Here is a 144,179-nt window from a genome sequence, read left to right as displayed (position 1 = left end):
GAGTGGCAGGAATATCAGCACGAACGGCAGTTTGCACTGTGCTCCGCCACTTGCGGAACTCCCCTGAGTTTTTTGTCACTTCGCGGAGTTCCGCGAAACAAAACTCCGCCCAGGCCTGAAGATTCCATTTTGGACCTATAGAGTCCTTAAACCTCTTTACCAGTGTAATTTTCCAAGACTCGCACTTGCTCATGACTGGACAGGTATCCGTATGTTGTGTTGACTTATAGAGCGCAGCTAATCACCTGTGAGGGTATTCAGGGCTTAAGGCACTGAGTAGGGCACTTTATAAGTGTTCTATTCCAGTTATCTGCGGAACGTGCACCACCAGGAGCAGCAGTGACTCCCATGCGCAGTTGCTCAATATCCATGTATTTTGCTATATGTGTCAGTGTAGCATTCATCCTTCGATCAGGGATCTTGGAGCTATTGCGGCAGAGGGCGGTCTAGAAAGGAGTTATCAGCAGCAGACGGTCTGTACATTACTTCTATGAATGATAACCTGGGTGTCATGTTGGCGGCACTCATATCTTGGTGAACTACTGGCCTGGAAGTGCAATGCTCTGAACTGCTTGAGAATGTGCCATTTTAAAGAAGCACGAAAGTCGTGGTATGCGCGGCACCTTGGAGAGAAGTTTTGTGTCTTCACTGAAATGTTATGCAGCATGGCAGAGCTCAGTAAGGGAAACTGCAAGTTGTGTGAAGCTGCAGTACCCTTCTAAGGTTTGTAAGAGAGGCCGCCATCTTTAAGTGACAGACGCCTTGGTCCAGAGCATTCCTGCTAGGCAATTGAGACAAATAGGCGCTGCCAAAAAGACAAGAAATCTTGCAAACTGTTATTCTTTTGCATTCAAAGAAAGACGTAACATGATGGAGAGGTGTAGGAAACTTCTTCTGTTTAAGGATTTCTAAAGAATTTTTCAGGACTCATCCTTTAACGTTCTGTAATTGTAAATATCTATCTCCACTTTTATGAGAATATATCCGATTCGGTTTATTCCCAGGACTTTTAATAAACTGGGACGAATCGGTGATTGTACCACTGACGACAATCACTACGGCCCCACCACTGGAATTCCTGCGGATCTGGTCTACAGACCCTGTGCAGTATCTGGGACTATGGGTGCATCGCGACCCGGATATTGTAATAAAGGAAAATCATGGTGCAGCATATACGAATTTAGAGTCGCAAGTTGATAGATGGTCCTCCCTGCCCCTCTCCTTGGCGGACCGCATCGCCATTATAACAAGCATTGGAAATGCAATAGGTCTCGCATTAGGAAAGTTTGAGCTATTGGTATTGAAAATGACACTTTTTTTATTTATGTGTTGGTTTTGAAAGTAGCAAAATTAATAGCTTTGTCAGTTAAAATGTCAATAGTTTTAACTTTTGCAAATGTGACACCTATAGCATTTGTAATGCAATGTGTGTTGTATTTACGTGACTTAGATGTATTGATATTACAAATATCAATGGCTTTTAATTTTGTAAATAATTAATACTTAAATAAAAGTTATTGTAATTTATAATGGCAATAGCTTAAACGTTTGTAAATAACTTTTGTGAATATTATGTTCAGTGTATTTTATTGTGACGAAAATCCAAGAACATTGCATTTGCACCTACACACACACAGAGCCACACACATATAGATGTGGTGGTGGTGGATCTGGGGGGTATGGTGGTGGATGTGGTGGTGATGGTGGATGTGGTGGTGATGGTGGATGTGGTGGTGATGGTGGTGGATGTGGGGGTGGATGTGGTGGAGGTGGTGGATGTGGTGGTGATGTGGTGGATATGGTGGTGGTGGATGTGGTGAAAGTGGTGGTGGATGTGGTGGTGTATGTGGTGGTGGATGTGGTGGGTGTGGTGGATGTGGTGGTGGTGGATGCGGTGGTGGATGTGATGGTGGTGGATGCGGTGGTGGTGGTGGATGTGGTGGTGGTGGTGGATGTGGTGGTGGTGGTGGATGCTGTGGATGTGGTGGTGGTGGTGGATGCGGTGGTGGTGGAAGTGGTGGTGGATGTGGTGGTGGTGGATGTGGCGGTGGTGGTGGTGAATGTGGTGGTGGTGGATGTGGTGGTGGATGTGGTGGATGTCATGGTGGATGTGGAGGTGATGGTGGATGTGGTGGTGGATGCGGTGGTGGTGGATGTGGTGGTGGATGTGATGGTGGATGTGGTGGTGATGGTGGATGTGGTGGTGGTGGTGGATGTGGTGGTGGATGTGGTGGTGATGGTAGATGTGGTGGTGGATGCGGTGGTGGTGGATGTGGTGATGGTGGATGCGGTGGTGGTGGTGGATGCGGTAGTGGGGGTGGTGGATGGGGTGGTGGTTGTGGTGGATGTGGTGGTGGATGTAGTGGTGTGGTGGTGGTGGATGCGGTGGTGGATGCGGTGGTGGATGCGGTGGTGGTGGATGTGATGGATGTGGTGGTGGTGGATGTGGTGGTGGATGTGGCGGTGGATGTCATGGTGGATGTGGAGGTGATGGTGGATGTGATGGTGGATGTGGTGGTGGATGTGATGGTGGGTGTGGTGGTGATGGTGGATGTGGTGGTAGATGCGGTGGTGGTGGATGTGGTGATGGTGGATGCGGTGGTGGATGCAGTGGTGGTACACACACAGAGCCACACACATATAGATGTGGTGGTGGTGGATCTGGGGGGTATGGTGGTGGTGGTGGTGGTGATGGTGGTGGATGTGGTGGTGATGGTGGTGGATGTGGGGTTGGATGTGGTGGTGGATGTGGTGGTGGATGTGATGGTGGTGGAGGTGGTGGATGTGGTGGATGTGGTGATGGTGGATGCGGTGGTGGATGCGGTGGTGGTGGTGGATGGGGTGGTGGTGGATGGGGTGTTGGTTGTGGTGGATGTGGTGGTGGATGTAGTGGTGGTGGGTGTGGTGGTGGTGGGTGTGGTGGATGTGGTGGATGTGGTGGTGGATGTGGCAGTGTATGTGGCGGTGGATGTGCAGGAGTGGTGTGCGGAGTCTGCAAATTGGGATGAGAACACATTGATGTCCAGTATCATTAGACGAAAAGCTGAACTCGAGGAGGAGGAGGAGGAGGCTTCTGTCACAGACGGCGCGCGGCCACTCGGCTAAACCTTAAGCTCGCACGAGTAAAGCAAGGGGCCGTCTATTACTGTTTACAGTAACAAAAATAAGGTGCACTGCTTCCTTAATTATCTGTTTTACATCTGTGCAGGGAGCAGGAGGGCGGGGAAGAGTGGGAACAGCAAATGCATCTTTGCCGAAGTTAAATGCGCAATATTTTTCCTTTATGTCAATTTTGTTCCCATCCTGTTTCCCTTTGAGTAGCCGTGCGGTTTTTTCTGCTTCCCTATCTGACAAGAATAATACATGTAAATAGGTGGTATAATACTCCCTCTGAGTATCTGTGTGCTTTTACAAAAAACATTAAAACACTCATTCAAATGTATCAACATTGGCATGATGAAATACTGAAATTCAACAAGGAGCTGCAGAGGGAAACTCAATGCCAGGCCACCCTCCAATCAACATGTAATTCAACAACAAGGACCTAGCATTGAAGGGCACTTTCAACAAATTGTATATATGAATACGTAGGATTAATCCTACGTATTCATATATACAATTTGTTGAAAGTGCCCATCAATGATGAAATCCTGAGTCAGTTTATGTGAGATTGAAACCGACAGATTGGTTCCAGGCTGTTGTGTACCAATGCGTGCGTTTAAGAATAAGGTAATACCGCTCTTTTCTACTCTGTTGCTGTCAACTAACCAATCATTTGATCAACACTTGGACATGACACAACGCCATCTGTTTCGTAAGATTCAGCAACAAAATGTCTTTAGCAGGATTCAAGTACCGCGCGTCAGTGGCTCGGCCTCAACTGTTCCTCGAGTGAGGCAGAACTTTACTGGATTTAACGAGCTGATAAGGAAGCAGTTTAACTAATTGCCCCCGGGAGTAAGATTTCAACTACTTTGGCTGTCCTCGGCGATTTGCAAGAACAAGGATGTGTGGGAACCTACATAACTAGACAATAAAGTTAACAGTGCGGTATTAGCAACAGACCCTGAAATTTGCCGAGGATCACAGTCTTGCTCATTCGAGCTGACCTGTGGCAACAAAATGCGCAGCAACAATTACATTGAAACACGCGTCCTCGCCTCGGTAAGTTTGAAGTAGTTGATGTTGGGAAACCCCACATGCCAGCCCCATGCCTTCTGACTATATATATTTGCTAAACTTCGTGGAAACAGCTATGTGTAAAATGTGATTCCTTGCGAATACACCTCAATGTATGTTAAGCGCTTTGACGTCAATGACGCCACAGTCTGAGCTATATTAAAGTTAATGATAAATTAACATAGCTAGAGAGTTCAGCCTGTTTTGGCAGCCCGAGATACTTAAAGTGAGGTAGAGAACTCATGCAGCGCCAAAGATATAGCTCTAACGTGGGAGGAGAAATACGAGATGGTCTGGCTGCCGTGAGACGTGTGAAGCAGGGGGCGGGGGGGAGCGGATACCTTTGAAGTGAAGCAAAGCTTCACTTCAAAGGCTTGTTGGCACAGCGCATGCTGGGGGATGACTGTGGCAGTACACATTCATGAAACTGCACAGGGAACCAGACAGTGACAGAAATGTATAAAGGAAAGTTTGATTCCAGAACCGGGCTTGCAATGGTTATACTGAATCTTTGTGTGTTTAACTTGTCCATAACAACGCTTCAGTAAAAGCAGCAGTGCACGTCACCCCATTTGCTTTTTTTTTTACTGCTGAGCTTCTTACCCGACCTTTAATTTGGTCTAGGCGCACTTTAACAAGTATTCACTAAAGGCGAAGGTTGCCTTGTGCGAAAGTGTATGTATCGCATTAAGCATAAAACTGTACACACCAGCACTGACGGTGTAATTGTTTAAGTTCATGGTTTCTCATACCTCCGTGGTGGGCGGCGAAATTGGGGACCCAAATATTATGGAACTGTGTTGGTAATTTTGGGCATGGAAATGTGAAGCGCAGCTTAAATACGACAGGTGCCGTGTGTGTCAAGAAGTGGTGAATTTTTGACATCCAATAGGCCCTGGTAGCAGTGAACAGAAAGTCCCCTAGCAAGTAGACTCGGTGAATACATTCCGGTGAGTAATGGGGTGAACACGAGCTGTGAAATTTTTGATCAAAAAAGTACAATACAACCAGTAGAGTGGATCAAAGGATTGAGTGAAGTTCCCTCAAAAGTAAAAATAAAAACGCCACAACGTTCCCGAGAGTCGAAGATTTAACAAGTGATATGGTGGACATGCATCAATAAAGTTTAATTGAAAGTGCAGTCGAGTCAGATGAAAAAAGAGGAGAGTTATGAAGTTACATCTGTGCAATTCACGACGATAGTTGGAAAATACAAGCGAGGAACCCTAAAAGGTGAAACCCAGAGCGAGAGCAGTCAAATGAGCTGAAATCATGCTGGCTTGAACGGCCATTCCCAGTGTGAGCGTGGGTGAAAGATGGAAGTCGCGTAAGCTTTACAAGGGTGAAAAGCCCGGAAGGAAAAATGTGAAGAAGTGAATGCTGGTAGCAGCGAACTGCAGTGGTGGAAAAAAATAAAGATCGGGCACCAAAAAATAATACTTGGTGAGTTTTGCCTGACAAGTGCCAATGAAATGTAAAAGAAAACAGGAGAAAATGTACCCAGAGCGAGAGCGGTAAAGTCAAATGCCTGTGAAACATGCAAACTTACAAACGCTGTATAAAAATGTCTCAGCCCGTGTGTCAAAACGCTGCTAAATCCAAGTTGTCCATGTTAAAGCAACAGGGGCTTACTTACAAATGCTGTGCTTTCACAGGTATTATTCTGATCGATGGTATATCAAACACTTTGAGAACAGCTGGACAGAAATAACAAGTCAAATAAGGAGACACGGCCGGCCAAGCGGATGTAAACTGAAAGCACGGCCGGCCGGCCGGCCGTGAAAGCCTTTGATCCGGCAGGGGGTGGAGCGGCACCAAGCTGGGCAACAGATGGCTGGCGATTTGATGCTGTGCACGCGCATTTTAGGTCTATGCGCTTGCGCATTGACCTAAAAGCGCACGGGCACAGCACCAAATCGCCACAGTTAGGTAAGCTTTGTTTAAAGCCCTATAGTCTCGCTTCTCTCAATGCGCATGCGCATTGAGAGGTCACGAGACCTAAAAATGATCGTGCTACCATGCTTTCTCTACCTCTTTAATAACATACCGATTACACTGCCTAAACAATATCCGCACTCAACTACTTAGACTGATCTGGAATGGCAAGCAGGCTAGGGTGAACTGGAGCACACTTACTCTGGATTATGTACATGGAAGTTTCTGCGCACCTGACCTATATATATACTACTTATGCGCACAGGCACAATATGCCTACGATTGGTACAACCCACACGACTTCGCGCCTCACGTGGTGGTGGAAGACGGAGAGGCTCACCCAGTCCCGCTGGCGGGAATAATCACACATACACGTAGAGGTATGCCACGTACGGAAATTAACATGATAGACGCTACTATCACAGCCTGGCAGACTATTGGTAAATTAACAGCAAACCTCCCACTATATGCCCCAGCACTGCCACTCGCACACCATGCTTCCCTATCTGTTACTCAAGAAAAAAGAGCGATCTGATCACTTCTGATGGTGGGTATACAAAGGATCTATATGAAGTGGGCCAATTTATCACAACAGAAGACCTACAATACATTACCAATCAATCGCTGTTGTTTCAGTTCACCATCCACCGATTTAAACAAGCGCTTATAGATCACTACGGTTCATTCCCAATAGAGCCGCCTATATCACAAACAATACAGCTATTATTGGTAGCACCGTCTAAGCGTAAGCTGGTTACAAAATTACATAGGATGGTGCGGTCTGAGATGGTGGGGGGTCGAAGAAGGCAATCTGGCTAGATGGAATAATCAACTAGATCCTCCACTGACCCTAGCTGATTGGGAACACATATGTGCACTGACTGGTAAACTGATCTCAAATGGCAATCTAAGAATTATCCATTTCAAGTATGTTCATCAAGATTATACCTCTAAAACTGCACAGAATTGGACTCTGCAACACCAGTGACTGTAAAAGATGTCGCTAGCCGGAGGACTACTTCTGGCATCTAGCATGGCATTGCGCGACTGTCGCTAAATTTTGGAGTGAAGTTGTACACTGTCTACAGAATATGACTAATTTACAATTGCAATGTACACCTGCTATGTGTTTGCTGAGTTATGTCCCTCATATTAAGGGAGCGGTGGGGAAATTCTTACGAATTGCATTACTTATAGGAAAGCGCTGAATAGCGTTGATGTAGGAAAGTACCCTTACCCCACACCTTGCTCACTGGTTAAGAGACATGGTATACTGCAAAGAATCCCTGGAGTTGTATTGGGAAGAATTACCTTCAACATCTAAACCAGAAGACATATGGGAGCAGCTGCGACAATATTTATTGAAGACGAATCAACAAGACTCTGCAACTCCTTCCTAAGTGTCACCTGCCTAAACTATGCAATCCCTATGATAAGTCATGAATACCATGAATACTAGCCCCTTTGGTAATTGCACATGTAAAGCAACATGGATCACATCTTGCTGTTTGTGTTGAAGGTTGTGTTTGTTGATGTACCGCCAACATGGCAGGTTGTTTGTTTTCTCTGCGTAAGCTCAATAAACAGAATAATAAAAAACAAAAAAAAGGTTCTGAACTTGTATTTCGCACACCTTCTTATTTCTTGTGAAGGAACGGGAAAGATACTCGACTTTCACAGACTTTGATAAATATACCTTCTTGACACTTGTTTGGTTCCAAGGTACTAATAGATGTTGAGGCAGTGATTGCTTGTTGTCAGGTGAACTATTATGCTAATGGGCATTTTTTATGTTTATGCTGTCGGTTCAGGGGGGTGTTGGGGTGTTACACTTCCCCTAATAGATGTATTATTTGGGTAAAGGAGCTTTCATTCAGGTATGGTAAGGTGTCAAATTCAAATTCAAATTCAAAACAAGCTTTATTCGATTTTTGATTTAAAATCATAAAAGCATAAGATCACATTTTTACAAGTTTTAAAAATAGACAAAATACAATCCATACTATACAGAATAGGCTTGATTGAATCTAAAAATCTTCTTCAGTCATCTAGTAAAAATCTTTAAAAACAAAGAAATTGCATTAATAATGCATTATCAAGCAAAGCCAGAATGGGATCTAATTACAGGGAACTTCTGACTTTTATGACAGCTTTTAAAAAACATGAGACAACGTAAATAACATGTTCATCTCCTAATTGTAGTAGTTTCACGAATGCTGATCTAAGTAGGTAAGGTGTCTGTCAGATTTCACCTGGGATTTTTAAATACTCACTCAGACAAAAACATGCACACGCTTCTGTTTTGAAGTTTTTAAACATGGGCATTTTACAAAATACTGTGTTTTAAGGGCCCCTCACAATCCACACTCCTGTCCCTTTCCATTGACCCTTAAACCTCCCCCCCAAGAGCGCTTCTTATTTAATAGTTAACGTGATATGCCAGCGTGATTGTAGGAAAATCTAAAGCTCACCCCCCCCCCCCCCCCAGTCTTACTGACCAAGCTACACCCCTGTTATGAGCAAGTCCATTGGAACATAATTGGAATCATCTAACATCAAACTTGGCTGTCTGTAGAGAGAGAAAAGCACAATATGGCCTATATTTCATAGATGATATGGTGTTTCAGGTCTAGGAAGCCACAGACTTCACCAGGCTTTAGAAAGTTGGGAGACACAGAGATGTCCTAAGGATGTATCGTGTTAAATCTTTGGAATTTGAGGCTGTGGCCGGATTGAAAAAAACATTAAAGTCTTCTATACCTTAGATATCAACTGAAGGCAGTGCCCAGCTGTCTGGCCAATCAGGGTAGGGATAGTCATTGTCTCTGTTTTTGCTCTTAACTAATACATCCTTCACCTGGCCTATATCTAATCAACATATTATTCACTGTAAAGTTGGCAGGTTAGAGAGATGTGAAATCCCGTCTACAAGATTAGTGAGTTAGTAAGTAATCTTTATTTGCATTGGTTAATAAAAACTCCTGAAATAGGTATGTACAAACATTCAGGTAAAAAGGTTAGTTTAAAAGATAACGCTAATGGTAAAAAAAGATGTAGAGATTTCTCTATCTATAACCGACTGAAAAGATTCATCCTGTGATGAACGCAGGTGCACCATCTTTATAAATGGCTCTTCTAAAGACAAGTGGAGCCAGGATAGCCTGCGGGTGTGGTGTGGGTCCTCTTCCAGGCTAGCAGCCTGGTCCCAGCTGGCTAAGTGGATTAATAACGTCATGGGCGCAGGTACACCAGCTTTATAAACGCTATCTTATAAAGTCATATCATGTGGAGCCAGGATAGCCTGAGGGAATTGCATGGATCCTCTCCCAAGCTAAGAGCCTGGCCCCAGAGTTTTTGTTCTCTAAATAGCAGATTAATAGCAACGTAAGTGCAAGCATGCCGGGTTCATAAAACGGTCTTGTAGCGATATATGAAGAGAAATTATCATGAGGGTCTCTCTTCCTAAAAGCCTGGCCCCCGGAACAGCCACGGAGTTATTCTTCTCTAATAGTCACTGGGAACATTGTATAGCTTACTTATTTTTTTGGGAATCTGAATAGGTATATCTCAAATTTACAGTTCAGTATGGGGTTGGCTGGTTGTAGACAGGCCTGCATGCATGTGTGGATCCCGTTATTAGGTCGAGCCTAGCTGCAGCGCGCATGCGCTGCTCGCTCCGAGAGGCATGCTGTATTTGGGTATGCACTGGAAGCCCCGCCAACTCTTCGCCCATATTTGTCATTGTCTTGTGTCATTGACCTTCAAAAATTTTGGCTTCTGATTCGTACATAGGCTTTTTAGTCCCGCCTTGGTACCCCCTTGTCTGCATTTGTTATGGCAAATAAACGACTGTACCTTTTGCTTGGCTGGTTACACAGTCTTCCTTATTTAGTGGGTGAGCACTATTTTCTTTAATGGTCTTTCCTTATTCCAGCACGGTTCGCTTTCACTTTAGCGGCTGTGCTGCTTTATTTAATTAAGTTGCAGTGCGGTCCGCTTCAGTTCAGTGTAGCACATGCAAACAAGCATTTGCAATGCAACAGGTCTCGAATTTACGCAGGTTTGAGCTATTGGCATTGTAAATGACGATGTCTTTTATTTATGTTTTGGTTTTTGAAACATAAATAAAACTCATTGTCATTTACAATGCCAATAGCTTAAACTCACGTAAATGCAAGACCTATTGCATTGTAAATGCTTGTTTTCTACCATGTGTTTGAGTGGATGAATCCTGTCAGTGTCCATTTCAGGAGAGATACATACCAGATGAGGAAGATCTTCCATGCTTGAGGCACACAGATGACAGTCTCTGTAGCCAGTGTACTGCTATGCTGTTTTTTCTGCTAGGGTCAGGATAGAACCCAAGCGACACTTTAGCAGCTTTAGCTTTAGATCTAGTGGGTATTTGCAGGCCAGGTATTGTGCCCCGCTTCAACAAAGAATAGCTGTTAAACACCATCCAGGCGTGGGGTCTTTTTGCCCGCTCATCTTTATCCTTCAGTATGGAGATCTTGGCCATCGCAGTATTAACTTATTTATTATAGGCCTCATATGTAACTGACAGCTCCCACTGATTACCAAGTTGTAAATTTGTTAAAGACTGGTCTAAATATTCTTTAAAACTGCTGAAGATAGAACTGGCCATGTTAAAGGTTAACCACAGGAGCTGGTTTAACATATTGACATCAGAATGTTTTAGCTTAAAGCAGCACTTAACAGTTGCACCCTGTTTGCTAATCGATTGCCTCAAGAGACCAAACTCTAAGCAAACTTGAGAGGGGGAGGAGCTCTGGGATAGGCCGAAGACTCGTTGGTATGCCCGTATTTGAAGGGCAATGCTGCTGTGCGATAGAGTTGGCAGAACCGTTTACATTTTCTATATAGGGTAGTGATACTCAAAGTACAGCCCGGCCGCCTCTTGCAGCCCTCTTGACCTTTACATGCGGCCCCCTTGGTGAATAGCAGCATGAGCTGCTGTTTACTTGCTGAGCACTAATATTAAGAAAACAATGTTACACGAACAGCAAGCATTTATTTGCAGGTTAACTGAAGTTATGAAACAACTAAGGTAGTGCTCTTCACCATTTACCTTTAGGAACACCTTTTTTTAAAGACATCTTGCAACAAATGTGTAAAAATCGGATTATGTTTCTTCAAAATTCAAAAATGTGTATTTCATTAACTTGCAGAAGCATTTTGTCACACCACTGCATAAAGAGGTATGTTTTTTCAAGTGACACTTTTCAAACATGAATTTAGAAACATTCATTCTTCCTCACCCCACCCTGACAACAATGCCAGTAGTGAACTAAGATGCAAGTCAGTTGTTATGTGCACCCTCTGGGTCACTTAGGTTCCTAATGTACATGGACAAAATTATAATCAAACACAGGAGAAGGTTTTGTACAGCGTACATTCTGAACTCATGTCTTTCGAGGTCCTCTTATATACCATAATAAAGAAAATGGAGGCAAAGCGAAAACAGATTCCCTAGGATCACACAGTTTGGTCAAGGGGAAAGCTGGGATTGATCCTAGGTTTTCTGGTTTCACATTGTTCAATTCAGCCACTAGATGTACATGCTTCACTTCCCCCACAATCACCTTGCACAATCCCTAAACCCCTGCTGCCACCTTGATGGCATCGATGCAGCCCTTCGGTCACACCACTGGCCCCTGGGAAATTTTTTGCGAATGCCCATGATATAGGGCATGGAAGGTCATGATTAAGGTGCAACTCTTGTTGGTAATAGCTCACAGCTGTTGCTTGACAGTTGTTGTTTTTTACCCAGAAAAACTCCTAGGTACTTATATTATTTTATTGTCTCAAGGGGGTGCATACTTAAGTGCCAGGATGCGTTTTTCTTGACTGCCTAGTTGACCGTCATTACCTGTGTTTTGTTTTTGTTGATGCCTAAGTCATTTTGGATAGCGTGCAGTTGCAGTGTGTTTTTCACCCTTTGCAGGTCTACTTTGCGTTGACTGCACAAAACTACGTCATCTGTGTAAAGTAAATGGTTCAGTGCAATTGTTCCGAGGCAGGGAGCGTGACCGTTCTTTGCATCAAGTGTTGGGGAGAGGTCAGCCATAAAGAGGTTAAAGCGAAATGGCACCAACACACATGTCTGCTTTTAGCCCTAATGTGTAAATCTGGGTGTGGCTATAAAGTGACTCTATTGTTCTAAGCAGATGGGGTGGATTATTCCAAGCCTTGAGCTTCCTCCAGAGTTTTGCATAGTTTACACAGTCAAAGGCCACCTTATAGTCGACAAAACAAAGATAAGCCGTGCAGTGCTGTATTTCCATCGGGTCAAATAGAACTGACGAGGCCAGAATGTTTGTAAGCATTCCGGAGCCTCTTCTGAAGCCAATTTGAGTAATTGGGATAATCCGTTTTGACTATGCGATGCAGCACGGGCAATGTAATTCATTTTATTTATTCATTTAGTTACTTAACTCTGTTCGGCCGTATGCCGTAGTTTACTACCCCCCACTCTGCCCCTCCCCCCGCCCTGCCCACCGCCCGGCAGCACTCCCTCCAGGAGCCGCTACTGAATACTAGAGTCGCAAAGTGTTTCGCTTCGTTGTCTAATAGGGTGATACGGCGGTAGTTCTCCGTTAGGGTCTTGTTACATCCTTTGTAAATTGTTTAGATGGCAGCGCCTTGCCACAAATCAGGTATATTTCCAGTGTATATTGGATTGGCGTAAAGAGAGGCCAGCTGTACTGGCGATTTAGTCAAGTCAGAATTTATATAGCGCACTACATACCCAGAGGGTCTCAAGGCGCTTGAGGAGGGGGGGGGGGTTTACTTATCAAATATCCAGGTTTTAAGCTGTTTTCTGAAGGCTAGGTGGTTTTGGGTAAGGCGGAGGTGGATGGGAAGGGAATTCCAGGTTTTGGCCGCTAAGTAGGAGAAGGATCTTCCCCCCATGGTGGCTTTGTGGATGCGCGGAACAGCGGCGAGGGCTTGGTTGGATGAACGCAGTTGGCGGGTGGGAGTGTAGAAGGAAATGCGCGTGTTGAGGCAGTCAGGTCCAAGTTCGTAGAGGGCTTTGTGTGCGTGGGTGAGGAGACGGAACGTTATCCTTTTGTTGACGGGGAGCCAGTGAAGGTCTTTCAGGTGACCGGAGATGTGGTCTGTGCGGGGGATGTCTAGTATGAGTCTGGCTGAGGCGTTTTGGATGCGTTGGAGTTTTTTCAGCAGTATTGCGGTGGTGCCGGCGTAAAGGGTGTTTCCGTAGTCCAGACGGCTTGTAACCAGTGCGTGGGTGACCGTTTTTCTTGTTTCGGTGGGGATCCAGCGAAATGTTTTTTTGAGCATGCGTAGGATGTTGAAGCATGATGATGAGACGGGGTTGACTTGTCTGGTCATCGAGAGAGAGGAATCCAGGATGATGCCCAGGTTCCGTGCGTGGTCCGTCGGTATGGGAGCTTTTCCTAGGGCCGTTGGCCACCAGGAGTCGTCCCAGGCGGAAGGGGATGCACCTAAGATGAGGACTTCCGTTTTGTCCGAGTTCAGTTTCAGACGGCTGTGCTTCATCCACTCGGCTACTTCTTTCATCCCTTCATGAAGGTTGGTTTTGGCGGTGGTTGGGTCTTTGGTGAGTGAGAGGATCAGCTGAGTGTCATCAGCGTAGGAGATGATGTTGAGGTTGTGCTGGCGTGCGATGGTTGCGAGGGGGCTCATGTAGACATTGAAGAGGGTAGGGCTGAGAGAAGATCCTTGTGGTACGCCGCAAATGACTTCGGTGGCCTCTGACTTAAAAGGGAGGAGGCGGACTTTCTGAGTTCTTCCAGCGAGGCACGAGATGATCCAGTCTAATGCTTTTCCTTGAATTCCGATGTTGCTGAGGCGTTGTATTAGGGTACTATGACAGACTGTGTCGAAGGCTGCGGAGAGGTCGAGGAGGATGAGGGCGACTGTGTCTCCTTTGTCCAGTAGTGATCGAATATCGTCTGTTGCTGCGATGAGGGCGGTCTCGGTGCTGTGTTTGGCTCGGAAGCCAGATTGTGAGGAGTCGAGAGATTTGTTGGTTTCGAGGAAGGCGGCGAGCTGATTGTTGACGGCTTTCTCAATGACTTTGGCAGGGAATGGGAGGAGCGAGATGGGGCGGTAATTTTTGAGTTCGGTGGGGTCAGCTGTGGGTTTCTTCAGAAGGGCGCTAAGTTCGGCGTGTTTCCATTTTTCTGGGAATGTGCCGGATTTGAGGGAGCAGTTGATGACGTCTCGGAGATGGGGTGCGATAATGGAGTCTGCTTTGTTGAAGATGTGATGGGGCAAGGGTCTGTGGGGGATCCGGAGTGGATGGAGTTCATTAGGCGAATGGTGTCTTCTGTGGTGATTGGGTTCCAGTTGAGAAGGTTATTCGGGGGGGGTGCAGGTTCGGAGGTGAGAGGGGTTGACTGGTTTACGGGTTGGTTGGCAAAGCTGTTATGAATGTCGGCGATTTTGTCATGGAAGAAAGAGGCGAGGGAGTCGCAGAGGACTTGAGAGGGGGTGATGTCGTTGGAGCTGGCGGTGGGGTTGGTGAATTCTTTGATGATGTTGAAAAGTTCCTTGCTGTTGTGGGCGTTGTTGTCTAGTCGGTCTTTGAGTGCTGATTTCTTGGCTGTCCGGATTAGTTGGTGGTGTTTGCGGGTGGCGTTTTTGAAGGCAGCTTGGGTGATAGTGTTTGGGTCTTTTTTCCAAGTTTTTTCAAGGGAGCGGCAGAGTTTCTTGGACTTCTTAAGGTCATCATTAAACCATGGGGCATTCTTGCTTCCTTGCTTGATTTGATGTTTTTTAAGGGGTGCTAGTTTGTCGACGGTTTGGGTTAACCATTGTGTGAGGTTGGTGGCGGCTTGGTTAGGGTTCGTCGAATAGGCAGGGGGTTTTTTAAGAAGTGATGTGGAAATTTGGTTGATTGTGATTTTGTTCCAGTTTCTTCGCAGAGTTGGTTGAGGGTGGTTGTGGATCGTGGTCTTATTGTAAGTGAAGTGGATGCAACTGTGATCCGTCCAGTGGAGTGTTGTGGAGTGAGTGAAGGAGATATGCTTGCTGGAGGTGAAGATAGGGTCGAGTGTGTGTCCTGCATAGTGGGTGGGGGTGTTAACAAGTTGTTTGAGTCCGGGATTGTCGAGATTGTCCAGGAGGGTGGTAGTGTTCCTGTCGTTGCTCTTTTCCAGATGGAAATTGAGGTCTCCCAGAAGAATGTATTCTTCTGAGGGGAGGGCGTGTGGGGTGATGAAGTCAGTGATGTCTTCGCTGAATTGAGTACGGGGTCCTGGGGGTCTGTAGAGGAGGGTGCCTCTGAGTGTCGTCTTGGGGTCGGTGTGGATCTGGAAGTGGAGGTGTTCGGCGAAAGCGATGTTGTCTTCTGAGCTGGTTGAGACGCGGATGGTGTTCTTATGGACGATGGCGATGCCTCCTCCTGTTTGCTTGGTGCGGTCCTTACGGATGATCTTGTAGCCGTCCGGGATGGCTATGTCGGTGTCTGGAGCAGATGAGGCATTCATCCAGGTTTCTGTTAGGAAGGCGACGTCCGGGGAGATGGTGTCGAGTAGGTTCCAAAGGTCGATGGCGTGTTTGTGAACCGAGCGGGTGTTGAGTAGGATGCATTTAAGGTGGTTGGTGTCGGATCTCTGTTTGGTGTTTGTGGATTTGGTGTGGGTTTCGATGGAGTCGTACTTGCAGGAGTGGCAGGTGAAGGGTCCATGGGTGTGTCCCGGTGCGGCCTGGGTACAGTTAGGGAGTCAGCCGGGGTTAAGTGTTAGGAGGGTGGATGGGTCGTATGTAATGCGGGAGGGGTGGGTGATGCGGGGACCAGGGGGTCTGGCTCTGGGCGCGGTCCAGGCGCGGACGGGCGTAGACGGGCTTACCTTTGGCGCACCTTCGGCGCGGCCGCAGCGCGTGGACGCTGCGCGTTGGGACATCTGTCTTAAATGAAAAGTGGAGGGGCGGAGCGTGGGAGGGTCAGCTGGGAGGCGGGAGCGAGGTGGAGGAAGGGCCAGGGGTAACAAACAAAATGGCAGCAACAACAACAACGCTGATAGGGGCCCAGGCAGTGGGAGCAATGGGGCGCTAAGAGGGGGCAAAGTATCGTCAGGAAAGCAGCAGTGGAAGCGGAGGCGCTATGAAAATATACAAAACTCTTAAACATATACAGCCAAGAAGTGCGCGCTAGCGATACAAAATAGCAATCTGAAGTCAAGCGCTACAATATGAATAAGGACTGTGCAGTCAAGCGCTACGTTATGAGTAAATAATGTGCAGTCAAGCGCTACGATATTATTTCCAAAAGCAGAGTCAGGCGCTACAATACCAGGTCTTAGCAGAGGAGGAGGCAAGGGGAGCGACCGCTCGTGTCCAGGACAGGACGGTCATTTACTGCGTGTACCCCTGAGCACAGAAAAAGGAGGTGAACTGTCGACATGTTTCTCAGGCGGGGGTGCTGGAACAAGCAAAGCAGGATAACGGGGTGGTACGTAAGGCGTGATTTTTATGCCCCATGCCTGAAGCTCCTCCTTTTCTTTCAGCGCTGCGGTTGCTGTGGCTAGAGAAGACCAGGTAACCATCATTGGTTCTTTTAAGGAATGTATGTCCTCCAAGAGCATACATGACAACATTTTAGAACAGGGATGTGGGAGATTTAAAATAAAAAATCGGGAGAATTAAAATTTCCTATTGACTTCTATTGTAGAAAATGCAATTTCAGGCAGGAGGCAGCTAAAATAAAGCCATTTTTGGCTTGAAAAATCAGTAGTCTCCCGCCTGAATCAGGTTTATTGGCATGTATGCACGAGGAACTCACCAGACTTGATATCCTCGGAAGTGACGTGAGCCAGGATAGGCAAGGTCCTAAAGAGTTTTAGAAGATTTTCCCAATTTAGGGAGTCTTGGGGAGCCCTGGACTCTGCTGTTGAGGAAAGATGCGTGGCCTCATAGGTGGAAGCTTTTGCATTAGATATAGTTCTTTGGAGAATATCAGAAGTGTCAACTTGGTTTGTTTTCCTGGTCGGGGTGCAGAAAATGTGGAAATTTCCTGTCATTGGTATCGGGCTTAAATTGATCCCCGTATTGGTTCCCACTGTGTTTGGAGCAGAAGTTACACAAGTGTGGATTTTCTTTGCCCTAGTTGAGTCTCGCAGGAGGCTTTCCCAGGGGGCCTTGCGGTCACAGTCTGTGATGAACTATGTCCGCAGGACCACCCTGTGAGTTCACTCCCGAAGCAGCAGGCAGCACCTGCACCTACGTGTGAGTGACTCTGGGGACCAGCAGGTGAAGTGACATTTTACCCCTAGTGCTTCTGTGAGATGTTGGCGCCTCCTGGTATTTTCAGCGCTAGATGATTCCAGAGGGGGGTCTTCCTTGCCTCTTTTGATCCAAAGATTTTGATGGAATTCTCTAGGCAGTAGTGTGTCTTTAGTATCAAGTGGCAGCCCAGCAGACCTGTTCCTGGCTTTCCTGAGTCTTTTTCTCTGGTGCTTAGTGACTATATTGACTCAGCTAGCCCTAGATTGCCTGGTACTTGGGGGTGTAAGACATTCCCAGGCCTCTGTAAACTGGAGCATATCCCTGTAGCGTTTGGCGCTCGCCCATTAGAGGATCGTTAGCTGTTAATGTTGGTGATGCGGAAGTTATCTCAGGTTGACCTGGGGGGATGGCGGGTCGTATGCTTAATCGTGGATTTTAAACTAGGGTTAAAGCTTGCTCTATGTGTTATTCCTGGTCCTAATCCTGGTTTTTCAAGAACTTCGTCCTGGTTTGAGCTGCCGCCACATTTGGCCTGTATTAAAGGAGTCCAAGGGTCTGGGAGTCCTGGGAGGTCAATGGAAGTCTATGGGATTTTCTGGCTGTTCTCATTTTTGCCAGAAAAGAAATTAGACATTTCTGCCAGATGTTGGATTTGTTCATGGATCCAGTTGTGGACACCAAGACCACCAAAGACTGCTGGTCTAAAGCTCTAGGCCTAGTGTCCTGGCCCAAGCATTATTAACAGTAAATGCTCCGGTAGGAGTAGCCTGAGCCACCTTCGCTTGTCCCTAATGGCTCGGCCCTTGAGCAACGACCACTCACTGACCACGAGAAGAGTGTTATAGTTCAGCACATGCGCCTGAGGGCTGGGAGTTGGCTGCTGAAATGTTATCACTCCTGCCATGCGCATACGCACTGCTTGGTTGAGGCGGGCTGCGTGGCAGTGCTTAATTTGAGACTGTGGTTTCCGGTGCTTGGCACCAGCAACTAATTGCCAGCACCGGGCTTATGACAGTCTGCCACATGGTGGTGCTGCCTGGCTAATTTAGGTATGAGCACAAAAATAGCCATTTATTAGTTGAATTTACATTTACAATGACTAGTACATGCCTCCCATGCCATTCTTATAGCTTTGGGGGCCTGGAATAGTATCAATTGTCACACTTGTAGGACTGTGATGGTTAGCAGCTGTGTTTGTACTGTCAGTGGCAGCTGGCAGGGGCAATGTGTGGTGCAAGCTGCAGTGGGCTCCGAAACGAGAGCCTCGGCACTTATTCTTTTAAAAATTATGCACTGCTATCTGGAATTAGCTAGCGGAGATCAAAGTAGAGCAATCAGCAGAAGAACAAGCGCAAGATACTAGGTTACTAAGGTTTCCAAAATGCCATTTTCCGCCACACTTAACTGTGCTTCACTGCGCTACACTGCTGAAGGACAGCTGGAAGATAGCACTTCCAACCACTTTCAAGTGCTTTCCAGGTGCCAGGAGCTCACCCAACCCACAAGCGCCCCGGATGCCCTGGTGTGGTGCTCCTCCAAACAGCCGCTGGGGTCACGGTCCTATGCACCTACCTGATGCTGCACGCTGTGCTGAGGCCAGGCTCCTGCCCTTGCTTCTGCTATGGAAGCTATAACCTCACAGCACCGCGTCAAACAACTGCAGACAGCCGCAGCCAGGGCCCGTGCCATTGTCAGGCCTGGTTGCCAGGTCCTCGGTGTAATCCGGTGTAACGCTCAAGTGGGGATGTGGGCTGGGCGAGTAGGGTCATGGTGATGATTTGCGGCAGCTGAGTGAAGCCTCAGCGTCACCATTTCATTTTGTCTAGTACATAGCGCCACTGGAAGAGGGTGAGGCTAATGGTAATGAGGAGAGGATCAAGGATTGTGCTTTTTGGGACTGAGCGGCATATTATCAATAACGGCATTGCAAAATATCGCTGGTTTAGCAGCAGAAAACTGCTGCTAAAGCGGCGATCATGGGCTTGATAATATGCTCTTGTGAACTCCTATAGAAGCCCATGTTCTGGTGTGAACCTGGGCTTCTATTGGAATTCTCAAGGGCATATCATCAAGCCCATTATCACCGCTTTAGCAGCAGTTTTCTGCCGCTAAACCGGCGATAATTGTAAGGCCGTTCTTAATAATCTGCCCCTGAGTTTTTCCCTAACAGAAAAAGAGAGAATGCCACACCTGGCGTCTTCATGACTAATGGCCGTATGAAGAGTTTGTCGATGGGTTGTTCTGTCACAAACCTGATGGATATCCTGCCTGTCTTATTACAAGTGCATTCTGTTCAGCTGCCAAAGTTTAAATCAGATCCTAATGTCCTCTTTGAGAGTTGCCCAAAGCAGTAACACAGGGGGATAGGGCTCAGGAAAGCTATAAGTGGCCCGGTGTTTCTGGACCCAACATTACTGTAACACCACACCTGATTGCTGGAAAGAGCAGGGGTTACAACCACAGGCACAGCCTGACTTGACACCTCCAACAAGGGGAGCAGACAAAGATACCTCCAGAAAGGCGAAAGCCTCCCCAGTCTGCTCACCCTCCCACCCCACACCCTACAATCCACAAGACCCCCCCACCATGCAGACATTTACCATCCATTCAGAGCAAGTTAAACCTCCCAGAATTTGAGAAAGCCTGTGTTAAAGAACTCTGTAATTCTGAGTCCATTGGGTTATTCCCCATTCGGGGGAGTTTGACTCATGATCACTGTCAACACATGGGCAGGCAGCATCCAGAATAATAATGTTGGCCTTGTTACCTCCTCATAGGAGTTTTGTCCCCCCTTTTTTTTAGATTCCTAGAAGAAGAGCTGATGATGGGCCTAGGCTCTGCATAGTGAATACTTGTTGAATTCAGGTGAGGATGAACTGTCCTAACTATCAGCAGTAATACACATACACCCATCAATGCATCATAAAATCCACAGGGAAGCAAAAGCAGGCCAACCAACTACAGGCTTTGTAAAGCACCATGGCATGCGCATAGGACAGAGCGGAGGATTCCCCATAGAATATTGAGAGTAGCACACGGGCAATGCAGTGACCCCTGGCGCTCTGTCTCCAGTAGCTTTGGTAAATGGTATTCAAATTATCCATAGGAAAAATGTAGAGAAAAACTACTTTACAAAAAATCTGCAAATGCAATTTGCCCAAAACCATAATCCTGCAAGAGCTGTGAATATGAGAAATCCATATAAGCATCCCTTGGCGAAATAGGACTACATGTGAAAATCTATGATTTATAAAAATGTCAGGTTGTACTCCTTGGGCTTATGTGAGTCCCAAAAAAAGAAATAAATGTAGGCGTGTGGTAAGTGGAAGTTTACCATGCGTAGATTTACTAATTTCTTCAAGAACTGGACCTGGATGTATTACCTATGTCTGTGTGGGCAAGTGACACATGCATGCCTTTGCGTCAATTCACCAACAGGCCAGGGGTAGCAGAAGTGATGTCACACGCTCTTTGACCTTCACTTTCACACACACAAGCGTACACATATACTCACATTCAGGCATCTGCACACTCTCACATAAACCCACTCTCATCAGGAAATACGCAGATAACAGATAATTAAAATCATGTTTCACTTACCTCAGCTGCCAGGGAAGATCATATTCCAGCTAATTGTATTCAATTTTTTTTACACTACTAGTAACTAATATATTGTTCACTGACAGTGTAATAAAAAATTGACAGACAACAAGGAGCCCGTAGCCCCCAAACTGAGCACAGATTTTTCCACCTTTCATGTCAGGGTTCACAAAGGCAGTACCAGGGGTCGCGTGGGGAAAGCCAGAGGTCACAGCAGCGACCCCTGGCGACCCCTTGATTATATCCATGTATACGCCCCTTCCACATGTACAGTACCAGTCCCAAAAAAGCTACCAACGCCCAGTGACAAAGCCAGTGTATCTTGGGACCTAGAGCAAGGAAGGAAATGTGCCCCCAGGCTGCAGTTTGAACTCTGAAATACAACAATAATCAGGGTTCAGGAGGCTCCTCAGGTCTCTGGGGCCGGTGCCACTGCACCTGCTGCACCAATGGAGCTGCACCTCCGTGAATGCACCATAGAAGCTGGGTACTGTAAGCAACCCCACCTCCCATCTCTTTAATTGGTTCTTTAGGCCGTGTGAAATAAGTGCCTTCCATTTTCCTTTTCTGTCGTATGGTTATTTAACTAGCAATACAAAAAGTGCAATCCATATCTGGTCACAAAGCTAGAACGTTCTGTGTGCTCTTCAGCCAACAGAGACTCAATTATTAAATGACATTAAGCAGAAAACAGAACATATCCACTTCTGCGAAAAACTATTATGTTGGGTGTTCACAAAACATCATTGTAGGCACCGAGGACATAATTAATGTCCATTTTAAGCACGCCAAAATGTTTTGCATTTATGCTGGAGAGAAATAGACTATTCCAAATCCTTCTAGGTCACGGGCCTATCAAAAATAATTATCTGTTACTTAATACAGCACGTGGTTTTTGAAAGGTTGAACATATGTATTTGATACGCACAGGTTCTGTCAATCAATAATAATTAGGGCTCCCATTTTTATGGTATTTATACGTTTTACATTCCTGTTTGTATTGATCCATGTTGATTTTTTGCTAATTTTATCTATATTTAGCCATATTTATTTGGGGTTTTGTGAAAAGATGAAGCTGAAATTAGTATATTTCCACATTTATTTTGTCAATACATTTGAACTCATGTTTGAATGCCTAGCAGGTTTCAATGCTATGAACACCCGCAGAAGATATGCTAATTTCACTATCAACCTTGTGCTTAGTTTACTGCTGTTTAAGCCTCTTTACTAAAATGTGTTGTTTTTTAACCCATTTACCTCCCAATCCACACAGCTATTGGCTTGGCAGTCAGGACAGAAGGTATTTAGAATCACTCAAAAAGCAAGCAAATTTCCGTTTTTATCCAATTTTAAAGATAATAACAGACAAGAAAATAAATGTTTGTCTGTCTGTATTTATCTGTAAAATCAGTAACAATGGAAAACAGGGAGCCTTATATATAATACACAATTTAAAATGCAAGTGTCTTTTAAGTTATAAAGGCTAGATGTTGTCATAGTTAATTCTCAATATTTTATTGGTATTTTAGTATTCAAAAAGGCAAAAAACGAAATTGTAAAACTTAATTCCACCCCAAACCTCACCTGCCACTCGAATAATGTTACCTATTCCCTTTACCTAACCATAAAAGTCTCCCCCTCACCCCCTCTACCCCAAGGATTTTTCTTGACCAATGCACATGTAGCAGACAAATAAGTGTCATCACGTAATTTAGTTTAAGGAGCCCGTCTCTCATTTCAGAATTCAAAACCATCTTTCTAGGGCGGTGCTCCATCCAAAATGCTTAGAAATATTCAAATCCCTAAGGCAAGACAGCTCTTTAAAGATCGTACTAAGGTAACGCGGAAAGGACCCCCATATCTCTTCAACCTCTTTTCATCCCCTCCAAGTTATGCTCTGCCTCCATCCTCAGGCAATGCTGAATTATCTGGCATCATTGCCAGATTCCCTGGGATTGGCCTGTTCCCCGCCTGCTTAAAATCTCCTGCTTTGCCCCCTTATGTGGATGAGCGACTACTTTCCCCTCCCATGTGTGGCCGATCTGAAGGGTTGGGGTCTCCCATCTCAAGATAACTGCTTCTGTTTCTGATGGGACCTGCACACCTCTTAATTGTTTGATGGCTTTCAGCATCCATTCACAAAAGTTGTGCATGAGTGGACAACCCCGAAGGATATGAGAAAATTGACCTTTTCCAACATACGCTCCTGCAAGTGTTATCTGGAGGGGCAGCAAAATCTTTGAGGTGTGGAAGTCTGCAATGAATGGCCATGGGTGTAGTTGGACAGGACACAATAGTTCTTTAGCTCCAGGGCTCTCATCATCATTGTAGAGTTTGTAGGAGAGGGAACTGTGTAAGAGTTCAGGTTGTTACAAGGCACATGACCTGGCTGTTCAATTGAACAACCCTAAAGCAGTAGCGCCTGGATATTCTCATGGGTGCTTAGCTGCACTTTATAAATCCCGCGTGATTGATTGATTGATGACCTGCCTCGCTTTAGGACTGAGGGTTGGTGCTAACATGCCAGCATTGGGGCCACTGTGCATCGATATTATTGGAGGGTCCTGACACAGAAACCTTTTGTATGCTGTTTAGCCAGTGCTTGATTAGGTTATTGTCCTGAGAAACTGAAAGCAGCATGTTAAGTAACCCCAAAACAAAGGACTACTCTGTGCTGAAGAAGGCCAAACAGCATGAAACGTGTGCGCAGAGATGTCCAGGACTGACTGCGCACATATTGAATGGTGATTACTTTTGATAGTTAGTGCAAACATTACAGAGAGGAGAAATTGCTAATATCCAACCATTTGCACCCAACTCACTGAAAATGCATATCTGTAAAGTAAATGATGAACCGGGACTCAGTGGAAAGTGCCTTAAGGTAACCCACCAATGTAGGCTTTCTTCTAGTTTTAGGTCCCTTGTGTAACTAAGACCCCAAAGGCACTCGCCTGCTGCAAGAAAAACATTAACTGGTCGCCAACTGAACATAGCAAGCTAGTCCTTAGCACACTCCAACTTGAATCTTTGCCCAGGACTATAGTCCAGGAATTGGGAAACCATTTTCCTGACTTTGCCATAGGGCTTTTTGGGACTATCAATGCTGGGAACATTACTTACTTGATCAAGCCTGCTTTCAGAAGATGTGTGTGGGAAAGCTGAGAATGTTTTGGACCCAAAACTAAGTTCTGATCCCAGAAGAACACTGAACCACATAGCCTGACTGAAGAGAATTCGATCTGGAAGACCAATCAATGATTGTGGACTGAAAGGGTCTTGTGAATCTAGAGTTCCCCCTGTGTTGGATGAAGTCTTAGATGGTTTATGAGGTGGTGTGAATAACAGACAAGAGCGACGTGGTTGAGTGGTGCGGCTCAAACCATTTGCCAACAAGACGGAGCCATAGAACACAAGTTGACGTTTGTTTGAGAATTCCAAACATTTTGCAAAAATCTTTTAAACTATCCCATGACAACACAATCAGAGGAGCCAAGTGTATCAGAAGAAGATAACTGACTTTGGGCAGTCCATCTGGCTTTCCAGTGGCTGTCTGATTTGATTTTTATTAACAGTGTCTACTTACTGATGCCCTCTGGTGAATACAATTAAAAAATGCTTCCCTTTATTGTATATCCATTTATATTTGCCCCCATATTTTGATCAATTTTGTTTTTTGCTCACCTAACCTTTGATCCTTTATTCTAACTCTTATTACTAGTCAAGTAGTTTGCAATGGGGAACTTTTAAGTTCTTCATTTTGTAAACATCTCATACATTTTCTCTGTAAGTTGCTTTACTGCCCTGGCCTAGCTATCAACCCTAAGGGAAACCTTCTGTACCTCTATTGACTGAACTGTGGATGATGCCTTAAAGGACACCTTATCACACATTCCATTAGACAACACATGAAGTAGGAGAGCACACTTGACACCAATCATATCCCCATTGAGGACATATGTAATGACATAGATGCATGCATATAGAGAGGTCATATTAAACCATGTGAATGCAGTTTTTACTATACAGAGTTTCACAGTGGTATCTGGATGGTATATGCATATGATGGAAGATTTTAATACAAAAAGTACCGACACAGAAGCTTGGTTTGTCAACTAGGAACTGTGCAAATGCGTAATATTATCATGTTTTTTCACTCATGAGTTAGCTTCACTCCTGCATTGATCCAAAATCTTTTCATCCTTATATTGCGATTAGCCTTTTGACAAATCGCCTTCGTAGTGCACTTGGAAGCTACCTATCTATTGTCTTTGCAACTGGCATTCATTGGAATTCACTGGACGCCATTGTGTTTTTAAAGAAAATCCCTTACAAAAAAACACTGATCAATTTTTAAATGCGGACTACATCTTCAAAAGTTTGGGATTGCTCCATCATCAAACTGTACTACAGGTAAGCACAGAACTAATTTGAAGATCTTGGAGAAATGGACCTGTTTTGATGTAAACATCTGCCAAACCCCAATTATTTACCGGTAATCTTCATTACTCCAAGGCCTGGTCATCCTTGTACGTCCTGAATACCAAATTTTTCTGTATTGTCTTTTCAACCACAGGCCTTTCAGAGTCCTTGGTATTTCAGGTATTATACAGGAAAAGGCCCTCTTCAAGGCAATGCATGCCACCAGTCTTGTATGTACTCCACGACCTACCTATAGCGAAATGAACAATTTTCGAGGAACTTTTCATCATCCATAGAACCTGCCAAGAAAAAATAAATTCAAGGAATACAAACAAATTAGGACAAATCTCTCCAGGCTTGCAAAATGGTTGGTCATACTGCCTTATTCTAAGAAATCCATAGGGGTACCACTTTCTCAGGAGAAGCCGCCAAGCTCTGAAAGGCACTGAAACAGCCAAGATTTACAGTATCCAGACGCACTATCACTTACAGTCAGACAAAAGATAAAAACATGGCTCTTTCCAAGATAACTACATCATCCCACAACCTTGAGCTAGAACCCAGAACAAAATTGATCCTCCATATATAATCCACAGACCACAGATATGTAAGAGCCTGATTGGTACACTCTCCTTATGTTGCCAAGCACTCTAACAACTTTCTTTGTCCAGGTAAGTTAAGAAGGGTTGACCTGTGTCTAGCTTGGGTATTAGTTAGTAATGTAAATTCATACATACCCCTACTTGCACTCACTATTATTGTTAACACTAATACTAATTACTAATATTGTTATACTCAGTAGTTGTGGAGCTGATTGTAATTTAAACATGCTGCATAGTAATGTTTATATTTACAGAGTTTTATATAGCGCAAACTTGACCCGAATCGGGTATCAGAGCGCTTTACATAGCACCAGTTGCATTACATGAGGACATATTCATTTTTTTGTTAAGCACAGGGAGATAAGGTGATTTGCCCAGAATCACAGGATGTTCAGCGTCATTGCCGAGACTTGAACCCAGTTCCCCAGATTCGAGGTTGACCTCCCTAGCCGTTAGGCCAACTGCTCGGCCCTCTTACACTCACATAAGGCAGAACCACTGAAGGTCATGTCTATCACACAGTATTTGTACCAGTCCACAGCAACAATCCACCCATCTTCATTGCAATGCAGGTCCCAACTAGCGACATACCAAGACTGCTTCTTGAAATCCCACAATGACATTCATATGAAGGATGATGTAATGAAATCCATCCCAGCAGATCTCCTGACCATCTTTACCTCTAACTCATGCTTGCTCAAGCCCTTAAATATAAACATAAATCTCAGAATGGATAACCCTGTATGACAACCAGTTTAGTCAATCATAAGAAATTTCATAAAGGGACTGCAGAGCGGTTAAAAGCTGCCAGCTTACCAATCACATTGCTAAGTGCTACATCCCATGATGTGATACCCGCACCCGGGAGGTCATCAATCATGAGCTAGAAACACTTCTGACTTAGGATCAAAACTAGCCCTTCCAACCAAGCGCCTACAGGTGCTAGTGTATTACCAATTGGACAAGCGAACAGTGCCCCACATAGGTAGTACTTGCTATATAAATGTTAGAACACTATACAATATTAGTACATCCGCAACTTTTCCGCAGATGTTCTGCATCACTCAAACTCTATATCAGACTCAAAGGGCCATATGTGCAAAGCATTTTCTGCTGTCAAAAATTGCTCGATTGTGCTGTTTCCAACTGCAAAAATGCTGTTACATATGTTCATTGCACAAACTGCGATTGGGTAACGTATTACCAAATTGCATTTCGTGTTTGCGATTCGGTATTTGGATGGGCGTATTTTGGATGTTCCTCCCAAATGCTGAATCTGAATGGGATGTACTAATGTTTTGCGACTGAATTCTAGTCACAAAACATTAATACTTTTCCAACTACTTGAAAGAGGTGGTACCCATTTGCAAATAGGAAGGGGTCTCAATGGTACCCCTACCCCTTTGAGAATGGAAAAACATATTTAAGAGCAGTCAGTGGTCCCACGGACCCACTGCTCACTCTTAAAAAATGAAACTTCATAGTTTACATTTTTGTTTTTAAATACATCTCATTTTCCTTTAACGAAAACGGGCTGCATTTTAAAAAAAAACATTGTTTTATTAAACAGCAATCACAGACATGGTGGTCTTCTGTCCTCAGCAGGCCATCATCCTTGCGATGGCTGTGATTCCTAATCTGTTACAATTGGCAACTTACCTCATTAATTTTCATGAGGTAGTTCGATTTGCGACCCATTAGGAATTACTATCTAAACTTTTTTTACATTAGGAAATGCGATTTCCTAATTGCAATTCGGTAAGAATTGCAAACAGTATTGTATGTACCTATTAAAGAATAAAATCTGACAAGCTATTATACCAAGAATATTGCTAGTTCAGTGTGTTTTGCAAAATGAAGTGCGACCAGGAAAGTTCTGGAGACTCAGTAAATTATCACACCATGAGTACCTCACTTGAAATAGGTTAAAAAGGAGCAAAACAAAATGTTCCTGTCAGCTCTATGCAAATAGGATGGCTCTCACTGTAGATGGGAAATAAACACAGATCTGCTATTTAGAACGGAGCCATTAGCGTGTGAAAAGGTACATTTTATCTGAAGGTTTGCTTGAAAAGTTGCATTAGATCATCAATAATAATAAGCGGTAACAATAAACTATTGTATGGCCTGCGTATTCTCGTCGAACAAAGTGGTGTCAGGCGGTTTAGGTTGTCAGTTTGTTGTTCAACTTATTTTTATATTACTGGTTGGTTAGAGTAGAGCTTGCCTCCTCCCTGTGCCTGCTGTCTCTGTCGAGCCTTACAAAGAACTTTCTCTAACAACAGTACATCGATGTGGTACCCCCAGCCCCCTGCAGCTTGATATTATCTATCTATCTATCTATCTATCTATCTATCTATCTATCTATCTATCTATCTATCTATCTATCTATCTATCTATCTATCTATCTATCTATCTATCTATCTATCTATCTATCTATCTATCTATCTATCGATCTATCTATCGATCTATCTATCTATCTATTCACTGAAAAAAACAAAGGTTACAGGGATGTTATAGTTAGGCTCACATTTCACTCATACAAAACCAAAGATATTCAGCAGTTATAGTTACCTGAGTTAATGATAACTTTCGTCCTTGCAATGTATTGTTTAGGTCCTCACATATTACATCACTCATGACATGGTCAGTGACATCACTGACGACATCATCCAGTGAGTGCAAGTATTTTCTAAATGTTTATGAGTATTAAACATATATACTAAGGTACTACAAAAGTTAAATTAAATTAGTATATTTGGTGTACTACTAATGAGTGATAGTATTTCTAACATATATTATGAATGTGGCTGTGTGAATGTGTGTATCCAAGTGTTAGTGGGTGTCTGAGCTACTGTTTGAATGTGCGACTGGTTTTATGGGTGAATAAGTAGGGGTGTAAGTAGTTGTATGGGTGAATAAATGGGTGTGTGAGTAGTTGCATGGGTGAGTGTTTGGCAGTATGAGTAGGTGTATTGGTGAGTGGGTGGGTGGGTGGCTGTATTTGTGAATGAGTGTCCCTGTGAGTGGCTGTGTGGGTGGATGAATGGGTGTGTGAGTAACTGTATGGGTGAGTGAGTGGATATCTGAATGTATGTATGTATGTATGTATCGCATACTTCTATAGCGCAAAAATTGTCACCCAAAGGGTATCCTGCACTTTGACTCTACCTGACTGTAGAAACTAAATTGGGGGGCACTACCAACCAGAATATAAGATCCTTAAGTATTGCCCGGCGGTGTCGCCTCTTGAACCCACAAAGAAGTTAAACTATTGAAGAGGCAGGCGCTGGAGACTGGAAGGCAGGAAACAAGGTTTTTATTCTCTCCGGAGGAGAACACAACGAAACGGACAGAAGGTATCGTTCTGAGGTGCTCTAACTGCATCCCTGAGGCCTGGCCTCTTATACACAAGTTTATGACTTTATTGTACATTACACATTCATGTTAAAGCTTTGATGTATGAAAAAGACATTCCCGGAACTCCCTTTGAGCCCGTTCCCACACACATTTACAGTCGAAGTCCCCACCCTAGTCACAACAGGTGATGAGTATCACGCAGCTGGATATTCCGCCGATTCACGGAATGTGGGGGTTTGATCGGATCTCATGGAGTGGGGGCTTTGATCAACCCGGGGATCCTTTGATGGGGGAAGCTTTCTATTGTACGGGGAGGGGCAAGGGATGGTATCGGCAGAGCTGGGTGTCGGCCTGGGAACGGGGAAGACAAAACGGGCACACGGGGAAAAAAGGGGGTTTGCATCTAAGGGCCGGAGATCATGAAAGGGAAGCAGGGAGGTGTCGCGCTGGGAACAGGATGAGGGCCTGGGGCAGAGCAGCGCCGAAGAGGGGTTTATGACTCAAGGCAGGTGCAAGCAGGGGGTGGTCAGCGTGCAGGCTTAGTGAAGGCGAAGGGCTATGTCAGGGGCCAGCAGCATGCAAAAGGGTTCGCTCTGATCGGGGCATCTTAAAAAAATGGCGGGCGCGCACGACAAAAGTGTGGCATCAGGGGAAGAGGCAAGATGGCGCAGATAATGTTCACCAAAACGTACTAATTTTCAACAGTCCTCCCTTTAACATATTCAAGACATCTTGCTGGTTCATTTTCTACTCGGTTCTATTGTGGTGGGCATGAGAAAGAAAATGGTAGGAACCCTAGATGAAAAGAGTCGTAAACAATACATTTTAACATTTCTAGTTTTTAGGAGGTGAGCCTATTTGATAAACTTTGATCAATTTGTCTAGCAGGAAAGTCATAGAAATGCAATACAAAAACGATTCTGTAGCGTGAGCAGCAAGTATCTTTCATACTGGCAGGTGATTACATATATATCAGGTTCGGATTGGAGCATGATCAATACAAGGGCGGCTGGGAGAGAGATGAGGTCTAGCAGAAACGGCGATTGGGGATGTCAAATGTTCTTTGCTGCCTTTCGTTGGCGCTGTTGAGCACCGGCGGTGGAGCTACGAGTCCAGCTCAGTTCTAAGTTCTGCGTTGCAGGGCACGACCCTTTCCTCGCGTTCCTGGTCGGAAAGGTCCCTTTCGCCCTGTGTCCTTTGAGGTGATTGTCAGAAAGTTCAGATGGAAGAAGAGCGTTCAAAACAGTCCATAGGGTAGGTCAGAGGAAAAGGGGGATGGAGCAAGGCCAAATTAGGAACAAACTAGGGGAACGAGAGACTTCCAATAGGCGAGCGTGTGACCGAATTCAGAGAGCGGGGACTTGTCGACAGACACTGGACATCGAGCAGGGGCATCAGGTCGACCCTTTCTTCTCATGTTGTCGAAAACAGTGCCTCGTCCTGCAGCTCTTTTCTGTCGTGGTCTCGCCTTGGCTAATGTCGCAGGTGTTCCTCAGTCTGCAGTCAGGCCTCGTGCTCCCACATCCGGTCCTTCTCTCCTCCAACAGCAGTACCCTTAAACAAGTTTGAAAAGACAGTCTTTAGAGAATTTGCAGATGAAGATAATCAAAAAAGTCTATTTCTCTCCCAGCTCCAGGCAAAGAATGAAAAATGCCCGTTATATTAGTGTTCACAACTGGCATATGAATGACCGGTGACGGGCCTGTTGGATTTACTATGACTTTCCTTTACAATTATTTATTACAGTCACGACAGTTCATCTGATAGTGACCCACCTTCGTGAGACGAACCTGGCAAAGACATGCCGTTCTCTAGAGTCTTACATTTACAAAGGGTACTGTGAGTCGTCAACATAGTACTACACAGGTATTTTGCTGAGAGACGAACATGGCTAAACATTTCCTTTCTATCGATGCATCCTGCTTTTCAACTACTACGGGGTTCATTTTGATGATTTCTTTACCTTGGACTAGTCTGTTAACCTTGTAAAACATCATTCTGGATCCTACGTAACCTTTTACAGCCCGATTACTTAATTAGGAAGGACAGGGGTTTTATGGGAAACAACCAGGGACATAGGAAACTTGTGGTAAGGGCATAAATCGACCCATCTCTCACAACCGGAAATGAGGGGTAGTTTCATAATTCCAGTTTTTGGGCGGCTGATACAGGGGGGGTAACAGGGGTGATCATTTTTCCGGTTTTGGGTATTGCGACATTTCGGGGAGGGGAGGGTCGCGTATTCTGAGGTCCTTGTTTTATACCATAGGAGCCGTTGACCTGTAGTTCCCTTATTTCGGGCCAGATTAGGGAACCTCTGTCGCCTTACCTGTCCTTTCCCTTACGGCCCAACCTCGGTTCATTGGCTTCTAGCGGAAAAGGAGAGGTAATGACGCAGTCTCAGGGTGATTGTATTAAAGACAAGTTTTTGTGCAAATACTGACGGTATTTGAAGCCAATTAGGTGGTGTGCTAGGGGTGGCAGTCTGCCAATTTCGGGGCTAATCACTCGGAAGAGTGGGAGTAAAAAAATAGAGGGAGAGAGAGAGAGAGAGAGAGAGAGAGAGAGAGAGAGAGAGAGAGAGAGAGAGAGCGTAACGGCAGGCTAAATAGTACACGTGCAACAGAGAGGGTGGCAGTGTATTCAAGAAAGGCTATTTAGTGCATTACGCAGTAAAGGGCATTCACGGGTCTGCGTTAGGATCTTGTAATCATGCAGTTTGAGCATTAGACAGGGTAGAGGGGACGTGCTTTGAGAAAAAGAAAAGAAGAAAGGAGGTACCATGTTGTCGCACTTCTCGCATTCTCGGTCCTTCGACCAGTTGGGTCGACGCCTCAGTCACACACACACATTCCCTCATAGTTTCGCATCATACGTGACATGGGTTCATTCGTCCAGTCTGGTTTAAGGGTGATCACTTTTTATCAGGTTGTGCTAATTTTTCGGGTTTGTTCGATACGTGAGTAGTTTGCAGGCGTGCTTAGACACCACCTTGCGGCGCTAGTCCGCTTCGTGTATTAGACATGGCAAGGCTTCGGATCTTCGCCACACCTCGGCTGTAATTTCTGATGTAACCTGCAGAGGGAGGAAAAAAGGGGGTGGGGGAGACAGCGTTCGCGCACATTCAAATACATGGATTCATAAGTCCTTTACTTACCTCTTACTCGTCTTTCCTCCTCGGGGCAGGGTCCCCGGGGATATGGTTTCTGGAGTCGGGGGGGGTAGTGTGTCCATATAGGTCGTGGGCGGGGAAACGTAAAAAAGGAAACCAGAGGTGCCTAGTGCGAGGTATCTAGTCAAAGGATGTATCTCACTATCGGGATCCTTAAACCTCTTTCAACGCTGTGGCGTTCTAAGGTTCTTCGGTTCTTGGGTCAGCTCCGTTCCCTGGTACTTTGGAACGTTGTACTTTATAACATTTACATTATTTCATTTCACCCTCCCTTTACATTCCTTCATTTACACCGTTCGTTTTACCCATCCTTGGAAGTCAAGGTCTTCCCCTACGCGAGAGTTCATGGGTCAGTCGCGTACTTTGAAGGCGGAGTGTCGTGTTGTCGATCCGATCCGTCCTCCAGGGCTGGGCAACCATCTTCTTTTAACCTTAAAGAGAGAGCAGAGTAGGGTGCACAGAAAAGAACTTTCCCACCGACCCCATATTTTTTTAAAATAAAGCATGCAATACCCGTCCATAGTTTCAAAAACGTTATTTTGCAAAATCATTTCAGCATGAGGATTATGAGGGTGCGGTCGTATTTGGCCGGTCGTGGCAATGGCTAAAGTGCGTACAGTGGGGGGTGTCGTTTGCAGCAATAAAAACATCGGAAAGTTTTACTCATTCATTTGTAAGAGACTAAAACGTCTATTAATTGGCTGGGGGTTCGGGGGCATTTATTTTCATAATTTAGAAGCATAAGCATAATAGTGGTAATCAGATTTCCTATATGCATACCGTACGTGAGCGTCGTAAATGAGGTTTACATCAGTTATAAAAATATAATACATTGTACATTTGTAATCAACATTTGTAACGGGGATCCTTTCGTACTGTTCGTCGAGTGAGTTCTCCTTGTCTTTTCTAGCCAAGTGTACAAAGGCTCATATAAAATCTTAGAACATCAAGTTTATATTAGTGCGAAGGAACACCACGAGGTGTTCGTAAGTTCCGATTGATACCAGCGCCATTTTGGGCGGGGCCGGCTCAGTCCGGAAGCAGCATCAGGGGGGAAATGTTTCCCATTACTGGCAGTTTGGACCAGAGTCCTTTTCGGCAGTTCTAGAATTCATGCTAACAGAAGGAGTGGCAATGTCATGTTTGTTTCGTTGGCGATCAAGGCAGCCGTCCCTTACCGGAAGCCTGCAAAGGCCGAAGGTTCCGCCGGGGACCTTTGTAGGATCTTTAAGGCTGCGGAGATGCTGTCGGAGATGGGGGCTCGTGCTCCAAGGGGCAAATGTTCGAGTTATATTGCTGGTCAAAGTTACTCTAGTGGCCGGGGCCCGCCTTCCAGCGGACCCAGACGCCATTTTGAGGCCCTACAGGGGCCACTCTCGTCGAGTTTGCAAGAGTGGGAGAGATCCTTCGGAGTGGAAGGAAGAGGTCTCTGTTTTGTGAAAGCGGGACGTTCGGCTGGGGTGCAGCTGTGATGCCCCCACCTGGGGGGCGAGGGAGACTGGTTCGCATCGTCTCCTTCTCCCGGTGCACTCCAGGCCGCTCCTTTTCATCGCCCCGCATGAAGGTTTCTCCACATCCGGTGTTCCCCAAGACCTGTGCTCGGTGCTGTGGGAGTATGGCCACCATTGCACGTTCGGTGCTGCGCAAGTACTGGGGTGCCACCATGGTGTGTTCGGTGCTGTGGAAGTATTGGCACCATCGCCTGACTGGGGGTGTTCGGCGTCGGGCCGGGGGCTGGGAAACCTCCTATCGGTGGAGGTGGGAGAGGCTCGTCCGCGTCGCCTCTCCCTCCCAGCCCAACTTGGACAAATTGTTGTGGAGGTACGTGCAGGACATCCCGCCGTCCAGGGCTGCTGCGGCTGTGACGGAAGAGAAAAGGAAGAGGTGCCTCGTTCTTCTCTGGACATGTGGCGGGACTGCTTAAGTCTATCCAGGCCCGTTGCGGCTGGCCGAGGAGACATGTGGCGGAACTACCTACAACTGCCCAGGCTGCTGGCTCCTGCCTCTCCTCCGGCTCCCCCATACGTTAAGATTTCCTGACCAAGAGTTGGCGGCCGGGCCCGCCTTATATGGGTTGCCGTTGGTTGGGCGTAGCCGTAACCCTGCCCTACTTTGGAAGGTTCCAGAATGGGGGGGGCGAATGTTCTGTTTGACTTTTATTTTCTACAGTTTACCGTTATTATTCCTTGTTTGTTGTGTTAAATTAAAAGTTCAAGTTCATTAATGGTCTACGGATTTTGTTTTACCATTTCTTTCTTTTCAGGTTGCTTTTATGCTAAGTTTCTGCTAACAGAGGTTGAGTAACACGGAAACACGTGTAGAGGGATGACGCAGATTTGTACATTACATACACACAAACTCAGACGGGGGACAGTACAAGTACGACATACAAAGACCCAAGACGAATATAAAACAGTTATTGGTCATAATTATCTCTTTCCGTCTGTGAATTTGAAACGAGGCTGGGTTCCCGTCTTGACGTTGCCCGACCTAGGAGGACTTGAGCATGCCGCTGAAATTGTCCTGGCGAAATCTGTGCCATCGGGCATAATCAAACGTGGTGGTTCTGTCTGGTCTGTCTATGTAAGTCGGGTTCTTCTTTGTCTCGCGCTTCTTCTTGTACTGCCGGTCTGTCGTTCCTGTCGGCCCTTTGCCTTTACTCACGCTCAGTAGAGTCGGGCATTGGGCTTTCCAGTGTCCGACATACCTACAAAAAGCGCATTGGGCTGGCCCTAAGTCCGGTCGTCTTTTGCATAGTGTCGGGGGATAAGTTGTGGGTAGCGATGTCCTGGGGTTGTCCTGTCGGTATATTTCTCTATTTGGTTTGTCCTCGTTTTTTTCTCTGTCGTTGCATAGCCTCTCTGCGCCACATACCGAGACTGTCGAGCATAATTGGCGTTGTCTTATTATTTCGAAGGGCTATTTCTAACGTTTCTATTTTATCAAGGTCAAAGGATCCTGCCAGTGGCCACTGTTTGTCTTGACTATCTTCGGTATACCTGTGCCACAATTTATTATAGGCTATGGTGACTAATCCATAGTTTATGAACATGTCCTTATTAGGGGTGCCTTCTAGTGGAGCTATATGGTCCACCTCTAATACACGGTCCGGGCTAAACAGGCTATTAATCAGTGGGGAGAAGACAGGCATGACGGCTCGTAACGAGGGACTAAAAAGTCAGCACTGCCTATCTTATCACTAGGTGCAAAGACTGGACAGAATATTTCTATTCTACGTTGTTTGCAGGCAGTGAATACCTCATGGATCAAAATAACAAAAGACCAATAAATAACAATGGGGAGAATGAGTAGGTCCGCAAAGATCTGCGTTACCTACCCTTTTCACTATCTGCAAAAAGGGTGGTCTCTTCCCTGTTTGCAGACAGGGAATCTCCAGGAAACAATAGTTTGCGAACAACAGTTCAGTTTCAAGTGATTATTGAGTGGGGGAGAAAAAATAAGCACGGCTGCTGCCCTACCTATCCTCCACTGCTTGCAAAGAGAGAGCCCGTTGTTTCTCCGTTTGTAGACAGTGAATCTCCAAATAAATAAAAAGAGCAATACTAGTATTTTTAAACAATCAAGCAATCAAGCAATTATTTCGCAACTTGTCGTGATTACACGACCTTACCCGGACCATGTGGACAGTTTCTTGTCTTCCGAATCCAGCGCCCGATCGTCCTCTTTTTCTCGTATTTCTCACGGCACTCCTGATGGTCCCCAGTCAGGACCGTAGATCACTCGAGAGAGGTCTGTTCGGAACTAGTGAAGTTCGGATGATCGGCTGCCAGACGAGGGTCTATTGGGCAAGAGCTCTCCCGATCGTTGCAGTCGTTCACTCTGTCGTCGGGACCTCTCCCACTGGATCCACGAGTCGCTGATGGGCCCCACGCTTGGGACGCCAATTGTAGAAACTAAATTGGGGGGCACTACCAACCAGAATATAAGATCCTTAAGTATTGCCCGGCGGTGTCGCCTCTTGAACCCACAAAGAAGTTAAACTATTGAAGAGGCAGGCGCTGGAGACTGGAAGGCAGGAAACAAGGTTTTTATTCTCTCCGGAGGAGAACACAACGAAACGGACAGAAGGTATCGTTCTGAGGTGCTCTAACTGCATCCCTGAGGCCTGGCCTCTTATACACAAGTTTATGACTTTATTGTACATTACACATTCATGTTAAAGCTTTGATGTATGAAAAAGACATTCCCGGAACTCCCTTTGAGCCCGTTCCCACACACATTTACAGTCGAAGTCCCCACCCTAGTCACAACAGGTGATGAGTATCACGCAGCTGGATATTCCGCCGATTCACGGAATGTGGGGGTTTGATCGGATCTCATGGAGTGGGGGCTTTGATCAACCCGGGGATCCTTTGATGGGGGAAGCTTTCTATTGTACGGGGAGGGGCAAGGGATGGTATCGGCAGAGCTGGGTGTCGGCCTGGGAACGGGGAAGACAAAACGGGCACACGGGGAAAAAAGGGGGTTTGCATCTAAGGGCCGGAGATCATGAAAGGGAAGCAGGGAGGTGTCGCGCTGGGAACAGGATGAGGGCCTGGGGCAGAGCAGCGCCGAAGAGGGGTTTATGACTCAAGGCAGGTGCAAGCAGGGGGTGGTCAGCGTGCAGGCTTAGTGAAGGCGAAGGGCTATGTCAGGGGCCAGCAGCATGCAAAAGGGTTCGCTCTGATCGGGGCATCTTAAAAAAATGGCGGGCGCGCACGACAAAAGTGTGGCATCAGGGGAAGAGGCAAGATGGCGCAGATAATGTTCACCAAAACGTACTAATTTTCAACATGACCAATTATGCAATCACAAGATTACACTGCCCTGGGGAAAAGATAAGTCTTCAAATCTTTTTTAAAGGGTGAGAGTTCTCCCAGGCTCCTTAAAGACAGAGGGAGTGAGTTCCAGAGTTTAGCGGCCGTGTAGCCAAAAGAGCGGCCACCCATCCATAGCCTCTGGATTCTAGGAACTACCACCAAACATGTCGAGGAAGAACGTAGAGGTTTGGCAGTGTAGTACCATGAAAAAAGCTCTTGCAGAAAAAACCGGCCCCTGACCATGAAGGGCCTTGAAAACTAAGCAAGATGATTTAAAACAAATACGCTACTGAACAGGCAGCCAATGAAGATCTTTGGGCGCCAAAGAAGAGGAAGCAGAGCGCAACCGAGAAAGGGCAAGCTTAGCTGCCATATTCTGTATGCGCTGCAGCTTACTGATCAAGGTGCAAGGTGTGCCCAGAAGCAGTGCATTGCAGTAGTCTAACCTACTGAGAATGGTGCCACGCACTACCTCCGGTCTAGCCTGCGCCGGAAGCATGGGAAGGATCTTACGCAGAGTACGGAGCAACAGCATGCAGGTGGCGATTGTCTTATTGACAAAAGCATCCAGTTGTAAATTAGGGCCAAACATGACCCCCAGGTTGCGGGCGGAGTCCGCCGCCACCACCGTGCCTAAGGAAGATATTGGCCAGAAATCCGCCGGCAAAGGACGCGGGGTACGATCTATAGAGCAATACAGCACCTCCGTCTTGGATCCATTGAACTGGAGGGAATTATGTCGCAACCAGTCCGCAGTAGCTGTCATACAACGATGGAAAGTCTCTTTAGACACAGCATCTTTGCCTTCAAGGGAAAAGATGAGCTGCGTATCATCGGCATAATTGATTACCGAGATACCAAAAGATTTGATCAATCTAATCAGAGGCCGGAGATACAGATTGAATAATATAGGGCAGATTGCCGACCCCTGGGGCACTCCTTGCCCTACTCTTTTAATGCCAGATCTAAAAGGCGGCAGAGCCACCACCTGATGTCTGTTATGAAGGTAGGAAACTAGCCAATCCCGCGCCAACCCAGCTACCCCGATCTCTTCCAGTCTGCTGATAAGTATAGCGTGGCTGACCGTGTCGAACGCGGCCGACATGTCGAGCAGCACTAAAAAAGCTGCCCGACCAATGTCGATCCGTGAACGAAGATCGTCCAGAACGACTACCAACGCAGATTCCGTGCCATGGGCTGGCCGGAAGCCGAACTGCGCCAAGTCTAGACAGATGTTGGTTTCCAAAAAGCTGGACAGAGACTGAGTGACAAGTTCCTCCATGATCTTAACAGGAAAAGGGAGCAGCGAGATTGGCCGATAGTTCGCCGGGCAGGTAGGGTCCAATGTGGGCTTCTTTTGGCAGTGGCAGTGACTAAGTGGCTGTGTGAGTAACTGTTTGGTTGAGTGACTGGTTGTATAAAAGGTTGTATGGGTCAGTGAGTTCCTGTTTGAGTAGATGTTTGGTTAAGTGAGTTGGTGTGTGAGTGGCTGTATTGGAGAGCCAGTGTCTGTGTGAATGACTGCATAGGTGAGTGAGAGGATGGTGACTGGTTGTATGGATGCATGAATGGGCATGTAAGTGGTTGTGTGGGTGTGTGAATGAGTGTGTGAGTTATTGTATGAGTGAGTGAGTGACTGCTGAAAGGCTGTATGGGTGAGTCAGTGGGTGTGTGAGTGGCTTATAGGTGAATAAGTGGGTGTGTGAGTAGCTGTATGGGTGAGTGTATTGCTGAGTAAGTGGCTGTATGCGTGATTTGTTTTATGAGTAGCCGTATGGGTGAGTGTGGGGTTGCGTGAGTGCCTGTATAAGTGAGTGGGTATGTTAGTGGCTCTATGGATGAGTGAGTGTTTGTGTAAGTACTTGAATGGGTATGTAAATGGGTATCTGTGTGGGTGTGTGATTGGGTGTATGAGAGGTTGTATGGGGTGTGAGTGGTTCTGTGGATGATGTCATCAATTATTTCATTTAAGATGTCATCAGTGATGTCACTGACCATGTCGTGAGAGAAGTGATATGTGAGGTTATAAGCAGTGTATTGCAGGAGTGTAATTTATAGTTAGATTATTTCTCTGGTTTTGTATGAGTGAAATGTGAGCCTAACTATAACTTCCCTGTAGCCTTTGTTTTTTCAGTGAATGTCTATGGTTTTTTATATTTATATTTCCTAACTATAACGTCCCTGTAACCTTTGATTTTTTCAGTGAATTTCTAAGGGTTTTGAAATTCTATTTCCTAACTGTAACCTTTGAAAGTGAGTGTGTGAGTGAGTTCAAGGGTGTCTCAGTGGGAGTGTGACTGAGTGTGTGAGTGTCTCAATGGGTGTGTGAGTGTCTGAGTCGATCTGGGTGTACCTGCATAAGTGTCTCACTGGGTGTGTGAGTAGGTGCGTGAGTCTCGGAGTGGGTCTGTGAGTGGATGCATGAGTGTCTAACTAGGTCTGCGACTGAGTGCATGAGTGTCTGAGTGGGTCTGTGAGTGGGTGCATAAGTCTCTGAGTGGGTCTGTGAGTGGATGCGTGAGTGTCTAAGTGGGTCTGCTAGTGAGTGCGTGAGTGTCTGAGTGGGTCTGTGAGTGGGTGTGTGAGTCTCTGAGTGTGTCTATGAGTGGGTTTCGTGCGTCTCTGAGTGGTCTGTGAGTGGGTGTATGAGTCTCTGATTGGATGCATGTGTGTCTCAGTGGGTCTGTGAGTGAGTGGGTCTGTGAGTGGATAAGTGGGTCTGTGAGTGGGTGTTTAAGTGGCCAGGCCACATTTGAAGGGGGTTGGGAGCTGTGTGGCTCCCATGCCCCATCCCCCGAGACCCGCCATCATTCAGTGAAGAAGGAGGGGTCGGGGACCCCATCCCCCAAGGCCCAGCCATAAATAAATGGTGGATCGTGTGGCCTCCCTCCCAGGCCAATTTTTGCCCCAGGGACCCTATTTCTGGGGCCTGGCTTTAAAATATATATTTTTTTAATGGGGTAACTGGGCCGCATGTCTCCCCTTCCTGGGCTGATTTCGGCCCCGGCGACACCATACACCCAGCCATAAGCAAATGGGAGAGAGCACAATGTGCCCTTACAACCCAGGGCTGTTGTCAGCCCTGGGTGCCCTATCCTCAGGGCCTGGCCTTTAAATTTATTTATTACGACCCAGGGGAGTCCATCTCTTGGGCCAGGCCTTCATTAAATGGGGGAGGGAGGCCATTCGGCCCCATCCCTGGGCCAATTTTGGCCCCAGAAACCCCATCCCCTGGGGACCGGTCATTTAATTTATTTATTTGTAATAGGAGAGGCGGGCTGTACGGCCCAAATCCCTGGGCCAATTTTGGCCCCAAAGAATCCATCCCCGAGGTTCCAGCCATGTCTCATGTGGGGCCCCAGGGCACCCAGTGTACTATGGGACCGTGGGGGGGCCTTAGAGCCACCACGGTCTCTGTGGGCTCCCCACCCCTGCGGGAGTAGGCATGGCTCTCACAGCTAAACATGTAGCTCCCTGCCTGTGAGAGCAATCGTTTTGTCTGTTTCCCTGCCAACTTCACAGCGGAGTTAAGAATAGTAAATGTTATACTTACCTATTTGCACTTACCTTTTCAATATTCTTGTCCTTGACTTTTCTCACAAGGTATTCTGTCCACATGATATTCCTGTTTCAGATATTCTGTCACTGATCCCTGGATGGGATCCCTGGGGCCGGTACATCCTCAGCCACACGGACCCATCCCCGGGCCTTAAAAGGCCCCGGATATCCATACCCCAGGGCCAGCTCTGATATATGTCACGGGGAGCCCACTCCCAGTTGCTCTCTCCAGGCGGGAGCAATCCCAGCTCCCTCACTATGCAGGGAATCAGCTGGGGCAGCAGGAGACTGGGACTCCCACCGCAGCTTGAGGGTCATGGGTGCTTCAGGTGAGCACTAGGGCACCCACCTGTGGCCCCAGGGGATAGGGACCCCAGGGTACAAGAAGGGTCTGGAAGGGGGGGGTTTGCACATCCCCCCCCTTAATTATGGAATTTGATCCTGGGGGATGGGGTCCCCGGGGCTTAATAAGGCTGTAGTAGAAGGGCTGCTCTGCCGCCTCCCTATTTTAATGCCATGTGGCCCCAGGGGAATGGTGTCACATGGGACACATTTGACTCTGATAGGTTGACTGCTCTGCGGGGGTGGTTGACCTGAGAGCCTTTAACTACTCCCTGCTGCTCATTGGCTAAGGCTGTGCGCAGCATGGTGTCGACTGCCTGCGAGAGGTGGAACGCAGGGCCTGGTCACAGGCCGGGCTGTGTGGCCTACCCTCTGCTGCGTACTTGCAAAGGCTGTGCTTAGTGTGTGTTGGTTGCCTGTGGGGGTTTGGATGCGGCCAGGCACTGTGGCCAACCCCCTGCTGCGCATGGCCAAAGACCTGAGTCTAAACTCTGCTGCACAAGGTCGAAGGCCCTGCGCAGTGTGTACATGGCTGCCTGCAGGGGTTTGGCCAGGAGGGCCTGGCCATAGGCAATTGCTATGTGCAGCGGGTTGGCTTTACAAACGGTAGCAATATACTACTTTATCTTAAAAAAAACTAGAAGTTCACTGAAAAAACAATGGTTAGAGTAATGTTATAGTTAAATGAAAATGTCAGAAACAACATAACATTTTAAATGTACAAAATCACTGAAATTCATCAGTTATATTTAGCTCTGGTAACTATAACTTGTGCCCTTATCATGCACTGCTAATTACCCTACATATTACATCACTCATGCCATGTTTTATGACATCATTGATAATATCACTGCAGCATTTGCACACACACCAAACACACCAAACACGCTAAAGACCACCTCCACAGCATCACTCTCTGAAGTGCCATCAACATGGATCTTCTCACTCTCTATTCCTGGCCAACCACTTGTACATTTCACCATGCAACGATCCTGCACTTGCTTAAAAAAATACTGCATTAGTCCTCAAAAGCTTCTTTGGGTCATAAAGCATCTCTGTAAGGTCCACCTGAAGGACCTTAGCAACACCCGCGCCTGAGAGCAATCCTCTGTGCCCCACATCTCCCTGACCAAGCTGCCCTGAATCCATTTTACACTGGCAAAGACCACGTCCACAAAACCAACCGATTAAACCCAGACCTTACTTTCCCAATGAAAATTCCTTCAATGAATAGCCCAATTTAAAGCTGGTGATTCCTGAGTATTTCCTGCCATCTCTCCGTTGTAGCACAAAGAAGCTTTCTCTAGAGGATGAATGTCAATATTCTAAAAGTACCCAGACAGAGATAGATGGATAGATGGATGGATGGATGGATTGAACATCGTGTGCCTTTAATTCCCCAAAACAATTAGTCATCTGTCTTAAAACCATGTATACGAATATCTTTTCAATGGGGTTCTACAGGTTCCACCACTAAAGCAAAGCTATTTGATCTAGTGTAAGAATTTTAACAACAGGAACGTTCTTTGTTGCTTATGTCAGCAGTAGATGGCAAAAGTGATGTACTTACCTAAGGTTTGCCTCGGCCTAAAAAAACAATTCCTGGTAGTAGGTATTTTTAAAGAATATAAGTGATGCCAAGAATCTATATTCCAGCAGCCTATCACAGACAAGCAGAACACATTGAGGAATATGACATAGATGAGGACTGTCAATGACTCTTGTGACAAATAGACAATATTTGGGTGCTATGTTTGGGTCATCTACCAATGTGATGAGAGGGTTGACCTTTGGCCCAGGCCAGCCTACTCACAGAAACCTTCGGGACACCCATTGTGTGTCTAGGAGGGCAGTGTTGCCTTCCAGTGAGCAGTTTTGTTGTATTTGGTGAAGGACTCCCAGGTGTCTGTCAGGCTGGGGTAGGACCATTGGCCAGAGACTAAGCAGAATTTGCTGCCAGATGGCTCCCAAGTAGTTGTTGATTGCCTTGTCTTGGACTGGTCATATCAAGCAATACTCATTGACAATAATGGAGACAAAGCTTTTTCTTCAACTATTGTGTATTGTAACAGACGGGAGGGAGGGGGCCTGGCCTGTATTGCTTGCGGTTAAAGGAGAAGCAGACAATTATAGGTACCCAGTAGCATCAGCTGGTACCCTGGTTTACCCTTTGATGCCCATGGCACTGTTCTTCATACCACTAACCTCAGGTAGCAGCCAGAACAGACAGAAAACATAACTCACACCCTGTTCTGTTCACATGCTGCAGTCTTGACTCCTTTGCCCTATCCTGCCTTCTGAGCAGTAAATAGGAGGGGGCTTTTGAGACTAGAAGGGTGGACAAGGGGTAAGTCCAGTAGGGTCATCAGGGCTCAAACTCTGTGTATTGGGATTCACACTATCCCTGGAATTTGTGGTCAACTGGTATCAATGCAAGGAGGACCTGAAGCCAGGTGCTCGGTTCCTAAAGGATGTGGGTAACGGCCAGAGCTGCCGACTTTGAAGCTGAGGAACCAGGTTCGAGCATGACTGTCCACCCAGCATCCTGTGATTCTGGGTAAATCACTTAATCTCCTCATGCCTACCAAAAAAAGAATGTGTCCAATGCACAGGCACAGTCCCCCCCAACTTGAATGAAGCATCAAAGGAAATACCCCCAGTGGTGGAGAAACTGCCTCTGATAACAGTTGCCCCTCTGGTATCGGTGTCGCCACTCGCAGGAGTGGCAGGTGCCATTAGCAGGTAAAGAAGGGATTTGGCAACGTGAATTTGTGGATATATGTACACTACTGATGCATAGGAAGGATGGGTTGGACACAAGAAGGATGGGTGAGAAGGAGGAGGACAAGAAGGGGAGATACCAAGCATTGCCAGACAAAACCATCAAAAACTGGCTGGAGGCTTTCTCCATCTTTTCAGCAGTAGTTGTGGAAAAATACCTGGAAGAGGGCCCAAGGCTCTTCCAGTATTCCTGCACCATCCATAATGAGGCTATAAAGTCAGGAGGCATTGGGTGGTATAAATACGACAAGGAATTCAAAAAGAAGATAGCCATGTGCCCTGAACTCGGTTGGGATCAGAAAGAGGTCCAGCTATAGATGGAGCACATGGGCAAAATCACCCCGCCACAGAAGGACTCATTCACCAAAAATATTTTAACTGGCAGGCATCATTTAAGGTGCAGAGCCCACTAGGGAGGTGCAACTTCAAACAGCCCTTTTGAGGCGCCCGCTGAGCAACCGGTCAGAGGTGAGGGTTCAAGAGGTACTTCCCGGGCGCTTGCATACTATTCAACAGCGGGTCCTGCTTCTGGGGAAACCCTGCCAATGCACCCACTGCTGTAACAAATGATGGGCCCTACACCAAGCAGCATCGTGCAATGGCACCCCCACACAAAAGATAGGACAGTTAAGCGCCAACCAATAGACAAGCCGCCCCCCCCCCCCGTAACCACCCTTTGCAAGCCAGTCAAGAACACAGCTGCCTCCAGCACGGGTAAGGGCACATCTTTCATCCCAGACATCTCCCTAGCCATTGACAGCTCACAAAAGGGTCACTCACCGTTAATCTTGCACCACCTCCTCTCATTGCTCAGAAAATACCCCAACACCAAGGCTTCCATATGTAGCCCCTTTAGAAATCAGGGATGCAGACAACTTGAGGTCTGCTAAAGAGCCCCCTTCAGTAGTACAGAAGAAGGTTGCGAAGGAACTAGAATTAGGGTGGGTGGCAGGGTCATTCCCCTCTTCCCTGCTGGACAACTTTGTGGTTTTTCCCCTGGGAGTGGTCTCCAAGAAAGAACCAGGACATTTCAGACTGATATATCAATTGTCATACCCAGTGGGCAATTCAGTGAACCACTGGTTGGAGGGTGAGCTTTGTTCTGTCACTTATTACACGTTCGATGTGGCAGTGGACATGGTAAGGAGGGCGGGCAAGGGGGCTTGGTTAGCAAAGCCAGACATCGAATCAGCGTTCCGCCTGCTGTCAGTTCACTCAGGCAGCCACCACCTGCTGGGTTTTAAGTTGGAAAGACAGTTTTATTACGATAGGTGCATGCCTATGGGTCGCGCAGTGTCCTGTGCCTACTTTGAGGCCTTCAGCTGCTTCCTACTATGGGCACTCCAATGGTCTTAGAGTGTCAAGGGGGTGACGCACTATTTGGACGATTTCTTGTTCATTGGGGAGGGGGGACACAGGACTGAATGGAGGCGCTGCAAACATTTCCAGGGACTGACTGAAGGCCTCGGGGTCCCCTTGGCACCTGGAAAGCCCGAAAGCCCGGGGCAGGTCTTGACATTTCTAGGATTTTTAGCTAGACACGGTGGAGGGCGTGTCCAGACTCCCGGTGGGCAAGGTGCAGGCCCTGCTCCAGGACATCCAGGCAACGTTGGTGAAGGATAAAGCATCATTGGGCGCCATTAAGAGCCTCCTGGGTAAACTAAATTTTGCAGCAAGGGTGCTCCCAGCAGGTAGGTAGGGTAGGAAGGCTGGCCAGGGCCGCAGCTAACAGTAAAAAGAAACACCACCTAGTCAGACTTAGTAAAGGGTTGAAACAGGACCTGAGAATGTGAGTGGAAGTCTTGGCTGACTTCAATGACACACTGATATGGAGAGCACCCTGGGCGGTTAGCCCCCAATTGTGCCTTTTTACGTATGCATTAGGCAGGGAATTGTTGGTGCAATAACGGGGAGTGAGTGGTGTGCACAGAAATGGCCTAACTCATGGTGCAAAAGGAAGATTACTGCATTACGCACAAATCCTTTCACCGCACTGGCCCAGCAATCCTTCACACCATAGCTACACCTTATGCTCCGTTCAGAGCCTTACGCTCTAGCTCTCTGCAACTGGTAACTACCACCAAAATTAACAAAGCCCGTTGGGGGGGCCGCTCATTCTCCCATACTGCGGCCGGGCTCTGGAATTCCCTCCCCCTCTCCCTTCGAGAAATCAACAATCATCTTTCCTTTAGAAAAGCTTTAAAAACTCACCTGTTTGTAAAGATGTGTTGATCCCCCTGAGCTTGGCACCAGTAATCAGCTTAAAGCGCTGCGAGGCCTCCGGGTAGCTACGCGCTATATAAGTGCAATTCAATTCAATTCAATATCACAATCTTGAAACTATTTCCCATAGTGGCAGCCCTCCATTTATGGCCTGAGGTCTTGGCGGCAAAGGGTTTTGTTTTGGTCATATAACATGGTGGTGGTGCAGGCCATAAATGCACAATCCGCAAAATGTCCACTGGTACTCTGCCCACTGAGGGAACTAGTGAGGGCTTGCCTGCATAACAATGGGCCCAGCATATTCAAGGGATGAAGGACGTGGCAGCTGACACTCTGTCTTGCTTTCAGTGGTTCAGTTTCCAGGAGACGTGGCCGCGAGCGAGAGAAGAGATGACTCCTTTCCTTGTACACCTTTGGCACCTACTGCAGTGGACCAGCGTTTAATGGAACTGGGCAAACTGTCTCTCGCACCGGGGGCCAGAAGGCGGTACACGTCATCACCACACCAAACTCAGAGGGCAACAGGACCCTGCCAGGGTGTTCCCCATAAGGGAGGCACTTAAAGGTTGGGCTAGAGGGGAGACACAGGGACCAGACACCAGGTTGCTCATTAAATTTCACATACAACATGGAATAATACTGAAGTTTGTATAGCGCAACAGCTACCTCTCTCTGAGGTGTCCCGGCGCTTGGTGAACAGATTGGCAGTGTCACACGTGGTAAGAAGGAGGTAGAAATATGAAAGAAGTTAATGATTAAAAAGCCACGTCTTTAACTGTTTCGGTCAGAAAGATGAAGTGCACTGGGCTACATATTCTACCTATGAGGCCAGCCTTTTCACTGCTGCATCCAGCCTTGCATTTTTTGGTGCCTTCAGAGTCAGCAAGTTGGTAGCCAGATTAAAGAGGGATGGGTCAGGTGATGCTATATGCAGACAGGACATTCAGTTGCTAAGAGATACCTTAAGAATTTCTGTGAGAAAATCTAAAATGGACCATGAGAGGCAGGGGAAAGACATAGTGGTACAGCCCCTAGTCGACAGGAGGTACTGCACTGTGGGGCGGGTCTCAGACTACATGGCCCTCTGTCCCAACACAGGGAGATAAATGTTACTGCATGTGGATCTCATGCCCCTCACCCAATTCCAATTTGAATTTGAGCAGGTTATGAGGTCATTGCTAGAGTTGTAGGGAAACTCTGGGCCGGGAAAAAAGAATTCCAGGCATTTCCATCGGATTGGAGCGCCCCCCTCAGCCTTTAAAGTGAGCCTTCCCCCTGACCACATCAAGAAGGTGGGGCAATGGGACTCCCAGTGCTATAAGTGCTATATTCGCCCATGAGGGGTCACAAAGGAAAAAGAGGGCAAACAATGTAAATTAGTGTGGTTAAAAAAGGGTGTTATTAGCTTGCTGTGTGTAGTTGCTTATTGTTTACCTAAAGTGTAGTTTTGTACATGTAAATTGTATATGCTCAGGGTTCACAATAGTGTATTGTATATCTAAACTAAATGGTGTATACAAATTTGCATTTCTTTATTTCATCAGGGTCCAAGGTGTTGGTGATCGGCCACTAATGCATCACTAGGGTGGCGCAATGGGCAGAGACCAGGACCTGGAGACACAGGTTCTCCCACACACAGATAGCTTTGTTGGGGTTCCCGGGCATGCGATGGCACAGCTTGCTCAACAAGCTGCAGTGGAGACAAGTGTTATATTCCAGAGTTAGGCCCATGTAGCAAGACAGCTTATTCCTTACATTGTCCTAGAAAATAAAGTTTCAGCTGTGACCTTTTGCACACATTTGCATGCACGGCAATGTTAGATTAGTTTCACTGAAACTACTTTATTTATACTTCTAGCTTCGCAGAACATTGTCACAATGCCCTGATCTCATGCACTAGGCCTCTCTACGCACTAGGTACAAAAGTTGTCCTATCTTCATCCACGGGGCGACAGCTCTATCCACATAGTCATAACATCATTAATCTAGCATGCACATCGCAAAGGCTGCTTTTTATTATAAATAGTAAGCATCCCAATAGATTGGTAGAGGAGGCACTTCTGCTGACACCAAAGGTCCCTGCCTGCTGAGAATTCACCATGCACCGGTTTGACATTCCTAGAAGGGTATCGAACTCGAGACCAAGACGGGGTCCTTCACTCTCTCCCATCAGGTAATGGGGTTGGATCGTAGCTAGGGGGGATTCTTGGTTCTACACCTACACACACTCTAGGTACACTTACAGTAGGGTTTGCAGTGTAGGAGTACATTAGATCACCATTTTGCATATATTCCTGCATATATTAATTGCTCCAGCACCGGAGTAGAAATTTATGTATTGTTTACTCTCTTAGTGCTTGTAATCTCCTTTGTTTGCTTCTGTCTCCTACTCATTGTAACACACATATTTTATGCAAGAATAACATTGGTTCAATAAATATTATTGAAAACGTCCCACTGTGTATTCTCTGTATATTTCTCTGAGAACAAGTGAGCACGAGTAACTGAGCAAAAGGTTGTTACGTTGTAGTTACCACACTTGCACGATGTCCGTTTTTAAGTAGTTATTAGGTAACAGCATAAAGACTACCAGTCCGGCAGCAGCTCAGTATCCACCTGTCCCCACACTCCCCAGCATTCCACCAGCACAGCTAATTGTTCTCTCACTGATGACCACTGGAATGTACAGGTTGCCCAGCGACTAGGTCAAAGGTTAGATATGAAGGATCCAGACACTGGGCAAAGAGGCCCTGCATTGAGACCACAACACATGTTCTGAACTGTTTCCACGATTCCTGAGGAATCAGGGTTGTTATGTTTAATGGTTGCCAGGAACGGTTTGCTCCTTGGTAGGTTAGGGTGGTTTGCAGTTGCACTGTGAGCTAGCTGGTCTATAGGCCAACATATCCTGCGGGGTGTCCGAAATTAGTCTTGACGCCAAGCCCTTAGTTTATGTTGTCCTAACAATGTGCTGATCCTACAGATTAATAGGAACTTCACAACACTAGCTGGGGGGGACCCCCTTCTAACATTTTAGTCATTCACCTCGGTGGCAATGACCTTACGTCTTTGGGGCGGGTTCCACAGATACGGTTCACTGACAGAATATCAACACTCAAAATATCCCCATACCACAATATCGAGTTTTAAATATCGATGTCAATAAAATCGACATTTTATATTTATAATGGTAAGTACAAAAATATTGGAGAAAAAAATCTATGTAAAAAATCTAGTTGTACAAATTATCGATTTTATATATATATATATATATATATATATATATATATATATATATATATATATATATATATAAATAAATATTATATATGGTAAATATTAAAATTAATATAAACAAATAAAGTAGATTTAATATACATTTTGACAAATAAAACAAACTTAATTTAAAAAAGTTAAACACACATAGATAATAATTAATATATATATATTTACTTTAAAACAATTAATAAACTATTCATTTAAATGTATTTTATCATTTTAAAATTATATAAAAAGTTACAAATATATATATATGTATATATGCCAATAACATAAAATCTAATTTAAAACATTTTTTTTATTATAAATTAAATCATTAAATTATTTAAAAATCTTTAAACTTAAACTTCCCACTCCAGTCAGTGCAACAGTAGGGAGAGTGTTGGATAGCAAAGGGATAAAAATTACTATTCCCACTCCAATTAGTGCAATAGTAGGGAAAGTGTTGGATAGCGGATGGCTAAAAATTACTATTCCAACTCCAGTCAGTGCAACAGTAGGGAAAGTGTTGGATAGCGGAGGAGTAAAAATTAATATTCCCACTCCATTGTGTGCAACAGTAGGGAAAATGTTGGATTGTGGAGGGGTAACAGTTAACATTCTCACTACAGTCAGTTCAAAATTAAAAACAAACAAAATAGTAACAACAAAAATATTTAAAAAACAAACCACGTAAAGAAATATATAAATATGTAAAAAATTAGAATCCAAATATATTTAATATTTAAAAAATATATAAACATATTATAATGTTAAATACATATGACACATACCTACAAATATTATATTAAATACAATAAACATTTATTTTCAAACAAATAAATATTTTTAATTACAAATTATTTAGAAACAAAAACATTATTACATACATTTTTTTTATTTCCTACCCTATGACACCATACAATTCACAAACCACTTCTAAATGTGAAAAAAAAATACTTCCATAATGAACATAATTACCAATTAAAGAATTATTATTATTCAAAATACAAATTAAAACTCATTAAAATAAATTAACTTGCCACACTTTACCCCTATAATCCCCACAAATCACAGCTAAAATTGAACTGTAAAAAAATGAATTACAAAATTAAAACTTATTTTCAATTAAAACTCTAATAGTATTTAACAACTAATTATAAAGTTAGTAAAATTATTTTGCTCCCCTCCCTTTACCACTATAAAAGTAAAACCCACACACAAAAGTATAAACAAATACCGTAATTAAATATCAACTAATTAATTTATAATAATGATCTACTAATTGATTGATTGATTGATTAATTGATTAAACATAAATTACTTCCCACCCTCTACCCCTATAAACTCCACAACCCACATCTAAAATTAATGATGCTATTTCCATATTTAATATTCAATTAATTAACTAATATTAATTAACAACTAATTAATAGTTAATTAAAAATACATTACTTCCCACTCTTTACCCCCATAAGCCCCACATACCACATCTAAAATTAATTAACAATTTCCATAATTAATTTACTATCAATTAATTAATATAAATGTTCAACTAATTATTAATTATACATAAATTACTTCCCACCTTTTACCCCTATAAACTCCACAACCCGCACCTAAAATTCATTACACAATTTCCATAATTAATTTTCATTAAATTAATTAATCTAAGTTAACACCTAATTATTAATTATTATTCAAAAAGTATTTGCCACCCTTTACCCCTATAATCCCCACAACCTGCACCTACAAAAACGTACACAATTACCATAATTAATTACCAATTAATTAATTAATATTAATTAACAACCAATTAATATTTAATTACAAACGAATTACTTCCCACAATTAACACTATAAAATCTCAATTAAATTAATATAAATAAATAAAAAAATAATCATTAATTTATTGTAATTAAATTACTTCACACCCTATTCCCTATAAACCCACAACCTGCTACGGAACTAAAAAAGGCAACATTTAATTAAAATAAAATTGATAACTACAAAAAATGTAAAACATTTATTAAAAACATAAACAATACTTATAAGAAAAAACATACATCACATACATTTAAAATATAAACTAAAATGCATAACACTAATTAAAAAAAATCCATATTTTAAACAACTATTTTTGCAAACGATCAATATTTTTCTTACCTTAAATTCAATATTCTTGACCACGATATTCTTGCTGTTGATATTTCTGTGTAACAATATTTCCAACTCGATATTTGTGTAGGTCGATAGTTCCAGCTCGGTATTCTGTCTGTGTACCCACTAATACAGGCAATAAAAACCACAGTGGGCGAGATTAGTAAATGAATGGGGCAATGCGAGTTATGGTGGTCAGAGATCACCCCGCGGAGGGTCTGGCACAAGGCCAGGTTGGGGGAAGCCATCGAACATTCCCACGGAAGGGTAAACAGAGCCATGCGCAAGTTCGCTGAGCAGAGGAGTTTTGGCTTCATAAGACATGGACTGATAAATGCCAACACCAAGGGGTATTTTGAGGAAGACGGTGTACACCTGTCCAAGGTTGGCATGGACTTGTTCTAGTTGGATCTGGGCAAAGCCCTGGTAACAGCGGGTTGTAAGTGAAGAAAGCAGTCTGCCTTGGTGGGGAGCACTGGATGTGATGGCTGCCACATCCAGAGCAATGGCAGAGTTACAGGGCAATCCTCAGGCTGATTGGAACATAGGGGTACCCTCTTCAGAAGCACAACAGGGGTTCCCTATGCCAAACCCCAGGAGCTTTTACGCAAGGACCCTGGAGGAAAACATCGGTGCCCCTCTAGTCCTTCGAGCGGTTGTAAGCCTGAGTAACCCAGGGGCTTGCCATGCAAAGCTACGCCCCTGAAAAGGCATGATTAATGTCATGGACTGGGGATCCATGGTAATTAACACAGCAAAATCCCCCTGGTAAAGGGTAGCACTGATTGAGTTGACCAAGGTGCAGTTTGACTCAACAGGCGGGCAGGGCAGCTCAGGTTAGTCACTGCTGCATGCCCTTGGATCGCCCGTAAGTTAACCCACCAAGTTAGCATACTTCTTGTATGAAATACAAGGGGGAGGAGTTGTCCTAACGGCTTGGGTGGTCAATCTCGAATCGGGTGAACTGCGTTTGAGTGTCTGCAATGCTGCTGAACATCCTGTGATTCTGGGCAAATCACTTAATCTCCCTGTGCCTAAACAAAAATTAATGTGTGTCCTCATGTAACGTAACTGGTGCTATGTAAAACGCTCGGATACACGATTCGGTTCAAGTTCGCGCTATATAAAACTCTACAAAAATAAATAAATAAACAAACCTTCAGCAAACTGTTTTCCAACAAACCTGTTTTTGTGTAATTATTTATTGCAGTGCATGGTATGTTCATTATGCGAAGGAAGGGTCACCTATAGCAGCAGTATGAGGCTGCCCACAGTGCATGCAGTGTGGCCATATAAAAGGGAGGCCACCTTAGTGCTGCATTAAGGCACATCTCCACGCTCTAGTCGTAGGGACCCCCGGGGAGTCCCCCAAAACATGGCGACGAGGCTGCGTCACTTCCGGCGCACAAAGGGTTGGGCGAGGTACTTATACCTGCCCCCGCCCACTGGCCTTCCTCTTTGTTCCTCCTGGTCATGCCGTCTCCCTACCTACTGCATACCCAGCATGTTGGCTGGAGGGTGCAGCCAGGTAGGGAACATGTTAACATTTTAATTTGTGTTGTAGGTGGAGTTACAGGGTGTTAGACGGGGACCTGGAGGGTCGGCCGAGCACAGTGATCGCACAGACAGGTAACTTCCCCCCCACAGATGGACACCACACAAAAGATCAGGGTAACACCTTTTATAGGCACTTCGGGTAGTAATGGTATGATACAAGGCGATCAGGACACGATGATCCTCTCAATTCTAGTCTCTAGTAAGGGAAGGGGGGAGCGGGACAGTCTTGGTACCCACGGGTACGGAGGTGTAACGGTGATAGCTCACAATCCTCGAGCTCGGTGTTCGGATGGGTCAGACCGCGGCAGCGCCGGCAGGTCCCGAAGAGGTCGTAGGTGGTAACGGGCCGCGGCAGCGCCAGCAGGTCCCAACGAGGATGAAGGTTACAACGGGCTGCGGCAGCGCCAGCAGGTCCCCCGAGAATGCAGGTTGCAACGGGCCGCGGCAGCGCCAGCAGGTCCCACGAGGATGAAGGTTACAACGGGCCGCGGCAGCGCCAGCAGGTCCCCCGAGAATGCAGGTTGCAACGGGCCGCGGCAGCGCCAGCAGGTCCCACGAGGATGAAGGTTGCAGAGGGCCGCGGCAGCGCCAGCAGGTCCCACGAGGATGAAGGTTGCAGAGGGCCGCGGCAGCGCCAGCAGGCAGGACAATAGTTCACAAGGCAGGGCTGTGGCAGCGCCAGCAGTCCGTCAAGGATGAGTTCGTCGCGGTGTCTCTCGACTCCAGGATACAACTGCCTTCCTGTCCTGGGGCGGCCTCAGTTATAGGTCTGGCGCCCTTTGATGTCCGGACCCTCGCTCTTGGAGGTCGGGAGGTCTGGGATGAGGAAGTCCAGACACCCAGCAGGGGGGTGGAGCCAGCGCCCGAGGGGGCTGGGGGTGCTCGGCACCTGGCGGGGGAGAGCCATCGACACTTCTTACTCCCATTGACCTGCCAAGTGGTCCGTTCACCTCCTGGGTGGAGGGTGGTGCCGGGATGTCGGGGCCTGGCCAGGCCCAGGGTTGGGGTCGGGCTGAGGACGCGCGGCCGCGTGGTGCCGTGTCCAAGATGGCGGCTGGGCCGGGCAAGGGTGCTGACGGTGGCCCGGGCCCTGTCCTGCGGGGAGGGAGCGAGCCCTTCAGGTGGCCTGTCCAACATGCGTCCCCCCCAGCTGAAGGCGGGGAGAGTCACCCATCTTCTTGGGGACTTTCCTCGTCGAGGCGGAAAAAGCGGGACAGGCCATCCGCGTTGGCGTGGTCTTGGCCAGGGCGATGCTCCACAGTGAAGTCCATCCCCTGCAGGGAGATGGACCATCGCAATAGTTTGGGGTTCTCCCCCCGCATCTGCATGAGCCATTGCAGGGGCCGATGATCCGTCTGCACCCGGAAATGGGTTCCGAAGAGGTACGGCCGGAGCTTTTTGAGGGCCCATACCACTGCGAAGGCCTCTCGCTCAATGGTGCTCCAGCGCTGTTCTCGGGGCAGAAGGCGTCTGCTGATGAAGGCCACTGGTTGGTCCACTCCTTCGGCGTTCAGTTGGGAGAGGACGGCCCCAATACCCTGGTCGGAGGCATCGGTCTGCACGATGAACTCGCGGCTGTAGTCGGGGGCCTGGAGCACCGGAGCGGTGCACATGGCGGTCTTCGGCGCCTCGAAGGCTGCTTGACAGTCGGGAGTCCAGTTGACTCGTTTTGGGTTGTTCTTGGACGTGAGTTCCGTGAGGGGCCCCACAATGCTGCCATAGTCCCTCACAAACCGCCGGTAGTATCCGGTGAGCCCCAGGAAGGCTCGGACCTCTGTCTGTGTTTCGGGGGGTTGCCAGGACTGGATGGCAGCTACCTTGAGTTGAAGGGGGGCCACCAGACCGCTCCCCACTTGGTGTCCGAGGTAGGTCACGGACCCCTGGCCGATTTGGCACTTGCTGGCCTTTATGGTGAGGCCGGCCTGTTGGAGGGCCTGCAGGACCGCTCGGAGGTGGTGGAGGTGGTCTGCCCAGTGGCGGCTGTATACTGCGATGTCGTCCAGGTAGGCGGCGCTGAATTCTTCGAGGCCCGCCAATACCTGGTTCACAAGTCTTTGAAAGGTGGCTGGAGCGTTCTTCATGCCGAAGGGCATCACTCTGAAGTGGTAGTGTCCGTCCGGGGTGGAGAAAGCGGAACGTTCTTGGGCTCTGGGGGTGAGGCCGATCTGCCAGTAGCCCGCTGTTAGGTCAAAGATGCTTAGGTAGCGGGCTGCCCCCATGCGGTCGACTAGTTCATCTGCGCGGGGGATAGGGTGAGCGTCAGTTCGGGTGACCGCGTTCAGCCCCCGATAGTCGATGCAGAATCGGAGCTCAGGTGTGGTGCCCGGTGCCGCGGCCTTGGGGACCAGGACGACCGGGCTGGCCCAGGGACTGTCCGAAGGCTCGATGACCCCGAGGGCGAGCATCTTGGAGACTTCTTCTTGGATGCATGTACGCACCCGATCCGGTACTCGGTACGCCCGGTGTCGGACAGGAGGACTGTCCCCCGTGTCCACGTCGTGCAGGCACCAGGAGGTGACTCCGGGTGCGAGGGAGAACAGGTTTGCGAACGGCCGCAGGAGGGCCCGGCAATCTTGACGCTGCTCCGGGGTCAGGGCCTCGGAGAGTCGGACCCCGTCCACCGAGCCATCCCTTTCCCGAGTCCTCAGTAGGTCAGGGAGGGGCTCGGAGTCTCCTTCCGTACCACTGTCGGTAGCCATCAGCAGGCTGAGTTCTGAGCGCATGAAGTGGGGTTTGAGCCTGTTGGCGTGGAGGACCCGGAGGGGGTTCCGGGGGGACTCCAGGTCGATGAGATAGGTGACGGGACTCCTGCGCTCGATCACCTTGAAGGGCCCCGTCCATTTGTCTTGCAAGGCACACGGTTCGATGGGGGACATCACCCATACCTGCTGACCCGGTTCAAACTCGATGGAGGAGGCATGTTGGTCGTACCACTTCTTCATGTCCTCTTGACTGGCCTCCAGATTGGCTTTCGCGAGCTCCCTGAATTTCCGGGTCTGATTGCGGAGGGTCAGGAGGTATTTGTAGACGTCCGGAGGGGTCTTTAGGGGGGCCATCTCCCATTCCTCCTTCACCAGGCTGAGAGGCCCGCGAACGGGGTGTCCGTACAGGAGTTCGAAGGGGCTGAAGCCGAGGGACTTCTGGGGGACTTCTCGGTAGGCGAAGAGGAGGCATGGTAGTAGCACGTCCCACTGGCGGCGTAGGGGTTCTTCCAGCCCCATGATCATCCCCTTGAGGGTGCGGTTGAACCGCTCGACTAGTCCGTTCCCCTGGGGGTGATAGGGGGTGGTGAAGCGGTAAGTGACTCCGCACTGCTGCCAGAGGGATTTCATATACTTTGAAATAAAGTTCGTGCCCCTGTCGCTGACGACTTCCCGGGGGAAGCCCACGCGAGAGAAGATCCCCATCAAGGCTCGACCCACTACTGGGGCTGTTATAGTGCGAAGGGGGACCGCCTCAGGATAGCGGGTAGCGTGGTCCACCAGGACCAGGATGAAGCGATGTCCCTGTGCTGTTCGGGGGTCCAGGGGCCCCACAATGTCTATTCCCACCCTTTCGAACGGGGTGGTCACCACGGGGAATGGTTGTAGGGGTGCCTTGAGCTTGCGGCCGCTCTTTCCGCTGGCCTGGCAGGTCGGGCAGGACCGCAATGGTTGGAGACGTCATTTCTCATTTTTGGCCAAAAAAAGTGAGTCACCAGGCGGTGGTAGGTCTTGTCTTGGCCCAGGTGCCCGGCCAGGGGGACATCATGGGCTAGGTTCAACAGGAAGTCTCTGAAGTGGAGGGGCACCACCAGCACTCGCCCGGCCCCCAGTTCTGCGATTTTCTGTTCGCTGTACAAGAGATCATTGTCCCAATAAACCCAGTGGGCCCCGGTGGTGTCTCCTTGGCTCTGGGCGAGCGCTTGCTGTCGCAATCCCTCGAGGGAGGGGCAGGTCTTTTGCTCCTGCCGGAATTGTTCCTGGGTGGGCCCCCCTTCTTGACGCCACTGAGCCAGGTCGGGAAGCTCGGGGGGCTGTGGGGACCCCTCTGGGGTGGGGTCCGGGTGGTCGGTCTGGAGGAAGTCTTCTTCTGGAGTGATCGAGGGCGGAGGTGCTGCCCATTCTGGTTCTTCTGGTCTAGGGATGGTGCGGGTGGCCATGGACCGGGTGGTTACGCACGCCCAGTCCGGGAGACCCAACATCCCCAGATGCTCTCTTCTTTCCACAGCGGCCCACGGGGAGCTCTCGAGATCGTTCCCCAGGAGGCAGTCTACGGGGGCATCGTCCCGGACAGTTACTTTCAGCATGCCGGACACTCCTCCCCATTCAAAGGGGACGCAGGCCATCCGACACAGGCTCTCCGAGTTATCTGCCGATCGGACGGGGCAAAGTACGTTTGGTAGGATTTGTTCTGGGGTCACCAAGTGACAGCGGACGGCCGTCACACTGGCCCCGGTGTCACGCAGGGCCTCGGCCTTGCGCCCATTGATGCTCACCCATTGGCTGTACTTCCGAGTGTTGGCGGGCAGGGGAGTCCGCGGGATCATGTCTCTTCCTCCTAGGCATGCCAGGGTCATGGCGGCGGGTTCCCACTCGAACTGCTCCGACTCATAGGTTTCCGTGTTTTCGGAGACTTGTTCTTCTCCCAGGGTGGCGGCCGCCATCTGGCGGGGCCCGGGGACCTGGTTCTTCGGGCAGGTCGGGTCACTGGCATAGTGGCCGACTCGCTGGCATCGATGACACGTCACGTTAGCTCGGAACCCCGGGCGCATCGGGGGGTTTCCCCGGCCTGCTGGGGCCGGGGTGGCGTTAGTGGGTGCGGCCGGGACGGCGTCTCTGCCCCGGCCCGGGCCTCCTCCTCCTCCTCGGGGACGATGATGACCTTGGTTGGTTCTGTTCTGCTCATTCGGCCCACTCCGGGCCACTCGGGTGCTCTCCCACCGGTCAGCCTCGGTGGCGAGCTGCCGGGGTTCAGTCAATTTACTGTCGAGGAGGTGCTGCCTGAGCTCGACGAAGCAGTTGTTGGAGAGGTGCTCCCACACAATGAGATTGAAGAGTTGTTCGTAAGTGGTTACGTTGTTACCCTTGATCCACCCCTCGAAGGCTCGGCTGAAATAGTTCACGTATTCCAACCACGTCGTACCTGGGATCCGGGTGCAGTTGCGGAACCTCTGGCGGTACATTTCGGGTGTAAGTCCATATCGACTGAGGAGGGCGGCCTTCATGTGGTCATAGGACGTCATTTGATGGTCCGGAAGCTGCAGCAGGGCATCACGACCCTCGTTGACGAATCTCCCCCATAGACCGGCTCCCCAGTCACTTCGAGCGACCCGGTGGGCGATCATGGCAATCTCATAGGCCTTGAACCACTGCTGTATGTCGTCGTTCCGGTGATATTCTCGGACTACATCCTTGGGGATGTGGACCTTCTGCTCGGTAGGACCCGGGGGGTGTGGTTGCTCGGGCACCCCTAGGTTTTTGTTCAGTTTGCGTATTTCTATCTCCGCTAGTTTGCACTCGTGCTCGTATGCCAGTCTTTTTTCTTCGAGGTCTCTCTGTCTCTGTTTTTCCTCTCGCTCTTCTCTGAGCCGTAAGTGTTCCAAGTTAATTTTTTGTTCCGCCAGTTTCAATTCTCCGTCTAATCTGAGTCGTGCCAAGTCTAACTCGTGTAACCTATTTTTTTCCCGCTCTTGGATCTCTTCACGGGAGGGGCCTGTTCTCCGTTCCTCCGTCCGGGTGGTGTTGACTTCCGGGGCTGCGGGGTCCCGGGGGGTGGCGGTATTTGTCTCTGTCCAGGCTTCTAGGGCGTTTTTGAAGTCTTCTTTTGTGCTTAGCCCGGTGGTAGCAATGCCTAAGTCCATGCAAAATTGTTTGAGCTCTCGGTGGTTGTATTCCTCCAGCTTTTCCATCTGGAACTTCTCCGCCGAACCGCTCTCTTTGGTCGTCATTGTGGTTTTAGTCGTGGGGTGAGTTACTGTCTGTACGGTACGCGTTGGTTCGGATCGCGCCGCTAGCCACCAATGTTAGACGGGGACCTGGAGGGTCGGCCGAGCACAGTGATCGCACAGACAGGTAACTTCCCCCCCACAGATGGACACCACACAAAAGATCAGGGTAACACCTTTTATAGGCACTTCGGGTAGTAATGGTATGATACAAGGCGATCAGGACACGATGATCCTCTCAATTCTAGTCTCTAGTAAGGGAAGGGGGGAGCGGGACAGTCTTGGTACCCACGGGTACGGAGGTGTAACGGTGATAGCTCACAATCCTCGAGCTCGGTGTTCGGATGGGTCAGACCGCGGCAGCGCCGGCAGGTCCCGAAGAGGTCGTAGGTGGTAACGGGCCGCGGCAGCGCCAGCAGGTCCCAACGAGGATGAAGGTTACAACGGGCCGCGGCAGCGCCAGCAGGTCCCCCGAGAATGCAGGTTGCAACGGGCCGCGGCAGCGCCAGCAGGTCCCACGAGGATGAAGGTTACAACGGGCCGCGGCAGCGCCAGCAGGTCCCCCGAGAATGCAGGTTGCAACGGGCCGCGGCAGCGCCAGCAGGTCCCACGAGGATGAAGGTTGCAGAGGGCCGCGGCAGCGCCAGCAGGTCCCACGAGGATGAAGGTTGCAGAGGGCCGCGGCAGCGCCAGCAGGCAGGACAATAGTTCACAAGGCAGGGCTGTGGCAGCGCCAGCAGTCCGTCAAGGATGAGTTCGTCGCGGTGTCTCTCGACTCCAGGATACAACTGCCTTCCTGTCCTGGGGCGGCCTCAGTTATAGGTCTGGCGCCCTTTGATGTCCGGACCCTCGCTCTTGGAGGTCGGGAGGTCTGGGATGAGGAAGTCCAGACACCCAGCAGGGGGGTGGAGCCAGCGCCCGAGGGGGCTGGGGGTGCTCGGCACCTGGCGGGGGAGAGCCATCGACACTTCTTACTCCCATTGACCTGCCAAGTGGTCCGTTCACCTCCTGGGTGAAGGGTGGTGCCGGGATGTCGGGGCCTGGCCAGGCCCAGGGTTGGGGTCGGGCTGAGGACGCGCGGCCGCGTGGTGCCGTATCCAAGATGGCGGCTGGGCCGGGCAAGGGTGCTGACGGTGGCCCGGGCCCTGTCCTGCGGGGAGGGAGCGAGCCCTTCAGGTGGCCTGTCCAACACAGGGATATCTAGAGGCTGATTGGTACATAGGGGTACCCTCTTCAGGAGCACAAAAGGGGTGGCCTATGCCAAACCCCATGAGTTATTGTGGCAGGACCCCGGATGAAAACATCGGTATCCCGCTAGTCCTTCGGGCGGTTGTAAGCCTGTGCAACCCGGTGCTTGCCTTGCAACGCACCACACGTGAAAAGGCGTGAGTAACGTCATGGACTGGGGTTCCATGGTAATTAACACGGCAAAATCCCCCAGGTAGATGTTAGCACCGATTCGGTTGGCCACGGTGCAGCTTGTCTCATCAGGCGGGCAGGGCAGCTCAGGTCAGTCACCGCTGAATGCCCTTGGATCGCCCGTAAGTTAACTCACCACGTTGGCATCCTTCTTGTATTAAATAAACCTGCAGCAAACTGTTTTCCAACAAACCTGGGGGCATATTATCAAGAACAGCGTTAAAATTATCGCTGGTTTAGCGGCAGAGTGGCGATAATGGGCTTGATAATATGCCCTGGAGAATTCCAATAGAAGCCCAGGTTCACACCAGAACATGGACTTCTATTGGAATTCTCAGGGGCATATTATCAAGCCCATTATCGCCGCTTTAGCTGCAGTTTTCTGCCACTAATCTGGCGATAATTTTTAACGCCTTTCTTGATAATATGCCCCCTGGTTTTCTGTGATAATTTATTGCAGTGCATGCTATGTTCTTCATGGTGGGGAGGGTTGCCTATATTGGCATTAAGAGGTGGTGGTGGCACTAAAGCCCCCCAAGAATGCAATCGGCTGAGTGGAGCTCACTGTGTTGTGGTTATAGCTTAAATCACATTAAATCTGGCTCAATTTATTAAGCAAGAACAATGACGTCATCGTTTGGAGTTCTTTGCAGTCTGAGCATGAAAGGGTGTTCATTGCATCGAGTCTAAGGAGACTCCTAGGGCAGCAGCAACTTCTCTGTATCTGCAGCAGACTAACTGTGGAGAGGCCGAAATAGGAACACGTGTTGACTTTAGTGGAAACCCTGTATTCCCCAATGCACTCGGTTATCTCCCAGCGCGCCTCGAAGGCAGCAGAGCGAGGAAAGCTCCTCCTTCCGACGGCCGCGCCGGGTCCCTGCGGGATGAAGAGCTCTGCAAACCGCTGAGCAGCGGCAGGGCTCGGTGAGCAAACAGCAAGACGTGAGCACTCGACAAACACAGGAGCAAAGAGAGGCAGAAAGCGTGGAGAGCTCGGAGGGTGTCAGAGAGAGGGAGGAAGACAGACACAAGGAAGAGAGGAAAAGAGAAGACAGAAGGAAGAAGAATGAACAACAAACCTAGCGAGTAAGAGAAGAGTGAGAGAGAGAGAGAGAAAAGAGAAAATAGAAAGACAGAGAAGAAAGGGTGGAAGACAGACAAGAGAAAGAGAGAGTCACAGAAGGCAGAAGGAAGAGAAACAAGCATTTACAATGCAACGGTTTCGCCTTTGCCAAAGTTAGAGCTATTGGCATTGTAAATGACAAATATTTTATTTATGTGTTGGTTTTGAAAACAGATAAATAAATGGCATTGTCATTTACATTGCCAACAGCTTAATCTCTTGCAAATGTAAGACCTATTGTACCCTACTGGATTTCACTGAAGAAATTCAGAGTCTGGTCTGCAGGTGTCATGTGACAGACGGCCAATTGACAGCTGAGGGGGTTAAACCGTGCTGGGGTGGCACATTAAGGCGACGCTTGCTGTCCGTGCTTGTGAGGAGGTAGTGCACCTGTTGAGGGAGAGAGAGTGTGTTTGCATATGTGCGTGCATGCATGTGTGTGTGTGAATAAGCACTTCCAAGATTTAGTGGGACTAGAGTTTTTATCTACAAATCATTGTTTTCAGCTGTGTTCTAATGGAATCAAAACAACACTACACCCCCCATAATGCATAGTGTGATCACATAAAAGTACAGAACTGGAAAGAGTGTCCATAATGACCAGCTAGACGGTTGTCACCCTAAGAAGGATGTGCTTCAGTCTCCAGTGCCACGGGCGAGTGGAAACACACACTGTGCTGGTGGAGAAGTAGAAGAAGTACAAGTGTCCATAGAAGAGAAGTAGAGGGGATGCACTCTCCACTCTCTATCCACTCTGCACTCCCTATGCACTCTCCACTCTGCACTCCCTATGCACTCTGCACTCCCTATGCACTCTCCACTCCCTATGCACTCTCCACTCCCTATGCACTCTCCACTCCCTATGCACTCTCCACTCCCTATGCACTCTCCACTCCCTATGCACTCTCCACTCCCTATGCACTCTGCACTCCTTATCCACTCTGCACTCCCTATGCACTCTCCACTCCTTATCCACTCTGCACTCCCTATCCACTCTGCATTCCCTATCCACTCTGCACTCCCTATGCACTCTCCACTCTGCACTCCCTATGCACTCTCCACTCTGCACTCCCTATGCACTCTCCACTCTGCACTCCCTACTCTGCACTCCCTATGCACTCTACACTCTGCACTCCCTATGCACTCTCCACTCACTATGCACTCTCCACTCTCCACTCCCTATGCACTCTCCACTCCCTATGCACTCTCCACTCCCTATGCACTCTCCACTCCCTATGCACTCTCCACTCCCTATGCACTCTCCACTCCCTATGCACTCTCCACTCTGCACTCCCTATGCACTCTCCACTCTCCACTCCCTATGCACTCTCCACTCCCTATACACTCTCCACTCCCCACTCCCTATGCACTCTGCAGTCCCTATGCACTCTCCACTCCCTATGCACTCTGCACTCTCCACTCCTTATGCACTCTGCACTCTGCACTCCCTATGCACTCTCCACTCTGCACTCCCTATGCACTCTGCACTCCCTATGCACTCTCCACTCTGCACTCCCTATGCACTCTGCACTCCCTATGCACTCTCCACTCTGCACTCCCTATGCACTCTCCACTCTGCACTCCCTATGAACTCTCCACTCCCTATGCACTCTCCACTCTGCACTCCCTATGCACTCTGCACTCCCTATGCACTCTGCACTCCCTATGCACTCCGCACTCTCCACTCCCTATGCACTCTCCACTCCCTATGCACTCTCCACTCCCTATGCACTCTGCACTCCCTATGCACTCTCCACTCTGCACTCTGCACTCCCTATGCACTCTCCACTCTGCACTCCCTATGCACTCTGCACTCCCTATGCACTCTGCACTCCCTATGCACTCTGCACTCTCCACTCCCTATGCACTCTCCACTCTGCACTCCCTATGCACTCTCCACTCTGCACTCCCTATGCACTCTCCACTCCCTATGCACTCTCCACTCCCTATGCACTCTCCACTCCCCACTCTGCACTCCCTATGCACTCTGCAGTCCCTATGCACTCTCCACTCTGCACTCCCTATGCACTCTCCACTCCCTATGCACTCTGCACTCCCTATGCACTCTCCACTCTGCACTCCCTATGCACTCTCCACTCTGCACTCCCTATGCACTCTGCACTCCCTATGCACTCTCCACTCTGCACGCCCTATGCACTCTGCACTCCCTATGCACTCTCCACTCTGCACTCCCTATGCACTCTCCACTCTCCACTCCCTATGCACTCTGCACTCCCTATGCACTCTCCACTCTGCACTCCCTATGCACTCTGCACTCCCTATGCACTCTCCACTCTGCACTCCCTATGCACTCTGCACTCCCTATGCACTCTGCACTCCCTATGCACTCTCCACTCTCCACTCCCTATGCACTCTCCACTCTCCACTCCCTATGCATCCTCCACTCCCTATGCACTCTCCACTCCCTATGCACTCTCCACTCCCTATGCACTCTCCACTCCCCACTCTGCACTCCCTATGCACTCTGCAGTCCCTATGCACTCTCCACTCTCCACTCCCTATGCACTCTCCACTCCCAATGCACTCTCCACTCCCAATGCACTCTCCACTCCCTATGCACTCTCCACTCCCTATGCACTCTCCACTCCCTATGCACTCTCCACTCCCTATGCACTCTCCACTCCCTATGCACTCTCCACTCCCTATGCACTCTCCACTCCCTATGCACTCTGCACTCCCTATGCACTCTCCACTCTGCACTCCCTATGCACTCTGCACTCCCTATGCACTCTCCACTCTGCACTCCCTATGCACTCTGCACTCCCTATGCACTCTCCACTCTGCACTCCCTATGCACTCTCCACTCCCTATGCACTCTGCACTCCCTATGCACTCTCCACTCTGCACTCCCTATGCACTCTGCACTCCCTATGCACTCTTCACTCCCTATGCACTCCCTATGCACTCTTCACTCCCTATGCACTCTCCACTCTGCACTCCCTATGCACTCTCCACTCCCTATGCACTCTCCACTCCCTATGCACTCTCCACTCTGCACTCCCTATGCACTCTGCACTCCCTATGCACTCTGCACTCCCTATGCACTCTTCACTCCCTATGCACTCCCTATGCACTCTTCACTCCCTATGCACTCTCCACTCTGCACTCCCTATGCACTCTCCACTCCCCACTCTGCACTCCCTATGCACTCTGCAGTCCCTATGCACTATGCACTCTCCACTCCCTATGCACTCTCCACTCCCTATGCACTCTCCACTCCCTATGCACTCTCCACTCCCTATGCACTCTCCACTCCCTATGCACTCTCCACTCTGCACTCTCTATGCACTCTCCACTCTCTATGCACTCTCCACTCCCTATGCACTCTCCACTCCCTATGCACTCTCCACTCCCTATGCACTCCCTATGCACTCTGCACTCTTCACTCCCTATGCACTCTCCACTCCCTATGCACTCTGCACTCCTTATCCACTCTGCACTCCCTATGCACTCTCCACTCCTTATCCACTCTGCACTCCCTATCCACTCTGCATTCCCTATCCACTCTGCACTCCCTATGCACTCTCCACTCTGCACTCCCTATGCACTCTCCACTCCCCACTCTGCACTCCCTATGCACTCTGCAGTCCCTATGCACTCTCCACTCTCCACTCCCTATGCACTCTCCACTCCCAATGCACTCTCCACTCCCAATGCACTCTCCACTCCCTATGCACTCTCCACTCCCTATGCACTCTCCACTCCCTATGCACTCTCCACTCCCTATGCACTCTCCACTCCCTATGCACTCTCCACTCCCTATGCACTCTCCACTCCCTATGCACTCTGCACTCCCTATGCACTCTCCACTCTGCACTCCCTATGCACTCTGCACTCCCTATGCACTCTCCACTCTGCACTCCCTATGCACTCTGCACTCCCTATGCACTCTCCACTCTGCACTCCCTATGCACTCTCCACTCCCTATGCACTCTGCACTCCCTATGCACTCTCCACTCTGCACTCCCTATGCACTCTGCACTCCCTATGCACTCTTCACTCCCTATGCACTCCCTATGCACTCTTCACTCCCTATGCACTCTCCACTCTGCACTCCCTATGCACTCTCCACTCCCTATGCACTCTCCACTCCCTATGCACTCTCCACTCTGCACTCCCTATGCACTCTGCACTCCCTATGCACTCTGCACTCCCTATGCACTCTTCACTCCCTATGCACTCCCTATGCACTCTTCACTCCCTATGCACTCTCCACTCTGCACTCCCTATGCACTCTCCACTCCCCACTCTGCACTCCCTATGCACTCTGCAGTCCCTATGCACTATGCACTCTCCACTCCCTATGCACTCTCCACTCCCTATGCACTCTCCACTCCCTATGCACTCTCCACTCCCTATGCACTCTCCACTCCCTATGCACTCTCCACTCTGCACTCTCTATGCACTCTCCACTCTCTATGCACTCTCCACTCCCTATGCACTCTCCACTCCCTATGCACTCTCCACTCCCTATGCACTCCCTATGCACTCTGCACTCTTCACTCCCTATGCACTCTCCACTCCCTATGCACTCTGCACTCCTTATCCACTCTGCACTCCCTATGCACTCTCCACTCCTTATCCACTCTGCACTCCCTATCCACTCTGCATTCCCTATCCACTCTGCACTCCCTATGCACTCTCCACTCTGCACTCCCTATGCACTCTCCACTCTGCACTCCCTATGCACTCTCCACTCTGCACTCCCTACTCTGCACTCCCTATGCACTCTCCACTCACTATGCACTCTCCACTCTCCACTCCCTATGCACTCTCCACTCCCTATGCACTCTCCACTCCCTATGCACTCTCCACTCCCTATGCACTCTCCACTCCCTATGCACTCTCCACTCCCTATGCACTCTCCACTCCCTATGCACTCTCCACTCTGCACTCCCTATGCACTCTCCACTCTCCACTCCCTATGCACTCTCCACTCCCTATGCACTCTCCACTCCCTATACACTCTCCACTCCCCACTCCCTATGCACTCTGCAGTCCCTATGCACTCTCCACTCCCTATGCACTCTGCACTCTCCACTCCCTATGCACTCTGCACTCTGCACTCCCTATGCACTCTCCACTCTGCACTCCCTATGCACTCTGCACTCTGCACTCCCTATGCACTCTCCACTCTGCACTCCCTATGCACTCTGCACTCCCTATGCACTCTCCACTCTGCACTCCCTATGCACTCTCCACTCTGCACTCCCTATGAACTCTCCACTCCCTATGCACTCTGCACTCCCTATGCACTCTGCACTCCGCACTCCCTATGCACTCTGCACTCTCCACTCCCTATGCACTCTCCACTCCCTATGCACTCTCCACTCCCTATGCACTCTGCACTCCCTATGCACTCTCCACTCTGCACTCTGCACTCCCTATGCACTCTCCACTCTGCACTCCCTATGCACTCTGCACTCCCTATGCACTCTGCACTCTCCACTCCCTATGCACTCTCCACTCTGCACTCCCTATGCACTCTCCACTCTGCACTCCCTATGCACTCTCCACTCCCTATGCACTCTCCACTCCCTATGCACTCTCCACTCCCCACTCTGCACTCCCTATGCACTCTGCAGTCCCTATGCACTCTCCACTCTGCACTCCCTATGCACTCTCCACTCCCTATGCACTCTGCACTCCCTATGCACTCTCCACTCTGCACTCCCTATGCACTCTCCACTCTGCACTCCCTATGCACTCTGCACTCCCTATGCACTCTCCACTCTGCACGCCCTATGCACTCTGCACTCCCTATGCACTCTCCACTCTGCACTCCCTATGCACTCTCCACTCTCCACTCCCTATGCACTCTGCACTCCCTATGCACTCTCCACTCTGCACTCCCTATGCACTCTGCACTCCCTATGCACTCTCCACTCTGCACTCCCTATGCACTCTGCACTCCCTATGCACTCTGCACTCCCTATGCACTCTCCACTCTCCACTCCCTATGCACTCTCCACTCTCCACTCCCTATGCATCCTCCACTCCCTATGCACTCTCCACTCCCTATGCACTCTCCACTCCCTATGCACTCTCCACTCCCCACTCTGCACTCCCTATGCACTCTGCAGTCCCTATGCACTCTCCACTCTCCACTCCCTATGCACTCTCCACTCCCAATGCACTCTCCACTCCCAATGCACTCTCCACTCCCTATGCACTCTCCACTCCCTATGCACTCTCCACTCCCTATGCACTCTCCACTCCCTATGCACTCTGCACTCCCTATGCACTCTCCACTCTGCACTCCCTATGCACTCTGCACTCCCTATGCACTCTCCACTCTGCACTCCCTATGCACTCTGCACTCCCTATGCACTCTCCACTCTGCACTCCCTATGCACTCTCCACTCCCTATGCACTCTGCACTCCCTATGCACTCTCCACTCTGCACTCCTTATGCACTCTGCACTCCCTATGCACTCTTCACTCCCTATGCACTCCCTATGCACTCTTCACTCCCTATGCACTCTCCACTCTGCACTCCCTATGCACTCTCCACTCCCTATGCACTCTCCACTCCCTATGCACTCTCCACTCTGCACTCCCTATGCACTCTGCACTCCCTATGCACTCTGCACTCCCTATGCACTCTTCACTCCCTATGCACTCCCTATGCACTCTTCACTCCCTATGCACTCTCCACTCTGCACTCCCTATGCACTCTCCACTCCCCACTCTGCACTCCCTATGCACTCTGCAGTCCCTATGCACTATGCACTCTCCACTCCCTATGCACTCTCCACTCCCTATGCACTCTCCACTCCCTATGCACTCTCCACTCCCTATGCACTCTCCACTCCCTATGCACTCTCCACTCCCTATGCACTCTCCACTCTGCACTCTCTATGCACTCTCCACTCTCTATGCACTCTCCACTCCCTATGCACTCTCCACTCCCTATGCACGCTCCACTCCCTATGCACTCCCTATGCACTCTGCACTCTTCACTCCCTATGCACTCTCCACTCTGCACTCCCTATGCACTCTCCACTCTGCACTCCCTATGCACTCTTCACTCTGCACTCCCTATGCACTCTACGCTCCCTATGCACTCTCCACTCCCTATGCACTCTCCACTCCCTATGCACTCTCCACTCCCTATGCACTCTCCACTCCCTATGCGCTCTCCACTCCCTATGCACTCTCCACTCTGCACTCTCTATACACTCTCCACTCTCTATGCACTCTCCACTCTCTATGCACTCTCCACTCCCTATGCACTCTCCATTCCCTATGCACTCTGCACTCCCTATGCACTCTGCACTCCCTATGCACTCTCCACTCCCTATGCACTCTCCACTCCCTATGCACTCTCCACTCTGCACTCCTATGCACTCTGCACTCCCTATGCACTCTCCACTCCCTATGCACTCTCCACTCCCTATGCACTCTCCACTCCCTATGCACTCTCCACTCCCTATGCACTCTCCACTCTCTATCCACTCTGCACTCCCTATGCACTCTCCACTCCCTATGCACTCTCCACTCCCTATGCACTCTCCACTCTCTATCCACTCTGCACTCCCTATGCACTCTCCACTCTGCACTCCCTATGCACTCTCCACTCTGCACTCCCTATGCACTCTGCACTCCCTATGCACTCTGCACTCCCTATGCACTCTGCACTCCCTATGCACTCCCTATGCACTCCCTATGCACTCTGCACTCCCTATGCACTCTCCACTCTGCACTCCCTATGCACTCTCCACTCTGCACTCCCTATGCACTCTCCACTCTGCACTCCCTATGCACTCTCCACTCTGCACTCCCTATGCACTCTCCACTCCCTATGCACTCTCCACTCCCCACTCTGCACTCCCTATGCACTCTGCAGTCCCTATGCACTCTCCACTCCCTATGCACTCTCCACTCCCTATGCACTCTCCACTCCCTATGCACTCTCCACTCCCTATGCACTCTCCACTCCCTATGCACTCTCCACTCTGCACTCTCTATGCACTCTCCACTCTCTATGCACTCTCCATTCCCTATGCACTCTCCACTCCCTATGCACTCTCCACTCTGCACTCCCTATGCACTCTCCACTCCCTATGCACTCTCCACTCTGCACTCCCTATGCACTCTGCAGTCCCTATGCACTCTCCACTCCCTATGCACTCTCCACTCCCTATGCACTCTCCACTCCCTATGCACTCTCCACTCTGCACTCTCTATGCACTCTCCACTCTCTATGCACTCTCCATTCCCTATGCACTCTCCACTCCCTATGCACTCTCCACTCCCTATGCACTCTCCACTCCCTATGCACTCTCCACTCCCTATGCACTCTCCACTCCCTATGCTCTCTCCACTCCCTATGCACTCTCCACTCCCTATGCACTCTCCACTCCCTATGCACTCTCCACTCCCTATGCACTCGCCACTCTCTATCCACTCTGCACTCCCTATGCACTCTCCACTCTGCACTCCCTATGCACTCTCCACTCTGCACTCCCTATGCACTCTCCACTCCCTATGCACTCTCCACTCCCTATGCACTCTCCACTCCCTGTGCACTCTCCACTCCCTTTGCACTCTCCACTCCCTGTGCACTCCCTATGCACTCTCCACTCTGCACTCTCTATGCACTCTGCACTCCCTATGCACTCTCCACTCCCTATGCACTCTCCACTCCCTATGCACTCTCCATGCACTCTGCACTCCCTATGCACTCTCCACTCTCTATGATGCTCTTCAGCGCTTTGCAGTGCGGTTAGGATATGAAGCGCTATATAAATTCAACTGTAATGCATTACGAAAAATGCCAAACCATGAAAAAACTCCCTGTTGCAAATCTTATGAGCAGTTTTACAAGTGTCTCACGAGGGGCACGAGATGCTTAGCCCATACGAGTCTATTTAGGCCGTTTGGGTACTGAACACCCGCAGTTTTAAGGACATTATTAAAACGGACTGTAAAGTCGAACTGAAAGAATGAAAAGTTATGCATGCTGCAACAAAGGGGATCAGCCAAGCAATTTCACATCAGACAAACCACTGCGTAGTCCTCACTACAAATAAAGGGGCAAAAATTAGTTTTAGCACCCATGCACTTGATGAACAGCCAGATCGTGGCCTGTGTCTTCATCATGTATTTTTAACTAACGTACACTGAATTCACGTGCTCCACCACTAAAAAACAAGCACTCACCTGGGCTTCCTCGCATGGAATGACCAAAACAAACACAGAAGGAAAAAAAACGAAGCTCCGCCCACCGCCGCGATGACGACATCGCAGAGGCGGAGAGGGAAAAAATCGCGGGAACGCCCCCGAATCTGGTCCGGCCTTGACGGACAGATCCGGCTCCCAATGGCTAGCCTCCATTTATGGAGCTAGCCAATGGGAGGTGGGGGACGTTCCAATAGCCAATATGGTAAACAAAAGATTTCACCTGCGCGAACTGCTTGCGCAGATCGCCAGGTCGAAACCTAAAAAAAACAGAGGGGGGAGATTTAAAAGCGTGAGAGAAAGAGAGAAAGAGAGAAAGGTAGAAAATAACGGGAGAGATAGAAGAAGGACTAAGGAACAGAAGGAGGGGGAATAAAGAGAGGACAAAGAGAGCGATAAGGAAGCGAAGGGAAGAGAAGACAGAAGGAAAATAAATAAACAGAGGACACAGAGAGAAAAAGAGAGTGAGAAGACAGAGAAAAAGAGAAAATAGAAAGGCAGAGAACAAAAGGTGAGAGACACCCAGAAGAAAGAGAGGATAACAGAAGGCAGAAGGATGAGAATAAACAGAGGGCACAGACAGAAAGAAAGAGTGAGAAGAGCGAGAGAGAAAAAGAGAAAATAGAAAGGCAGAGAAGAAATGGTGAGAGACACCCAGAAGGCAGAGGGAACAGATGACAGAAGGTGAGTAAAAGAAAAAAAGGTAGAAAATAATGGGAGAGATAGAAGGAAGGATGAGGGCTAGAAGGCAGAAGGAAGGGAAATAAACAGGAAATAGAGAGAAAAAAAGCAAGAAAAATGATGGAGAAGTGTTAGTGAGAGAAAAAGAGAAAGAAATAGAAAGACAGGGTAGAGATGAAGAGTGATAGAGGGAAGACAGAACGAAGAGTGAAGAACATAGGACATTGAGAAAGAGAGAGAGGAAAGAACGATTCAGAAGGGCGAGAGCGAAAAATAGAAAGCGGGAAAGAAAGTGATAGTGGAAAGGTAGAGTAGAGATGGAGAAAGACAGAGAAGAGAATGAGCAAAAGGAAGCAAGACAAGTGCAAAAAGAAAGATAGTGATTAGGAGGGAGAGAAAGCATAGTGAACAAAGAAAGAGAAAGTGAGAAGAAGACAAACAGAAGGAGGAAAAGTGTGAGAAAGAGATTGACGAGAAGAAGAGAAGGAATAGCAAAGGGAAGAGGAGAGTGAGAAGAAGACCGCATGCGTAGAGGTCAAGATGGGTAGCATGAGAAAACAATAATGAGCAGAGTTAAAAGTGCGAGACTGGAGAGCAAATCTGGTGAAAAACAATGACTTGTAGGCTGAGGAGAAGAAAGAAGTGGGTGACAGTGAAGGTGGAGCGGCACCACGATATTGTAGAAAAATATTCTTCTACAAAAATATTGTAGAAAAAATATCAACTACCAAAATAATGTCACGATAAGCATTTATAGGGAAGCATAGGTTCACTATACACTCTACATATATATGTACTATCGACTATTTATGTTTCTTCAAAGTACCCACTTTTAAATGTAGTAGATCTATACTTACTGTCACAATATTTTGGTCCTTGGTATTTTTGTAACACAATATTTATTATTAATAAGATTCTGACATACAACCTTCAATATAAGTTGAAATCTTCTAAACACAACTCTTTCAAGAAGCTTAGAAAGAGAAGAAAGAGGAGAAATGTGTCTGAAATTGGCAGGAGAGGAAAGGGAAGCAAGGGTTCCTTAAGGACCAGGATTAGTGGCACACGCCGGGATTAACAGGTAAGAGAGATTATGGGGTAAATTCACTCATGCATTGCAGAAGTACTACGTATTTACTACTAAATGCAATTCACAAAAATATGTGCAGAGATCATCACCCCTTCTATCTTTTCTATGCAGAGATCTCAGCCACGGTTGCAGATAACTTCACACATAGGTCTATATTTTAGGATTTTAGGGGCCTATTCCGATGTCGGACGGACATCGGTCAGGAGCAGTAACCCACTGACCTGCTGTCGTGGGTTACGGCCCTACTAATACGATGCGCCCGAAGAGAGTTCGGTTGCACTCGTATACTTCACAATGCAGGCATGCATTCCGAGTGGAATGCATGCCTGCAATGAGAAAAGCAGGGGTGTAGTTCATCCCTGCACCCTGTGGCTGGCACCTCAAGATGCCTGCCACCGGGTGCAGGGATCCACAGAGGGGCACCATAGGTGCCCCCATGCTGCCATTCGGCAGCCTTCAACCCATGAGGGCCCTGCTGGGGCCCCCCAAAGACAGTTTCTGACTGCCTTTTTGTTAGAAAGGCGACCCGGGGGAGGCAGAAGATGTCTGACTGACCACCCCTAGGTCCACCCCTCCGTCGAGAAGTAGCCGAGCGTTGCCGAGAGGCCTCCTGGATGAGGGCCCCTCCTAGGATCGTACAGCAGAGTAATCACAACACTACAAACGGACACCACACAGGAGGTCAAGTTCTCAAGCTTTTATAAGTAATAACGGTTGAGGATTCTTGGCAGTATATACAGCTGGATCGAGGGATCCGTAAAGTCTCGGACAAGGAGGGTAAAGTAGCGGGACAGTCTTACTCTGGGTGGAGGAAGGGATACCCTACGCACAGCTCTCAATCCTCGAGCTGGGGGGTTCTGAGAGGTTCGAGCCGCGGCGGCGCCAGCAGGCTAACAGGATGGTTCAGCAAGGTAGGCCGTGGCAGCGCCAGCAGGCTCTCAGAGGGTTCAGCAAGGTAGGCCGCGGCAGCGCCAGCAGGCTCTCAGATGGTTCAGCAAGGTAGGCCGCGGCAGCGCCAGCAGGCTCTCAGATGGTTCAGCAAGGTAGGCCGCAGCAGCGCCAGCAGGCTCTCAGATGGTTCAGCAAGGTAGGCCGCGGCAGCGCCAGCAGGCTCTCAGATGGTTCAGCAAGGTAGGCCGCGGCAGCGCCAGCAGGCTCTCAGATGGTTCAGGTTCGACTACCCCCAGGGCCAACATCTTGGCCACCTCGGATTGGATGCAGGCCCGAACCCGGTCGGGCACTCGAAAAGCTCGTTGTTTCACAGGGGGGCTGTCTCCGGTGTCCACATCGTGGACACACCACCGGGTGACCCCCGGCGTGAGGGAAAACAGATCCGCAAACTGCCCCAGCAGCTTCCGGCAGTCTTGTTGCTGCTCTGGGGTCAGGGTAGAGGAGAGCCGGACCCCTTCGAAGGAGCCGTCTTTCTCGGTGGTGCTGAGGAGATCTGGTAGTGGCTCGGAGTCGTCTTCAGCTCCGTCATCGGTCGCCAGCAGCAGACTCAGTTCAGTGCGTGCAAAGTGCGGCTTGAGCCGGTTAGCGTGTAGAACCCGGAGGGGGTTCCTGGGGGACTCCATGTCTACCAGGTAGGTGACGGGGCTCTTGCGCTCCACCACCTTGAAGGGCCCCGTCCATTTGTCCTGGAGGGCACACGGTTCAGCCGGGGACATGACCCAGACTTGCTGGCCCGGCTCGAACTCGACGGACGAGGCGTTCTGGTCATACCAGCGCTTCATTTCCTCCTGGCTGGCCTCTAGGTTGGCCTCGGCAAGTTCCCTGAACTTCCGAGTCTGGTTGCGAAGCGTCAGGAGGTATCGGTAGACATCCGGTGGGGCATCTCGAACGGCTGTCTCCCAGCCCTCCTTGACCAGGCTGAGGGGGCCTCGGACCGGGTGCCCGTACAATAGTTCAAAAGGGCTGAACCCTAGGGACTTCTGGGGTACCTCTCGGTAGGCGAATAGGAGGCAGGGCAGCAGGACATCCCATTTGCACCGGAGGGGCTCTTCTAGGCCCTTGATCATTCCCTTCAGTGTCCTGTTAAAGCGTTCCACTAGTCCATATCCCTGGGGATGATACGGGGTGGTGAACTTATATGCGACCCCGCACTGTTGCCATAGGGACCGCATATGCTTCGAGATGAAGTTGGACCCCCGATCACTCACGACTTCGCGGGGGAAGCCGACTCGGGAGAAGATGCTCATGAGCGCTCGGCCCACCACGGGGGCCGTGATGGTTCGGAGAGGGATGGCCTCAGGATAGCGGGTGGCATGGTCCACCAGGACGAGGATGAAGCGGTGCCCCTGCGAGGTGCGAGGGTCCAGGGGCCCTACGATGTCTATTCCCACTCGCTCGAAGGGGGTGGTTACCACAGGGAACGGCTGGAGCGGGGCTTTGACTTTCCCCCCGCTCTTCCCGCTGGCTTGACAGGTCGGGCAGGTCCTGCAGTGGTTCTGTACATCAGTGCGCATTTTTGGCCAGTAGAAATGGGTCACCAGGCGGCTGTAAGTTTTGTCCTGCCCCAGGTGCCCGGCGAGGGGCACATCATGTGCTAAGTTCAGGAGGAAGTCTCTGAACCGGAGGGGTACAACCAGCACCCGGCCGGCCCCTAGCTCGGCAATCTTCTGCTCACTGTAAAGGAGGTGGTTGTCCCAGTAGACCCAGTGGGACCCCGCGGGGTCTCCAGCGGCTTGCGTAGCGGCTTGCTGCCGCATCCCCTCGAGGGAGGGGCAGGTTTTCTGTTCCTGCCGGAACTGTTCGCGGGTGGGGCCACCTTCTTGGCGCCATTGAGCGAGTTCCGGGAGGTGGTTGAGCTCGGTGAGACCTTCTTGGTCGGGCCCTTGGGGGCCGGGCTCGGTGTCGGCGTCCTCGGGGACGACGGGTGGTGGAGGTGCGGGCCATTCTGGCTCCTCGGTTGGAGCCTCCACCGCCGGGGTGGTCGCACAGACCCACTCGGGAAGGCCTAGCATCCCCAGGTGCTCTCTTCGTTCGACGCCAGCCCATGGGGAACTTTCCAGGTCGTTCCCAAGGAGGCAGTCCACGGGGGCATCGTCGCGGACAGTCACTTTCAGCACGCCCGACACTCCCCCCCACTCGAAGGGGATGCGGGCCATCTGACACATAGTCTCGGAGTTATCTGCGGATCGGACTGGGCACAGGACGTTAGGAAGGATCTGTTCCGGGGTCACCAGATGGCAGCGGACCGCTGTCACGCTGGCCCCAGTGTCACGGAGGGCTTCGGTCCGGCGACCATTGATGGTGACCCACTGGCGGTACTTCTGGGTGTTGCCGGGGATCGGCCCTCGGGGGATCATGTCGTGAGTACCCAGGCAGGCTAAGGTCATGGCGGCGGGCTCCCACTCGGCCTGCTCGTGGTCGTTGTCCTCTTCCTCACTTCTTTCTTCACCTAGGGCAGCTGCCGCGATCTGGCGGGCTGGGGGCCCGGTGGTGCCGGGTCGCTGGTTCATCGGGCAGAGGGGGTCATTCGCATAATGACCCTGTCGCTGGCATCTGTGGCACGTAACGTTCGGGCGGGGCCCAGGCCTGGCTGGGGGGCCCCCTCTCCAGCCCAGGGTTGGCGACGTGGAGGTAGGGGATGACCCCTGGGGGGCGTCTCGACCCCGGCTCTGGCCTACTCCGCCACCTCGTGGTCGGTGGTTCCCCGGGGACCCCCGGCCGTAATCTCCCATCATGTTCCGGGGAACTCGGGTGCTCGCCCATCGGTCTGCCTCGACAGCGAGTTTTCGGGGCTCAGTCAATTTGCTGTCGAGGAGGTGCTGCCGGAGTTCGACGAAACAGTTATTGGACAGGTGTTCCCATAGAATGAGGTCGACTAACTGCTGGTAGGTGGTGACCTGGCAGCCCCGAGTCCACCCCTCGAAGGCTCGACTGTAATAGTTCACGTATTCCACCCATGTGGTACCGGGGATTTTTTTGCAGTCTCGGAATCGCTGCCGGTACATCTCGGGGGTGAGTCCGTAGCGCGTGAGGAGGGCGGTCTTCATGTGCTCGTACGAGGTCCTCTCGGTATCAGGGAGCTCCAGCAGGGCGTCTCTCCCTTCGTTGATAAACTTCCCCCACAGGCCGGCACCCCAGTCCCTGAGGGGTACTCGATGGGCGGCCATGGCGACCTCGTAAGCTTTGAACCACTGCTGGATGTCGTCGTTCTTGTAGTACTCTTTGACGACATCCTTGGGTATGTGCACCTTTGTGTCCACCGGGGGAGGTGAGGTCTTACCCCCGGAGGTGGCAGTCTCGTTTGCCTTGGCTTTAAATTCTAGTTCTTTGAGGACGCGCTCATGCTCGAGCAGGAGTTTCTTCTCCTCGAGGTCTCTTTGTCTTCGCTTTTCTTCTAGGTCTCCTTCTAGCCGTAGCTGCTCGAGGGCTAGCTTCCTTTCTGCCAGTTGGATCTCTCCTTCTTGTCTGAGTCGAGCAAGCTCCAGCTCGTGGAGCCGGTTCCTCTCTCGTTCTCGGGCGTCTTCGTGGGAGAGGCCCGTGTTTGGGTTTGCGGGTCTCTCTCCCGCTGGGTTCAGCTGAGCCTCCGGGCCTCCGTTCGGGCCCGGGTTATCTGCGCTCGGAGGTGGCGCCTCGCCGGCGTCCACCCAGGCCTGCAGGGCCGATTTGAAATCTTCTTTGGTGCTTAAGCCAGTGGTAGCGATGCCTAGATCTTTGCAGAATTGCTTCAGCTCCTTGTGACTGTAGTCTTCCATTTTCTCCTTCTGGAATTCTGTGCTCATGGTCGCAGTGGGTTTTTCTGGGTAGCGAGTGAATCACTCTCTGTACGATCTGCGTGGGCTCGGATCCCGGCGCTTGCCACCAATGTTAGAAAGGCGACCCGGGGGAGGCAGAAGATGTCTGACTGACCACCCCTAGGTCCACCCCTCTGTCGAGAAGTAGCCGAGCGTTGCCGAGAGGCCTCCTGGATGAGGGCCCCTCCTAGGATCGTACAGCAGAGTAATCACAACACTACAAACGGACACCACACAGGAGGTCAAGTTCTCAAGCTTTTATAAGTAATAACGGTTGAGGATTCTTGGCAGTATATACAGCTGGATCGAGGGATCCGTAAAGTCTCGGACAAGGAGGGTAAAGTAGCGGGACAGTCTTACTCTGGGTGGAGGAAGGGATACCCTACGCACAGCTCTCAATCCTCGAGCTGGGGGGTTCCGAGAGGTTCGAGCCGCGGCGGCGCCAGCAGGCTAACAGGATGGTTCAGCAAGGTAGGCCGCGGCAGCGCCAGCAGGCTCTCAGAGGGTTCAGCAAGGTAGGCCGCGGCAGCGCCAGCAGGCTCTCAGATGGTTCAGCAAGGTAGGCCGCGGCAGCGCCAGCAGGCTCTCAGATGGTTCAGGTTACAGGAAGGATGAGTTCGTCTGGTGTCGGCCGTGACAGCGTCAGCAGGGCTTCCAGTCCAGGATACAACTGGCGTCCTACTCCGGGGCTGCCCCAGATATAGGACGGAGGTCCTTTGATGTCCGGACCCTCACGCCTGGGGGCCAGAGGGGCCGGGATGATGGTGTCCAGACACCCAGCAGGGGGGTGGAGCCAGCGCCCAGGGAGGCCGGAGGGCGATCGATACTAGCCGTCCGGGGACGGCTGGAGGGCCATCGAAACTCCTCTCCCTCCGGGATCTGTCGAGTGGCCACTCGACCACCTGGGTGGATCTTGGTGCCTCGATGTCGGGGCTTCGCTGGGGCCGAGGCCACGTGGTCGTGGTGTGGTGGGCCCAAGATGGAGTCCGGCACGGCCTCGTGCTTAGGTCGTGAGGGGCCTACGCTGGGGCCAGGCCGATGATGGGGATCCGGGATGGTAGCTGGATCTGTGGTGTTGGGGCGTGCAGGGTCGGGCCGAAGGGGCCGCCCGAGGTCCGGAGGAGGGCTGATGTCGTCCTGGGCCCGCCATGCGGGAGGGGTAGGACCACGACATGAGGCCGGGTCCAACACTTTTCATGCCGGACAGACCGGCACGAAAAGGCAGTGATAAACTGCCATCGTACTCTCTTGGTCGTAAAGAGGCCACCGGGGGAGTACTGAAGGATTTCTGGATGGCAGACGGGCTCTCCGAGCCCGTCGTAGGCTATCCGGAAATCCGAGTCGGATTCCATTCTGACCAAGCCCATCAGAATGGCTCGGTCGGAATGGAATCCGGCCGGCACTGACCGATTTGGTCGAAAGGGCTCCGAACATGGTTTTAGGGAGGGTAAGGAGAGGATAAGGGAAGGACATGCAAACACAAAAACCCACCCACACAAGAGTAAGCCTGATGCTATTCACAAACTGCATTTCAAAAGTTACTGCACTCAAAAAGGTCCCAAAACAGTTATTAATTTTACTCCGGCTCAGGCTTGGAATATGTCCAGTACCACACATGGACACTCACAGTTACTGGAACACACTTGCCTAGGAAATAATGGTGGCAGTGACTTAAAATACGATCCTACGGGAAATAAATAAATGTATACATTTTGCTTATTAAAAATATACATAATTAATAAATGAGCATTATGTTATTCAAAAGAGTAATAGTAATTTTAACAATAAAACAATATAACTTTTAAACCTTCTGTTAAATCAATATTAGTATTTGAAATTAATGTTATGCGTATGTTTTAATACTTTAAAGTAAATAAAAATGTAAAGTTCAATTAAGTGAGATTTGTAAAAATATTCTTTAGGGATATTATTTTTAATAAATTATTTTCCAAAATTCATTATTTAATAGACATTTAAGTTTAGGTGTTGTAGCACTGTATTTTATTAATTCTAGATCTAAACAAAAACGATAACATTATTTTACATTAACCCGTTGACCGCGGCGTGAATTTCGCCGCGGTGCAGGTGAATTAATGAGTGGGCTTGTGGGCCCCCAGCCGTCCTCCGCACACGCCCACTGTGACGACGTCAGACAGCCAGGGGCCGTCCGACACACCAAACGGGATATTGTAATTTAATAAATTTTTCTATTCTTTACCACGGGGAGATCTCCCCCTTAGTGAGATTGCCTTCTATTTGTGAAAGTTACGAGTAGTAATTATAAACTGATTAAAAACTGTCTCTAAGAGGCTCCACCATGGCATGGAGCAGTTGCGGCCGCCACAAAAAAGAGGTGGTGGGGCGAGTAGAGTGGGTGTGCCGGAGCGTGGGAGGGGAGCGCGTGCAATGGGTTATAATGAAAAAAAATAAAAACTTACCTGGAGGTGCCTCCCAGTTCTCACTCAGCACAGTCCTTCCTGGTCCCGGCAAGCCCTGGGACCACGTCACAGACTCCCTGCAATCCCTGCGCTGCTCTCACGTGAGAGCAGCCCGGGGATTGGTCTGAGCAGGCAGGAAAGATGCCCTGCTCAGACCAGGGAGTCTGTGGGATTTCTCCAGCCCGATTGCTCAATGCAGCTGGGCTAGAGAAAACCTAAGTGCGCATGTGTGTTTTTTTGTCCGCTAAAACACATATGCGCACTTAGGGAGTGGAGTGTACATCGCATTCCTCCTCCCAATTCCCGCCCCTCCCTTCGCAAGCTGGCTCAGAGCCGGAAAATGAAAAATAAAGCGATTACATTGTTTTATTTTTCATTTACTGAATCTGAGCCAGGTAGTGGGGCGATTCTCCTCCGCCATTGCGGAGGAGCTGCCACTGGCACTGAGGCATGTAAACCGTCACCTAGAAGTAACTTTACATTAAGAAATGATGAAGAGCAAACAGTTTAATGTTACTCCTGGGTACAGGTATTTAATGTGGAACCCCGAGGAACACATAATATGATGGCTACCAAGAATTACTTTTCCGCTCAAAAATATTTAGGGCTTTGTTTACAGTTTGGAAATGGGTTCAGCTTACAAACCTCAGCTCAGTTTTTCAGATTTGCACCCTATACCAGCAGGCACAGAAAGCTGTTTCCTAGCACAGTGCTTGACCACCCAAACTCTCTGTCAATGACAAGTGTGAGCAAAGGCCTCCATTTGATTGCCTCCTAAGACTAAGGACCTGGATAAATAATAATAATAATAATAAAACATTTATTAAGCGCCTGGCTGCACAAAACTGTGTGTCCTCGCGATAACTGCTAATACAATACTAATCCAGAGGAGCAGTGGCCTGGAGCTCAGCAGAAGAGTTACTTGCTAGGGAACAAGTGGGTTTTTAATTTTGCCCTAAATCTTGGTGGACGCGTTACTCCGTCACAACGGTGACGGATATCCAGTCCATCAAAATATTAATCATATTACATCCTGTGGGATTTTTATTTCGGGGAATGGGATATCTGTCACTGTTGTGATGGAGTAACCTGTCCTTCATAATAAAAACTCAAACCCTGAATCACTTGGTAATATATTTAGAGCATGATTCACAAACTGCACTTTGTAGTGTGTTTTGTAGTACTACAAACCCTATTTTAAAACGCAATTCATATTTCGGGCGGAGTTTTATGGTCCCACACTCTCTATACTTATGTGTGCGGAGTTGTACGCCTCGACTGTGGAGTAAGTATAGGGAGTGCAGAGTCGTAAAACTCTACACGTAGTTTGGGAATTTGGAGAAATTAGTAAATGTTTCTACAAGTGTAAGTTTACCTTTACGAATCAGGCCCTGAGTGTTTGCAAATTCGGGAAGCATGGAGAGTCAGTCCACAAATAATTTGTGAAAATAAGCATCAATGAACTATCAAGATCATAAAACACTAATACATCGGATGTGATTGTCAAGAGAAGAAAAATATCGCATACCCTCTAGCACCCTCTTTGGTTTATGAAATGAGTAGGAGCTATCAAAAAGCCTGTCTTGAGAGTTCAGTATAGCAAAACTATGTCATTCCAATGTTATGGTGATAGTTAAATCCCTACCAGCCTTCTAGTCACCCCTTTACTCCACTGCCAAATAATCACTAATTACTGACATCATTGGTGTCCAGCCTAGGTACAAGAGGGTTGAATTCATGATAGAGTTTTAGGATGTCCACCAAAAGATAGATTATACAATGAAACCCTGTGGAACTATTCAACATACTCCTCGGTTGTCCTTAAGATCTGGTAGGTGTTCAGCCTTGTGGACCTATGTTGGACACCCCCTGAGGAGCAAGAAATGAGGATTATGAAATGAGAAATGGAGAGTGAGAAAGGGGAAGTGAGGTGTGAGGAATATGAACTGTGAAGCAAAGAATGAAGACTTGGGAATAAGGAGTGGGATGAGAACCGGCTGATCGATGAAGGGGGGGCAGTAAGCAATGAGGAGCAAGGAATGGAGAGTGATGAATGAGGGAGTAAGAGGGAGTGAGGAGAGAGAAGGAGGCAAGAGAAATGGGGAATTACGAATGTGAACATGGGAATGGATAGTAAAGAATGATGGCCTATAAATGAGTAGTGAAGAAGATGAAGGGAGAGTGAAGGGTGAGAATTGAGAAGGAAATTGAGAGGAGAATAAATAAAGATGCCTCAGCATTTACAGTGCATGATCCAAGGGAATATGGTGGAGAGAACAGTGGTGTTTAAGGAAGATTGATGAGAAAGGAAAAGAAAGTGCAAAATGCGGGGAATGAAGAAAGATAATTGAGAAGGGAGGAATACAGGAGAAGAAAGGAAAACAAGGGAGGACATCTCAAAATGTACGGTGTATGAGGTGTGCATGAAGAGAAACAAGGAGAAGAGGTGTGAAAGGGGAGCAGTGAAAGGGTTAAAGATGAATTCTTAAAATGGATGCTGCAGTTTGTGACTTATCAACAACATCCCTGCAGTGTGCTCACTCTGCAAGCCCACCCACACAAGTGTGCTAAAAGTATGACTAGTTCCGAGAAATAACCCATTACAGTTCTATAATAAATGCATTTGTCAAGAAGATAAAGTTAAGTATCAATTCACTCAAAATCTAACGCAAATTTTGTAAAAATAAATACAAATAATAAAAAACTTTTCAAAAAAGGATTACTTATCTTTGCGCGAAATAGACCATCATAGTGTGGTAAACTGAATGCCCTGCATTTTTCATGGATCGGATATTTGTGTAATATTTTATCTTAAGCAAAACTAACACCTCAGTTAAAAAAAAAACATGTTTTTTTTTTCAAGGGTATAAGCAGCAAAACATCTTTAAATAGTATTCAACTAAATCATTTAAGACTCTCTTTTTGTACAATATCTACCCAGAATCAAAAAAAAAAAAACAATAGAGAAAACATTTATATAAAATGATTTTTTGGTATATTTTGGAATCAACTTTATCACATCTTGGGGCCTGAAAAAATCCTGATCTAGCCTCGTTCTCTGAACCTTTGTGGTCTGATGTAATTTGCTTTCTGTACTTTCTTTACTGTACGAAGAAAGGAAAAAATAGGATTGTTTTTGCGTTGTTGATATTTTAAGTGGGTGATTTAAATCAATGGATTCCACATTTTGGCGAACACGGCTGGCAAGGTTCATTAGACTCCAGGTTTTCAGGGGGCCAGGAAGATGGTAAATTAAATAGTACGGTCAAAGGAAACAGAATGGGCCAGTTGTTTCTCACAGTATCATTAACCCTTTAACACAAGATCCCTGGTGTAGCTCCAAGAAGTAACTGCACTCTGCTGTGCACGCTTTACACATATATAAACATTCATTTATTTCCACCTGACTGGTGTGAACACTGTAAAATGAGCTTTCGGTGGGAGCCTGTAATTAATGGGTTCGTGGGGAGCACTCCGTTTTTTACCCTTTCTTGGATAACCTTATCTATTGGTGCTGCGATTCCGAAGGGTTGTCAGTCCTTAAATCAATACTGAGTTATGATGGGTATTGTAGCCCACCTGATCGCGCACTGTTCACCTGGTGCTCCGCACCTTATTTAGTTCAAATTTTTACCAATTCTTTACATGAACTCTTAACCTTATTGTTTATATCAACATTTTAATCATATTTTTGCACATATTCATTTCCTTATGTTATCAACATTATACATGACAACATGCATTTACTTTCATAATGTCATTTTCACATTAATACATTTCAACATTGCATATTTTGCTTTTAAACATTTCTTCTTGTGAAGCCCAATGCATTTCGGCACTGTTTAGTGCCTTCATCAGGGGCAATTCTGTAAAATATAAAATAACATAATGTAAGTGTTGTGTTCTCTATTGTACATGGGGGTTCGCTCAAATGTAGCTGAGAATGTGCCTACCTGATAACACCTGTTGTGTGATTTTGTTTGTACGAGCGTCCAACTACTGCCACTGGTTTTCTATATGAATAAAATAAAATGAGGCCATGTTTAGCTGACTTCCTGAAAAGTGTTATGTCTAAATTGTCATGTCCCGGTATAGTTACATACCTTTGCGTCTGTACCGCAATGCTCTGTAACAAAAAATATGCGGCTGTAAGTGTTTGTTTCTAATTTCTATACAACAGCTGAACTTCACCAAAATAAAGAATGACTCGTTCGTACCTTGTCTTCACTAGCTTCTTGCTCTGAAAAAACAATAATAGGACCTCGCGGTTACTATGATGTGTGTAAGTCTATCCGCCTACCACCCCTGTTGGTCCTTCTATTCGTACCTGTTTAATTCTTTGCTGTCTCCTCAATGATCCAAGATCCGCTGCCCTGCGATCTGATCTGTCTCCTTGCTCCGCGTGAAGAAACGATTACATGAACTCCGCCATCTCCGCATGCTAGCGTAGTAGTAAAAATAAAAGACGGACTGTCTATAAGCCTTAGAACTCTCCCTGGAGATATCCTAGCGCCATCTTAGTGTGGTGAAATACAACGTTTTTACTGTGTTTTCATGGTTGTTATCTGCACTATTCAAAGTTCGTTTTACCAAAAATCACTAATACACTATATTGTATCGTATTTAGATCCCATGTCCATGGATATTCATAGGGAAAAAAAAAAATTGAAATTTTTTATTTTTTTATTTTTATTTTTATTTTATTTTTTATGATGGACTGCCTGTTTATAGGTCATGTCTCTTACGACGAGGAATCCTTAACGCTCATACCACTACCTTAATATCTATCCGTAATGCCAATTTAAGTTTCAAGAGGTTTCCTGTACGGGTATCCTCAATTGGGCTCTAAGTATATCTTTAGATGATATGTGAGAATGTAGTGTTAGACCAATGTTGGATACATTTGAGATAATGGTGAAAAAAGATCTCCAATCATTGGATTATGGCAAAATACGATATAACAATTTGACCAAGAGTGAACAAAATATTGTGAATAACTTGGCAAATGACAAGACACTCACTATACAACCGGCAGACAAGGGGGGAGCCCTTGTAATAATGGATACACATTTTTATGAACATAAGATCAATGAACATGTGGCAGATGCAAACACTTATTTACTGTTACCATCAGACCCTACATCTAGACTCCAAACGATGCTGGATGGAATTTTGCAAAACAGCCAAAGTTAATGAATGGATAAATGACCAAACAGTGGCATTCCTAACAGAGAAGAACCCAAGAAGACCAAGATTGTATATGATCCCCAAGATCCATAAGCATCCCACCAACCCACCGTTAAGACCTATCGTCTCGGGATGTGGGTCAATATTTGACCCCCTCGGACGATACATTGATCATTTTCTACAGAAATTCGTGCAACAATGGGGGTCCTATATTAGGGATACCACAGATTTTTTGAATCAGCTGACGTGGACACAAGAAGGATTTCAAAAGCATTGGATAATGTGCACCATAGACGTGGTTGCACTTTATACGTCAATACCGCATCATGCTGGGCTTGAATCTGTAGAATGGGCTTTGCTTAAGATGGATGAATTATCAACCAATAAAATCTTTTTGTTACAGTTGCTTAAATTTTGTCTCAATAACAGTTACTTCATTTGGCAAGACAGATTTTATGCACAACTGAATGGAACGTCCATGGGCTTTGCAGGGGCCCCTGCATACGCTAATACATTTATGGCCCAATTTGAAGCACAAAATCTGATGAATCGGAGAGAATGGTCACATGTGAAAATGTATTGTCGATTCATCGATGACATTTTTTTGATCTGGGATGACACTCAAGAGTCATTGGAAACATTGATTGGTACATTAAACCAAGTTAATGCAAGAATCCAGTTCACATATTAGGTCAGCAAAGACGTCGTGGACTTCTTAGACGTCAGAATCACCAAATCAGACACTGGTTTCACAACAGAACTGTACACAAAATCTACAGGTCGCAACAATGCTCTCAATTATATGAGCTTTCACCCTAGGAGTTTGATTAGGAACCTGCCGGTGTCACAATTCATACGGATTAAACGAATATGTTCAGATACACAAGTGTGTGAAAATACATTGGCCAAGCAAGCTCAGAAATACAAGGAAAGAGGATATCCATCTGAGACATTGCACGAACAAATGCATAAAGTCCTACAAATGGACAGAATGGAATTACTGAAACCTCAGAAAAGAACGACGCAAAACAGAATGGTATTTGTAACTAAATACACAACACAATCAACCAGAATTAAAGATATCATCAATAAAAGGTGGGAACTATTATCCACGGAACGGGATTTCAACGGATTGTTTAAAGAACTGCCATTACATGCATACACAAGAGGGTCAAATCTAAGAGAGAGATTAAAACACAGACCATTACCAACAACGTCTTCAACAAACAAGGGAACAATGAGATGTCTTAACTGTACAAATTGTAATAACGTGATTACAGGAAGCACATGTACTCATCCAAATACAGGGAAACTGATATACCTAAGACATACCAGTGATTGTAACACACAAAATGTTGTGTATGGGATTAAATGCCCATGCGGCAAAATGTATGTAGGGAAGACGGAACGGAAAATAAAAACACGGATAACGGAACATAAGAGCAGGATTCGCAACGAAAATTTGACTTCACCATTGGTTCAACACTGGAAGCAGGAAAAACACAGCATCTCCCAACTAAGATTTTTGGTGATTGAACAGGTACAAATCAAACTGGGAATTGACAACCACCAAAGACTGATGCAGCGGGAAATATTTTGGATTAAACATCTTAACACAATGGTGCCAACAGGTCTTAATGAGAAATATGATTTGGCTTGTTTTCTATAGAGAGAACCATAGAATTAATGACCATATGAGCAAGAAGTTAGTGATTCATAATGCTCGCATACGAGACTTTTAATTGTGTGAACTTTTGAAGAGAAAATAACCATTTGAACACTAATTTCAGAGATGAACGTATAATAAGTATGTATAAATGTACATGCATCTGAGATCTAACAACTCACGCATAAGTATGTATAAATGTATATGCATCTGAGATCAAAACAACTTACGTATAACATGAGTCCAGCATATCACAAAACATGATATTTTATCCATTGAGCAAGTCAATAATGACAGGAGGTTGAAATAATGATTTATTGAATAAAACATAGACGCGCATGGACAATGTACATGGGTCTAACACTACATTCTCACATATCATCTAAAGATATACTTAGAGCTCAATTGAGGATACCCGTACAGGAAACCTCTTGAAACTTAAATTGGCATTACGGATAGATATTAAGGTAGTGGTATGAGCGTTAAGGATTCATCGTCGTAAGAGACATGACCTATAAACAGGCAGTCCATCATAAAAAAAAATTTCAAATTTTTTTTCCCCCTATGAATATCCATGGACATGGGATCTAAATACGATACAATATAGTGTATTAGTGATTTTTGGTAAAACGAACTTTGAATAGTGCAGATAACAACCATGAAAACACAGTAAAAACGTTGTATTTCACCACACTAAGATGGCGCTAGGATATCTCCAGGGAGAGGTCTAAGGCTTATAGACAGTCCGTCTTTTATTTTTACTACTACGCTAGCATGCGGAGATGGCGGAGTTCATGTAATCGTTTCTTCACGCGGAGCGAGGAGACAGATCAGATCGCAGGGCAGCGGATCTTGGATCATTGAGGAGACAGCAAAGAATTAAACAGGTACGAATAGAAGGACCAACAGGGGTGGTAGGCGGATAGACTTACACACATCATAGTAACCGCGAGGTCCTATTATTGTTTTTTCAGAGCAAGAAGCTAGTGAAGACAAGGTACGAACGAGTCATTCTTTATTTTGGTGAAGTTCAGCTGTTGTATAGAAATTAGAAACAAACACTTACAGCCGCATATTTTTTGTTACAGAGCATTGCGGTACAGACGCAAAGGTATGTAACTATACCGGGACATGACAATTTAGACATAACACTTTTCAGGAAGTCAGCTAAACATGGCCTCATTTTATTTTATTCATATAGAAAACCAGTGGCAGTAGTTGGACGCTCGTACAAACAAAATCACACAACAGGTGTTATCAGGTAGGCACATTCTCAGCTACATTTGAGCGAACCCCATGTACAATAGAGAACACAACACTTACATTATGTTATTTTATATTTTACAGAATTGCCCCTGATGAAGGCACTAAACAGTGCCGAAATGCATTGGGCTTCACAAGAAGAAATGTTTAAAAGCAAAATATGCAATGTTGAAATGTATTAATGTGAAAATGACATTATGAAAGTAAATGCATGTTGTCATGTATAATGTTGATAACATAAGGAAATGAATATGTGCAAAAATATGATTAAAATGTTGATATAAACAATAAGGTTAAGAGTTCATGTAAAGAATTGGTAAAAATTTGAACTAAATAAGGTGCGGAGCACCAGGTGAACAGTGCGCGATCAGGTGGGCTACAATACCCACTTCGGTGGGAGCCTAGCAGCAAGGTTTTTAGGTTTGCAACAGGCGCGCAACACCCATTGGGCTCACCGGGCTTCAGCCCCGACTCCCCCGCCCCCCCCCCCGTCGCCTCCTCTGCCCGGGCTAAGATGACACGCACTGAAATCATTAACTAACGCTGTGCATCGGAGCCGAGAATGTGATTTTTATTATGCATTCTGAGAGGCCCAGCAGCCCGAGCAGACAGCCAGCCTCTGAACAGTTTCCTCGAGTGAACACCCCCTGCCCTCACCTCTTGATTGCCTTTAGAGTGGCGCCGCCGAGGTGAAATCCTTGCCTGAAGGCAGGGATTTCACCTAAGCACTTGATGGGTTATAAGCATGGGGTGTGAAGTGCACAGCAGGGGGGAAGGCATGGCCAGTGCAGGTGACGCTTTTCTTTTGTATGGGAATTTCTGCTGGTGTCATAGCCCAGGGTGTGCTGTCTGTGCCCTTGTATAGATGTGCATTCCATACAAGTGCACAGACAGCAAACCCTGGGCTAAGACACCAGCAGAAATTAATTTACAATGGAAAAGCGTCACCTGCACTGCCATCCCTTTCACCCTGCTGTCTGTGCACTTGGATGGAATTCACATCCACCGCACTGCTCACAAGATAAATGGTGAACAGGGCCATGGATCTTTCTATTTTCGCATCCAAGGGCAGCAGCGAAGAAGCAGAGGAGTCCCAGGCAAGGAGAATCCAGGAGACCTATCTACTCTGAGACCTTCGAGGGGCTGGATGCCAGGACGCAGTGCTGCTGATCAGCCCGACTCCAAAGTATAGTATCAGAGGAGCAGGCAGCAGGGGTTAATTTTAGGGTTCTGAGCGGGTATGGGTTTTGGGGTTCCAGGGGGCAATTTTAGGGTTTAGGGTGGGTATGGGTTTTGGGGTGCCAGGGGTCATTTTAGGGTTCAGCGTGGGTATGTGTTTTGGTGTGCCAGGGGTAATTTTAGGGTTCAGGGAAGGTGTGGGTTTTGGGGTGTCAGCGGGCAATTTTAGGGTTCAGGGTGGGTATGGGTTATGGGGTGCCGGGGGAATTTATGGTTCAGGGTGGGTATGGGTTTTTGGGTGCCAGAGGGTAATTTTAGGGTGTGGGGTGGGTATGGGTTTTGGGGTGCCAGGGGGTGGATACTTTTAGGGTTCAGGGTGGGTGTGGGTTTTGGGGTGCCATGGGATTAATTTTAGGGTTCAGCGTGGGTATGTGTTTTATAGTGCCAAGGGTAATTTTAGGGTTTAGGGCAGGTGTGGGTTTTGGGATGTCAGGGGGCTATTTTAGGGTTCAGGGTGGGTATGGGTTATGGGGTGCCAGAGGGGAATTTATGGCTCTGCATGGGTATGGGTTTTGGGGTGCCTGGGGTAATTTTAAGGTTCAGGGTGGGTATAGGTTTTAGGGGGCAAGGGGGGAATTTATGGTTCAGCATGGGTATGGTTTCTGGGGTGCCAGGGGTAATTTAAGGTTCAGGGTGGTAATGGGTTTTGGGGTGCCAGGGGGTAATTTTAGGGTGTGGGGTGGGTATGGGTTTTGGGGTGCCGCGGGGGGGGGGATAATTTTAGGGATCAGGATGGGTATGGGTTTTGGGGTGTGAGGGGGTTAATTTTAGGGTTCAGCGTGGGTATGTGTTTTGGTGTGCCAGGGGTAATTTTAAGATTCAGGGTGGGTATGGGTTTTGGGGGGCAAGGGTGTAACTTTAGGGATCACTGCGGTATGGGTTTTGGGGTGCCAGGGGTAACTTTAGGGTTCAGGGTGGGTATGGGTTTTGGGGGGCAAGGGGGGAATTTATGGTTCAGCATGGGTATGGGTTTTGGGGTGCCTGGGGTAATTTTAAGGTTCAGGGTGGGTATGGGTTTTGGGGGGCAAGGGGGGAATTTATGGTTCAGCATGGGTATGGTTTCTGGGGTGCCAGGGGTAATTTAAGGTTCAGGGTGGTAATGGGTTTTGGGGTGCCAGGGGGTAATTTTAGGGTGTGGGGTGGGTATGGGTTTTGGGGTGCCAGGGGGGGATAATTTTAGGGATCAGGATGGGTATGGGTTTTGGGGTGCCGGGGGTAATTTTAGGGTTCAGGGCGGGTATGGGTTTTAGGGTGTGAGGGGTTTAATTTTAGGGTTCAGCGTGGGTATGTGTTTTGGTGTGCCAGGGGTAATTTTAAGATTCAGGGTGAGTATGGGTTTTGGGGGGCAAGGGTGTAACTGTAGGGATCACTGCGGTATGGGTTTTGGGGTGCCAGGGGTAATTTTAGGGTTCAGGGTGGGTATGGGTTTTGGGGTGCCAGGGGTAAATTTAGGGTTCAGGGCGGGTATGGGTTTTGGGGCTCCAGGGGGGTGATTTTAGGGTTCAGGGTGGTAATGGGTTTTGGGGTGCCAGGGGGTAATTTTAGGGTGTGGGGTGGGTATGGGTCTTGGGGTGCCGGGGGGATAATTTTAGGGATCGGTATGGGTTTTGGGGTGCCAGGGGTAATTTTAGGGTTCAGGGCGGGTATGGGTTTTAGGGTGTGAGGGGGTTAATGTTAGGGTTCAGCGTGGGTATGTGTTTTGGTGTGTCAGGGGTAATTTTAAGATTCAGGGTGAGTATGGGTTTTGGAGGGGCAAGGGTGTAATTTTAGGGATCACTGCGGGTATGGGTTTTGGGGTGCCAGGGGTCCTTTTAGGGTTCAGGGTGGGTATGGGTTTTAACCACTTGGATGCTAAGGCACTGGAAGGGATTACATGCAATTTCCATTGAAATCAATGGAAACTCCATGACGAGCTGGGCTCGTCATGAGCGTCGAAGGGGTTAAGGTGTGAGGGGGCATTACCCGATCCTGATTATCTGCCATTTTAGCTCCGCCCCATTGATTAACATTAGCCACGCCCCTTCTTTTGCCATGTTAGCCCCCCCCAAAATGAAGACCTAGTTGCGCCCCTGGTTTGCAAGGTCCATGCGTGACAAGCTCACCCAGGCCAGGTTTTATTTTTGGAAAACCCTGACTCAAAGCCCTGTTCATCAGATTGTAAAATTAGGACTACATGTCCCAGAATGCAAAGAAACCACTTGGACTGGACTAGCTATTCATGCATGGGAAACCTGAGAGCTTTGCAGCAGCCCCTGCAGGTTCTCAGGTTATCCTCTGCCACTAAACAGTTTGATCCTAAGCGCAGAAGTTAGTAGCCTGAGCTTTACCAAAATATTCAATCGCACCTTAGCCATGGTCTTGGTCCACTTAGCCTAGAAGCAGGCTAAGTTCTTCCTCTTAAAAAAAAACATCCAAAAAACATCAGCAGACCCTTTGATTTTGGACAGTTTTAGATCCATCTCTCTTCTACTTGCTGCAGAAACTGGTCAATGCTCAGTAGTCGGAGCTTCTTGAATCCAATTCTTCTTGCAAGACACCCAATCCGGGTTCAGACCTTACCACAGCACAGAATCTGCCTTTCGATCAGTCTCTGAACATCGGCATTAGATTCTTGACGATGGAGACACTGCCTAACTAAAACTACTCGACCTGTCAGCCGCATTTGACACAGTATCTCATGCAGTTTTGCTCCATCAGTCATCCAATATGGGTGTAGGTGGTGAAGCTTTGAACTGAAGTCACTTTGTCATTGATACTCATTCTCAAGCTGTCTTTCTACAACATTTCTCATCCATCCCTAGATCACTCCAGGATGGAGTCCCTCAAGACTCCTCATTAAGGCCCATATTGTTTAACATACACATGGCGACGTTGGCCACTGTAGTTCAATCTTTTGGTTTGCAATTAGTCTTGTTTGTTGACAATACTCAGCTTATTGTCACCATATCAGAGAACACCATTCTGGAACAAACTTAATTCAAGGACTCTCCTACTTCCTTACCAAAATGGATTGAGGAAAGCTGTCTACAACACAATGCAGAGATGATTAAAATCCTCATCTTAGGTTAGACCCAATTTTTGGTTTCACACTTGGTGGACTTATTCAACTGGAAGTCCCCCCGCTGTGGTGAAGTTGGCCAGAAACCTGAGGGTCAAATTTAATCAGGAGATCTCTTCTAGCCCTCAGATTTCGTCAGTCTCAGCTTATAAACTTACCCTCCTGGGCTCTCACAGAAAAGTATTAGACTACTTGCTATCTTCCACACACACTGAGAGGAGGCGTAAGCTCTTGTCACACCTAAACTTGATTATGCCAATTCTCTTTACCAGGGGCCTCCAAAATATATGATTAGGGAACCAGTTGGTGCAAAAATTGGTGGCCACCCTATTTTGTATATCCCATGCTGGCAGCCCATTCACTCTCAGCGACGGAAACTTAACTGGCTTCCTGTACATAAGAAAATCCAATTTACATACACAACTACAGAAACAGGGGATCAGCTTTGGTGCATAATCTGATCACTCTTTAATTATTGTCTCTCTCAGTCTGCTCGAAGACCCTGGTTCTCTGGTGCCAGAATGTCTGAACCAGGGCAGCTGTTAGCGTTCTGTAAGCCGGTCACGTTTATTTCCTATGATTTAAAGTAGAGCAGTAACAGAAAATTCATCTATTGTTGGAGGAAATGCGAAATCCAAAGGAGAATTCACTGGTGGAATTTACTCTACAATATTGGGCCAGATTCACAGAACTAACTTAAGACAAAATCCTAAACTTACTAATTTTGGTATTCACAGAATGCACTTACTACTTTTGGTATTCACAGAATGGATTTACGACTACTAACTTTACATCCGCACTCGGGCCCGTCCCGGAGGCGGGGCTTCTGCCTTGGAGGCGGAGCTTCGGGCCCTGAGGCGGAGCTTCCGGCCCAGAGGTGGAGATTTCAGCCATGGCTAAATCCCCACCTCCGAGTTGGAAGCTCCGCCTCCGGGCCGCAAGCTCCGCCTCCAAGCCGGAAGCTCCGAATCTAGGCCGGAATTTCCGGCCCAAGTGCGGACGTAAAGTTAGTAGTCGTAAATCCATTCTGTGAATACCAAAAGTAGTAAATGCATTCTGTGAATACCAAAAGTAGTAAATGCATTCTGTGAATACCAAAAGTAGTAAGTTTAGGATTTTGTCTTAAGTTAATTCTGTGAATCGGGCCCATTGTTCCTATCATGGATAACATTCCATCAGAGGATTCTCATTTGGAATTAGCTCTTCCTCCAAGAATTTAGAGTAAGAGCCCTAGAAAACAGTATTACAGAAGTGTGTTAATGAATACACCTTTAGAAGAGCCCTCCTTCTTATTCTCTCTGTGTGACTGTCTGTCTCTATTCATCTGTAAATGGTTCATATACTTTCTATTTTAGGCTTTAGTCTGAAGAAGGTTTAACATTTCTTTTTTTAAACTTGTGTAGAATATAATTAGGTGAATTAGCATCTATTACTTTGAAAGATGAGACAATGCTTTTGAATGTGTTCAATGTAAGTCTAGATATTTGCATTTTCTCATTATTCCTCATACATTTTTATGAATGGAAATAACACATTAGAAGAAGAAACACTTGATTCCCGTTGAAATAGCCTTTATTAATCTCACTGTGAGAGACTGGGTTAGACAACATCCACACTGAAATTAAGACTGAATGAAAATCCAGGGCACTTTACGAATGACCAAGACGTGTTCCCATTTGGGGTGTCCAAGGTACTGTGCCCAGCATTGTTGTGGCCCTCAACCAACCCTCAGAAGCAAAACTCCTTCATCCCTTTCTTTTTCTATTTCTTTTTATTTCCAACATATTAAATATGTTCATCAATAAGAGCATGCACTGAAGGCAGACCACCTCATTCTCTTTCTATGATGTTTGTGCAATTCCAGTGCCTTAAATGATACATACTGCTCAATGTAAACATGCCTCAGCCTTGTGGCCTTTTCATATTAGATAGAAACATTTGAAAGGCAAGGTCAGAAAAAAATAAAAAAAAATATTAAAAAAAGAAGGTAATGATAGTCAAAGAGGAAAGCGACTTTTTACAGGTAGCAAACTGTAGTATTTGCAGTCCAAAAACGTGCAGTTACAGTTCAATTGATGTATTTATCTATGTACGTGTTCAGGAGTAAGGTATATACCTGATAAAACTAAAGGTGCTTATTGCTGTGACTGTAACCTAAGGACCTAACATGGAATAATGAACTGACCTCCTGCTTGAACTGACTTTTGTATGAAGGCCCTGCCCTCCAATGACAACACAAAACCAAAATGTATTTAGGAGGCCAGATTTTGATGCAGGATCCTTAACCCAAGTTTGAGCTTTGTAACCAATTTCCTGTGTTGTTATACTTCCCCATCATTTTAATTGTACCTGTAAAGTATTCTCTCTATTTCAGGCTGGTCTGGCTTGAGTCGGCTTACCTGCAATGTAGCGTTTTCTGAAGCCTCTCATCTGAACAGTGCGGTCACTCGCAAAGATCACCTGCACTGAGCTCCCAAAGGATATCTTGGTGTTGTGTGAGATGACACCATAGTATTTGTTGTTTGCTAAGTATGAGAAGTCCACCATCCAGCTCAAGGTAGTCAAAGGTGCAGCCCTAATTATTTTAAAACTCAAAGTCGAGAAATAAAATGGTCACCTAAGGGAAGAAAAATGGGCACTGTTACACATCACATGCAAAATTCAAATCATGTTGTCTACTTGCAGCTTTTCCATTTGAAGAGATCACAAATTGCAGGTTGATGCGGAGTCGGGAACTACATTTATATAATGACTTTTCCATGCACTCCACTCCTAGAAGCATTTCCACTGAATGTTCTTCAAGTAATATTATATATAGAAGAAGATCTTGAGGAAGTGATGTTGATTCTCCTGCCTCCTAACTTGTGGACACCAAAAGTATCGTAGATTACACCTTCTACCAAGATCAGTCAGTAACATACCCAATCCCCCGGCTTTTTGTCCTCTCTCAATTTTTAAAGGACCAGTTTGTTTGCAGCACAGAATAATAAAGGAGCCATCCAGTGAATGGAGCCACAGCTGGTTACCACACCCTCAGAACTTGATCACAACAGGCCAATTGTTTATGCCAGGAGGACAGAGCTTCAAAACACCGGCAGGATCCCGTATCGGTGACGTGAATGTGTGTGATCACCCCGCGGACACGTGGCAGGCTGTCACGTGGTCCTTGATGAGTTGGTTGCAGGTACGAGGGACACTCGCTACCCCTCGACCAGGTGATAATTCCAAGAGAAGTGAAGACTGGCCATCCCTATAGTCCTGACGAAGTTGCCCAAACTGGTGGCAACGAAACATTTTGGATTTAATAATGGTCTGAGTTGAACCAATTTTTTAACTGAGGACGATAACAGCACTGAATAAAGTTACATCTAGCCTGTGAGTAGTACCTCATTTTTAATGTTGGGAATTGCATTTCATTTCTTTTCTCATGGGGACCAGCTGGGCACTTGAGTGACACTCGAACTTACAGTGCACACATATTTGTTCTTTCACTGTTTCTTTCCTTCACTTTTGAGAAATTTACGCTGGAACACACTTTTCTTTTACGGGAATAAAGCAACCGATGATGATAAGTGGGTGTACTAGTGAGTCCCAACCAGCAAACCCCCCTTGGTGTTAATACCGTGAGGTGCTTTCTCTCCATTTTCACAATTTTGTCAAATTTATTCTAATTAACTTCTTCTGGGAATGTTTTCCTTTTCTGTGGTGTATTGACATTTGGTTACAAACCGAACATATACGGCCACATGCATCAACCTATTTAGGAAGTGCAAAAGGTGCGAATCGGTAAATTCGTCCGTTTGCGATTCCTAAATAAGTATTTGGGATGCATCATAAATTTTTGTGAAATTCGCTATTTTTAGTGATTTCCAAAAATGCGATTGCTTTTAAGGAATCGCAAATTTGCGATTCCTTAAAAGCAATGCATGATTGTTTTTCAAATTGCGAATTAGCAATTAGGGGGTGCAAATTACCACGAGGTTGAACCTCGTGGTAATTTGCAAAAAGTTATGAAAATGCTCAAAAATGCATTTTTTAAACTTTCATGTTACAGACACACATGTCCTTAGGACATGTGTGTGTGAAACATGCACTTTAAAATACATTTCAGGGGTGCGGGGGGGGTCCTTTGGACCCCCCTCTGCACCCTTGCAATGCATCAAAAAAATGGGATTCGCAAAATAAAAAAGCGCAAAAAGGCATTGATTCCTATGGGCCTCTAGGCCCATAGGAATCAATGTAATGCCATTCCTTAATTGCGATTCGCAATTAAGGAATCGCAAATACCGAAAATCAAGAAATCCTAAAAACTTTTAGGATTTCTTGATGCATAGGATTTTGCAATTCCTAAATTGCAATTCCTTAATTTTCGCAATTTAGGAAATGCAAAATCCTACAATGATGCATGTGGCCGATAGACACTTGGATTAGCGGCAGTGAACCGTGCCAGTGAGGGAATCTTTGGAAAATATTGTAGACCCCTCTAGTGTTTGGAAGTTGAGGGTTGATGTTCATCCTGAGTCAGGCCCTTTTTGTTAATAAATTGTTGAGTGGGGGTGGCCTGACTTTCTTTCCCTCTTGTGCTACTTTTTGTGTTGTTGAACAATTGTTTATGCACCCAGTTTTCCCAAATGTTGAAACACCAGACCCTGTTTTACCGGCTGGTAATTCTGGCTGGTAAAATTGCATGAGGTTTCAGCTGCAACAGTGGCCAAGCCTCTGTTCCTATCCCTTCTCAGAAATTTTCTTGGCAACTAGCCAAGGCACAATTTTCTCCTTGCCTCACCTGCCCTCCAAACCCCAGCCCTTTCCAGTGCTTAATTTGTAAAACGGTAAGTGCCATGGCTCTTGTCAGGAGGCTACTACAGCTTGCTCCAAAGTTTGCCCCTGCCAGCACTGTCAATGATGGTAACAACACACAACTAACCATCACACTCCTACAAGTGTGATCATTTTGACTATTTTAGGCCCCTAAAGCCATAAGAAGGGCATGAGAGGCAGGTAATAGTCATTTTGATGTATATTGAATAATCATTAACTGCTGTTGTGGTCATCTCTAAATTGGCCAGACAGCGCCACCTTGTGGCAGACTGTCACAAGCACCGGCGTTAACAATTAAGTACCGGGCCGAGCCCTGGGAACCACTGGCTCAAATTAAGCACTGGGTCCAACACAGCCAAGCACCTACCCCGCAGCTCACATTCGCCACCGGCTTAAAGCAGGTATTAAATGTGAATATCAACCAACCCAGAACAGGGAAAACTGTGCAGAATTTGGCTTTTTAAAGATGAGTCCACAAAGTGTTTTCCCCTTCTGGGGATTAACATGTAATTGCATGGGACTGTTGAGTGTTACCATAAGATAACGTTAACTTTGTGTGTAGGGTTTGCGCCCCACCAGTACCATGCAACTTGTGATGAGGACCCACGTCTTAAAATCCAAGCCACAGCATCAAACAAAGGAACAGAATAACTAAAACTGTCATTGCTGGTGGCTGCTAAAGATGCAGAACCTCGCACCTGGGTAAAGAGAACTGTTGTTTTTACCATGCACTAGGTGGAACCTTTAGACGTACTGTATGTCCTCTCGTGATTTGTTTCACTTTGTAGCAGTCAGAACGGCTTATAAAACTTGATGTGCCCTCTGGTGGCTACGAGAAGGAACTACTAGTATATGATGGGATGTTCTCACAAAGAATGTGTACACTTGCCGCATAAATAATACAGTGTTTATTTAGTATTTTCTAGTTCATAGAGTTGACACACACTCACACACACACACGCATGCCCGTACGTGCGCCAACTGTTTGAGTCCCAATGTGTATTGTTGTATAGCTCCTATATATCCTTATATCGTGTTAAGTTAGCATAGGTACATTTGAGATTTAAACACCATTTTTCCTTTCTTGCAACTTCTGCACACGACCCTTAATTGTTGACTTAGCTTTCAACCTAGTGGTTTGCCGTGGTGTATGTGAGAATAATATGTTATTGCTCTGATATCAGTTTTGTTTAATAAACCATGTCTGCACGGAGAGTGCTGAAGTTTCAGGAGCAACACGATATGGAATTGTTATGAGGTCTGATCTCCACGCCTTCATAGTCATAACACAAGTGCAGCCTTTGCCAACTTGGGCTTCAGGCGGGATTGATATTGCTTTGCAGGAGAATAGTTAACACACTTGATGCGGTGCACATGCAGAGAGAGCTGGTGTATGCTGATGTGATTCCTTCAAGCTAGGACACTAAGGTATGGGCCCGCCCTAAAACAACCCAAAGAGACCTTCTTAGCTAATAATATAATATATGTGTTAGGGAGGGTGAGATATAAGTGTTGTTAACTCTTATTCATTACAGCATGTTAACATGCTGTCACCATTCGCTTTTTATGTCTTAGTAACTATGCTGGTAATTTTGCTACTGATAATAAGTATACTTGTATTATCTAAGATACTGCGCCTGAGAAGACGGCATTAGTAAATAAACATTTCAAATGCACATGTGTCTTCTTTACTCCATGTTCTGGTTTGTAATGATAATATAACGAAAGAGTGTTCATGAGTTCCACGTACCCTGAGGTACTGTAAGTTCATGTTCTGGTTTGTCTAAACATTGGGAGTTTGATATGTCCAATGAGACACTGTAGCTAGCTCGGTAAGGGGTGAGTTGGTTGCTGAGGTAAGTTTTGGGACACCCTAATTTGCCGAGGTTCCACTCCTCTGTGCACAGTTCTGTGTGAGTACAGAAACCCTGCGACATGGCGCCCAACGGTTTCGGTGGTCTTATATCATGACACTCGAGTAGTTTATCGTTCATGCCTTAACCCCTTCACATCCGTTTCCGGAAAACGGGGTGTCGGTGAAACCTACCTATTTTTTGAAATAGGTCTTTATTCAAGCTTGATTCATTCTTAAACGGTTTCTTTGAATTACTACCCAGTTGTGCTACAAAGTATTCTTTGTGTTTTCTTGTTTCCAGTACTGTCATGGCGGCGGTGGCTATTGCGCAGCATAGTCGCGTAGCGGTACGCAATCATCTTCAGACGTACCAGGTCCCAGTAGATGGGATGGCTGTGATTTTCGTGGTATGTGCAGATCCGGCGTTTCCTTACGAGTTGTTTTACTCTTGGGTTACGTTTCCGGCTGTGGACGCTAATTCTGGTTTGTTCCACTCCTACACCGCCTCGGATGTCCCGGCTGAATATACGCCGTACAGGGCATTGGAAATACCTATTGATCATTGGCAGCATCGAGTTTGGTTTGATGGCGCCCTCCCCCACTCTTTGTCCGCTGCGAGGTTAGGTCCACTCTCAATTCCAGGTACAAATTGGCCTGCGTTGGGTGGCTTTACCCCGCACCCGAATCACGGGGCTTGTACCCTAGCAGAAATTCGCAGGCTACATGTTGTTTCCATTTCCGTGATTCGTGCTTTAGTGCAATACATCGGTCGACATCTTCCTGGTGGTCCCCAGGGGGGTGCGGCCGCTCCCATGGAACGAGGCGGAATGCGTCTCAATCCAGTGATGGTTAATTCGGTTTTTGGAGCTCGTCCAGTTGACAACGATGACTTCCCATTCTGGCTAGCAGAGAAGTTTGATCAACTGGAGGCGGTTTTTCCGAATTCTACTCCTGCTGATAAACATCGAATGTTAACGATTACTCTACCGAAGGATATCACTCCTGAACTTGTTGACTGTGAAAGCTGGGGAAAAACATTTGCGGCAGTTTATACAAGGTGCTTCGGCACCCCGTCTATGACTGCCCTGCCTGAAATCATTAGACGTGTTCAAAATGATCACGGTCCAGAGGCAGCGGTTGAATTGGGTATGCGCCTGTGTGGTTCTTTTGAGATTGTAAGTGATCTCATTCTCTCCAATGTTAAAGGAGATGCAGTTAACTTTCAGGTGTCGAATGCTTTGGCTGCTCTGCCCGATGCCGACAAACCCCGCCAGTTAGCAAAGATTGTGGTGGCCGCTTATAAGACAATTGGCCGCACAAGTAGAGGTCTGAAATATTTTCCAGTGAAGGAGAAAAAACAACCTCAGGGACAATCTGCAGTGACAGATGTCCAGCCCAAGTCCAAAAAACAAAATTGGCCTAAGAAACAGACACAGGGGAAGAAGAATACACAGACTCAGGATTCTTTCCCTGCAGTACAAGCACCTGCGCCGACAGAAAAAGTTTATGATTTGCGCGATCGCGCGATGATTAAATCACCTGATCGATTTCAGGGTTCTGATCAACGCTCTCCTCGTTCCTTTCAGGAAACATCGGCCCCGAAGACCGGTGGAGGAGGAGGGGGTGGACGTGGACGTGGTGGCCAACAAGGACGTGGTCAGTCCCGCCAGACGGACGGCGCAGTTAAGCAGGAGGATTCTACGCCTAAGCGTCCGCAGTTTGCGAAGAAGAAAGTCGCAGCCTTAACAGCGCATAGATATGCCACAGATAGTGAGAACGCGGCTTCGGAATCTGACGTGGGCTCTGACCTTGCTGGACAGCGCGGCGGAGATTACCATAGTCAGAGAGGCGCTCCGTCCACTACTGAGGGTGACAGCGACTGAAGTGTTTGTTGTAATAGAAACAGCCGATACGAGATTAGCTCCCCCTGAAAGACTTTTTGAAATTGTCCTGTTAATTGAAGGTGACATACAGCGTACTGTCAGAGGGGTATTTTGGGAGAACCTTTCGTCTACGTACGACATTTTGCTTTCCGAGGCTGACTGGCCCCCACCTTTTGTGCTCGCAGCGCCGCGAGGGGAGGAGGTAATCCTTCCCAGTTTCGCGCACACTGTCTCGACTGAGCATGCGCAGCATTTTGCAGAAGAGTGGGCTCGGGCTCTTGCGCCGGCTCTCTACCGCAACCAATGTGGTTGGGACAAATTGTCCCCATGCCACGAAATTCCTTTGCGGTCTGAGCCGCAGCCTCAGCCTCAATATCCCATACGGCGTGAAGCTAAAGCAGCCGTCGCAGAAATCCTTGAACAATTGGAATATCAGGGAGTTATTGAAACGTGTGTGTCACCAATGAATAATCCCCTTTTTACTGTGACCAAACCTGACGGATCATATCGTTTGGTATTGGATTACCGGCATTTGAACTCGCATTGCCGTAACTGTGCAGTACAGAATACTCACGGCTCTGCCCTAGTGGATAGTCTAGTGCATAAGCGTTTCAAGACAACGCTTGACATTTCCAATGGTTTTTATGCCCACAGACTGGATGACTTTAGCTCCCAGTGGACAAGTTTTACGTCCGCTGGGGTGCAAAAACGCTTCCGGCGACTCCCAATGGGCTACAAAAATAGTCCTGGAGTCTTTACCTCCAGAATAGTCACTCTGTTGGAGGGAATCGATCCAGATGCATGTTCTTATGTTGATGATATTTATCTCACAGACGACGAGATTTGGATGCATCTGTGTCGAGTGAATTCTATAATTTGTACCTTTGCTGATATGGGTTACAAATTTAATTTTGCAAAATCGCACATTGCAGAACACACGGTGTTGTTCCTCGGCTATGAGCTGAACAATGAAGGTAGAGGCTTGGCTCCTCACTTCTTGGAGAAATGCGCACAATTGCGCGCTCCTACAACACTGAAAAAATTACAGTCTTTGCTGGGTTTTTTGAATTTCGGCAGAACTTACATTCCGGAATATGCCCAGCGTATCAAGCCTTTGTATGCTTTGATACAACCAACTTTCTCAAAATCATGCTGGCTGCCTGAGCATTCAGCCATTTTGCAATCCTTGCAGGCTGATCTGCTCGCTTCTAAATATTTACTGACTCGTGATAACCACACCAACCTGGTAATAAGAATTATTCCTGGGACGGTGGGTTTCACATACCTCACTTTTAATGAAGGTGACACAGTACCTATTGCTTACAAGTCACACTTGTACACTTCGGCTGAGATGCGGTTTCCCACAGTGGAAAAGGTTTTAACTGCTGTACAGATGGCAATTCTTAAGGAACGAGCACTGTCTCAGGGGAAACGCATGCTAGTGGTAACACCCTGTCCTCACTTGGAGGCAGTCACAAAAGCCAGTGTACCGAATTCAAAAGCTTTGCACCCTCGGTGGATTCAGTGGGCTGCGTCATTGTCATCCACGGATGTCATGTTTATTTTTGACGCCTCCTTACGGTCGCAAGAGTACTTGCAGTATGAATTCGTTCATCCTGCTCCTCTGGCTATGCGACCTTTGGAGGACTTCCATTGCATCATTTACACTGATGGGTCGGCGCAGGTTGCGCATGGCTCTAAACATGCCTACGTTTCCGCATGCGCCATTGTGGTCGGTGCTATGTTGAATGATGAGTTCATTTCCAGGGAAGTACACACGCTGCCCCTGGGTGACTGCACCGCACAATTAGCAGAGCTTCGTGCACTCTTACTAGCGTTAGAGTACGCGGATCCAAGTGTTACTACTCTGATTGTAAGTGATTCTTACTACTGTGTCCAGTCTTACAATGAAAACTTGTTCTTTTGGATTCAAAATGATTTTCATGATTCCAAGGGTAGCACAATAAAACATAAAATGATCTGGGTTCGAGTAGCAGAGCTTAAGGCTATGTTGCCACTCGTTTATGTGATTCATACTCTCGGTCATCAGCGCGTAGGAGTTCACGCTGTTGGCAACTCGCTAGCTGATGAAGCAGCGAAATCAGCAGTATCTACATACTTAGTTGCAGCGGTTACTAGGTCTAAAACCAAGATTGATAGCGACATCTTGGCAGCAATTGCTGCCTCTGAGAAGGGAAGTACACATCCTGCGGGATTCCCTTCGAAGTATAAATACCACTTAAGTCCCGAAAAGGTTCCTTTTGTGACAATTCCTGATGTTGGGGAACGGCTGATTCCCAACTCGGATCGCAGAGCAGACTTGATTACAGCGGCTCATGAAGGTGTGGCGTCTGCGCATGCGGGCGTCTCGGCCACTGTAACTCAATTACAACTACGTTTCTGGTGGCGGGGACTGTACAAACAGACGCGTGATTATGTCCTTCTTTGTGACATATGCCAGCAGATTAAACCTTCAACTGCTACGCGTCCGCCTCAGACTCAGTTGTACATTTCTAATAAACCGCTAGGCTGTGTTTATTTAGATCACTGCGGTCCTTTTTCATCTGATACTGCGTATAAGTACATCTTAGTAGCAGTTGACTCATGCACACGCTTTGTGTGGGTATGGCCACATCGCAGCGCTGATTCACGGACTGTCATTAGAGATTTGCGTATCTTTATAGGGATTTTTGCCTGTGGTACCTTCCATTCGGATCAGGGTCCGGCTTTCGCCTCTAAGGCGTATAAGGATGCCATGACTTCGATGGGGGTCCAAGTCAAGTTTTCGTCACCCTACAGACCTGAGGGTAATAGTGTAGTTGAACGAATGAACCGTGATTTAAAGCAATCTTTGACAGCCCGAGTTATAGGCACTGGCAGAAACTGGCTGGCTCACCTCTATGGCGTGCAGCGTGCTCTTAATAATCTCCCTAGAAGGTCTCTGGGTGGGCGGACCCCATACGAAATGCTCTTTGGCATCAAGATGTACGTCCCTGACCTTGACGGTCTAGACTCTGTGGTTCGCGCCACTTCCTTTGACGCAGATGAACATTGCAATGTTTTACAGAATCTACAAAAGACCAGAGACAGTCTTGCAAAGGAACATTTGCCCTCCACATCGGATGATGCGTTGCAGATCCCGGTAGTTGGCTGGCTACCCCAAGTTGGAGAACTGGTTCGAGAGAAGATCGACAACAAGAAAGAGTTTGGTCCCTCCTATCGAGCTCCGGTCCCTGTTCTTGGAGTGAAGGGCACGAGAACAGTCATTTTACCACCACTTCCAGGTCGTAAGGATAACAGGTTTATTTCTATTGACAATGTCAAGATACACAGAGTGGCCGATTCTTCTTAGCATGACACCAGCTGTTTCCTGTCCTTCCATTGTGAGAAATTCAATTATGCCCACTGCTTCTAATATTGAACCTGAAGTGGCCATCGAATTATCTACTGTTTCCAGTCCATTATTAAATAATTTACCCGGAACTAACGTTGATGAATTGGACTATACATACCCCACTGATTTGTCCATGCCTGACCTGCAAGCTCGTTTAGCCACGGAATCCAGATTTTCATTTGACTCTGCTTCCCTTGCCTCGAAAAAAACCTCTCAAATTGCAGTATATGCTAGCCTGTTTAAAAAACATTTTTTGATACCTCCTTGGATATACATTTGGCTGGTCCTTTTTTCGGTTTACCTTTTTATGTCAATTGGTTTTGTGTTTTATTTTTTTCGGATTATGAATGGACACTATGTCGAGGAGAGAACTTGCATTACTCATTTAAATGGAACTTTGGCCCCACTTTCCTCTTCACATTCTACACACAGATTAAAAAGAGACTTGACTTTGGTTAACATCACAGCATGGCCTGTTTTGGATGGAATCGCGTGGGATGCAGTTCGTTTTCAGATTCATGGCCCAACGGAAGTCGGTAATGTTCCTAATGTACTAAGAGTGAATATGGGGGATGTGGTGAAACAAAACATTCGGTCTGATGATTGGGATGTTAATGCTGTGGAAAGTTTGTTTTCTGATTTGAAATACTATGCTGCTTTTGATGCTGAGGATTTATATTTAGAATCTGCTAATTATGGTGAATTGTTCTGTTACCAACATTATGGCAATCACTTCTTACACAAAACATCTTCCCGAAGGGATGCTGTTAATTTTACTCAGTGGGAACATTGCCCGGCACCTACACAAGGGAGTTCAGAAACGTTTCTTAAAAAGTATACTTATTTCACTGACTTTAATCAGTCCAATCCCGAGTCCTTTTATTTTAAATTTCACAAACAGCCACTGTCCAAGGTTAGACTTACCGATACAAAATTGTTGTATTCGAAGGCCTTCCTAGATCAATTAGTTACTGGGGGCTATGAGTTATGGAAGGAAACAATAGACCTTAAATCGGTTTGGGGTTCAAGGTCCTGGCAGGTACGAGGCACTGAGGCTTTGCACCGTGCATGTCTCATCCCGAATCATATGTTGTTTTTAAATGAAACCATTTCCCAGACCACATGCTTTGGATTGGCTACATCTAAAAGGTTAAACACCCCGTCTTTCCCGGAGTTGGAGGAATATGAGGATTGGAGTAATTTTACTCAATTGTCCATTAAAGATATACAGGCTCTGCTTCTTAATTCCTCCTTTAACATTTCCAGTATGAATCCTAAGGGTTGGCTGCTTTGGCACCGTAGTGCTGATTCTTGCCAAAAAAGATTTTTAAATATAACTGACGGATTTAAGACTGTTAGATCTGATCCCCGGTTTGATTTGAGTCATACTGTCACCTCTTACTCTGTGGGCAAGTTGTGTCAAGCTTGGCTGAAACATTCTACTTTACCTGCGGTTAAGTATCACCTTTCCAAACTGAATGCAGACGTGGATTTGAATGATTTCATTAAAGGCCCAGCTAGTGGCAGGTCGAAAAGGTGGTTATATGGGGTTTACAATGAAATTTGGAAACTCTCACAGATTGAGGCTGCTTCACGCCTTAGGGCTATTGATCAGGCGAATCTTGAGAAAGTGCTTGCAGTTGTTGACAATAGCATTAACGTGCTTTCCTCTAGAATTTACACATTAGATAATATTGTGTCGTCTGTTGTTGATATTGTGCATGATGAAGTGTCAGTATTATACCATGGTCAAAATCAATTACGTTCAATCATGCAGTTTGCATGGACACTTCAGACTCTGAAAATGGGTAAAGTTCCCTGGGGATACATGAACGTTTCCTCTTTATTTGCACCGTTTAATTTGACAGACAAACAACGCTTGCTTTCAATGCGTGATGCTTCCTTTTCTATGCTACATATTGAAAGGTTGGAATCTTTACCTTTTTCTGTGGCAGAAGCCACTGCTGCTACGTGGCTTATCCACGGTTTAATAACGCTGCCTTTTGCTTTATATAAGTTTTCAAATTGTATGAAATATGTGCCAATAGGTCGTTTTGAACCCTTAGGTAGCGGTTTTCTTCATGAGGTCTGGTCACTCCCATACACATACAGATGTTTCAAGGATGAACAAGAAGTTTATCTAACAGGGGATGAGTGTACTGAGACGCCAGATCATTCTTTAATGTGCAGACACATACAGTTACACGGTTCATGTAACAAGGACCGACCGAATATGGCTTGCGTTTTACAGGGCACGCCAGTTCCTGCTATCATCCCCACGTTTAAATTGTTAGAGAATGGTAGTTATTTAATGCTCAATAATGAAAACTGTTGTGGTTTAATTAAAGGTATAGCTTTCATAGTAACAGTAAGTGAGCGAGTTATTTGCTGCAGAAATGTTCTTTATCCTCCCACACGTGAACATAGGGAGTCTTCCATTTGGCCACAGATACCGACCTTGGGAGCAGAATTCAGCGGCATGGCTAGAATAAGAGCTCTATTGTCCCAGAAAGAGGTGGCCTTGAGCTCGGCCCGTGAAACTTTCGTGCTTCACATTGCTAACACCCGTACGGAGGTTCAGGCTCTTTTAAACACTGATTTGCCTTTGCATTTCGGAGCCATGGTCCGTTCTATCTTTAACGCATCCTCCACAACGGGCCTAGCACATTTTTTTAAAGTTGTTAGCGGTGGTCTCGTGACTTCCTTTGAGAAGATTTTTGGAGTCATCCCTGCCTTCTTCCATTCTATTTTTTCGTCCTTATTTGGAGGGTTCCCGTTTTTACTTGCATTAGCGGCTGGCGCATTGGTGGTTTTCTGCCTTTTTAAATATGGATGCCCTTCCTGTGCAAGACCACGCTCAGCTGCTACTGACGCGGTTTCGCAACCGCATGCTTGATTATTATGGCACACTGCCGTTGGCGACTCTAAGCACGGCGTTTGGATTATCTTTTCGGTTCTCCTATTTCACCTGTGTCCAGCCTGTATTTCGCTGCCTGACCTGTGATTTCCTTTGGGCCATTGATTTGTGTCTCTGCGGACCAATATCTTCTGACGTCGATTTTGATCAACTGATGAGTCCTATCATTGCTCACGAGTTGGTTTGTTCTGACGAAAGGATTATGGCCTTGGCGGTGGCACATGGACTAATGGGTCCCTGGGATGTGTTGTCGGCAGCGCAAAATTTCTTGGAACAAAGTTTTCTTGAAAACCCACCGAGCTGTCCTCTGATGGTTATAGAGGATCCGGTGCTGGAAGATCACGTATGTTCCTTTCATCTTTTAAATTGGATGGCTGAACTGTTTTCGGATGAGGACAGTGACTTCCTCCTGGAGGCTGTTGCAGCTTACTTTTCATATACAGTCTTATCATAGACACTGCCTCAAATTGACATGCTGATTGATAGCATTTCCTTGATTTTATTGACTTTTGGTCAAGACATTTTATTTTTGCTTGCCTATTGGCTTGAGCCACATTATACTTGTGGGCTATTTTTTAGCATTAGTTTTTATAATTGAATTTTTATTCATGCTCGTTTATAATTGGATTCTGCTCTCATGTGATGGCACTTCTGTTATCTTATTTAGTCCGTTCTCGGATCATGGGGGGGTGTTGTATAGCTCCTATATATCCTTATATCGTGTTAAGTTAGCATAGGTACATTTGAGATTTAAACACCATTTTTCCTTTCTTGCAACTTCTGCACACGACCCTTAATTGTTGACTTAGCTTTCAACCTAGTGGTTTGCCGTGGTGTATGTGAGAATAATATGTTATTGCTCTGATATCAGTTTTGTTTAATAAACCATGTCTGCACGGAGAGTGCTGAAGTTTCAGGAGCAACACGATATGGAATTGTTATGAGGTCTGATCTCCACGCCTTCATAGTCATAACACAAGTGCAGCCTTTGCCAACTTGGGCTTCAGGCGGGATTGATATTGCTTTGCAGGAGAATAGTTAACACACTTGATGCGGTGCACATGCAGAGAGAGCTGGTGTATGCTGATGTGATTCCTTCAAGCTAGGACACTAAGGTATGGGCCCGCCCTAAAACAACCCAAAGAGACCTTCTTAGCTAATAATATAATATATGTGTTAGGGAGGGTGAGATATAAGTGTTGTTAACTCTTATTCATTACAGCATGTTAACATGCTGTCACCATTCACTTTTTATGTCTTAGTAACTATGCTGGTAATTTTGCTACTGATAATAAGTATACTTGTATTATCTAAGATACTGCGCCTGAGAAGACGGCATTAGTAAATAAACATTTCAAATGCACATGTGTCTTCTTTACTCCATGTTCTGGTTTGTAATGATAATATAACGAAAGAGTGTTCATGAGTTCCACGTACCCTGAGGTACTGTAAGTTCATGTTCTGGTTTGTCTAAACATTGGGAGTTTGATATGTCCAATGAGACACTGTAGCTAGCTCGGTAAGGGGTGAGTTGGTTGCTGAGGTAAGTTTTGGGACACCCTAATTTGCCGAGGTTCCACTCCTCTGTGCACAGTTCTGTGTGAGTACAGAAACCCTGCGACAGTATAATTGGCACATACATACAGTGGTTATGTTCTAGTACATAGAGTTGGCACACATACGTGCACTGGTCGAGTCTCACCACTGTGTATAATTGCCAGAAACATACAGTGTTTATCTTCCAGTACATAGTGTTGGCACACATACATACACACACACATGCACTGGTCGAGTCCCACTGTGAATAATTGCCAGAAACATACATTGGTTATGTTCCAGTACATACAGTTGGCCCACACACATACACATGCACTGGTCGAGTCCCATTGTGTATGATTGGAACACATATATACCGGTTGTGCCTAAATACTTGAGGATGCCACACAATGGTTTTGTCACGTTGTGTAGATGTCACACTTACTACACAGGCTGTGCCCTGGTGCAAGTATTTGGGCTGCACATCCATACTGGCACTGCCCCCTTCCATAGACCTGCCACTCACCGCACTGGGTGGTGCGTGCTGTATTACATAGATTTTACCACATACACTGGTTGTAGCCTGCTACATAAATATGGCACACGTTCAGCGTTTGTGTCCATTTGCATAGATGCGTAACTATAAATGCTGTTTTTTCCCAATGTTATGCCACTTTACACTGGCAGTGACCCAATTCCTAGACTTGGCATACACATGTGCCCCATTGGCAAATCCATTCCAATGCTAACAGAGCATACAGGTGTGATCCTTTGCATAGATTGTGTACTAACTCCCACCGGTTGTGACTCACTGCATTAATCGGGCACATACGTATAGACTCAGATTTGGCACATACATTCACTGGTTGTGACTCACAGTATGCATCTTGAACATACTTATAGTCTAGTGCCCCACTGCAGGGATTAAGCACATATATATGCATGTTGAGCCCCTGTTGCATAAAATAAACATAAATCTAGCACATGCACTCACTAGTTGTCCCCCATTACATTGATCTGTCAGATACATACCCTAGCTGTACCCTATTGACTAGATCTGTCGCATACATTCCCTAGCTGTACCTGATTACATAGATCTGGTGCATACACACCCTACTTGTACCCCACTGCATAGATCAGTGACATATACACCCTAGTTGTACCCCACTGCATAGATCAGTGAGATATACACCCTAGTTGTACCCCACTGCATAGATCAGTGACATATACACCCTAGTTGTACCCCACTGCATAGATCAGTGACATATACACCCTAGTTGTACCCCACTGCATAGATCAGTGACATATACACCCTAGTTGTACCCCACTGCATAGATCTGGTGCATACATACCCTAGTTGTTCCCCATTGCATAGATCAATCAGATTCATACCCTAGCTGTACTCTATTGCAGAGATCGGTTGCATACATAACCTAGGTGTAACCTATTGCATAGATCTGGCTCATGCATACCCAGCTGAACCCTATTGCATAGATCAGTGACATACATACCCTAGCTGTACCCTATTGCATTGATCGGGTGCATACATACCCTAGTTGTACCCCATTGCATAGATTTGGCACATAATTAACTAATTGTGCCCCATTACATAGGTCAGTCACATACGTACCATAGCTGTACCCTAGTGCATATATCTGTTGCATACATACTATAGCTAGACCCTATTGCATAGATCTGGCCCATACATACCCTAGTTGTGCCCCATTTCATTGATCTGGCACATACACAACCCAATTGTTTTCCAGCGCATAGATTTGTCATCTACACTCCCAAGTTGTTCCCACTATATAGATTAGCACGTGCATACCCTAGCTGTTTCCTATTCCATAGATGTGTCACATACATTCGCTACTTGTTTCCCACTGCATACATTTGAACATACAGACACACTGGTTGTACCCTAATGCATACATTTAATATACACATAGACAGGCGGTGGCTGCTGCTTTACACAATCCATATAAAATGCATATGCTCGCTAGAATTCATTGGACGGATGAGTACGTAAGACAGCACGCACGAGGTAAACATAACAGGAAAAGGCACTTCCTGGAGAGGGACGCCTTACCCGTGCAAGAGAGGTCCAGGCGGGGGCACTGAGTCCCAGGACCACCCGCAATGCCAGGGCTTGCATGGGGCGGGTCAAAGCGAGGGTGCGGGCGCCATGCGAACCAGGGAAGCGCTGAACGAGCCTAGAAGCAGGCCGGTCTATGAGCCCACTTCACCCCAAAGGCATCTATACTGAGCCTAAGGACAAACTAGCAGGCTGGGGTGGAGACTATGCATCCATGTACAACAGTGGCGGCTCCTCTGCTATGGCGGAGGAGCATCGCCTCACTGCTTTCAAGCAGTGCGAGAAGAGGAAACATAAAATGATAATACCTTTCAGTTATTATTAAGCATGAGCGCAAAATCCGCTCCGCTCGCGGATTTTGCGGATTTTCGGTAAATTCGCGATCCGCGAACTCCCGCGAATTTACCGCGAATCCGCAAATCCGCGAGCGGCGGATTTCGGGGGCAAAAGTTCAAGCCTGCCTGGCCTGTTGTAACTGATTTACGATGGCGCCGGCAAGCTGCCAGCGCCATCCTAAAATAGTTACTAAGTTAGCTTCAACAGGAAGCTCTAATAGATAAAACAAAGCAGGTGCTCGATTTTATCTATTAGAGCTTCCTGTTGAAGCTAATTTAGTAACTATTTTAGGATGGCGCTGGCAGCTTGCCGGCGCCATCGTAAAATAATTACAACAGGCCAGGCTGGTGTGCTGTCTCTTCATCTGCTGCTCTGATGGGGCCCAGACCCTTTGGAACCCCCGCCCACACACTCGCGGTGTGCACCGTCCTCCCGCCATTGACCCACAATGATGGACAGCTCAACCAAGGGACCCCTGCGCCCCTCGGGGCGATCGCACAGTAACACACACATGGTCGCTGGAACTAGTTGAAGCTTGTAGTAATTACACAATGACAGGATAAACTTGTGGAACGGTTTATTCATGGAAGACAGCTTACACAACCACCAACGGTGATCGGAGTTTCGCGTTGTAAAATGAGATTAGGGAGAGTCAAAATTTAAACATTTTGGTTGAATAGTCAGGTTATATAAGTCTTTGGTTAAGTATTAATTTGTAGGTGGTGAAACGGGCGCAGGTGCAATCAGAGCACGTAAGTTATAAAGAGCTGCCGCTGGTGCTATCATAGACACTTTAAGAAAAATTTTAAGGTTGTACCTTCATAGAGTCGTTGCTGGGAATGGTGAATGCTGTCTTCATCTCGTTATGACAAGGGAAAGCGTGGGTTTCTCTGAGCTTGATGCTTTCGTATCCCGATCGTCGCCAAATTGTGTAGTAATTACACAATGACAGGATAAACTTGTGGAACGGTTTATTCATGGAAGACAGCTTACACAACCACCATCGATAAGTCCTCAAGCTCAACTGAAGCTTGGTGGAATGCTTACTCATCTAAGAATGTGAGGAGGCATAGAATCATAACAATTCTAAATGACACGTGCTAGATGGAATACCACAAAGCTCAAATGCAGTGACTCATTCATCAGCCAAAAAACAATCGTGAGCGTTGTCAAGGCTGGGCAGGTGTGCCTTCTTCCCAAATCTACCGTCGAAATCAGCTGTGATGCTGGATAGAGGCCTATGCATCCTTGACTTTCACGAGCGCAATCCCAGTGCTGTTCCTGTGACCGGGAGCTTCTGTATCTTCATCTACTGGTCTGATCGGTCTCTGACCTTTTCTACAGACAAGAGGCATGTGCACTCGCATGGAAGCCCCGCCCGTTTGTCCCCGCCCACACACTCGCTGTGTGCACCGTCTTCCCGCCATTGACCCACAATGATGGACAGCTCAACCAAGGGACCCCTGCGCCCCTCGGGGCGATCGCACAGTAACACACACATGGTCGCTGGAACTAGTTGAAGCTCAAATGCAGTGACTCATTCATCAGTCAAAAAACAATCGTGAGCGTTGTCAAGGCTGGGCAGGTGTGCCTTCTTCCCAAATCTACCGTCGAAATCAGCTGTGATGCTGGATAGAGGCCTATGCATCCTTGACTTTCACGAGCGCAATCCCAGTGCTGTTCCTGTGACCAGGAGCTTCTGTATCTTCATCTGCTGGTCTGATCGGTCGCATGGAAGCCCCGCCCAAATCCGCCGGTCGGCAATCCGCAAAATTCGCGGATTTTGCGGATCCGCAAATCCGCAAATCCGTGAATCGTGGATCCGCAAAATCCGCCCATGCTTAGTTATTATCATTTTATGTTTGCTCTGCTTTTCTGGTGGGCGGGTCGGTGTGGCTGCCCTACTCTCGGAGCAGGGCAGGGGAGGGGTGGTTTGCCCACTCCTAAGTGCGCAATAAGTGTTTGGTCGGCCCTCTAGGGCCACCTAAACTAGTCTTCCGCACTTTCCCTGTTCTCCATGCAGCTGTATTACAACCTGCGTGGAGAACAAGCCCAGGACCCATTCCCTGGTTGATTGTTAAACCAGGACGCTCAAAACAAATCACAAGGCTGCATTGCAGTGTTGGGATTGATCAGGGGAGCCTGGGTGCCTAACAACCACAGCGCTGCATTGCAGCATTATGATTGGTCAGTGGGGCCTGGCTGTGCTACCTGTTTCTTGAGGAGAGCAGGAGCAGAGACGCGGCACCAGGAAGGAAGGTAGGCAAGTAAATATATATATATATATATATATATATATATATATATATATATATATATATTTTTTTTTTTTTTAATGATACGTATCCTTGCTCGACCTCCCCCCCCTGCGCCCGCCTTGCCACCAACGAGTCATTTCATCCTCCACTGGGATATTGGCTAGCCAGATAGGGCTTTCTAGTGGTCCCCTGGCAATTACATATATAATTGTGATTAATATATACATCCAACCATGGATTGCAGAAGATTATGTGTTGTAGCTAGGGCTCGTAGAAGAAGACTTAGAGGTAGTTTGCACAGAATATCCATCTCAACTGCTAATGATTCTAGGAGATTTTAATCATAAGCTAGAACCAACCTCTAGCTGGCCATTTCTCCAAGATCCTGTGACTTAGCACACAATGAAACCCTATTGTCGTTTTTAGGGTCTATAGGGCTGTTTCGTGTAAATGGGCAGATGGATACCGATTGCCCTGCTGCTCAGACCTTTCGCAGAGGAAATCAGGTCTGTCCAATTGACTATGTTTTTATCAATGACTGACACTTTTCCTGAGCAGAAGGGTTCAAAGTGCTACATACCGAGGGTAGTGATCACAGGCCCTTGCAGTTAGTGTTTAGTGCAGGACGGTTTGAGAAAAGAGACCAAGTTGTCCCTCTACAAGTTGAGTACTTAGACACTTAACAACATATATATCAGATAAAAGCCTAAAAATAATGATTTTATGTTAAATCATACGTTTCCAGACGCACTGGAGGACCAGGGTGACGTTTTAACATGGCATGGATGAATGGCTGGTTTAAAAAGGATTGTAGGAGGTTAAAACTAAGGATACGAAAATGGGAGAGATTGTTTAAGAGAAAGCACAATCCGATAAGAGGTGGTAACTCCATTCCTCAAAAATATATTATAAAAACATGTTGAGAAAAAGGTAATTGGATTTTATAAGTAAAAATTGGCAAACTATCAGCTAGATTCATCAAGCCGAAAACGGCTCGCAAAGGGCCAGATTCTGAGAATCTGGCCCTTTGCGAGTGCAATTTTTAGGTCTCGCCTGTCGATGCGCATGCGCATCGAGCAAGCGAGACTATAGGGGCTCATCGACTCTTTATCTAACTTGCAAGGAATCGTGGCGATTCCTTGCAGTGCCCGTGACTTTTAAGCTCAATGCGCATGTGCATTGAGCTTAAAAGCGCGTGCACAGCCGGCCGCATTCCTCCGACACCTTTGAAGTGAAGCTTAGCTTCACTTTAAAGGCCCGGCTTCTTCACACCCACATGCCGCTCTGCCCCGCTCCGCCCCCTCCCCTGAGTCAGCACTGCAGAGAAAGCCGCCTCACGCTTTGAAGCCTGTGCATCGGCCATTATCTTTCGCCTTCCTTCTCGCTCACTTAAAATGGCTTTCCAGTCACCACGGGTGGCGGCAACACGAAGCGCAAGTCTTTTGTTGCTTCGAACGAGATATGCAAGTAGCCAGCCTGAACGCCTCACCCCGGATTCCTCTGTTTGTACACGCTTGATATATTTTATTCCTGCAGTATTTGTTAGGCTTCGGTGGGAGAAATGACACTCATTTCGCGTACACAAATGTTTTTTTGAATCTGAGCATATTTATACAGAAGCCCTTGTGTTGTATGGAAATGAGATTAAACGTGTATTACCACCTCCGAACCTTATTGTTTTTATTCTTTTCTATTTGCCTCGTACAACGCATTTTGCACCTTCAATACAAGAACTATCGCATATGGCTACACGTCTAGGCAGGAGGAGTACATGATTTCGAGAATGCCCTATTAAACTGCATTATTTTGGCGTATACCATAAAATCGGTGCAACTCTCACGGTCTGACTACCAGTTACAGTCCCCAGGGGGTTATTTCTCCATAAGACCCTAGTACTGTTCGTGGTCTTTGCAGTTGTGTCGCACGTGCATTCGGCTTCTGTGTACGACTCCGGCCTCAGTCTCTACCTGGGGGAGGGGGTGGGCTGGGCAGCTCGGTTCTCCTGCCTGTGAGCGTCGCACGCACTATGCTTGTCGCAGCTCTACACAATGCTTGTCGCAGCTCTACACATTTCACGCACCGGGCGCCACGTGTTTGAGTATATCTCACGCACCCTGAATCTCGTACAGGCATGGTACCGGTGTTCACCTCACACACTTTGTTTTTGAGAGTCACACACAACACGCTTATGTTTCCGAGTATCTCACACTATTCCTGCGTCTGTGAGCATCTTCCATGTTATTTTTTTCATTTATTTTATTTAATGCGATTTTATATAGCGCGAATATTATCCAAGGTGTCAGAGCGCTTTACAGGGGCATCACAGGCACACACCAGGCGTCTCGAGAGCGTCAGACTCGCCCATACTCGGCGTCTATCTCACACCCGTGTGTGTGAGCCTCTCGCGCTCTGAGCGGTTCACACGCACTGTACACGCTCGTATTCTCACACCAGGGTTACCCTGTGTGGTAAAATCACACACAGGGCTCGTTTGTTGGCACCTCACACCAGTTTCCCATGTTAAACGATCTTTTCCCACCTCACACTTCTGTGTTTCTATTCCTTCTCCACCTTCCCGTGTGTGAGGAGCCCCACGCATTACATACAAAATGCTTCATGTGTTTGTCTCCCACATACTTGAGTTTGTTGTGCTTGTGTTGTGAGCATCTCATGCACTGCTCTTTTGTGACCTCGTGCGGTGTACTCGCTTGGAAATGTTTCTCACAGTTTTCAAGTATCTCCCTCGGGCTCTCGTGCTGTGTTCATCGCAAACACCACACTTCTGAGTACCACCCACACACAGCCACCTCGTTCTGTATATCGAACTATGCTCATCATTGTGCATTTCCCGCTCCACATCAGGGCTTCTCGCGCGTGTACCTGTATCTCACACACGCCCGCGCATCCTAGCATCTGGCATGCTGCAAGCTTTTCATATTTGTAAGGTTCTCGCACCGTGCGTCTCCTTTTGCACCTCACTATGATACAGGCGTGAGGCGTCTCATAACTCACTCACCCTCACTCACACTCACTCACACTCAGTCACTCTCACTCACACTCAGTCACCCTCACTCACCCTCACTCACCCTCAACCCCTCACTCACCCTCACTCATCCTCACTCACCCTCAACACCTCACCCTCACCCTCACCCACCCTCAACCCCTCACCCTAACTCACAATAACCCTCCCTCACCCTCACCCTCACTCACTCTCACTCTCACTCACCCTCAACACCTCACTCACCCTCAACACCTCACTCACACTCAACTCCTCACTCACCCCCACCCTCACTCACCCTCAACACCTCACCCTCACACAGTGCAATAGGTCTCACAGGATTTTTAGTTAAAGCTTTTACAAATGTTTATTGCTTTTTTGATTTGTAATTCTTTAGCATTGGCTACAAAAAATAAAAATGCAAAAGATTTACAACAAAAAACCCATAAACAATTCTAAATGCACTAACTCTAATGCTGCGAGACCTATTGCATTTCCAATGCTTGTTGCATTTGGGATTCATCATCCCAAATGCAAAAATCGGTAATTGCGAAATCGCATATTTGCGAGGAATTGCATTTAAGGAATTTCTATTTGAGATTCCTTAAATGCAATTCATTAACCATTTTCTATTTGTGAATTCGCTATTTCTGGCCGCTATTTACCACGAAGTCTGACTTCGTGGTAAATAGCGAAAACTCAGAAAAATGCAGTTTAGTGCATTTTTCTGAGTGGCATGTTACACACACACATGTCCTTTGGACATGTGTGTGCGCAACATCTGGCTACATTTGCTTTTCAGGGGTGCTACAGGGTGTCCTCTGGACACCCCTGGCACCCTTGAAATCGCATCCTTATTTGCGATTAGCAATTTGCTCATCTCAAATAAGAAAGATGTAGGAATCGCAATATTTTTTGCAATTCCTACATGAATCCCGTTTTGCAAGTCCTTAATAGCGATTCCTTAATAATCGCTATTAAGGACTCGCAAAACGGGACAATGATGAATCTAGCTGTTAGTTTAAGGTTATTGGTACAAATAATATCAGGAAATGTTGGCAGCTGATACATGAAGGGAGCAGGTTAGGGAAAATGAGATGCCAAGTAGGTGAAGATGACTGGGTTAATCATCTGAGTAATATATATGGTACTGATGGGTCCGAAGAAAATATTTGAGGTAGGTGATGAGATTAGGTTGCATTCGTCACTCAAGAGGAAAAAATAAACTATGCAGGCCCTCAAGTTAACTGAGGTGGCTGGAACAGAAAACCTCCTGGCAATAATAATAAAACACAAATGTGAACTGGTGGGCAGGTTTTTAATATGTCATCTTTCAAAAGATCTTGGCCTCAAGCATTTCCCAGAAAGTTGGAAAGGTGCGATAATTAGACTAATCTATAAGAAGGATGATGCCATGTTGCCTAAGAATTACCTCTTAATTAGCCAACCAGATGTGAGGAAGAAAGATTTCTCAAAGGTGTTGTTAGGCATAATGAAGTCTTGGGTGGAAGAAAATAACAAAATTCCTATCAAGCAAGGTGGGTCCAAGGAAAGCCACTCAACCACCGATCACTGCTTTAGTTTATAGGTAATGGCAATGAAGTCAATAGATCTAAGGGGGCAATTGATCTGTCGTTTTGTTGACATCCATCCCGCCTTCGACCTAGTGGACTGAAAGTTATTGTGTGAAATACTAAGGAGGCTTGGAATCCACAAGGAGCTCCTTTTACGTCTCCAGGAGCTACATAGTCGAAACCTGGCCTGAGTGATATTAGACTCTGAAGGGACTCTATCAAAGCAAATACAGATTAGGGACGGTCTATGGAGGGTTGTGTCCTGGCTCCCATATTCAAACCACCTTCAAATAGTTCAAGGGAGCGGCAAGATAGGTGAGGGCTGGAGGCATCACCAATCTGCGGTGGTTCACCTGCTCCACCAGACTCTAAATGACCTCTTTAGGACATCATTTAGACCCAGTTGGAGCCACCCTCAGGGGCATGTGTAGTTGGTCTATGAGAACACCCCAGCGGATTCCCTGGGCCGCTTGGTGAGGTAGAAGCTGGGCTACTGCCAGCTATGACCAGGTGGCCAACATCTTGCCCAGCATCATCCTTCTGCCTCAAATGTCCAAGTCAGGATAAGGTGGCAAATGTCACCGCCTGATCCTGACAAGATGGAGGTTGGTGGGCTAGAATGGATACATTGTCAAGTAGATGATGCTGTCCACACCTTTGCCTCTTACTTGAAATCCGCAGCTGGGTGGCGGGTGAGGGAACTTTGGAGAATAGAGCATACCACCTTCCTTTGCCAAAATTTGAATGAGGCTCGCTTAGTGTTCATGTTCCCTCTGGCAGTCCAGGATGGTCACCTGGCATGAATGTGACTTACAGAGGTATCCATATCCCAGGGACTCCCAAAGCATTCATTTGCCATGCTGCACAGATAAAGTTGCACTGGCAAGAATATTTCTGAGGATTACTGAGGATCTGGGGGGTCCCATCATGGCGCAGTAGTGACCACATCCACTCCCACTCTCAGAGGTGAAGGGAATCTCCTGGGATTCCACTTTATCTTCTTCACTTATGCAACAAGTCAGTGGGGAATCCATGCCAGATGGGTGGTTAAATGCTGCCCCTTGGGGTTTGGTTGGCCAGTGGCAGTGGTGGAAGTGAGCAAAGTCCCATCTAGTTTTGGTTCTCCCCTCTTCCACTTCTGCCTTGAAATTGACAACCAGGTTGTAGGACCTTGAGGGCAGGAGCTACCTTCTCCTCACTTCGCCAATGTTTATATGAGACCCTCAATCTTTGGTGTGCATATGGATATCAGTCGACCCTAGTTGATACTTGGAGTTTGCTTGCTTAAACTGTTCCATATTTTCTCCATCAAATGTACATATGGTGTTTACTATAATTATAATTGTATTCAATGTTTTCCTTCTTTGAAGATAATTTACTATTTCAGAGAAGGTGTTGCATGTAAAATAAATGTTTTCTTTTCCTTTTAGTCTTCTTCCTTTGAAACTTTATTAGTATGATTTTATGTCGTGGAGACCAGAAGTGTCCAAGACATGGAACTATTCTGATGCTCCTTTAAGGGTGAGCTACTGAACCACTGTGGTGGGTTGCTGGTCAGTCAGAGTTGTAATTCTGTAATTCCAAGACACACAGTTTGTTTGCTGTACTTTCAACTTGCTATACCTTGCTTCATACTACCAGTACGACCAATTAAAACAACATCAGCAGGGTGCAAAATCTAAGCTTTATATTGAGGACAATGCTTTCATTCTTCTCTCGCTCATCCAATCACAATGCGTGCACATTCCACTTGTCAAGCCTCAGACCACCGAATACACCCAAAATGATTTGTCAAGAATGGATGCAACATGTAAACAGGAAATTCTGTAAAGTATGTAATCAATGATACCTGCGGCAGCACCTCCGGTAAGGCAGAAAACTAACTAATGGTATTATCATTTTAGTTTTCCTTCTTTCTTGGGTTCTGTCTGGTCTGGCCAGAGCAGGGGCCAAGGCGATGAGTGTTTTTTTTAAATCTCTTTTTATTAAGCGTTATCTAGCACGTGGCAGTACATTGAACACATATATAGTATCATAATGTTACATTATTACCATCTCTACACCCCATCCCTTGTTGTGTACAGTGTAAATTATAACTTACAGAGCTGTCTCGGCACAGTACATTTGAAACCAAATATTTCCGCCTCATAGTTACTTTGACTCGTGGCTCTCCCCACTAATTCACAGGTCTCTATATTGTGCCTATTTCCCCCAGATTTTGTCCCATTTCTTCGGGCAGTCCCTCCATTTGAACACCACCTTCTTGGCACCCCAGCACCAGTCCCTATCTTCTTTCCATTTTACAACACTTGGTGGTTGGACAGCCCCCCATTCCCTTGTAATATTTAATTTGGCCACAATGCCCGCTGTTATGAGCCATGTCTTCTCATGTTTTGGCCATTTCTCTTCCCCCGACACACAGATAATATGCCATTTGGCATCGCTGGGCACCTCCTCCCTATAACTTCCGACATGATTCGAACTACTTTGTTCCAGAAGTGTTGTATCTGTGGACATACCCACAGACTATGGAAGAAGGTGCCTATTTCTCGGCAACCACGTATACATTGGTCAGTGTTGCTACGTCCTATCCGGTGTAGGAATACCCTGGAAGCATACAATCTGTGGATCATACGTAGCTGTATCAATCTGAACCGCGCCCAAATCGCCACCTCCCTCGGGCTCTGTATGGCCTCTGTCTAGTCATCATCATCTAATGTCCCTAGGTCTTTTGCCCATGCTTCTCTAAGTGTTGCTGGAGGGTCGGGAGAATTGTTCATTATTTTTTTATACACCAATGAAACAGCTTTCTCGGGCATGAGTAATCTGTCTTCCAGTGTGGTATATTCTGGGGATGTATGATGTTACAACGCATACCATTACAACACCTACCTTTACAACACGGTTTTTACCACGCATACCATTACAACGCATAGCGCTTTGGGGTGCTGGATAGTGAATAGTTTAATTTACTATTCCAACTCCAGTCCCCGTGGATAGTAGGGAAGGTTATTGGATAGTAAATTAACCTATTCCCTATCCTAGAGCGCCCCCCAGAGCAATGCGTTGTAATAGTTTGCGTTGTAAAAGTTGCGTTGTAATGGTAGGTCGTTGTAAAAGTTTCGTTGTAAAGGTTGTATACCATATTCTGGTATTTGCTCCCCCTCTGGAACGTGTCTCTCCAGGGCATTTTTAAGCTGTAAGTATCAGAGGATTTGTTTGTCAGACATTTGATATTCCTTTTTCAGGTCATCCAAGCTCATCATTTCATGCTCCCTCAGGGGGAGGATTGTTAAGTGCACCCTAAAGTGCACATGACATTTTGGCCGAAACAGTCATGCACACTTTGCATTTTCCCCACCCAGGCTGCATTACAGACTGGGTGGAGAATATACACAGCCTCCTAGCACCTGTCTGAGCACCGAACCACAGTGCTCAGACCAATCACAACACTATTGTATTGGCCAGGGGATTATAGAAGGCTGTGTAGTTCCTGTTTTGAAGACGGTGGTGGAGAGGCGGCGGGCGGCAGCACCTAGGTAAGTCCTTTTATTTATTTTTATTTACCCCATCCCCTTCCCCTGCTCCTCCACCATATTTCAGCAGCAACCCAAACCTATCTGGGAACAATGGAGTGCAGATGAAGTTTATGTTTTGAACTATGGGCCTGATTTATCTCTTGGCGGTGAGGATGCTCTGTTGCAACGGTGACGGAGTATCCATACCACCAAGATGACAGTCCACCCGCTGACTTTAGATGCAGGTGGATCATAGATGTAACCAGTGAGGAGACTACTTCATTGCGGACATGGTTACACCACTCTGCTGGATCAAGGGATGAGAGAGGCTGGCCTCTATGTCCACCAACCTAATTTAGATGTGCAGGTAAATTTTCACTGTCCCTCACCGCCAAGAAAACCCTGGTGGAAAACTGTCTGTTGCCCACATCCCCAAGGGAGGTAACTCCCATAGCGAGGGGCGGCATTCTTTTTTTATTTTCAAAAATAAATCACGCTTTGATATTTTCTTTTTGAAAATAAAAAAAATACGTTTGACGGACGGCTCCATCATGTTGGCGGAGGCCTAAAAAGCATTGACAGAAACCGCAGTGAAGGCGGCTAGTGCCAATTCTTTAGAAATTACTGCTGGCTTAAATTTTGCATGCGGAGTACTCTCGGCCTAGTGGGCATTAATTCCTCTGACAGGCCAATGGAGATTTCGCCATCTGCCAAGTAATCAATCGAGCCCTGTGTCTACAACCACCTCTGAGTGCATCCTTGCTTTTTGAAGCCCCTGCCACTTCCTCCGCCCACTTGAGCCCCCCCCCATCATCATGATTTGTAGCCGTCACTCCAGCCTCTAAGTACAGGCCTTTGTGTTTCCTAAACGTGAAATGAAAATGATTCTGCAGGTCCCCTCTGTTCAATTATTTTGTAATTGGTGTTCAGGGCTCAATGCTTTGAGTATGGCTAGAACACTCATCAATAAAATACAAAAGTAATTAACCAATGCAAAGGAGAACAAACAGAGGTGTGTATGTGTGCTGCTGCTTACACTTAAGGAAATCTCCGATAAATGATGTAAGGTGTTGCATTACAATGTGGACTCTGTGCATTCTGATACCTCCAGGGCACAATTTTACTTTTCAATTTCTTTGCTTCCAGCTTGAGGGACTTCATGTACCTTTCATTTATTAGTAGGCATTGCTAATATCTTTCCCAGAGATTGCTTACATCTTGAGAAGTCCCTTGACACCACAGTTCGTCTACATTTACTGCTCCTCAGAAATGAAAAGTGCGATGAGTATTGAATAGACATTGGAAAGTAAACGTGAAAAGGGTGAACTTCAGATACCAGCATGCACTGGGCTTGGGCCTTGATAGCAGCCAGCACCTGATAAATATTGTGAAAGGCATGTTCATGTGTGAGTGCTCCCACATCCCTGTGTGTGAAACAACATTGCAAGGGTGATCTACAAGTGACAACAATGTTCTGTAATTGTTCAGTTGCTGGAATTCCCAGCTAGATAAAGGTTAAGATACAGGAAAGTTCTTCCATAGGATAGAGATGAAAAGGGTATTTGTGATTATTTTTCAGAATGTAAAAACGAGGACAATGTACTCCAAAAAGTCGAAACTGCAGGCAGCCCTTTTTAAGAGTCAATCATTGGTGGGCAGACGAGGTGGACCTGGTGAAGAACAGTTCACATTTTAGACAACCCACAACTTTGTTCTGTACACATCAACAATCAGCTAGTTCCTGGCTGAGGTGCAGACTACAGGGAGAAATTCAATCCAAAGTCTACAAACCTTGTGACAGAGATGGTTGAACATGAATTAGGGGCCAAATGTACTAAGCATTTTAGAGGTTGCAAACCCTGCGATTTCCTACATTTGTCTAAGTTTGTGACGGCTAAATGTTATTGTACTATGGACTAACGGGCACATGCATCAAAGGAAATTGCATTCGCAAACGGTGCGAATCGCAAAATACGGCCGTTTGCGAATGCAATTTCCATTTTTTGGATGCATTATGCATTTTGTTGTTCTCGCAATTTAAGAAATCGCAAAATTGCGATTTCTTAAATTGCGATTTCATTTAAGGAATCCCACATTGAGATTCCTTAAATGCAATGCATAAAACATTTAAAATTTGCGAATTCGCAAATAAGGGGTGCAAATTACCATGAAGTTGACCTTCATGGTAATTTGCGAAAACTTTGAGAAATGCACAAAAGTGCATTTTTCAAAGTGCCATTTTACACACACACATGCCCTTGGGGCATGTGTGTGTGAAAAATGTACTTAATGGCAAATTTCAGGGGTGCAACAGGGTGTCCTTTGGACCCCCCCTGAAACCTTGAAATTGCATTCTCATTTTGAGATTCCTTAATTGCGATTCGCAAAATGAGAATCGCAAATAAGGAATTTTAATAAATCGCAATTTATTTAGCGATTTCTTGATGCATTGCAGTTTGCGATTCCTTAATTGCGATTCCTTATTTTTCGCAATTAAGTAATAGCAAACTCCAATGTTGATGCATGTGCCAGTAAACCCATTTTACGATTTATAAAATGGTTACAGAATCACAAAATAGGCTGAGCAATGCATAAAGAATTGCAGTTTGAAAGGGGTGTTTTTAATTTCTGATTCACAATGCAATGTACCAAATGTTTGTGTGGGGCTTGTAGTGTATTATATGGTATGGTTGTGCGGCCTTGCCATGCAATAGACTGGCAAAACTATCTTCGAGAAGCAAAGCTTAAACACAGGAACTGGAGTAAAGCATTTGGAAGCACCAAACAATGAAATAAGGAAGTAACACAACACAAAATAAATCCAAAAACAATTCAGAAAACAAATTATATTTTTATGGATTTTAGACATCAAGTTGAGCAACATCATTCAGAGGGTTCCAGAGATATATATGTAAAGTAAAACGTAAATCTCAGCTTTTTAGTCCAAAGCGCAAACAATCACTGGTAACCGTAAATTTTAGAAACTGTTGAAAAGTTTGAAATAGTTGTGCTCGACTACTCTGGCCTGAGTGGGGTGTCCAAATCCATCATGGAGAAGGTCCGCAGGCAGTGGTGGCTAGTGCCATTGAAAGTGGTGTGGCATAAAAGTTAAGGATGACTTTTAAGTAGTGAGCGAGCACTGCATTTTCTTTAACGTTCGCCTTGTCATTAATTTGAAGACTGTGTACACCCATGATGGGGGGCCCCATCACACCCATTTGTACAGAATCAGAATTACAATTGTAATACGTGACCACTGCCCTGTGCTTTTTCTGCAGAGTGGCCAAGGATTGGATGGCCATGTATTCTGAGCACGTTTTTGACCACTGACAGGCACTGTGAGAAACTTACAGTGCCTTCAGCATCAGTTCCAGAGTTCTCAATTATGGCATAAACACTGGTGTTGGTGCGACTCAGTACAAAGTATGGGTGATCAAAAATGAAAAACTGCTCTGATGCGTTGCATCCTGAGATGTTACGTGAACGACACCTTGAGTTGCAGGTAACTGTTGTTACCTTTAGTTCTAAGGCGATCAAAAATTTGAGAAAAATGAAAAACTATACCAGATACTTGGGTTGTATCACGACTGTCATATTTATAACGCAAACTTGACTGGAAGGTGTTGAAGTGCTTCAAATGGGCACCAGTTACTTTACACAAAGTCACATTCATTTTTGTTTTTTGGGAGATTTCCCCAGAGTCACAGGATGTAGTGCTGATGTCGAGACTTACAGATACTTCAGTCATTGTGATCATGATGGGGTGTTCTGAGAGCAAGCCAAGAGCCTGATCCAGTTCCAAAAGGAGGGAAGGTGGTTGACTTTCCTTACAACAGCCAACGAACCTAACCAATCATGCTCTCACGCTGTGTTTAATAGTAATCAGCGATAGAGAAGCACCTATGATTGGTTAGAGCAGGCTAACCCAGTAATCCTTTTGAGAGTGGGGTCCAGTGTCTTCAATCAGCTCATATTGGTGCAGTTTCGATTACGGCCGTCGCAAGACAGACAGACAATCCGACATGCACACTTTTAGCTTTAGGAAAGTCGTCCATGCTGCAATCAACAGGAATATCCCTACCCTGACACTTGGGCTGGACCACAGCACATTATAATATAATGATAATTACCATACTATTTATTTGCGTTTGCTGCGGCGCTCGTAGCATGTGGGGTGATGCTCCTCTGCCCCAAAGGAGAGACCGCCACTGACAGGAGGGCCACTAAGAAGTATTTGGACAGGCACATGGTCACCAAAGCAGTCTCGATTCCAGTTCTATGCTTTACATCAAAACCTCCATTGACTTTAATGGAATGGTCCTGTTGATGGGGATGCAGAATGACCTATACGCCCCATAGGATACATTTGGCTCGAACTTATAGCCATTAGTGTCCGAACCACTTGTTTTTAACGATCGTGGTCTGACCCTTTATTAAAGTTTCTTTGGAGTTCAGTCCGCCATCTTTTAATTCACTTATCCTTCGGAGCACCACTTTACACGTCCTCTTCTTACCAGCTCCGCTGTAATCCAGGCGTGGCAGCACACCAGGGAGACATTCGGTCTCCTTGGTGGAACCCTATGATGACGCATGTCATCAACTATGTTGATGAGTGAGGGTTCTACTTTTTAACAAAGGTTTATTTTCACTCATTTACACACCCTTGTATTGTGTACCTCCTTTCTCTCCTTCCTTACGTTTGGAAACTACATATTCTAGCAACACCATCTTGGGTTGGTTTCTTTTACCTTTTTGTGTCACTCCTTTGTTGTTCTAGAGATGCAGAATGCTGACAGTTCTGCCGCTGCTCTGGGTGCTATGTGGTTGACGGGGGTGTTCCTGCAGATATTCCTCGTTTCAAGGATGAGGTGGGTTGACTTTAGCCACAGGGACCTCGAAATCCTCTTTAAGCCAGTAGAAGGACAGCTGCTGCCGGGCTATTGGTCTTGGTACACAGCAGGTACGGTGAAATACTTTGGTCTAGGCTTGTGTCCCTTGGAGGGAATCAACTTGGACTCAGATGACTCAGATGAGACTCTGATTCAGCGGACTCAGGTGCAACTTTAGGCCATTGAGGATCGGTCTTCTAGGGTACCCAGTGGCGGTTGGCAAGGATTCCAGGAATGAGGCTACCAACTTGCCGGATGGGGCTTCTTCAGCTTTGATGACCCTGGTGCTAGTTCCAGGGGGTCAGCCAACACTTTCCCTTGATCCATTAGCCACAGGCACAGCCCTCTCTTTGTCAGCCCAAGTTGAGAAATGTGCAGTCCAGGAGATGGTGGAGCTGTTCTTGCCATGTCCAAGGGTCAGCTGGGCAGTCCTTCTTCAGTCGTTCTCCAGTTCCGGCATGATCTGAGGTTCATGTTGCCAGGGGTGCCATATGTATGCCCAGAAAGTGCCCTGGAGGGATGAAGCAGTCACTACCCAATGGGCTACCAGGATCCATCCCGCCCTGTGACGACTTCCAGCTATGTGTAGCATCACCAGCAATCCCAGAGTAAACTATTCTGCCCTTTCGCAAGATGTCTGAACCCTTCCTTGGATATTAGGAGTTGGTAGCCCGCCCTAGAGGTGTGGCTATCTTTGGGCTACACGCCCATGGTAAAACCGGTTTGGGCACTGGTTGTGCGATTTGCGACTACTGTTTGAAAATCCAATGTTCATAAATGTGGCCCAGGATTACCAGTGCCCTTAGTGTTCAGTGACAGAGTCACACCAACCCATGGTTTTTCTACTGCCCTTTATTAGCAACCTAGGCTAAGGTTAACACCTAATAGGTTACGTATGAACTTTAACCTCTGAACATCAACCTTTTAAGACATACCGAAGCCCGCTCATCCTTTTAGTTCTATTGGTGGAAACTGGGTGACGCTGATACTTCTGCCATTGGCAGTTAGTCCACTCTTGGCATGTTGACCTCTGGGAAGAGTTAGGCCTCCAAACCTCAGAAACACAGCCTATTATGGTCCATACCTATTCACCCATATATACACCACAAAAGAGCTTGTGACACTCCATTAAAAGGGGGATTCCCCACTGCCGTCTCCAGCGGTGGGACAGATGGGGCCTGTGCCCCTGCTCTATTTCCTCTGAACTCTCCTTGAGTCCCACTACCACAGCTGTTGAATGTGCCAGAAGGTGGCACTGCAAAACAAACAGACACTGCAGCTTGCCATACACATTGATTTGTTAAGGTATCTTTCACTGTAAATTCGACCCTATATGTATGTGCGTACACATCTGAATATATTGCACGCTACGGGGAGAGCAAGGGAATTCGGCGCACAAGACACAGTACACAAATATTACAACGTTGTTATATTAGTGCGGTGCTATACAAAGAAGGGATGTCACCCCTGCATCCCTTGATATATAGGTAAATTGGTTGAGACAAGTCTCTAAGTATACGCGAAACATGTCTCACATCTAAATATATACCTATAAAGATATATATATATATATATACACACATACAAAGTCCGATTAATATATTTTAAGCATTCCTCACTCCAATATATTTTCCTTGTTCTCTCTTCTTCTTCTTCCTTTTTCATGCACTTCCCTTCTCTATCTTTTCTGAGGTCTCTCCATTTATCGGTCCTTGCTGCATCCTTACTTAGGCCTGGGTGAAATTTTATTTACGCCAGAGTAATTGGAGTAATTTCAGTAATTTTGCATTACTCTTTTGATAAAATGAACAAAAATTACGCGATTGTGCCCGTTCACATAATTATGAGTAATTTGGCATAAACAAAACGACTGCAGGAGCACAGGAACAATAAATTTCGCGAACAACTGCTGGCTGCTGTTGTTTCGTATTCTGTGTCATTTTGTGCTAAAATATATCCTCCGGTCCTTTTTGGATGTGAGAGTCCATTTTGCGCTAATAGAGCTAAATGCTGGGTTACGCTCCTCTCGTAGTTCTGTGTAATCTTGCATAATCTATACTAATATAATAAAGAGAGAGCCCAAACCTTTGAGGAAGGTAATCTCAGGAACCACAGCGCCAATCACAACACCCAATACAGCGTTGGAAAAAGCAGGTGCAGCAGAAGCCCATCATATACATTTAAAAGGTAAAAGAACTGTGCCAGCAAAGTAGTCCCTTGTGGGTGTGTGCGTTGTGTTGTGGGCGTGTGCTGGGGGAGTGACAGACGCTGGGGGCGTGTGGTACGTTCCGCCCTTCATTCCATGTCTCATATCGTGTGCTGTGGGCATGTGCTGGGAGCGTGGGCGTGTGCGGGGCGCGGGATTACGAAAAAAAAAGCGAGCGCTGTGCCCAATATTTCATTGTTTGTTCTTCCCAGGTTCTGTACATTCCAGCTCCGGGTGTCCACCCTGCTCCCTTTAAATACCCCTGCACCCCATAATCATAACCCACCCTTACTCCTTAAAATACCCCAACACCCTTAAACACTACCCCATCTTAACCCTATAAATATACCCTGTACCCCAAAACCCAAACCTATCCCTAAACCCTAAAAATACCCCTGTACCCCAAAACCCATACCTACCCCTGAACCCTAATATACCCCTGTACCCCAAAACCCAAACCTAGCCCTGAACCCTAAAATTACCCCTGTAACCCAAAACCCATACCTACCCCTCAACCCTAAAATACCCCTGTACCCCAAAACTCAAACCTACCCCAAAACCCAAACCTAGCCCTGAACCCTAAAAATACCCCTGTACCCCAAAACCCAAACCTACTCATGAACCCTAAAAATACCCCTATACCCCAAAACTCAAACCTAGCCCTGAACCCTTAAAATACCCCTGTATGCCATAACCCAAACCTACCCCTGAACCCTAAAAATACCCCATACCCCAAAACCCAAACCTAGCCCTGAACCCTAAAAATACCCCTTTACCCCAAAACCCATACCTATCCCTAAACCCTAAAACTACCTCTGTACTCCATAACCCGAAACTATATCTGAACCTTTAAAATACCCAAACACCCCAAAACATATACCTCAGTTCACCAAAACATATACCCCTATACCCATACTTACCTTATCCAAACATTAAAAAAAACATGCTTTTACCATTCATGCATTTACAACGAATTTTGTTTTAAATGTATGCGTGGTAAAAGCATATCAAATGTAATGCCATGCGTTATAATGGCATTGCGGAGTCATGGTACTTTCGTAATGAAAGTATGCGGAGTGATGGTATGCGGAAAGAAAGTTGCGGAATAATGGGTGTTTACCCTCCCCCGGTAAGTACATTGGTGGCACGGCGGCCCACATCTCCAGCAACATACTCATATATTTTCACCACCGATTTGAAAAATGCACAGTTCTCTCTCATTGATGGCCAGCGCCCACATACACTTTTAGACACACCTCCCGCCACAAGTTCTAGAATTGCGAACTTTAGAGCTGGGGAGCTACGTTCGAATCTCGGCATCAGCTCAACATCCTGTGATTCCAGGCAAATCGCTTTGTCTCCCCGTGCCTACCACAAATGAATGTGTTCTTCTGTAATGTAAATTGTGCTCATGCCATGTTGTCGAGTTTGCGCTATATAATATTGCAAGGAAAAATAAAGTAGGGAAACTCGAGTTCACACACTACTGAACGCGCACTCTTAAGTGCATCAGCAGTGCACTGTGAATCGGAGCGTTTCACGGGCCTGTCACAGATAAGAAATGCTATCAAAATGAAATCCTACAAAACAATATACTACTGGCCGGCAGCAATTCATACCCGGACAACGTCGGGACGGGCTGCTAGTTGTTCTATAATTTTGTGTAATTGCGCTACAACAAATTACACAAGTTACGCCTGCGCCTAACTTTATTATGTTTCTCACTGCCCTACACTTCCATCCCCCACTGTCCCTCTTTTTATTCCTGGTGAGATAGCCCAGTAGGTTGATGCAGTCAGATCTGTGTAACCTGGTGTTTACAGACTTGAACCCAAGCGTGATTGACCGACTCTGCATCTTTCCAAAGTTGATGGAATGAAGATTTGAGTGGAGTGATAAACTCTGTTTTTCTCCCTTGTGTCTCTGATCTCTTCCCCACACTTTCCCTACCGGCTCTTCCTTGTTTGTCTCTCTTTCTCTTCTTGATATTTGCTCAGCAAGCCAGCTTTAGCTCTTGTACTCTAAGGTAACCAAGCTCTGATGCTGTCCAGCCAATCACAGCACAGAGCCGTCTTCTCCCTCATCCCTTGTGGGCATTGAAGCATTTCTTAGGGGTTTGCAAAATGTGAGTTTTTTATATGAAATTCTCAAAATCAGGATGTTCTCCTATTTTTAGATCCTCACCCTCAAGCAAACACAGAGCCAGGCACACAGGCATTATTTGAGCACAAACAGTAGATGAATTAAAAATACACGGAGCAGACAGGGAGAGAGGGGGTTAGGGTAGGGAAGGGTGCAGCCTGATCTCTAAGGAATTTGTAAGTCAGAGCTCTCTAAGTTTCCCCATGGGCGTCGCTTCCATTGGTGCAGCTGGTGCAGAGGCACCAGGGAAAATATAATGAACAGCAACAGAGCACTCCTAAAGCCTGTAATTACTATACAGGTAATGCATCCTAACTCAAAAACATAATTGTCCCACAACAAAAACTGATTATTTAAATTGTATTTATCAAAAATCAAAAATATCTTTTATATATATATATATATATATATATATATATATATATATATATATATATTCACTGAAAAAACCATAGGTTATAGACCATATATAGTTAGGAATTAGCATTTAAAAAACCTTATTTTACTCACACAAAACCATTGAAATTCCATATATAGTTAGTTGCACTAACTATATATCGCGCACCCGCAATCCACTGCTGATCATGTCACATATTACATCATTCATGACATGGTCAGTGACATCACTGATGACATCACTGATGACATCTCAAATGACATCACTGATGACATCACTGATGACATCATCCAGTGACTGTGTGTTTCTGTAAAGTTTAAATATGTTTTAGATATTGAAGAATGAGTAGATGTATAACTGTCTGGACGAAGGATTTAGTAGGTGCATGACTGAATGTATGAGTGAGTGATTAAATGTGTCTCACTGAGTGCATGGGTTAGTGACTAAACTGTCTTAATTTGTGCATCATTATGTCTGTTGTTCTGTAAACTACTGCATGTGTTGATCAGTAGCTATATGATTAACTATATGGGTTATTGATTGATTGTCCAAGTATTTGTATGGGAGACTGAGTGTGTGTGTGGCTGGCTGGGAGGTGTGTGACTCTGTGCAGATCAATGTGTACTTGTATCAATGATTGTATAAGAAAGTAAGTATGTGTTACTATATGTTTGAAAATGTAAGGTGCTCTATGTTTAACTGTATAGACAAGAAAATGGAAGTGTGATTGATTCTTTACAGGACTGACTAGGTGTGTGAGTAACTCCATGGATGAGTGGCAGAGTGTGAGTGTCTGTATAGGTGTATGAGTGCATATGATAGTGTTGTAAAGATGAGTGATTGTATGTATGAATGATTGTATGGGTGAATGAGTGAATGTGTGTGTAGACGTAGGAATCAGTGAGTACGTATGTAGTAACTAGTATTGGTGTGTCAATGGTTTCAAAAATTATACTCTGTATTTAACACTGGGTGAAACAGAGTTTATATTAAAATGTGAGGAGATGCATTGTATTGTCACATGAATGATATCATCAGTGATGTGGTCATTGATGTCAAATGAGATGTCATCAGTGATGTCATCAGTGATGTCATTTGAGATGTCATCAGTGATGTCATCAGTGATGTCACTGACCATGTCATGAATGATGTAATATGTGACATGATCAGCAGTGGATTGCGGGTGCGCGATATATAGTTAGTGCAACTAACTATATATGGAATTTCAATGGTTTTGTGTGAGTAAAATAAGGTTTTTTAAATGCTAATTCCTAACTATATATGGTCTATAACCTATGGTTTTTTCAGTGAATTTTCAAGGTTTTGTAAATGCTAATTCCTAACTATATATGGTCTATAACCTATGGTTTTTTCAGTGAATTTCAATGGTTTTTTAATAGCAAATATCATAAGCTGTCGAATGTCAAGTACGTGGTAAGTGAAAACATTTTCGTGTTTATGCACACTGATCTGCTTTGAATGGTGCCCCCCCCCCTCATTTCTATTAGGAGTACTCTCTCTTTGCAGATAGTGAAAGGTAGTTAACGCAGGCCTTTGCCCCCGTTGTAATCCGTCGTGCCTGCTTCTCTCTCCATTTGATTGATTGTTATCCAAGTATTTACTGTTTTAGAATTAGTTCTCTTTGGTTCATTCTCTATTTACAAACAAACACAGAGTCGCAATACTCTGTTTAGTCTTTGCAGATAACGAAAAATCGTGTAAAAAAAAAGAAAAGGAATCGAGCAAAATCAGTAGGCCACTAATGGGATCTCTTTTTGACCTCGCTAAAATAGAAACATTAGGAACAACCCCTCATGACAAATACAAAACTAGTGAGATGAACTGAACTCCACACAATGATGGCTGCAAAACAGCTCGGCTCCGCCACCCACCCTGCCCAAAATAACGATAAAGAGCGGCTGCCATGATTGGTTGCGGAATGGCCACAACGGAGCTACGAAATGGTGCTGCTCTCATGCTAACCCCAGCTTCGGTCTGAAACATCCAGAAACACTGTAGACTACCAATTCGATCAGTTCCGGTAGCGCCCCAATGTAACCCGGTAGAGAAGAACTAGCCCTCCCCTCTTTGACTGATGGTTCTTGTTGCCTGTCCCTTCTGTTGTCATTTAACAGAACTATTTAGCCTGCTGAAAGGGGTTGTGTTTCGACCGCTGGTTGGTGGAGACATTTTGACTATATTCTGGACCTGCGTTGTCGCGTAATGCGTCATATGACGCGCCGCGTTAGCGCATCCGGAAGTCATCCGGGGCGCGCAGCGCATAACGTAAGCATAACAAGTCATGTGACTTGTTAATAAAACTTTTCATTGGTTCATTTTACTTTTCTTATTCTAATGATGAAAGCCTTGGTCATATCACCTAAAAATTACGCTTTTAATTACTTCCGAACATTATTTTCTCTTAAATATATGTTATAATGTTCCAGGCTAATGTACTTTCCCGGAAATTTTACAACTGTCCTGCAAGTAAAATATATTCTTTTTTCGAGAAAAAGAGCGTTTCTTCGTCCCATGACGGAGCCGTTGAGCAAAAGAGGGTCGACCTGCTGTCTTAGTCGCCGATACGCCTGAATATGAGATTCTTATCGATCACTTTATGTTGCAGGAATAGAAAACACAACAGCCCTTGACCATTTATCTTTACTGCGTTCCTTCGTATTATACCTTTTACCCTTCATGTAATTGGTCTGCTTTATTTCACTTGCCTTTTAATGATTCTAAAACAGTGACTATTATTAAAAACTTTACCAATGTATACACTACTACCATGTTTTCTTTTAAAAACCTTTATTGTGAAAATTTCATTATACAAATACGAGCCTATAACCACGTGGGCCTGCCACGGAGCAAACTGTAATCGTATATGATGAATAGACATTTACACTGTAGAGGAACGTAACGGGCGGGCCATTAGGTTGCAAAAACTAAGGTGTCTAACAGTTACGGAATCGGTGGACGTACATTTTATAATTAAAATACGACAGGGCCAGTTACAATAAAATTATCTAGATATACATTTGCGGGCAAGTACCATGGGTGACGTTAATTCGAATTTTCAACAGTACAGTAATCAATAACACATCAGAACTTAATATCAATAGGGATGTCGAAATATTCAATCAATTCTCGTCCCCGCCCGCCATGTGCTTCAAAACTGCATACGTATCTCGTGATTTCAAGGTTCTGCAACCAGTACACAACAAGGAGTTACGAGTCCCATTTATTCCGGCGCCATTTTGGGCGAGGACGGGCAGGTCCAGGATATAGTCAAAATGTCTCTACCAACCATCGACTATGATGATGTTCATATGCTGTATTTATTAGAGTAACACTCATCTGCCCACATGAAATTAATTTACCACAATCTAAACATGTCATTTTAATCTTTCCAAAGTTCTTCTAAATATTTGGGACCATTTCCCTTGCCTCTGAAGCTCTCAGTGCCACTTCTTTGATGAATGTACTAGCAGGTCAGGGGTTCTCCTCCAAATCTCTCTTTTATGCAGCACTATAATTAATTGGTGCCACCTCTCCATATGACGATGCATGGTATAGTTACCACAACTATATTTTTTTTCGGTTCCTCTGGAGAGTTCATCGTGGCAGATGAAGCGTGTAACATACCGGGCATTTACCTTTTTTTGCATGTACAGGAAAGGAAAAAAAAATCGAGCGTCCGAGTTCTAAGGTGTCCCAGGGCCATTTTAGTGGACCAGGCCCAAATCCAAAGAACAGGCCGCCATTTTCAGAGTCCTCTTGCAGCCGCCTGTCGCTGTAGCATCAAGAGCGGCCGAAACTCAGCTGAATGGCAACTGAAACGGTAAAGGGGCGCCCCACTACATTTCAGCATTGTAGGATGACCACACCAGTACAGCAACTTGCTAGACATCACCTCGGTGCCATCCGGATCTCGGCGCCCCACTGCAGATGAAGTGCCTCTCAACTATGAAACCACCACGGTGACATCCGGATCTTGGCGCGTTGTGCTGCCTTCGGCCTATTCGCACATCGGTCCGCTACTGACGCCATCTCACAGGCTAATGGGGTGACCCACGCCGAGTTTCAGCATTGTAGGATGACCACACCAACTTGCTAGACATCACCTCGGTGCCATCCGAATCTTGGCATCTCAACGCCTAGTGGTATCTTCCATACAGAAAATATTGTTACGCTGCCTTTGGCCCCATTCGCACATCAGTCCGCAACTTAGACATCACCTCGATGCCATCCGGATCTTGGCATCTCAGCGCCTTGTGGTGTCAGTCAGAAAATATTGTTGCGCTGCCTTTGGCCCCATTCGCACATCAGTCCGCTACTGACACCATCTCACAGGCCAATAGGGCGCCCCACGCCGACTTTTACCATTGTACGATGGCCACACCAGTGGCACAACTTGCTAGACATCACCTCGGTGCCATCCGAATCTTGGCATCTCAACGCCTAGTGGTATCTTCCATACAGAAAATCTTGTTACGCTACCTTTGGCCCCATTCGCACATCGGTCCGCAACTTAGACATCACCTCGGTGCCATCCGGATCTTGGCATCTCAGCGCCTTGTGGTGTATTCTCTTCAGAAAATATTGTTGAGCTGCCTTTGGCCCCATTCGCACATCCGTCCGCAACTTACACATCACCTCGGTGCCATCCGGATCTTGGCATCTCAGCGCCTTGTGGTGTCTTCTACTCCGAAAATATAGTAGAAAATATTGTTGCGCTGCCTTTGGCCCCATTCACACATCAGTCCGCTACTGACACCATCTCACAGGCCAACAGGGCGCCCCACGCCGACTTTTACCATTGTACGATGGCCACACCAGTGCCACAACTTGCTAGACACCACCTCGGTGCCATCCGGATCTTGGCATCTCAGCGCCTTGTGGTGTCTTCAAATCAGAAAATATTGTTGCGCTGCCTTTGGCCCCATTCGCACATCGGTCCGCTACTGACGCCATCTCACAGGCCAACGGGGCGCCCCACGCCGACTTTCAGCATTGTAGGATGGCCACACCAGTGCGGCAACTTACTAGACACCACCTCGGTGCCATCCGGATCTTGGCGCGTTGTGCTGCCTTCGACCTATTCGCACATCGGTCCGCTACTGACGCAAACTCACAGGCCAACGGGGCGCCCCACGCCGAATTTCAGCATTGTAGGATGGCCACACCAGTGCGGCAACTTACTAGACACCACCTCGGTGCCATCCGGATCTTGGCGCGTTGTGCTGCCTTCGGCCTATTCGCACATCGGTCCGCTACTGACGCAAACTCACAGGCCAACGGGGCGCCCCACGCCGACTTTCAGCATTGTTGGATGGCCACACCAGTGCGGCAACTTACTAGACACCACCTCGGTGCCATCCGGATCTTGGCGCGTTGTGCTGCCTTCGGCCTATTCGCACATCGGTCCGCTACTGACGCAAACTCACAGGCCAATGGGGCGCCCCACGCCGACTTTCAGCATTGTTGGATAGCCACACCAGTGCGGCAACTTACTAGACACCACCTCGGTGCCATCCGGATCTTGGCGCGTTGTGCTGCCTTCGGCCTATTCGCACATCGGTCCGCTACTGACGCAAACTCACAGGCCAACGGGGCGCCCCACGCCGACTTTCAGCATTGTAGGATGGCCACACCAGTGCTGCAACTTGCTGGACACCACCTCGGTGCCATCCGGATCTTGGCGCGTTGTGTTGCCTTCGGCCTATTCGCACATCGGTCCGCTACTGACGCCGCCTCACGTGCCAACGTATTTTCTCCTAATTTTACACCCTATGCCGCATAACAGGTCATGTGACTTGTTTATAAAACTTTTCATTGGTTCATTTTACTTTTGGTTTCCTAATGATGGAAGGCTTGATCATGTGACCTAAAAACAACACTTTTCATAGGATGAAAACTTTTTTTTTTCCCCAAACGATGAAAGCCCCACCTTGTTTCTGGATGTTTCAGACTGAAGCTGGCGTCAGCATGAAAGCACCACCATCTCGTAGCTCAGTCGTGGTCATTCCGCGAGCAATCATGGCAGCCGCTCCCCACCAGAAGCCTGCAGGAGTCGGAGCCCCCAAAACTTTTGATGAATTCTCAAGGCGGAGGGGACGCTTTCGAGAATGAGGTCCAAGACCTAGCAGACAAGCGTCCGATTTCCAAGGTGTCCCAGGGCCATTTCAGTGGACCAGGCCCAAAAAGGAAACAGCCTGCCGCCATTTTGAGAGTCCTGTGACAGCCGCCTATCGCTGCACCGCAAGAGTGGGCGCAACTCAGCTGAATTGCGGCTTTTGACACAGTGGACCAAAAACGGACGGAATGGCAACTGAAACGGTAAAGGGGCGCCCCACTACAACAGACGAGACTCCACCTGGAGAGGCCCGTTCACGCCGCCTCCCCCGGGGCGCTCCACGCCGTTATTCGGAGCAGCATTGTAGGATACCAAAACCAGTGCGGCAACTTACTGGACATCACCTTGGTGCCATCGTTCTGCTGCCTTGGAACTATTCGCGCAACAGTTTGCTACTGATGACCCACCCCCCGCGACGCCCCATGCCGTTATTTGCTGGGTGGCAACTTACTAGACATCACTTTCGTGTCATCTAGATTTCGGCGCGTTCTGCTGCCTTGGAACTATTCGCACAACAGTTTGCTACTGATGACCCACCCCCCGCGACGCCCCACGCCGGAAATCTGGACGTTGTGCTGCGTTGGGACTATTCGCACAGCCGACCGCTACTTCGTAGTTTTTCCCTAAAAATGTTTATATGTTATTACTATTTTTGTTTTCTTGTATATATTTATAAATTATTAAAGTTTTATAATCTTACTACTTTGTCGGAGTGCTATATATTTTTAATGTGACACATAATTGTAAAAACTTTGATGTACAAACAGTCATCCCTGGAATCTTCCGCTTCAGGCTCGGTCCCCTCCCCAATCACAATACAGGATGGTTTTCAGATAATAGCAACGCTTCTGCTGTGACGGATCTCATCGAGTGTGGGCCTTGATCTACTATAACTCCTTTGAAGAGGGGTGATTCTTTACAGCTGTGGCCATAAACTACATCTGCAGGGCTAGCTGATACCCTAGGACCAGCCTGGACAATCGGACACAGAGGAAAAGGAGTGTCAGAGGGTGCGGTAGTGAATAGGGCGAAAGGGAGGTGTCGGGCGGGCACAGGGTGTGATTCTCAGGGAACAGCAGCGCAGATGGGGGAGGTTTATTACCCATGCATAAGACAGAGAGCGGGGGTGACCACTGCCTGGGGGAGATGCTTGCGAGGGTGGGGAGCCATGCTAAGGATCGACAGCGTGCACAGAGTGGGTCTGGTCAAGGCATCTAAAATGGCTGCCGTGCACGACAAAAGTGTGGCATTTGAAAAAAGACAAGATGGCGCAGACAATGTTTTTCAACACTTCCTGATTTCCTTCGAATCGAACGTTAACAGACGTTGGGGCATATTACCAAAGTTAAGCGATATTTATCCCTAACGATGCTTAGCAACGATTTTTTTACCGTCAGAAATTATCGCAGATAAACCTTGCTATTATCAAGGTTTATCGGAAATACGATAAAAAACGACCGCAATGCATTAATATCGCTGAAAACTCAGCGATATTCATGCATTACCGAGCTAATGCTCTTAGCCATGTTATCCACCTCCCATTGGATAACATGGCTAAGAACTGCTCAGGGCAGGTGGTAGCTTTTAGAGATATTCGTCCTTATCTCGAATATTTCCAAAAGTTGATAATAGGAGATAGCGATGTTAGCGACTGTTTCCAGTCGCTAACATCTTGGCATGCCCACTTTGCATGTCATTAGTGATAAATATCACTCACATGCAAAGTGGGGCCCAAGATGGTCGCTATCTTCTACTAGCCGTCGCTAACTGGTGTTAGCAACAGCTAGGTAATACACATATAATTTTATCTCCGCGAAGCGGAGCGCTGTTACAGATATATATCTTGTTTCTGAACGTTAATTTCTCAAAATGCACTGAAGCACATATATTGAGACCTAGCAAAGGCACATCGGGCTACCAGTCCCTACAATTTTGCCAAGTTTCGTGCAAATCCATTCAGCTGTTCGATCCTACCGAGAGACAAGATGGCGGCCGCTACGGACTGTTTGGAATGTTTACAGACACCGGAGAGCCAATCAGCTTCGCTTCGCAAAGCTCCGTAACGCGAAAAGTACGCGAAGCGGTGCGCTGTTACAGATATATACCTTTTTTTGAACGTTAATTTCTCAAAATCCACTGGAGCACATATATTGAGATCTAGCAAAGGCACATCGGGCTACCAGTCCCTACAATTTTGCCAAGTTTCGTGCAAATCCATTCAGCTGTTCGATTATTATTATTTTTAGTTTTTTTTGCCCCGCGGGGCCCTTTTAAAACCTCCACATCAAACCTAGGGGGTGAGCGACAATGTACTATGCCCCCTTATGGTCATTTGCCCCTTCGCTTTGGCCTCCTCTTGTCTCTCGATCCTACCGAGAGACAAGATGGCGGCCGCTACGGACTGTTTGGAATGTTGACAGACGCCGGAGAACCAATCAGCTTCGCTTCACAAAGCTCCGTTGCGCGAAAAGTCCGCGAACCAGAGCGCTGCCCGGTCCGCTGTTACAGATATATATCTTTTTTTAAACGTTAATTTCTCAAAATCCACTGGAGCACATATATTGAGACCTACAAAAGGCACATCGGGCTACCAGTCCCTACAATTTTGCCAAGTTTCGTGCAAATCCATTCAGCCGTTCGGGCTAAAAGTGAGGCCAACCGCCCTATGGAAATTAACATGGGAAAAACGCGTTTTGGGACCCCCCTTTTTTCTCGGCCCCCCCTTGACGAACCCCCCCCCAAATTTTCAAGGGCTGCTCAGAAACAAAATGTGCCATTTTCCTGAAAATTTCAGCCAATTCCGTCCACAAACGCCAAAGTTATTAGACATAGAATTTTCAAAAAACCCATAGAGAAAAAATCCTAACTATATATACCTACTGGCGACCGCCAGTAGGTAATATATATATATATATATATATATATATATATATATATATATATATATATATATATATATATATATATATTCATTCATTTGTTTGGAAACTTATCTTAACATCAATAGAAAATAAGGAAGCCCCAAAAGAACATATGAAAAGACATATTCAACAACCATACAACACCACATACCACAGAACAAACAGTCTTGCCATTCTACCAAGCAATGCAGACAAAGTTTACACATTAGACACAATTATACATAAGTGATAATATACACAGAATACATAACTGAATTTACTAAGATCAGGCGACTGGATGCATTACCTGTATAGCAATTACATGCTTTAGGAGAGGTGCTCTGTTGCTGTTCATGATATTTTCCCTGTTGTCCTCTCCTTTATTGTAGAACCTCAGGGACCTTATTTATTTATTTATTTAATGCGTATTTATATAGCGCGGACTTTACCCGAAGGTGTCAGAGCGCTTCACAATAGGAACAGTAATGATACACGAGGAGAAAATTACAAGTGAACAAATTACAGAAGCAAACGTTAAGTTACATGAGGCAAAAGTGACAATTGTGAGCAAACAAAATACAAGAGGTAGCAAACGGTACATGACAGGAGGAAAAAGTGACATGTGTGCAAGTTACAAAAGCGTACAAAGTACAAGTAGAAATATAATACTGCAGTAAATGGCAGACACTCCAGCACAAGAACAAACGTTACATAGGCAATGGTGGCACTTGTGCAAGTATTTAAGGCAAACAAAATGTAATAGGTAGCAAACAGTGTGTTACAAGAGAAAAGTGACTTGTGCATGTTACAAAAGAGTACCAAACACAGGTAGGATGATACTTGTCTTTTATTGCAGAGGCACGGAGCCCAGAGTCCTTTGGGGCCCATTCAACCCTGGCAATTACCATATTTTATAATTCAAGCCGTGGCCAGAGTGCCCATTTCCTTCCATGCAAAGGGTCCATGACACACTGTGTACGCTGCTGAGTTTCCCAGGTCCATGCATGAGTAGCTCACCCATTTCAGGTTCCCTATCATGAAAAGCTGCGCTGGCTCAGCTCAGAGCTGAGTGCCTGTTTCTTGCGTGCATGTTGTCATGGTGTTTACACATAAAACTCAGAAATGTTCCAAATTAATATATTGACGTAGCTACCATTGGTGCAGCATGTGCACTGGCACTGGCGCCCAGAACCCTTGAGGGGTCCAATGAACCATGATAATTGCTGTATTTACTACCCCAACAGCAGTAAAAGGGGCCGCTTTCCTTGCTTGCACCAGAGCCCATGGCATCCTTGCTACACTACTGAATTAATGTATGAAACTGTCAGAAGCAGTGAGCAGGGGTCGCATTTTTTTGCCAACTTGTGCTCAAGGCCAGACCGGGAACCCAAAGCAGCCCTGGAAATTTTGTTGGACCAGCCCCCTGAGGGGCGGGGAGAGGGCACATGTGAAGCACTGCAGCTTTTGTTACTGGGGGCCGATATTGAAGCACTGCTGCAAAACTTGACCCCCAGTGACAAAACTGGCCTGCCACCCTTCCATGCTCCCAGGGAAACGCCTGATGCTCTCTAAAGCCATTCCAGCCCTACTTGTGCTGTATAAGGTTTGTGCATTAACTTGAGGAATTTCTGAGTTGATCAATTTAAGACACCTCAAATTTTTAAAAAGCACATGAACGGCTCTGCGCTGAGCTAGGGCATCTCATGATTAAGGCTCCCTGTTTTAAGTTTTTACTGATTTTTACAGATAAATACAGACAGAAAAACATTTATTTTCTTGTCTGTATTAATTTTTAAATGTGGATAAAAAGGGAAATTGTGTGGTTTTTGAGTGATTCTAAATACACTTTGCCATGACTGCCAGTATGGATTGATAGGTAAGAGGGTTAAAAAAGAAAAGAATTTTAGTAAAGAGGCTTAAACAGCTGTAGATATGCCGAAGCTGTTACTGAAATGTGCATATTTTCATATAAGTTCATTGAATTTGATTTATCTTCTGTGGGTGTTCATATTACTGAAACCTGGCAGGCATTCAAGCATGACTTCATATTTATTGGTTAAATAAATGTTGAAATATGCCAGTTTCAGCTTTATTTTATTCACAAAACTCATAATAAATATGGATAAATACAGATAAAGGAGACAAAAAATAAATATGGATAAATACAGATGGAAATGCAAAAATAAGAAAATACCATAAATCCGGGAGCCCTGCTCAGGAGACGGTCCCAGTTGTTTCTTTCATTTGTGGTGGAATAAACAGGACTAAACATGCCAGAGAGCAATGGACCTCCTTGGCTGGATGAACTACAGTCAAAATGTCCTGGACTGTGGTATGGCATTTCAGGAGCTTTGTTTTCTGGAATGTCTGCAGAAAAGGGGGGCTCAGCACCACATGCTACGCCCTATGAGTGGAGAAGCCAAGTGGCAACTCTAAGTTTTTCCTTTCATTTTCAGAGGTGTAAAGCAGGCCCCTGCACCCCCTGTGTGGCAGGGTCGCCCCAACTCTTAGGAGTTCCCAACCTTTCAGTAGGGCCTTATTCAACCCATGGTCAATGAATATTTGTGAGATATGGGAGACTCAGGGGCCCCTCGTCACATTCTGCAAAGGCAGCCCTGTCATTTTAAGTTACCCCACTGTTAATTTGGTGATGAATGGAAAATTTGCTAACATTCGTGCCAAGAATTTTCAATTCTATTAAGGACAGGAGGCGAGGATTATGCTTACTCAATTTCTTTACGGACAAACAGCAGCCAATCAAAATGCAGTAAAGAAAAAACTACAATACCCAGAAACACAGGGTAACCATAGAGTATGATAAGGTATAAATAGGGTCATAGAGGTGAACACTTCCTCTTTCTTTGTCCATAGTCAATAATAAGTAAAGCAACATAAAGGTAAACAATCCATCAAAGGGGTCCCCCGGAGAAATCTTCATCCTGCTGACGTGGAGAAGGAACCTCAAAGAACCAGAGGAACAGCAAGAGACCAATCAGGAGAAGAAAATCCCGGCACACCTCATTTAAGGTCAGAGCCTGAAGGAAGAGACAAAAGGCCGTAAAAACTGTTCCCCAAAATTTGAACATAGTAATTATTACAGGGAGGGAAACATTTCATAAAGAAGAACCCGAGGTATACAGTATAAAAGCAATATGCATATATAAAAACAATCATGAAATAAGGGTGGGATAATCCTCGCCTCCTGTCCTTAATAGAATTGAAAATTCTTGGCACGAATGTTAGCAAATTTTCCATTCTATGGCAGGACGGAGGCTCCGATTATGCTTGTTTAAAGCTTCGCCAGCACAACAGATGCAACATCAAGAATAGGCTTAAAGTAATACGTTTTAAACACAGTTTCAGATGACCAATCCGCAGCCTTCATGATGTCCTGAAGGCTGGCACCCATGGATAAAGCTTTAGAAGCCATGGCTCCTCTAGCAGAATGAGCACCAAACAGAGAAATGTCAATGCATGCTTCATGCATGAGCTAACGTAACCAACGTGCCAAAGTAGCCGGAGTTACCGGTTTGAAAGGTTTCTGCAATGCAAAAAGCAATTGGCCCTGTAAATCATGCCGAAAAGGCGCCGTACTTACCTCATAATCTTTAATACACTGAACCACACACAACTGAGGATTGTGGGGAAAAGAAGGGTAAGAGACTGAGGGTGTATTACACTTAGTCCTCTTAGAAATAATAAAGTAAACACCTTCAGGAGAGAAAGAGCGACCAGCGAGATCCAAGGCCCACACATCAGAAACTCGTTTGCAAGAGACCAAGCACAAAAGCATAGTGAGTTTGGCTGACAGTTGTTTGCGTGTCAAAAGAGAATTAGAAGGCCAGGCTGACAAGAAACGCAAAACAACTGAGACATCCCAAAGGGCTACATACTTGGGACAAGGAGGTTTTACCATCCGGATGCCCCTCAACAATTTAGAGATCAGGGGATGTTCTCCCGCTGGTTTACCATCAAGAGGCACATGGCCTGCAGAAATTGCAGAACGAAAGTTATTAACTGTTCTGTAGGCGAGCCCCGAAGATGCGAGGGACGCCAGAAAATTAAGAATTAGAGAAAGATACGCTGA

The sequence above is a fragment of the Lissotriton helveticus genome, chromosome 10, assembly GCF_964261635.1.
Source record: "Lissotriton helveticus chromosome 10, aLisHel1.1, whole genome shotgun sequence".
Taxonomy (NCBI): Eukaryota; Metazoa; Chordata; class Amphibia; order Caudata; family Salamandridae; genus Lissotriton; species Lissotriton helveticus.
Note: the sequence above shows the minus strand (reverse complement) of the source record.